Below are 141,267 nucleotides of genomic sequence, written 5' to 3'. Positions count from 1 at the left end.
AAGATGTAAACAGTAAGCAGGAGCTGCAGTAAGCTGAATGCACATTTGGTTATACCAAAAAAAACCACCCAGAAAATCATCTACCTATTTCAGTGAGATCCTCAGACAGAAAGTGATGCCAGAAGGTGAATGGTGCACCCTGTATTTAGCAATGGAAGGGTGGTCTTCCAGAAGCCTTCTCAGCACAGCACTCTGCTCAACCACAACTCCTCTTATTCTTTCCAAACCACCTCCCACTTACCACAAACAACAACCAACCCCAAAATAACTTGTTTTGACTATTACCTGTGAGGATTTGACACTTTCTCCTCTTAGTCTACACTTACATTGACATTAATATACTTGCACACAAACTGTGCAACATTATCCAGTACAACCAGCGTATAGTTTTTACACTTCTCTCTCAGGAGCGAAGCTCCATCTGTCATCTGCTCCCAGTAGAAGACTGCATGGTCTGCTATCTCCACCGTGTCTGCCCAGTAGGACATGCTAGCTGTAAAGACATGAGATTTCCAGCACTGGAGACTGTCAACCACCGACTCCAGCAAGGACATCCTGGTGACAGCGAGAAGCAGCAAGCAAATGAGAGAGTTCACCAGGAATCTGCGTGAGAAGAGGGAGGGCATCTTGAACTTCAGGGGGCTGTTTTCCTGAGGCAAGGCAAGCTTGTCCACGTCACCCAGTTTGATTTCGTTCCACTGGCTGGTATCAAAACTCTTCATTACGGGGCTGACGTCCACGGTGGAGCAAGGTAAAGGAGTTTCCTTGAGCACTTTGATTTTTTCCCTGAACTCCTGCATCTGCTGCAGAAACAGAATGGGTTCAGAGACGTCTTTGAAGGCCTCTGCGATGTTGAAAGCCGTCCGTTGCTCCTGCAGGATCGTGTTGAGTTTGTTGATCTCAGGGTCGTAGGCCTGCATCACCGCGAGCTTCATGGTCTCAAAGTCGGAGAGGATCTCGTTCTGTTTCTGCTCCAGGGTGTGCTGCAGCTTCTCAAAGAACTCCTTCACTTTGTCAGAGTCTTTGGTCAGCATCTGCAGAGCTTTCCTCTTCCTGGCTTCCAGGGCGTCCAGCCGCGAGAGGGCATCTCCGCAGCGCCAGGTCTCGAAGCCCTGGAAGAGGGTTTCAAAAGCCCGCTTCTCCTGGGAGTAAGCCTCCTCGATGGAGCAGAAGCCGTGCTTGGTGTGGTCACCACGGGTGGCACAAACCCCACAGATCAGCTGCATGTCCGTCCGGCAGAAGATGTTCAGCGGCTGCCCGCTGTGCACTCTGCACACCGGCATCTTGGGAGCCACTTTGATCTTGTTGTACTTCTCCACGATACCTTTCAGGGAGTAGTTGACCTGCAAGCTGTTGACTCCAGCCACGGGGGTTTCCTTCCTGCAGGTGGGACACTTGAAAGGGGAGGGCCTCCAGAGCACGTTCCGCACGTTGCCCTCCAGAATCCCTTCCAGACACTTCCTGCAGAAGTTATGGGAGCAGGGCAGGACACGAGGATCATCAAACAGGCTACAGCAGATGGGACAGGTGAGATCCTCCTCCAGCAGCTCCATGGTGTCCTAGCAAAGAGAAGATGGAAACACAACTTTAAAAACTCATTTCTCCTCCAGAGAAACCATGCAGAAAACAAACCCCACCTGAGATGTGGCTCAGGGAGAAAAAGATCTACTTTCTTTCACTGGTTAGAGCACACCTCGAGTCCTGTGTCCAGTTCTGGGCCCCTCAGTTTAAGAAGAACATTGAGACTCTTGAAGGTGTCCAGAGAAGGGCAATAAGGCTGGGGAGGGGTCTGGAGCACAGCCCTGTGAGGAGAGGCTGAGGGAGCTGGGGTTGCTTAGCCTGCAGAAGAGGAGGCTCAGGGGAGACCTTGCTCTCTACAACTCCCTGAAGGGAGGCTGTAGCCAGGTGGGGGTTGGTCTCCTCCCAGGCAAGTAGCACCAGAACAAGAGGACACAGTCTCAAGCTGTGCCAGGGGAGGTTTAGGCTGGAGGTGAGGAGAAATTTCTTCCCAGAGGGAGAGATTGGCCATTGGGATGTGCTGCCCAGGGAGGTGGTGGAGTCACCATCCCTGGAGGTGCTCAAAAAGGGATTGGATGTGGCACTTGGAGCCATGGTTCAGTTAGTCCTGAGGTGCTGGGTGCTAGGTTGGAGTTGATGATCTCTGAGGTCTTTTCCAACATTATTGATTCTATGATTCTTCTCCAGCATCCTTAAGGCAGAGACTCAGCTGGGTCTTTGCAGCCAGTCCAGTTAGCTGTGGCATCTGGCCACCAGATGGCAGGCACAAGGATACCCAAGTCTTCTGTCAGAACCACTTGTGGACTCTCAACTAGAAGGCCAAACCCAGCAAGGACTCTGAATGACAATAACTCATGTACTTGTAAGTCTTGAACTGTTATTAATTGTTTCCTTAGTGATGTGATACACAGAAACTGGATTTACACAAAAGACAGCTAGCTGATGAGCCCTGCCAAGATCTGCAACCAGCACCAGAACAAGAGGACACAGTCTCAAGCTGTGCCAGGGGAGGTTTAGGCTGGATGTGAGGAAGAAGTTCTTCCCAGCAAGAGAGATTGGCCATTGGAATGTGCTGCCCAGGGAGGTGGTGGAGTCCCCATCCCTGGAGGTGTTTAGGGAGAGCCTGGATGAGGCACTTGGTGCCATGGTTTAGTTATTAGATGGTGTTGGCTGATAGGTTGGACTCGATGACCTCGAAGGTCTTTTCCAACCTGGTTAATTCAATTCAATTCAATTCAATTCAATTCAATTCAATTCAATTCTATTCTATTCTATTCTATTCTATTCTATTCTATTCGTGGACAAAGCCCCAGAGAATAGGTCTGATGACTCCATTTGCCCCCTAAGGTTTCCTGTAAGGCAAATAGATCCCATTCAGAAACTTCATTTTGTGTGATTTTGCAGCACCTCTCCACACTAGGACTGGCAACGTTTCTCCCATCCTCTTCCTCCTGCCAAAACCAATGGGTTGACATGAAGAGAATGATCTTGCCCCTATACTCTGAAGCCTCCCTCTTCCAACTGTACTCACAGCTTTTAACCACAGCAGCAGGAAGATAGTTTTGCTCAACAGGACAACTACCAAAGTAAAATGACAGCTCTCAATCATTCAGTAAATGGCAATTCACAGTGCAGTAAATATTTCCCTAGACAGCCTCCTTCACCAGGGAGGATTTTACTCCTAAATGAGGGAGCTGGAAACACAGCTTTGCATGCCTGGCAGTGAGGCCTGCAAACCACTGCATAAAATGCTTACTACAACATGTTCCATCAAAATTGCAGGACAAACACTGAAGGCTTTCATGCCCCTAAAAATACAGAAAACCATACACAGAAAGGCTTCATGATCCAAACCAAACTCTCCCTACTGCATTACAACCCTGCTTGTCCAACTAAGTTGTCTGTGGACTGAAACATCCCTCTGTATTAGCAGCTTGGTGTTTGTGTGAGGAACTGCAGCACCATTTCAGCTCTGCCACTGGGAATTCCTCTGTGTATCTTCTGATTCCAGGTTTGGGTGGTTCTGGAATTCCCCTGCTCAGAGCACGAAGTCCAAAGGGCACAGTGGTTTCTCCCTCCACCTCAGCTACAGAAACTCTCTGAGTACAAACCCAGCAGATGGCATCCATGAGGAAAAGAAATTTGCACAGTTTTATCATTAAGAAGAATGGAATGGAATGGAATGGAATGGAATGGAATGGAATGGAATGGAATGGAATGGAATGGAATGGAATGGAATGGAATGGAATGGAATGGAATGGAATGGAATTAGCATAGGATAGAAATAGCATAGGAATAGAACAGGAATAGAATTAACCAGGTTGGAAAACATCTTCAAGATCATCAAGTCCAACCTATCACCCAGCACCATCTAATCAACTAAACCATGGCACCAAGTGCCTCATCCAGGCTCTTCTTAAACACCTCCAGTGATGGTGACTCCACCACCTCCCTGGGCAGCACATCCCAATGGCCAATCTCTCTCTCTGGGAAGAATTTCTTCCTCACATCCAACCTAAACCTCCCCTGGCACAGCTTGAGACTGTGTCCTCTTGTTCTGTCACAGTTTCACTGGGAGAAGAGACCTACCCCCACCTGGCTACAACCTCCCTTCAGGTAGTTGTAGAGAGCAATGGCAAAACAAATCAAACCATAAACACAAAAAACAATCACTGGAGCTTTTTCCCCACACTCCAGAGAGAAATTCACTCGGCATGCTTCTCAGCACAGAAGTTGGGTTTATCAGCAAGCAGCAGGCTGAAAGCAAATCCAAAGTTTCACCAAGCTTCAAACAAAACAAGAAGCCAGCTCCTGAATTACAGATTTCCTGTAATGGCATTTTCTAAACAAAACTTGACCGAGTCAAGCTGTACTTTCACAAGCAGTTGAGCCAGTCAGGAGAGGCCAGGAGAGTCCTCCCATCGTTTGGGAGGAGCTCGGTCCTTGTCAGGACCTGGTACAAGCAATTCCACCAGCCTTCTGTCAGATTAGTGTGTGGAATCAGTCCAAAAAAAAAAGGGTGCCAAGCAGCTAAGGCAGGAAGGAAACAGGAGCTCCTCCTTCCAGCAGCAAGAGTATGAACTTTGTTCAGAGCCCCTTTGAAAAGAGTCACAATCTAACGGGGGGGTGAGTGCTGCCGTTTTAACATGGTACAACTGACCACCAGCTGCAGGCACCAGAAAGAGCTGCGAGTAGCCATCTTCTAAACCTGTTTTTCCGTGTCCAAAGCTTTTTCAGGAGTACCAGGTAAATCCAACGCATTCAGTCTGCAGAAAGCTAGAAAGGCCTGGAGAAATAAGCAATTCCAATCCCGTGCAGCTCCAGCCCCGTATTTGCTCTGTGATCCACCTGGCAATCCCCCCGTCCACATCCTGTGTTCCCTTATGCAGCTTTCACCTCGCTGCAGCTTCTCTTGCTTTCCTCCGTGCCTAATTCTGCCTTTTCCACGCTGTCCTACCCCATGAGATTGCTGTTCAAAAAAAGGGATTGGACGTGGCACTGGGAGCCACGGTTTAGTTAGTCCTGAGGCGTTGGGTGACAGGTTGGACTCGATGATCTCGGAGGTCTTTTCCAGCCTTGTTGACGACTCTGTGATTCCATTATTTCACCGACACGGCTCGGCAGCCTGCGGAGCACGGGGCGCAGGGGCAGTTCCGAAGCGCGGCTCTGCGCTCGCCTCCCGTCCCTCTGCCCAGGGCATGACTTCCCCCTCTGCTCGGGGCACAACCAACCCTCCCGCCAGCAGGGCGCAGGGGCAGTTCCGAAGCGCGGCTCTGCGCTCGCCTCCCGTCCCTCTGCCCAGGGCATGACTTCCCCCTCTGCTCGGGGCATGACTTCCCCCTCTGCTCGGGGGACAACCAACCCTCCCGCCAGCAGGGCGCAGGGGCAGTTCCGAAGCGCGGCTCTGCGCTCGCCTCCCGTCCCTCTGCCCAGGGCATGACTTCCCCCTCTGCTCGGGGCACAACCAACCCTCCCGCCAGCAGGGCGCCGGGGCAGTTCCGAAGCGCGGCTCTGCGCTCGCCTCCCGTCCCTCTGCCCAGGGCATGACTTCCCCCTCTGCTCGGGGCACAACCAACCCTCCCGCCAGCAGGGCGCCTGACGCTCGCCTAACCGACAGCACTCGGGCCGGGCCCGGCCCTGCTCCCCACCCGCGGGCCACGGGCGGCCCGGGGCTCACAGACGCTCCGGCACGGCTGATCGGGGATCTGCGGCCCCGCGGACCACGAGGGAAAGCCGGGGCCAAGCCCGCGGCGCGGCGGGGAGCGGCCCGTCGCCTCACAATGCCGCGGCCTTCGCTCGCCCGGCGGGGCCTGCCCCTCCTGCCGCCGCCGCCCGGCCCGCGCCGCCCCCGGCCCGCGCTACTCACCATGGCGGGACGGGGGAAAGCGGAGGGAGCCGGCCGCCTGGGCTGCCCGCGCCGCGCCGCGGCTGGCCCTATCCCCGGCTCGCTCCTCCTGCCCCCGGGCCGCCGCCCGCCGCCGCTCGCGCTCGGCCCGGCTCGGCTCCACCCCTCCTCACCTCGGCGGCGGCGGCGGCGCGGCCCTCAGCGGCGCGGGAGGCCGGGGGCCGCCATCCGCCGGCCGCCTCGCCGCACGCCCCTCCTCGCCGCGCCCGGCCGCCGCTCGGCCCGGCAGGGGCGGGCAGGCCCCGGCCCTGGCCCCGACCCGCGGAGGCGATCGGCGGCGAGCCGTCGCCTGCCCTCCCGGGGATGGGCTGCGCCCACCCACCTTGGCCGGCCTCCGCCGATCCGGCCCCCGGGCAGGAGCTACTGCGGCTCTGCTTCTTCCTCTTGCCCCTGAGCGGCAAGGAAAGACCTCGAGGGCGCCAGGAGAGAGGAACGGGCACCTTCGCAGCCGGGCAAGGCGGTGGATGCCACTGGTCTCGGGGCTGGTGGCCGAGGTCTGCAGCCCAAGCACGCTGCCTCTTCCTCCACCGAGGTATTTATTGGTTTCTGTTGTTTATTAACTCTGCCAAATTGGACTTCGCACTGCGGCTCACAGGCACGCGTTGTGCATCCTAGAGAGGAGCACTGCTGGGTAGCAATCCATCCAGGCATCTTCCACCTCCTGAAAGAACGTATTAAACACCCAAGCAAATCAAACAAACAAACAAAACAAAACAAAACACCCCACCACATAATTTTAGCCAGATATGGATGGAGTTGCCTTGCTATTTGCTTTAGGCACTGGCATTTCCTACTGGTGAGTCTGTTGGAGAGTACTGTGGCCTGTCAAACCTATGCAGGTCTCCCACAAACCCGACTGATCCCAGGAAGATAGGTCAGGAGGGATCCCATGTTCATCTGTCAGGGCCCTCTAGTTAAAGGACTCTGAAACTATGGCTGGATGGGTTGAGACTGCAGAGAGCTGCTGCCCGGGGAGGTGGTGGAGTCACCATCATTGGAGGTGTTTAGGAGGAGACTTGATAGGGTGCTTGGCTGCATGGTTTAGTTGATTAGGTGGTGTTGGGTGATAGGTTGGATTTGATGATCTCAAAGGTCTCTTCCAACCTGGTCTATTCTATTCCATTCCATTCCATTCCATTCCATTCCATTCCATTTCATTCTATTCTATTCTATTCTATTCTATTCTATTCTATTCTATTCTATTCTATTCTATTCTATTCTATTCTATACTATTCCATTCCATTCCATTCCATTCCATTCCATTCCATTCCATTCCATCCCATTCCATTCCATCCCATTCCATTCTATTCTATTCTATTCTTTGCAGTCCTCCTGTCAGTTCTCGGTCAGCGTACCACGTCTCACATAAAAGCCAAACTGAACTTACTTTCAAGTTAAGACTTTGTGAAACACAACATCAGAAGTTGTTCCAAAACATACATACTCTGCCTTCTGCATCTCTGTCACTCACCTGCTCCTCAGTCACAGCAGTCACAGCAGTCACATCACTCCTTGGCACAGGGGAGACTGTTCACGTTCAGGGTCACTCACACAAGTCACGGGTTAGACCTAGACAGTACTCTACTGAATGAAGCTCCCTCATGCACCTGACATCTTTCCACCAATGAGTTAGCAATCTGGATTTTAAAAGGCTTTGATAACATACTAAGGCTGTGGTTCCCCAGTTTACTGCAGCTAGAGTACAGTAGAGTAGAGTAGAGTAGAGTAGAGTAGAATAGAATAGAATAGAATAGAATAGAATAGAATAGAATAGAATAGAATAGAATTAACCAGGTTGGAAAAGACCTTCAAGATCATTGAGTCTAACCTATCACCCAACACCATCTAATCAACTAAACCATGGCACCAAGCACCCCATCCAGTCTCTTCCTAAACACCTCCAGTGATGGTGACTCCACCACCTCCCTGGGCAGCACATCCCAATGGCCAATCTCTGGGAAGAACTCCTTCCTAACCTCCAGCCTAAACCTCCCCTGGCACAGCTTGAGACTGTGTCCTCTTATTCTGGTGCTGGTTGCCTGGGAAAAGAGACCAACCCCCACCTGGCTACAGCCTCCCTTCAGGGAGTTGTAGACAGCAAGAAGGTCTCCCCTGAACCTCCTCTTCTCCAGGCTAAGCAACCCCAGCTCCCTCAGCCTCTTCTCACAGGGCTGTGCTCCAGACCCCTCCCCAGCTTTGTTGCCCTTCTCTGGACACCTTCCAGCAACTCAACATCTTTCCTAAACTGAGGAGCCCAGAACTGGACACAGGACTCAAGGTGTGGCCTAACCACTGCTGAGCACAGGGCAGAATGACTTCCCTGCTCCTGCTGGCCACACTGTTCCTGATGCAGGCCAGGATGCCATTGGCCTAGGCCACCTGGGCACCCTGCTGGCTCATGTTCAGCCTACTATCAAGCAGCACCCCCAGGTCCCTTCCTGCCTGGCTGCTCTCAGCCACTCTGACCCCAGGCTGTAGCACTGCATGGGGTTGCTGTGGCCAATGTGCAGAACCTGGCACTCGGATGTGTTAAATCACCTGGTGCACAGAAGGAGCACACAGCCAGCACTGTACTTCAGTGTACCATGGCTGGTCTGAGCTTGACCAAAGATAATCTGGACATTCTGTCTGATGAATATAGTTGCACACTACCATTCTGCACACATGTAAGTCCACCTTTCTGCAATATCTATCTACAGAAATGACCTCAAGTGGCATCAGGGGATGTTAAGATTGGATATTAGTAAAAAAATGTTCACTGTAAGCATTGCCAAGCACTGAAACAGGCTGCCCAGGGAAGTGGTAGAGTCACCATGCCTGTTGGTATTTAAAAGATGCATAAATGCAGTGCTGAGGGACATGGTTTAGTGGTAGACTTGGCAGTGCTAGGGCAACAGTTGGACTCGATGGTCTTAAGGATCTTTTCCCACTTAAATGATTCTGTGATTCTGCAAGTGTTTTCTAAACACTTTATTGTTTACAGAGGTTTTGCAATAGCAATTTTCTCAGGAGTTTGCATTCCCACATCTGAGAGCACAGAGTGTCTTCCTGAAGCAGAAGAGGCCATTTATTGAAGCTTCAGAGAGCTTCAAAGGAAAATTCTGGCTGATGGACAGGAGCATTAGTAGATCTATGGCAATATTTGCCTGTCTAATAAGCAAACAAACCAAAGGGAAATAGAGGCTCAAAGGAGAGGCCTGGCTTGAAGGTAAAGTGTTACCAAAAATTTCAGGTATCTATGGAAGAGTGCAGGGGTAGGAGTTTGGGAGGAATTACAAAATAATGACAACTTCCAGCTCCATGAGATAAATGGCATGGTTTTTGTAAGAGAAAGGGACAGCACCTATTGTCATCATCAAACTACAGGAGGAGCTCAGAGTGGGGCTCTCATACTAAGCACTACAACAGAAGATTTCTGAGACCCAAGCTGTAGGCTGCAGTTCTCACTCAGTGACCTCAGCACTGGCTGCTACTGCCCTCCTCGCCTCTACCAGGTCTGGCAGCCTCAGCAGGTGCTTTACTGAGCCGATTCAACCCACTAAGCCAGCAGAACACTATTCCCTTTTCTTTGCCAGGATGTTTTCTGCTGATTCAATGAGTTAAACCAGGTCAGTGCAAGATTAGACAATCACCAGGTCTAACATCAGAGGAGTAAGGAAAAGGGGAAGCAGACTTTTCCCTTTCTGTGACAGCAAGCCATTAATGTGAGTCAAGTTGCAACAGGTAGTTTTACCCTGAGAGGTAGATTCACAGGGTTAAGCCAAGCCGAGATGGTGCTACTGGCAAGAGATAGTTCCATCCTCTTCCCTTCCCTTAGTCATGCTTTCCTGATGCCTCCTCTCCAGTAGCTCCAACATTCATGCGGCCACATGTCAGGCTAGATCTGCTTGCCAACACAGATGAAAGCTAATCCAGTTTAAAAAACAGAAAGCCTTCAGCAGGATCAATTTTGGCAGCCAGGTGACCCTGCAGCCAAACAGACAGCAGTGCCGGGATGAGGCAGTGAGGGCTGCTTTGGTGGCAGCCTGCACACACGTCAGCACAAACCAGAAGTGCCTGCGCAGACCAGCAGTCACAGACGCTTCCAGCCAGCTATTGCTGCCGCTGCTGCCAAGAGTAACACAGCCTTGCCCTTCGGCCATGCCAGCTATCATTCCAGGCCCCAGGCACCCCCTGTGCTGTGCTGGAGAGGATGTCTCACACAACGCTGGTAGATAAATGTAGCTGGAGGTAATGGAAGTTGGTTGGTTGGTTTGTTTTTATGAGGTTTGTGTTACCCATCAGTAAGACTTCTTTGAAGCCACGCTACCAAAGACCTGTCAGATTGTAATTGTCTCCTAGGGTGAAACACCAAGGAAAAGAGGTCAGTTGAGGGCATTTTCCAGTCTTATCCTTGGCTGCAAGTTTGGCTTTTACTTCCCAGTGAAGGAGGCTAAGGCTTCACGTACCGTGGCAGAGAACACATTGGGACAGTGACTTCTGGAAGCACAGCTGCTTTATTCAGCCGCAGCGGTGTGAGCATACCCTCTGATGATGCACCATGTAGTTGCTGTGGGGACCTAAATATGGAAATAAACCTGCAAAAGCTTTGATCCCAATAGCAGCTCAGTAAGAAGATGCTGGAAGGTAACACAAAGAAACTGCTCAGAGCACCTCCTGTATCAAACACCTCACTCGCGTCTAGTCCTCTCACAGCTACGTTGTATCTGACCACATTTCTTTTCAACAGATACATCTGGACTGTGTTAAAGGCTCCAAATGAAGGATCAGAGAAAGCAGTTTCTTGTTACTGGTCCATAAAAGCTACTTTTAATATGCATCGTAGAAATACCAGGCATTAAAAAGCCATGAAGGATTGTCAGCAATCGACTCGATCAACTGTCGCTCTCGGGCTTGAATTTCAGAGCCTCTGTTGACATCGGCAGGGTCTCTGATGACTGCTCCAGCAGCACCGAAAAGCTCTGCAGTTTGACATACAGGGCTTTGACCCACACAGTTAACTAATATTCAGCACTTTCCTGGGGGGAGAAGGAGGGGGAGAGGGAGCATTGATGATGAATTCAGTTAGCTCCTTAGCATAATCCTATTTATTTACAAAGAATGTACGGCCACGTCCCATTTCCTTGCACGCAGAGGAAGCAAATGGGAAGGAGTGCGGTGCGGCAGTCCAAGTGTGCTGCTCTAGCCAGAATGCTTGCCCAGAAGAAGCTGTCCCTTGGCTTTTTCTCAGGGCCATGCACCACTGCTTCTCCCACTGTCTGCTGGCTCTCGCCTGGTGTTTCCGGTCCCGGACATGCACACAGGCAAACACAGCTGCAACCAATCTGCGCTTTAGCTGCCGCGCTCGCAAGCAGTCCCTGGAGAAACCTCTCTGACTTGCCCCAAATTAGTGCTTGCTCATAGGAGTTATCTCATCTTAGTGCCTGGCCATGGAGTCCTGTGCTGTGGGCAGCAGTTTCTAGTTTTTAACAATCTTACACCATAAAAGAACTTAATTGCTCCTTCCTGAACAAAGCGTGGCCAGCGCGCCTGTCGGTTTTAATGAGGTCTGTGATTGCCTCTGTAGATCAAAGCTCTGCTCCAGTGCATTTTGCTTATATTGCATGAAGAGAAACGACCTCCAAAGTAAATAGAACAAAGAGGAACAAAACTAATTTTCATACACAATTTCTTCTATGGCTTGGCAAGCATCAGATGCGTTGTAGAAAACAGAAGACTTCCTACAGTTAATCGTCACAAGCACACGTTATAATGAAGATTTCAAAAGTACAAGCACAACCTGTTTTTCATCTGAGACCTCGTCTCTATCATCTTCCAAACCACAGGCCTGACCCTGGGAGTGGAAGGACTGCTTTCAATAAACAAACCTTGATTTTCCAGTCCTGCACCATCATTTACTTCTGTGCAAGCTGCATGGAGACGTTACTAAATCCATTCCAGCACGTTTAATAACTTCTTTTCATTGGTTTTCACAGGTGTAACTGCCTCCACGGAGCTTGTGGCAGCAGAGAAGCGACTCCCAGGAGTCTTCACTAGCAGGGCTAAGGGGAATGATTTTTCTGAGAACTGATCAGTTGTGTCCTGTCACATGCTGTAACAACAGAAGAGAGTTTCCCTCTCTTCTGTGAATTGGGTGGGCTGTATCAGGGAGTGTTTCTGAAACATACTCCTCTGCAGCCAGTAGATCTCCTTTGCAGAGCTGATGAGAGATGACTGCATTTTGTGAATGGAGCTCAGAGCTAGAGAACCAAACAAGTCAATGGCTATCATTTCCTTTCAGCAGGACCTCCAAATACTGCTGCATTTGTGAAATGGATGGTGCTGGTCATTTTCCTGTTCTTCTAACATGGTTCCCAGACAAGATGTCTCTGCTGCTACCGTTCAAGGAAATAAAGTTAAAACCCTGTGAGCAACAAACATGTTTAGGCATGTTGAGCATAATTTTGCTCCCAGTGTGGGAGGGTCTCAAATACTTGGCTTCCCCAGCGAAAGAAATGCACGCTGAAGAAAGGCAGAATCTGAATTAACCCTTCCTTACTAAGTACTTACAAGCATCTTCACTTCCTGGGGGCAGTTCTTTGTGCACTGTAAAAATGTTGGTGCTCAAGTACGCTTTGAACAGGCTGACAAGCACGTTTACACATAGGACACCATCCTGCTGGAATCTCTCACCTCATCCTCCAAGAAACATAGACAAATAAGCCATATTTCTCACCAGCTGACTTCTGCCTTACTTCCACTGGAGCAATATTGTTGCCTGCTTGATTTTGTCCAGTGCCACAGCCCTCAGCCAGGGTGTACCTTTGCCACTGTTCCTGCACAACCCATTGTGTCACTGAGGTGCCACCCGCTGTTGTCAGGGTGATGAGCAGATGGGCTTTGCACCTGAAAGGAGACAGCATGGATGCATGCATGAGAGTTGCACTGGCCTTGGCTCCCCGAGGCTGCTGCCCACTGAGCACTTAGGTGCTGGAGTCAATGTGCCCTAGAGCAGCAGTGGCTTCTCCAGGCTGTGGCATGTGCCCACAGGTGCTGCAGTCTGCTGGCTTGCAAAACCAGCCTCTCAAGTTAAGAAAATAGTGGAGCAGGAAACTGGCAAGAAGGCATGGCCAGTCACTGCTGGCCCTCCCCTTGGGTCCAACAAATTGGCAATGCTGACTTCATGTGGCAAAATGGATTTGTATTCCCATTGCTCATTCGGGGAAAGAAAGGACTTAGTGGGGCACAAAGGAAACAAAAACGGGCTGGGGAGTCACTTGGAGGTTAAGTCTCTTTTTAAGTTGAGGGATTTTTTTAACTGTATTAACATTTGTCATTTAGCATTTACTGTAACAAACCTGCAGCGTGACAGACAATAAAGATCCTGCTGTGACTCAAATGGGACTAATTATGTGAACAAGAAGCTAGCAAAGAGAATCGTCGTGCCCCGCGTACTAAATGAATCAACACCACTTTCCACCTAATATTTACTTCTTCCAAGTTCAAGACTAATCCCCTTTGACATATTTTAAGGAAGTGAGCTCTTGACCCCAAATGTTTATGGGCTGTAACAGTGAGTCCAATAAAAGAAAGCAAGCATATTTTAAAGCTGCTCTTAAAATCAGCTTGGTTTTAGGCCCAGTTTTGAAAAAGACAACGTTTCACTTCATGTTTCAAGTAAAGAGGTAAAGCATGACTGATACAGCCCATTGGACCAGTAAGGTATTTCTTGCTATGAAGATTGCTTTTAACAAGGGTTTTTTAATACCCACTTAACCCTCTGTCCTCCCCTGCTCTCCTGACAGATAACACTGTACCACATGGGTTACATTAGCTGCATCATATTATATGCCGTAATAAAATGTTAAAGCTTTGTAGGTGAAATGCCAGAAAAGAAAGACACCATCTGAAAGTCATGGAAAACAACTATTTCATCTCAATTTGGTTTGGAGATAAATAAGCCTTTAAATTGTAAGCCTTTAAATTATTTTTTTTTCTGCCTGGAAAATATTCCAGATTTAAATTGTAAGCATCCCTTAAATTGTAAGCATTTAAATATTGCCTGCCTGGAAAATATTCTGGATCAGCAGTTTATGGCACGGCATTTATTGAATAGCCTTCTATAAATAAAAATGTGAGTAGGTACAAGAGGACTTTTATAGCCATGTTATCTCTATTTATTATAGCTGTTGGGGCCCAGTTTGTGACCTGTTCTGGATGCTGTGTGCTGCAGGGACAGCTCTAAGGCTTTTGCTTAAAGAAGCACTTGTGTAACCTGAAGGCTGTTCAGTCAAGCTACAGCTTTTTAAATTACATGGCTTTCTATCCCTGTGGAAGGGACACAAACCTGATCTCAAAGGGACACAAACCTGAACTCAAAGGGACACAAACTTGATCTCAAAGTGTGCTTTGCAAAAAAAAGTAGGAAGAAGAAGAAGAAGAAGAAGAAGAAGAAGAAGAAGAAGAAGAAGAAGAAGAAGAAGAAGAAGAAGAAAGAAGAAAGAAGAAGAAGAAGAAAGAAGAAGAAGAAGAAAGAAGAAGAAGAAGAAAGAAGAAGAAGAAGAAAGAAGAAGAAAGAAAAAGAAGAAGAAAGAAGAGGAAGAAGAAAGAAGAGGAAGAAGAAGAGGGAAGAAGAAGAAGGAAGAAGAAGAAGGAAGAAGAAGAAGGAAGAAGAAGAAGGAAGAAGAAGAAGGAAGAAGAAGAAGGAAGAAGAAGAAGGAAGAAGAAGAAGGAAGAAGAAGAAGGAAGAAGAAGAAGGAAGAAGAAGAAGGAAGAAGAAGAAGGAAGAAGAAGAAGGAAGAAGAAGAAGAAGAAGAAGAAGAAGAAGAAGAAGAAGAAGAAGAAGAAGAAGAAGAAGAAGAAGAAGAAGAAGAAGAAAGAAGAAGAAGCAATGCTAGCATGTTGGCTTTTCACTGTAACAGTCTTTACAGTTGAGTCCAGCTGGTCCTGAGTAAATCAAGGGGAAAAAAACATTCTACCAAAGCTTTTGAACAGTTAAGAAAGTACTCTAGAAGCAAATGAGACCCAAAAACATGGATAGTTAAGACTCACTAGCTGGACAAGTCTGGGAGATAAGGAGAAGCAGCATCCTCCTATAGGAAGCAAATGCTATGGAGGCAGGTGAAGAGATCCTGGATGAGAGGTGTTAGTCCCCACAGTGCACACGGCTGTGCAGACCTTCCCCCTCAAGGAGCCCTGCTGTTTGCAACTTTCCTAAGAAAGACTTACAAAATAATAACATAATAATAAAAACAGATGCCTCCTACAAACAACAAACAAGCCAAGAAGCAATAAAATAAAAGAAACAAACACCACCCCCCCAAACAAAAACTGGGCGAGGGAGGGGGGGAACGCCAAAAAAAAATCCAGGAACAAAAACGGCCCAAGAAGATAAATGATGTTGTTGGTACTTGGAGCCAGGAATAACTGATCAGTAAATTTCCACAAAGGAGTCCCTTTCCCACACGGTCCAGCACTGCGTCCATGGACGTGACGCCTACCATCATCATCATCATCATCACTGTCCCCTTTCAGTTGGTTCCATATATATATGTAAAATATATATATGTAAAAATTATCTATATACATTGTTCTTTATGTAGACAGAACAATACACAGAACAGGTTCTTTCGGCGGCGGGTGGCAAGGCAGCGTGCCGCCGGGCGAGCGCTCCGCCACCCCCAGCCGCCGCTGCCGCGGCGCTCGGCCACTCCCCGCGGCTCCGCGGGCAAGGAGGAGCAGGCTTCCGGCTGCGCGCGTTTTCGTTTCAAAGTTCACTTCCTGAGGAAAGATGGCGCTGTAATGGGGTTTCTTTAGCCCGCGCTCCATTCCACGAGAGCCCCGGGCCGAGCTGCCCCAGGGGGCGTGCTGCCCGCCATGTCCCGCGGCCTCCCTCCATGTCGCGTCGGGGCGGATTCCTCCCCTGCAGCGAGTCCGCTGCGCCGCGCGGCGGCGCCCGCCGGCGCCCGCCAGGAGGCGCTGCCGCCGCCCTCCCGCCGCCGGCTGCCGTTGCGGCTGCGCGACGCCGCGAGCCCGGCCGGTCATGGCCGCCTCCGTGTTCTGCTGCTGCCCGTGTTGCAGGGATGGCGGCGATGGCAGCATCCCGCTGAAGGAGATGCCAGCGGTGCAGCTCGATACGCAGCGCATGGGTAAGCGGGGCGGGCCCGCGTGTCCCCTCCGTGAGCCGCCCGAGTCGGGCCGGAGCCGGGCGGGCGGAGGCTGCGGGGTGGCGGCGGCTCGGAGGACACCTTCCAGTACGCCCCATCCGACCTGGCCTTGAACGCTTCCAGCGAGGGGGCGTCCACAGGTTCTGCGGTCATCCCGTCCCGGCGCCACACCATCCTCACAGTGAAGAACTCCTTCCTTTACTCTGTGTTTACCCTCTTTCAGTTTAAAGCCGCTACCCCTTGTCCTGTCGCTGCTCTCTGGATAAAGAGGCCCTCTCTCATCTTTCCTGTAGGCCCTCTTCAGGTACTGCAGGGCTGCTATAAGGCCTCCCTGAAGGCTTTTCGAGGCTGAGCAGCTCCAGCTCTCGCAGCCTGTCCCGATAGCGGAGGTGCGCCGGGCTTCTCATTGTGGCCGTCCGCTGGACACATTAGAACAGGTCCATCTCTTCCTGGTGCTGGATTGTAACTGTTTCATAGAACCATAGAATGGTCTGGGTTGGAAGGGACCTCCAAAGGTCAGCTAGTCCAACCCCCTCTGCAGTAATCGAGGGCATCCTCAACTGGATCAGGCCGCCCAGAGTCCTGTCGAGACTCACTTGGAATATCTCCAGGGATAGGGGCAGCCTGCTTCAGTGTTCCACCACCCTCTTGGTAAGGAACCTGTTCCTAACATCCAATCTAAATCTGCTCTTCTCTAGTCTGAAGCCATTGCCCCTTGTGCTGTCACTGCAGGCCTTTGCAAACAGGCTCTCTCCAGTTTGATGGAACGGTACCGTCCCAAACAGAAACGTGCACCCGCCCTTAAAACTTACCCTTTCCTCTCACTGAAGTGTGCTGGGGAAATCACTTTCTGGCAACTTCTTTAGAAGGACTTGGCAGCTCTCAGGAAATAAATCTCAGTTTGGTTGGCATTCTGCTGAAGCTCAGCAGCAGAGTGAGTATGTGGAGGTGTGCCTCAGTCTCAGAGCGGGGAAGGCTGCCTGATGGGGTAGTCCTAAAGAGCTTGGTCAGGTTAGTTAAGGGGGTGGTGATTCAGAGGAGAGGCTACCAAGTTACAGCCATGAAGATGCAGTAGGAGCCAAGCCATGCAGAGGTATGGCCCATACTGCTCTCTGATCATCATCCTTAAGATGAACTATCTAGAAAACCATATTTGGGCTTTGTTGAGGAGAGAACTGAGCTGGGTCAGGTGCAGCAGAGTCAGGGAAAGAGCAAAGAGGAAAGTGGTGCTGGCCTGTCCAGGATCCAATGCTCAGACACAAGTATTACCCTCCTTTGCTTCACTTGTATCAATGAAACTTGACTGTCTCCCATATTCTTGACTGACAGTGGTGCCTGGAGATCGTCTTCCACCAGAGAAGGAACACTTGGCAGAGAATTAGGAATAGTGTGGCCAGCAGGAGCAGGGAGGTCATTCTGTCCCTGGACTCAGCACTGGTTAGGCCGCACCTTGAGTCCTGTGTCCAGTTCTGGGCCCCTCAGGTTAGGAAGGACATCGAGACACTTGAACGTGTCCAGAGAAGGGCAACAAGGCTGGGGAGAGGCCTTGAGCACAGCCCTGTGAGGAGAGGCTGAGGGAGCTGGGGTTGCTTAGCCTGGAGAAGAGGAGGCACAGGGGTGACCTTCTTGCTCTCTACAACTACCTGAAAGGTGGTTGTAGCCAGGTGGGGGTTGGTCTCTTCTCTCTAGCAACCAGCACCAGAACAAGAGGACACAGTCTCAAGCTGTGCCAGGGGAAGTTTAGGCTGGAGGTGAGGAGAAAGTTCTTCACCGAGCGAGTCGTTCATCATTGGAATGTGCTGCCCAGGGAGCTGGTGGAGTCACCGTCCCTGGAGGGATTCAAGAGGGGATTGGTGACACTTGGTGCCATGGTCTGTTCATGAGGTCTGTGGTGACAGGTTGGACTCGATGATCTTTGAGGTCTCTTCCAACCTTGGTGCTACTGTGATACTGTGAATTTTTCTAATAAAAGGATATTTTTTTGGTGTCCAAAGAATAATTAACCACCTTGCAATTCCATCAAAAGTTTGTATCTGATGTACTTTTCCTTCTCTTTTCAGAACTTCTTTTCCCCCCCAGTGTATAGAGGGTTACAGGGCTTTGGTCTCATGGCGAACCCTTGCTGACTGAATTGCAAGTTACTCTTCTAATGTGGCTGAGCAAAGGTTGTAATCAGCAGGGTGCTGTAAAACCCAAGAGGTGAAATTAAAGCAGTGTATATGTTTTTAAAGAAATAAACAAGGTCTTGTTGAATTATGGACTAGCCTGTAAACAGCTTTCCTTTCCTTACTTCAAGGCAGGGCACATCATAATTCTTACAGACTAATGAAACTCTTCCTCGGGGCAGGGAGAGCAAAAGCTCTTCCGAGTGTTTAGTGTTTGGCCCTCAGCTTAGGACTGCTTCCAGACCTCTACAAATGTTTTGAAGTCTTTTGTATAGTTTAGTTTTGTGTTTGTGATTATGTTTGTTTTCCTTCTTGCAGGAACAGATGTTGTCATTGTTAAGAACGGCAGGAGAATATGTGGCACAGGAGGCTGCTTAGCCAATGCACCTTTGCATCAGAACAAGAGCTACTTCGAGTTTAAAATCCAGTCCACAGGTCAGTCAGCAAAAATGTGCAGCCTGAAACTGGAGGCTGTGTTAGATTGGTGGTTGTACCTCAAATGCCAAGCACAGGCATCTTTCTGATTACATCCTGGTGCTTTATAAACTGTCATCATGTAAAGGGAAATGTCTGGGGGGGGGTCTTTCTTTTTCCTCTTCTTTTTTTCTTCTTCCTCTTCTTTTTTTCTTTTTCCTCTTCTTTTTTTCTTTTTCCTCTTCTTTTTTCTTTTTCCTCTTCTTTTCTTTTTCCTCTTCTTTTTTTCTTTTTCCTCTTCTTTTTTCTTTTTCCTCTTCTTTTTTTCTTTTTCCTCTTCTTTTTTTCTTTTTCCTCTTCTTTTTTCTTTTTCCTCTTCTTTTTTCTTTTTCCTCTTCTTTTTTTCTTTTTCCTCTTCTTTTTTTTCTTTTTCCTCTTCTTTTTTTTCTTTTTCCTCTTCTTTTTTTTCTTTTTCCTCTTCTTTTTTTCTTTTTCCTCTTCTTTTTTTCTTTTTCCTCTTCTTTTTTTCTTTTTCCTCTTCTTTTTTCTTTTTCCTCTTCTTTTTTCTTTTTCCTCTTCTTTTTTCTCTTTTTCCTCTTCTTTTTTCTCTTTTTCCTCTTCTTTTTTCTCTTTTTCCTCTTCTTTTTTCTCTTTTTCCTCTTCTTTTTTCTCTTTTTCCTCTTCTTTTTTCTCTCTTTCCTCTTCTTTTTTCTCTCTTTCCTCTTCTTTTTTCTCTCTTTCCTCTTCTTTTTTCTCTCTTTCCTCTTCTTTTTTCTCTCTTTCCTCTTCTTTTTTCTCTCTTTCCTCTTCTTTTTTCTCTCTTTCCTCTTCTTTTTTCTCTCTTTCCTCTTCTTTTTTCTCTCTTTCCTCTTCTTTTTCTCTCTTTCCTCTTCTTTTTTCTCTCTTTCCTCTTCTTTTTTCTCTCTTTCCTCTTCTTTTTTCTCTCTTTCCTCTTCTTTTTTCTCTCTTTCCTCTTCTTTTTTCTCTCTTTCCTCTTCTTTTTTCTCTCTTTCCTCTTCTTTTTTCTCTCTTTCCTCTTTTTTCTCTCTTTCCTCTTCTTTCTCTTTTTCCTCTTCTTTTTTTTCTTTTTCCTCTTCTTTTTTCTTTTTCCTCTTCTTTTTTCTTTTTCCTCTTCGTTTTTCTCTTTTTCCTCTTCTTTTTTTCCTCCTTCCTCTTCTTTTTTTCCTCCTTCCTCTTCTTTTTTTCTTCTTCCTCTTCTTTTTTTCTTCTTCCTCTTCTTTTTTTCTTTTTCCTCTTCTTTTTTTCTTTCCTCTCTTTTTTTCCCTGTTTCCTCTCTTTTTTTCCCTGTTTCCCCTTTTTTTTTTTAACAATTAATTAAAACCCATGGTAAGTGTGTTCCTAAAGGAGTGCAAATGCTGAAGCACTGTGCTGTTCTGTGTGCTGTTCTAGGCTTGTTTTCCAGTTAGCATATCCTGGCACTGGGTTTTGTGTAGCTATGAAGTACACTTACCTAAGTAGTGCCATTCATCCAGCAGTGTTTGCAGCTATTTGCACAAGCACTGTTTGCACACACAAGGGTAGCACTCCTTGTGCTACACTGTGCTCTTCATATCAAGTGTTCAGCACTTATTCTGACACAGCCTTATCAAGAGAAGCCTCTCAGCACCCTGTTTATTTATTTCTTTTTCACAGATCTAATGCAAAGCAGCTGAAAGCGAATAAAATTTGGGAGGATTATGCATTCAGTGATATGGCCAGCTTCAGCCATGCAGAGTGCACTCCACACTTGCCTGTCTTCTAGCACTGAAAGTCACCCTCTGTTTTTTAAAACAACAGAGACTGTGAAAATGAAGCTTTTCTTTCCTTAAGTGTGTAGAGGGTGGGGGGCAGAAGGAGGGTAGTGTTAGTCCAGAGACAGATGGAGCTCAAACCCAGCACTTTCTGGGTAAGGATTGTTTACATTCAGTTGCATTGGAGTGTAGGCAGCTTGAACACAAATCTGCTCAAAACACATTGCAACCAAACCAGCTGTTTAGTTTTAAACTGCAGGTAAACCCCAGATCAGTCTTATCTTGGCAGTCTTAGTGTCCTTTCTGTTGGGGGAAGAATCCACCGCAGCTGCTGTTCGTATATGGTTGTTGTTCACACAGGTGCACTATCTGTCTTCTTATAGATATAATAAACTCTGCCATGCCTCATCCATCCCTGTGCCCTAAGGCTGGAGCATTGTAGATCATTTAACTTAAACCTTTGATCCTCAGAAGGGTCCCTGCACAATCTTTTAGGGGTCACCCTGACTATTGGAAAGTTTTCTCAAGCCTCATCTGAATCTTCTTCACACTCTTGTCCTTTTCATTCTAGTCCTGTATGCATTAGAGTATTTTTTTTCTGCAGCTTTGTTCTTTGAAACTAATTTTCTTGATTCTTTTGCCTCATTTTATTCTTCTGTAGGTTTAACAGTCTCAGATTGTTGGAGGTTTTCACACTGTCTCCCTGTGGGTGACGTTTTCACGCTCCTGGTTGGCTTTGTTGTTTCTTCTAGAATATCTACAAATGACCTAATTTGTCTTGAGGTATGATGCTAAAAATGGATGCTTTGCCCCAGCTGCAGCAGCAGTAGATGCCCTTCATCTGCTGTACATGCTCTATGTCTTCTTTACATATGACATACCTCCAGAAGCCTTTCACAGCAGTGTGGCACAGACTCATGCTCGGCTTGTGGTCTGTGCTAGCCCCCGAATCGTGTGAGCAGGCTGCCAAGCCACTGCTATATTTGTGCCACTTACTGTTCCCTACTTCCCTCCTGTCCTTTGAGAATGAGCAAACACATTTTCCTTATTTCAGACCTCTTCACCAACCTGTTAGGATAATACAGACTTGAGGGGCCTCTGAAGAGCTTGCAGCCCTGTTGGCTTGGTTTGGGCAGCATGTTTAACAAGCACGTTGTCAAATCACCCCAGCTGCTGACGTGACTACGGAGCCGTCGCTGACCTTGTGCATTCAGTGCAAAACCTCAAACCCTGACTGAGTCATCTTCTTGGATTTGACAGAGTGCTGCTGCTGAGTAGTCCTGGAATACAGTCTTCTAACCACTTGTGCATTCATATTGCTGTCACTGTCTAGACCATGCTTTCACAGTTTGGCTGTTTCAGTCTTTTATGGCTTTCAAAGCCATTACCAAACCAAAATCTCTCATATTTGCAGTTTATTCTTCTTTTTACCCTGAGACTAGGTCTAACCAGCTGAAAAAGGAAATAGTGGTGTTTACAAACCCATCCTAGCTTGATTTATTTTTCACATCCTCCTGCAGTGTCAGAGTTTGTTTGCTGTATTGTTTTCTGGGAACAAAAATGAAGTGGTTACAATTCCCTGGATCCTTCTTTTTCAGGGTAGATGCTGCTTATCTTCAGATTCTTGTGCCTGATTGTATTAGGTCTGGACAGGATAAAAACACTCTTCTTCATAGCAGTTCCTGTGGTGCTGTGTTTTAGCTCTGTGACCAAAACAATACTTACATCAACTCAGCTGTTGCTGAGCAGTGTTTGCACATTATCAAGGCCTTCTCTCTTTCTCACTCTGCCCCTCTGGTGAATAAGGTCAGGGGTGCACAACAAACTGGGAGGAAACACAACCAGACAGATGACTTGAGCTAACCAAAGAGATAGCTAGTGCCACATAATGTCATGCTCAGCAGCAGGAGGGAGAGGAGGAGATTGAGGGGGGTTAGCCATCTTTTCCTTGGGAAATGCCTAAGCATTGCTCTACACATGGGAAGCAGTGAGTGATTGCCATTGCATCACTGTTACATTTTGTTTCCTTTCTTCTACTTCTTTGCTCATTAATCATTTTTTATCTTTACCTTCAAGTCTTCTTGGGTTTACTTTGTCTTTCCTCCCACTGAGGCCTGCAGGGTAAAGTGAGTGGCTGGCTGTGTGGGGCTTAGCTGCTGAACAGGGCTAAACCACAATAGTCCTGCTCTTTCTGAGAGGTTGGTACTCATGAAAAATACATTCTCTATGCTGTCCTCCTTCAGTCAGGTAGTCTTGGAAAGAATAGGAGAGGAGAGGATAGGAGAGGATAGGATAGAATAGGGTAGAATTAACCAGGTTGGAAAAGACCTCAGCAATCATCAAGTCCAACCTAGCACCCAACACCATCTGATCAACTAAACCATGGAACCAAATGCCTCATCCAGGCTCTTCCTAAACACCTCGAGGGATGGTGACTCCACCACCTCCCTGGGCAGCACATTCCAATGGCCAATCTCTGTGAAGAACTTCTTCCTAACATCCAGCCTAAACCTCCCCTGGCACAGCTTGAGACTGTGTCCTCTTGTTCTGGTGCTGGTTACCTGGGAGAAGAGACCAACCCCCACCTGGCTACAACCTCCCTTCAGGGAGTTGTAGAGAGCAAGGAGGTCACCTCTGAGCCTCCTCTTCTCCAGGCTAAGCAACCCCAGCTTACTCAGCTTCTCCTCACAGGGCTGTGCTCCAAACCCCTCTCCAGCTTTGTTGCCCTTCTCTGGACACCTTCCAGCAGCTCAACATCTTTCCTAAACTGAGGGGTCCAGAACTGGACACAGGACTCAAGGTGTGGCCTAAGCAGTGCTGAGTCCAGGGGCACAATGACTTCCCTGCTCCTGCTGGCCACACTATTCCTGATGCAGGCCAGGATGCCATTGGCCTTCTGGGCCTCCTGGGCACATTGCTGGCTCATGTTCAGCCTACTGTCAACCAGCACCCCCAGGTCCCTTTCTGCTTGGCTGCCCTCCAGCCACTCTGACCCCAGCCTGTAGCACTGCCTGGGGTTGTTGTGGCCAATGTGCAGAACCTGGCACTTGGATGTGTTCAGTCTCCTGCCCTTGGACTCTGCCCATCTGTCCAGCCTGTCGAGGTCCCTCTGCAGAGCTCTCCTATGCTCTAACAGATCAACTCCTGCCCCCAGCTTGCTGTCATCTGCAAATATACTGATGATGGACTCAATCCCCTCATCCAGATCATCAGTAAAGATATTGAACAGTCTGGGGCCCAGCACTGATCCCTGGGGGACACCACTGATGCCTGGCTGCCAGCTGGCTGTGGCACCATTCACCACCACTCTCTGGGCTCAGCCCTCCAGCCAGTTCCTAACCCAGCACAGAGAGCTGCTGTCCAAGCCAGGGGCTGACAGCTTGGTGAATGTGGGGTCTTTTTCTTACCATGTTTGTTATTGTGGCTTTTCAGGCATTTGGGGTATTGGAGTTGCAACCCAGAAAGCCAACTTGAACCAAATTCCGCTTGGTCGAGATGCCCATAGCCTGGTGATGAGGAACGACGGAGCTCTCTACTACAACAACGAAGAGAAAAACAGGCTACCAGCAAACAGCCTTCCCCAGGAGGGTGATGTGGTGGTGAGTGTCTTAAGGCTTCTTTGCTTCAGGAGCTGTTTGCAGATTCTTCTTGTTCATGGCTCTGTGGTCAAACTGACTGCTTTGGTCAAATTGTTGATACAAACTGACGTGTCACCAAGGTTGGAAGGGACCTCAAAGATCATCGAGTCCAACCTGTCACCACAGACCTCATGACTAGACCATGGCTCAAAGTGCCACATCTAATCCCCTCTTGAAACCCTCCAGGGATGGTGATTCCACCACCTCCCTGGGCAGCACATTCCAATGGCAAATGACTCTCTTGGTGAAGAACTTTCTCCTCACCTCCAGCCTAAACTTCCCCTGGCACAGCTTGAGACTGTGTCCTCTTGTTCTGGTGCTGGTTGCCTGGGAGAAGAGACCAACCCCCTCCTGGCTACAACCTCCCTTCAGGTAGTTGTAGAGAGCAATGAGGTCTCCCCTGAGCCTCTTCTTCACCAGGCTAAGCAACCCCAGCTCCCTCAGCCTCTCCTTGCAGGGCTGTGCTCAAGGCCTCTCCCCAGCCTCATTGCCCTTCTCTGGACACCTTCAAGTCTCTCAATGTCCTTCTTGAACTGAGGGGTCCAGAACTGGACACAGGACTCAAGGTGTGGCCTAACCAGTGCTGAGCACAGGGCACAATGACTTCCCTGCTCCTGCTGGCCACACTATTCCTAATGCAGGCCAGGATGCCATTGGCCTTCCTGGCCACCTGGGCACACTGCTGGCTCATGTTTAGGCAGCTGTCAATCCCCAGGTCCCTCTCTGTTTGGCAGCTCTCAGCCACTCTGACCCCAGCTCTGCATGGGATTGCTGTGACCAAAGTGCAGCACCTGGCACTTGGATTTGTTGAGTGCCATCCTGTTGGCCTCTGCCCATCTGTCCAGCTGTGTGGTGTTTGGACAGATCCACCCCTGGCAGAGCAGTGGACTTCATTCTTAGCATTGCTATGTTTCTGAGTGAGGGACTCACTTTGCCAGTGGTTGTAAAGTAGCTGCTGATGATCTGTTTCAGCTTGGTTGCAGTATCTACCTGATGCACAATTCCTGTCACAAGGGTCACAAGTTGGTGGAGGTGATACCTTCCCAAAAGAATAATGTACTGGACTGCATTGTCATGGCTTCATTGTTACTGGCATGCACCATGCCCAGGTGAACTCAAGAGTCCATAGCTACCTGCTTCGTGATTAGAAAGACACAGCTGAGCAGGGAGAGGTTCCAGGGGATAAATGTACTGCATTTTCAGCCAGACTTCTATAGGGAGGGAGAGGCATTAAGTGAGGAGGGGATGATGCTCACTGGGAAAACAATTAAGAATGGGAGCAAATGGAAAATCATAGAATCACAGAATCAGTCAGGGTTGGAAGGGACCACAAGGATCATCTGGTTCCAACCCCCCTGCCATGGGCAGGGACACCTCACACTAGATCAGGCTGGACAGAGCCTCATCCAGCCTGGGCTTAAACACCTCCAGGGCTGGGGCCTCAACCACCTCCCTGGACAACCCATTCCAGGGCTTCACCACTCTCCTGGGGAAGAACTTCCTCCTCACCTCCAGCCTCAATCTCCCCACCTCCAGCTTCATTCCATTCCCCCTAGTCCTATCACTCCCTGAGATCCTGAGCAGTCCCTCCCCAGCCTTCTTGTAGCTCCCTTCAGCTACTGGAAGGCCACAATGAGGTCACCTGGGAGCCTTCTCTTCTCCAGACTGAACAGCCCCAACTCCTTCAGTCTGTCCTCACAGGGGAGGAGCTCCAGCCCTCTGCTCATCCTCCTGGCCCTTAACATGTTTTGCACTTTGCTAATCCAGGTTACTCAAAACAGCTTTAAGTGGCTTTGTTCAGAGGGTTCTGTTTTATTGCTGTCTTTTTCTCAGTGTCCTCTTAGAGGGCATTTAGCTGTACAAATACACATGAAGTGTCAGGCTCATGCACATAAACTTGGTTGCTTTTCCATAGGGCATTACCTATGACCATGTAGAATTAAATGTGTACTTGAATGGGAAGAACATGCACTGCCCAGCGTCAGGGATCCGAGGCACTGTCTACCCCGTGGTCTATGGTAAGTCAGTGGGTTTCACTCTTTCCTGCCAGGGGTGATACTTTTGATACCAGGTCTGTGTTGTGAGCTACCTATTCTTCTTCTCACTTAAATGGAACACACAGCAACTTCTTTTCCCCTTTTTTCTTCATTTTCTTTTTCTCTTCTTTTTTCCTTTCCCCCCCTCTCCTCTCCTCTTTTCCCCCCCCTCCTCTCCTCTTTCCCCCCCCCTCCTCTCCTCTTTTCCCCCCCCTCCTCTCTCTTCCCACCCCCCTCTCTTCCCACCCCCCTCTCTTCCCCCCCTCCTCTCTCTTCCCCCCCTCCTCTCTCTTCCCCCCCTCCTCTCTCCTCTCTCTTTCCCTCCTCTCTCCTCTCTCTTTCCCCCCTCTCTCCTCTCTCTTTCCCCCCTCTCTCCTCTCTCTTTCCCCCCTCTCTCCTCTCTCTTTCCCCCCTCTCTCCTCTCTCTTTCCCCCCTCTCTCCTCTCTCTTTCCCCCCTCTCTCCTCTCTCTTTCCCCCCTCTCTCCTCTCTCTTTCCCCCCTCTCTCCTCTCTCTTTCCCCCCTCTCTCCTCTCTCTTTCCCCCCTCTCTCCTCTCTCCTTTCCCCCCCCTCCTTTCTCCCCCCTCTCTCCTTCCCCCCCTCTCTCCTCTCTCCTTCCCCCCCTCTCTCCTCTCTCCTTCCCCCCCTCTCTCACACCTCCGTTCCCCCCCTCTCTCCTCTCTCCCTTCCCCCCCCCTCCTCTCTCCTTTCCCCCCCTCTCTCCTCTCTCCCTTCCCCCCTCTCTCCTCTCTCCCTTCCCCCCTCTCTCCTCTCTCCCTTCCCCCCTCTCTCCTCTCTCCCTTCCCCCCCTCTCTCCTTTCTCTCCTCTCTCCCTTCCCCCCTCTCTCCTCTCTCCCTTCCCCCCTCTCTCCTCTCTCCTTTCCCCCCCTCTCTCCTCTCCCCTCTTTTCCCCCCCTCTCTCCTCTCCCCTCTTTTTCCCCCCCCTCTCTCCTCTCTCCTTTCCCCCCTCTCTCCTCTCTCCTTTCCCCCCCCTCCTCTCTCCTTTCCCCTCCTCTCTCCTCTCTCTTCCCCCACCTCTCTCCTCTCTCCTTTCCCCTCCTCTCTCCCCCCCCCCCCTCTCTCTTTTCCCCTTTTAATTTTTTTTCCCTTTTCTGTTTTCCTTTTTTCTCTTTCTTTTCCCCAACTGCAACAGTCAGTTGCATGAACAGACAAGCTGAGGAAAAATGCAGGAGTGTGTTTTCACTTCATCTTTGATGCCACTTAATAGTGAGGGGCAGAAGGCAGCGCTTGCTGAGCGCCTGCAGCGTCCACGTCCCACAGGCTGGGGAGTTGCTGCACTCAGTCTAAAAATTGCCAAGCAGACTAAAGTGAAACCTGGGGAAAAAAGAGAAACCAAACAAATTCACAGAATACATACCTGGCTGGAAGAGATCTCAGGAGAGATCTAGTCCAACCCTCAAATCCAAAGTGCTGTAGACTTGTGGGCTAGTCTGACCTAGCTCTGAAGTTTGTTATGGATGCCTGTTCATTACACATACTGCATTCACTGTTAAATACAAAGAGATACAGAATGGCTCTGTGTGGAATAGAACAGAATGGAATGGAATGGAATGGAATGGAATGGAATGGAATGGAATAGAATAGAATAGAATAGACCAGGTTGGAAGAGACCTTTGAGATCATTGAGTCCAACCTAGCACCCAACACCACCCGACCAACTAAACCATGCAACCAAGCACCCTGTCAAGTCTCCTCCTGAACACCTCCAGTGGTGGTGACTCCACCACCTCCTCAGGTTACTATTTCTTTCTCAAACAGTAGCTTCAGTGCAGTGCTAGAAGTGCAGCTTCTTACTGTGCAGTGGTACAGCTCTTCCCTGCTGCACCAAACGGACGCCCAGCTTGGAAACCCCACAAGTGGTGACCCACTTGGGGTAGCTGTTTTGGCAGCAGTCATCAGTGCAGCACAGCAGTTTTGAACAAGGCACAGATGCCATATCCAATTAATCCCTGCACAGGCAGTTTAAGAAAGAATTTATGAATTACAGAAGCTGGAACTCGGCCAAGGGATGTGTTAACAATTTACTCTCCCAGAACTTGGCGGTGGTTTGGTAGTTCCCAAGTAGTCAGAATCTGTTTAACATCTCATTTGAAAGGCAGCACTTCCCTTAGCTCAGTGCATCATCAGTGCTGTGCTCTGGGCTGGCTGGTAGCTTACAGCATGTGAGAACTGCTTGTTGTGTTCCCTGTGTTACTCCCACAGCCATCTCCAGTTTCTATTTCTTCCTCCTGTGTGAGCTTCATCTAAGTAGTAGCCTCTTCCAAAATGTTTTTTCCTCTTGAATCATAGAATCAATAAGGTTGGAAAAGACCACAGAGATCATCAAGTCCAACCTAGCACCCAACTCCTCAGGACTAACTAAACCATGGCTTCGGGTAGAGTAGAGTAGAGTAGAGTAGAGTAGAATAGAATTAACCAGGTTGGAAAAGACCTCTGAGATCATCAAGTCCAACCTATCACCCAACACCATCTGATCAACTAAACCATGGCACCAAGTGCCTCATCCAGGCTCTTCCTAAACACTTCCAGGGATGGTGACTCCACCACCTCCCTGGGCAGCACATTCCAATGGCAAATTAATCTTGCTGGGAAGAACTTTCTCCTCACCTTGTGCCTAAACTTCCCCTGGCACAGCTTGAGACTCTGTGCTCTTGTTCTGGTGCTGGTTACCTGGGAGAAGAGACCAACCCCCACCTGGCTACAACCTCCCTTCAGGGAGTTGTAGAGAGCAAGAAGGTCTCCCCTGAGCCTCCTCTTCTCCAGGCTAAGCAACCCCAGCTCCCTCAGCCTCTCCTCACAGGGCTGTGCTCCAGACCTCTCTCTCCCCAGCTTTGTTGTCCTTCCCTGGACACAGTCTAAAGCAGTCTAAAGCCTTTGAGGTCTGTAAATGTGGCTAACAAATGACTGGTGTATCTGGTCATTTCATCCTGTGTCCCTAAGCCACGTGATGGTGCTGCTAAGATGCTCCCACAGTCAGTCAGTAGCTGCCCTGCAGCACTGTGGGGTCTCCTTGGGCAAGAAAACTTCATGGGCAGTAGGAAGAGAGAGGCTAAGGGAGCTGGGATTGTTTAGCCTGGAGAAGAGGAGGCTCAGGGGAGACTTTCTTGCTCTCTACAACTACCTGAAAGGAGGTTGTAGCCAGGTGGGGGTTGGTCTCTTCTCCCAGGCAACCAGCACCAGAACAAGAGGACACAGTCTCAAGCTGTGCCAGGGGAAACTTAGGCTGGAGGTGAGGAGAAAATTCTTCCCAGGAAGAGAGATTGGCCATTGGGATGTGCTGCCCAGGGAGGTGGTGGAGTCACCATCCCTGGGGGTGTTCAAAAAGAGATTAGACGTGGCACCTGAAGCCATGGTTTAGTTACTCATGAGGTGTTGGGTGACAGCTTGGACTTGACGATCTCTGAGGTCTTTTCCAGCCTTATTGGTTCTATGAGTCTGTGAACTGCAGCTGATTGTTGCCCCTTCCCTGTGTTTTGGCAATGGTATTACACAGCCCAAAGAGTGTAGGTTGCCTTCAGGGGCTGTTTGGGGGCACTTTAAGCCTACTGCAGTCATCTTTTTCTGCCTAGAGAAACTCCATGCCTGGGGCACGCAGTGGCCTTTTATTGTCAGGCTCTTGTTCTCATCTTCCACAAGTGGGCATAATTTCATCATCATTACCACAGCTCTTCCATAGGACTGTAACAGTTGAAGCCTGCAAGTTGCTTTTGTCTGGGACTCCCCTGATACAAACCTCAACTGTAAATGTCCTTAATTTCCTGTGAATTGCTGCTCCCGGGGAGGGATTTGACTGCAGAGGAAGGTTTTTCAGCAGTTAGTCTGCCCATGATTCATACCAGAACTGCACATATTTTTTAAAGAGAAACATGACAGAGTAGGCAAACACTGTGTCAAGCTTAAGAATGCCAACCAGGAAAACAGACTTGCAGGTTGTTCCCTCCACCTGCTGTAGGGAACCTCAGGCGTTTGTGCAGAGGTGAGGCACAAACGCTGCAGAAGTAAGAGAGCGCTGTAGCAGTGTACTGGTAGGAGTTTGAACTGACCCTGGAAGGGGAAGAAGTCCTGCCTTGGCTCTGAGATCTCCAAATTCCAACCCAAAATATGGGAATGAAGCTGTTCTGGTTTGAGCTCATGTTGTTGGTGTGCTAGGTTCATCCTGGAAGAAGCTGCTTTTGGAAGAGATCTTGCTGTCCTGGCCAGCTGGGGGTGTGTTTGGTAATGCAGTGCATGAGAGCTTGGCTCTGAACAGTCTCAGCAGTTTCTTTGTTGTATTATAGAGTAGGATAGGATAGAGTAGAATAAGGACAGAATAGGATAGGATAGGATAGAGTAGGATAGGATAGAGTAGAATAGGATAGGATAGGATAGAGTAGAATAAGGATGGGATAGGATAGAGTAGAATAGGATAGAGTAGAATAAGGATAGAGTAGAATAAGGATAGGATAGGATAGAGTAGAATAGGATAGAGTAGAATAAGGATGGGATAGGATAGAGTAGAATAGGATAGGATAGAGTAGAATAAGGATAGAGTAGAATAAGGATAGGATAGGATAGAGCAGAATAAGGATGGGATAGGATAGAGTAGAATAGGATAGGATAGAGTAGAATAAGGATAGAGTAGGACAGGATAGAGTAGAATAAGGATAGGATGGGATAGAGTAGAGTAGGATGGGATAGAGTAGAATAGAATTAACCAGATTGGAAAAGACCTTTGAGATCATTGAGTCCAACCTATCACCCAACACCATCTAATCAACTCAACCATGGCACCAAGCACCCCATCCAGTCTCCTCCTAAACACCTCCAGTGATGGTGACTCCACCACCTCTCTGGGCAGCACATCCCAATGGCCAATCTCTCTCTCTATGAAGAATTTCTTCCTAACATCTAGCCTAAACTGCCCCTGGCACAGCTTGAGACTGTGTCCTCTTGTTCTGGTGCTGGTTGCCTATAGGTGATAGCTGTATTGGAGAATATTCCTTATGGCTAGCATATTGTGTGTAATCTAGTAGGGTGGTGTAAAAAGGGATCAAACCCTCTGTGTGTTCCTTCTCTAACTCCTGCTGTTTGGTTCTCTCCTGCAGTTGATGACAGTGCCATTCTGGATTGCCAGTTCAGTGACTTTTATCACACACCTCCACCAGGGTTTGAGAAGATCCTTTTTGAGCAGCAGATCTTCTGAGTGTCTTCCTGCCGAGCCCTTGCAGCCTGCACTGTTACAAAAGCGTTGTCCTCTTAAATAAAGCTTCACTTTCCTTTTAGGAGACATATCTATGTTTTTAGTAAGTACTTGTGGCTGCTGTCTGCAGAATGAATGTTAACTGCCACACCAGGGAACTGTTGCAAGTGGAGAGTTCTGGCAGTGGTTTTGGTTGGAAAGGGAGTGTTTGGGGGCAGCTTTCTCTCTGATGTGTCCTAGGTGTGTGGGGGGGATGTTGCTGTCATCAGTGTTACACTCAGTGTTTGGAATAGGCTGGAGCTCTGTAAAGCAAACAGTTATGATGCATATGATAGCTATGGAGGTGGAGAGGAGTTGTTTCCCAGCTGGTTTTTTTTCCCCCACACAGAAGTTATGTACTTTGTATGAAAGCATCACTGTGTTTCCAGCCTGTGATTGGGAGTTGCAGTGTCCCAGTTGTGCACAGTGAGTAATGGCATAACTGCTAGCTGGATACAGCTGGGGACCTTTTGGCTGCTCCTTCCTTTTGGTTGCTGCTTCCTTTTGGCTGCTCCTTCCTTTTGGCTGCTCCTTCCTTTTGGCTGCTCCTTCCTTTTGGTTGCTGCTTCCTTTTGGTTGCTGCTTCCTTTTGGTTGCTGCTTCCTTTTGGTTGCTGCTTCCTTTTGGTTGCTGCTTCCTTTTGGTTGCTGCTTCCTTTTGGTTGCTGCTTCCTTTTGGTTGCTGCTTCCTTTTGGTTGCTGCTTCCTTTTGGTTGCTGCTTCCTTTTGGTTGCTGCTTCCTTTTGGTTGCTGCTTCCTTTTGGTTGCTCTTTCCTTTTGGTTGCTGCTTCCTTTTGGTTGCTGCTTCCTTTTGGTTGCTGCTTCCTTTTGGTTGCTGCTTCCTTTTGGTTGCTGCTTCCTTTTGGTTGCTCCTTCCTTTTGGTTGCTGCTTCCTTTTGGTTGCTCCTTCCTTTTGGTTGCTCCTTCCTTTTGGTTGCTCCTTCCTTTTGGTTGCTCCTTCCTTTTGGTTGCTCCTTCCTTTTGGTTGCTCCTTCCTTTTGGTTGCTCCTTCCTTTTGGTTGCTCCTTCCTTTTGGTTGCTCCTTCCTTTTGGTTGCTCCTTCCTTTTGGTTGCTCCTTCCTTTTGGTTGCTCCTTCCTTTTGGTTGCTCCTTCCTTTTGGTTGCTCCTTCCTTTTGGTTGCTCCTTCCTTTTGGTTGCTGTTGTTTCCTTTCCAAGTGTAATTTAATCTGTTCCCTCAGTCTTACACCAGCAAATGTGACTTAACCTGTTTCTCCTGGCTTTTCATCTGCTTTTATTGACACCAACAGTAGGGCACTCTCTAGTCATACCTTTCTGCTGAACCTTGAAGAGTAAACCTCAGCATGAGGTGGGGTTTCTTTGGAGGGTCACCACACTGTGTTGCTGTGGTAGGACAGTAAGTCCAGAGCACTCAGCTTGGGTATGCAGAGAGCCAGGTGGAGGGTGTGAGATGTTCTGGTGAAGCCTTATGTCTAAACTGTAAATGAGATTATTCTTTTATGGAATAGTGTATTTAATTTCTTTGTGAACCATTGATAAATTATTAATGGCTAAGACATTGTTATAAAATGTGATGCCCCTGAGTATAAATTGTGAGATGCTTTTTTTCCACCCCCCCCCTTCCCTCTTGTCATATTTAATATACTTCCTAGAGGCAATCTTTCTGGTAAAGAAAACCTTAACACTGGATGTTTGGGGTGGTGTTGTTCTTGGTCTGGGCTCTTCCTGGGTTAATGTGTTTGCATAAATGGATTCTTTGATTTCAGTATTTTTAGAAATGAGATTTTCAAATACAAAGCCTTCTCCAAGCCTTCCACCTTATGATGTTCTGCTCTCTTGTCTTTTTATTCCAGTAGCTCCTTGTCCTGGTTTGAGGCCAGGCAGATCCTCTCCTGCCCCTCAGAGGTGCAAAAGAATGGCACTCATCACACAAATGGATTGCAGGAGTGATGGAGAGTTTAAATGGGAAAGCAGTGAGTGTTGTACAGCAGCTACAAGCACAGTGACAAAAGAAACCTGAAGTGTACAGAGTCCCTTCCAGCACACCCAAAGGTCCCCAGCGTTTCCCATCTCCCCACCTGAGGGTACACCCCAAACCCCCAGGGCTCTTTCTTCCTCCCTCCCCCCTCCTCCAGCTAGGCTAACCTCAGGCTGGCCAAGTCTGAGACTGCCCCTCCCCCTTCTCCTACTGGCATTAGGCCTAGCCAGGCCTAAGAGGCCCTGAGATAACTCCCCTGATAGGGAGCATCTCCCACGGGAGCAGAGAGGGAAGAAAGAGGAAGTAAATGACTTTGCAGATGGATTTATAGGGTGCAGGATATTATGGGTATGAAATATGCTATTTCCTGTGTCCACCTTATTGGGCTGGACCCTCTGGACACTGGAGGTGTAGCTTATGTGGCAGGAACAGGAGGGACCCAGCCTAAAGTGCCACACTGGTGTTTTCCTTCCTTTCAGCCTTGATGTCACACAGCAGGGCTGGGTGGAATTGTTGAACCTGAAAAGAAGGGTGAAGCCCATGTCAGCATTGTGGTACAAAGCTTGGGAGACAGAGTGCACTTTTATCTTCTTCCCTTGCAAGCTGCTTTGCTTTGCTGTGCTCAGCTCCATGATCTAAGTTGAATGGAAATGCTCACATGCTTCATTTCAGTTTCGCTGGTAGATGTGGCACCAGCTGTCCCTGCCAGGGCAGAGGCTTCTGGGGTGGGTTGACCCTGGTTGGATGCCAGGTGCCCACCAAACCACAGAATCACAGAATTTCAGGGGCTGGAAGGGACCTGGAAAGATCATCCAGCCCAACCCCCCTGCCAGAGCAGGATCACCTACACCAGATCCCACAGGAACACATCCAGGTGAGTTTTGAGTATCTCCAGAGAGGAAGACTCCACAACCGCCTGGGCAGCCGCCTGTGTCACCTCCTTAGCTGGACAGGGTAGAGGCTTGTGGGTCAGGCTAATGGAACACAGCCCTATGAGGAGAGACTTGAGGGAGCTGGGGTTGCTTAGTCTGGAGAAGAGGAGACTCAGGGGTGGCCTCATTGCTCTCTACAACTACCTGAAGTGGGGTTGTAGACAGGCAGAGGTTGGTCTCCTCCCAGGCAACCAGCACCAGAACAAGAGGACACAGTCTCAGGCTGCACCAGGGGAAGTTTAGGCTGGAGGTTAGGAGGAAGTTTTACACAGAGAGTGATTGGCCATTGGAATGGGCTGCCCAGGGAGGTGGTGGAGTCACCATCACTGGAGGTGTTCAGGAGGAGACTTGACAGGATGCTTGGTGCCATGGGTTAGTTGATTAGGTGGTGTTGGGCGATAGGTTGGACACGATGATCTTGAAGGTCTCTTCCAACCTGGTTTATTCTATTCTATTCTCCTATTCTATCACTTACTGGTTACTGTCATGGGCAAAGCAGGCTCCACTTGGGGAAAATTCATTTCATTCATTACCAATCAAATCAGAGTAGAGTGATGAGAAACAAACCCAAATGTTGAAACACCTTCCCCTCACCCCTTCCTTCCTCCCAGGCTTCACTGGGAGACCCAGTGACACAGACCATGCAAAGGGCTGAGATACCTCTCTTGCTTCAGTCTTTACTAGCAAGATGAGCCTTCAGGAATCCCAGAGACTGTAGGCAAAGGCTAAAGCAAGGAAGTTGTGCCCTTGGTGGAAGGCCAGGTAAGCAAACTAAACATCCACAGGCCTGTGACGAAGTGCACCCACGAGTGCTGAGATTGCTGTCTCACAGACATCAGACAGCAGGCTTGATAACCTCTGGTCAGTCATGGTAACTGGGAGAAGCACCTGAAGGCTGCAGGAGAGCAATGCCATTCCTATTACTAGGAAGAGTGACCTACAGGCCAATCCTCCTCAACTGAATCTCTGGGAAGGTGATGTAGCATCTAATCCTGGAAAGCATTAGGAGTAGTCAGCATGGCCTCATCAAGGGGAAATCATGCTTGGCCAACTTCATAAACTTCTGTGGTAAAATGCCTGGCCTGGTAGATGAGGAGAGAGCAGGGGATATTGTTTAGCTTGACTTCATTAAGACCTTCGATACTGTCTCCTATAAGATCCTTACAGGCAAGCTGCAGTTCTATGGGCTGGATAGGCAGCTGGACTGAAAACTGGCTGTGTGAATGGGTCCAGAGAGTGGTGAGCAGTGGCATGAAAGTTAGTTTGGGGACACTACCTAGAGGTATATCCATGTGGTCACTACTGGGTCTAGTCCTGTTGAACATCTTGACTAGCAATCTGGATGATGGGGCAGAGTGTGCCCTCAGCAGGTTTGCAAATGACACAGAACTGGGAGGAGTGGCTTAACTATGCCAGAGGGTTTTGCTGCCTGCCAGAGGGACTGCAACAAGCTGGAGAAAAGGCTGACAGGAACCTCCTGAAGGTCAAAAAAGGGAAGTGCACAGTTCTGCAGATGGGGAGGAACAGCCCCAGGTGCCAGGACATACTGGGAGCTTGACAGAAAAGGACCTGGCAGTCCTGCTGGACAGCAAGATGAACCAGCAAGATATGCCCTCATAGAATTAGATGTATTAGATGTTTTACCACCAGATCAAGAGAAGTGATCCTTCACCTCTGCTCAGTGCTGGCAAGGCCACACACGGAGCTGTGTCCGGTCGTGGGCGTCTTGGTACAAGAGAGATGTGAACGTGATGTGTGCCCAACACCTCAGGACTAACTAAACCATGGCACCAAGTGCCACATCCAATCCCCTCTTGAACACCTCCAGTGATGGTGACTCCACCACCTCCCTGGGCAGCACATTCCAATGGCCAATTAATCTTTCTGGGAAGAACTTTCTCCTCACCTCCAGCCTAAACCTCCCCTGGTGCAGCTTGAGACTGTGTCCTCTTGTTCTGGTGCTGGTTGCCTGGGAGAAGAGACCGACCCTTACCTGGCTACAGCCTCATTTCAGGTAGTTGTAGAGAGCAAGAAGGTCTCCCCTGAGCCTCCTCTTCTCCAGGCTAAGCAACCCCAGCTCCCTCAGCCTCTCCTCACAGGGCTGTGCTCCAGACCTCTCCCCAGCCTTGTTGCCCTTCTCTGGACACCTTCAAGTGTCTCAATGTCCTTCTTAAACTGAGGGGCCCAGAACTGGACACAGGACTCAAGATGTGGCCTAACCAGTGCTGAGCACAGGGCACAATGACCTCCCTGCTCCTACTGGCCACACTATTCCTGATGCAGGCCAGGATGCCATTGGCCTTCTTGGTCACCTGGGCACACTGCTGGCTCATGTCCAGCCTACTATCCACCAGTACCCCCAGGTCCCTTTCTGCCTGGCTGCTCTCCAGCCACTCTGCCCCCAGCCTGTAGCACTGCATGGGGTTGTTGTGGCCAAAGTGCAGCTCCTGGCACTTGGACTTGTTAATGCCAAGAGTGTTAAACTTCCAAGAGTGAGGAGGTGATAAGACAGGTCTCTTTGTGAGCTGCCTTCTATGAGAGACCATTTTTCCCCCTTTTTTCCCCTCTCCAGACATTTTAGCTTTTCCTTGCCCCTTTTCTACCCTGCTTTGGACCTGAGGAAGCCCACCTGATCTGGCTGCCAAGATGAGTCAGCAGAAGAGACTCTCTCTCCCCCCACGTGGTCCAAACCACTGACACTTCGAGGGAAGAGAAATAGTTGCTTAGACACTGGAATTTCCTTTGCTGCAGTCAGGAGAGGTGGGCTGGGGATGAAATGAATTTGAGAGAACATTCCTGTGGGGAGTCATCTGCTAAAACCCCAGAGATCCTGTGTGCAGAGAAGTGCATAAATAAAACTAAGGTCACTTTTCTCTGATTTCAGAACATGTCAAGAGCAGGGGGAAAAAAAAGAAGCTCTTTGTGTATGTGTATCTAGGTTGCATTCTGCCTGCAGTCTAATTCAAGATTACACAGGGAGAGGAAAAAAATAGAAGCCAAATCACATCCATAGAAAACTCTGGCATATTTAGCAGACAAGACAGAGCCTAGCTTCAAGAAGCATGAAGATTTGAGTCATATTTCTTGGATGTACTCATTCTGTTGGCAAGCAGCACGTGTCACAATCCCCACTGCTGAGGAAGCTGAATTCCCTTCTACTTCCAAGCATCCACGCTCAGCCTGGGATGGCTTTATGACCACCTCACCAGTGACAAGACATGGTACTGCACCGTGGCGGTGTGGTGAGGATTTTGGGGTGGAAAAAGTGCAGCTCTTGGCCAAAGTAAACTCTGGCAAAATGGAGATAAGCTGCTGGGAGCAGCATCTTTCAGGCAGGTCGGTGGAATTCCCCAGACAAAGTCATCTTTTCCTGTACGCAGGATGGAAGTAGAGCTTCCCCCTCCGGGGGAGGGACATCAGGAGAACAGATCTGGGGTGTGTGAGGCAGCCAGGGCCATGTTCAGACTGCTTCTACCCTAATGCCTGTCACAACTCCATCTCTTCACTGTCTGGGCAATCAAGTCTGAGCAGTCTGAATCACTCATGACTAATCTGAATGTAGTAGTTATAACTCCTAAATTAAGCTCCTCGAGTAGGGGGTGTGAACACACCTTCAGATGTTACAGTAAAGGGAGGGCCAGCTAATTATCTTAAGAGTCTCTATTTTGCCAGAGATTGCTTCAGGAGAGGATTGGGCTGCTTGGAGCTTGTTTCCTCCTTTCTCATCTAATTCATCATCTGTTTTTCCTTTCAGCTGCTCTAAAGGCCCGTTTTTCCCACTAGTGTTACAGCAAGCAGCACACCAGCCACTTCTTTGTCACAGGCTGACAGGTCTCAAATTCTGGGAAGCTTTGCCTCTGCTGAAAAAGCAGTGGTCAACATAATCCTGTCCACTAACCCCCTGGGGGAGATGCATGTCGCACAGCTAAAGAGCTCTGCTGATGCTGCTTGAATGATTTCCTCAGACAGGCTGAGCAGGAGTGACAGATGGCCTTTTTTCCCTTTTCTCCACCTATTGCTGGAGCTTTTCCTTGCAGAGCTGTGCTGATTGGGATAAGAAAGCAAACCAAGCTGCCTGGAGGCTTCTCAGCACTAGTGGCACATTGAAAGTTTGGGCTCCAGGGAGAGGAGTCAGAGTTGGACCAAACAGTGAGGGAAAGCCCCAAGTCCTCTGCGTTTGCTGCCCCTGCTGCTGGTCCAGCATGTTGGGAAGGGAATAGCCAGTGCCTGTAACTGGTGGGGGAATCACACCTCACCCACCTCATCCAGCAGGGCTCTGGTAGAGCTCTACCCTGAATACTTTGTCTCAGGTCACATAAAGTCTGAATCAGGTGAACCAAACCAGCTCTGCGGATGAGATGAGGGAAGCGCTGGTATCCCCAGCTAGCACAACTCTGCAAGTGGGGAGGAACTTCTGGGCTAATGAGAGTTAAACTGTCAAAAATGCTGCCTGGAGCTGCAGCACTGTGTTCAGGAGGGTGTTATCCTGCTAAAAAAAAAGGATTCCAGTTTTACTGAAATAGCTCTGTCCTTGCCAGACGTGCTTTGCAGGATAGCAAGCTGCTATTCCAGTGCTGATAAAGCCCTCCTGTTGTGCAGATAGCCTCAGCACCACCGCTCTTCCTGCTCCTCTGCAGAACGGCAAGCATAATATTTCTGCTCCCTTCCCCTTTTTCTTCACCCAGAGAGCCAGGGATGTCAGAGCCATCCTGGGGAAATGGCCAGATCCCCTAGGTTTAGCTGTCAATTCGGCTCTGCATCCGTCGCTCCACAATGAGCCTCCCACTGAGGGCAGCTGTGGGGGAAGGTAGGCTGTGACCTTGTGCAGCGATGAACTGCTTTGCTCTGCTTTATTGTTTAGTGCCTTATTGTTGCTTTCAGGGTTGCTCTGTAAGAAAGTAAGTTCCCTTTTAGGGCCATCTCTGTTTCTGCCCTTTGTTTCTCTTCCTTCCTTCTTTTCCTGTCTCTGGGTGTAGTGACGCCCATGATTTATACCAGTGCAAACCCTCTCGCACTGACTTCAGAGGAATCTGTGGCTGCTGCTGTTAGCCTCCCTGCTGAATTGCTTGGTGGCTTGGACTCCTCCTAGAGCCTGTAGTTATCCTACACTAGATTAGGTGACAATCCATCCCTGCCCAGCTCCTCTGCTGGTCTGCATGGTCTTGCTGTGGTGTGTAGCTGTGCTGGCCTGCAGCCAGGCTCCACTCCTTCATGTCCCTGCGCCCCAGAAAATACATGTGACATGTTCTTTTAAGTTAGCTCAGTACTTTCACCTGGTCCTGCTTTCCTTATCCTCTAAGGAGAGGAATAAGCACAAGTGCTGAACACTCAGAAAAACTGCTTTACAGAATCACAGAATCAGCCAGGTTGGAAGAGACCTCCAAGATCATCAAGTCCAACAGATCACCCAGCCCTATCTACTCAACTAGACCATGGCAATAAGTGCCTCATCCGGTCTCTTCTTAAACACCTCCAGGGATGTTGACCCCACCACCTCCCTGGGCAGCCCATTCCAAACAGAAAGGGACCTGGGGGTGCTGATTGACAGCTGCCTAAACATGAGCCAGCAGTGTGCCCAGGTGGCCAAGAAGGCCAAGGGCATCCTGGCCTGCATCAGGAACAGTGTGGCCAGCAGGAGCAGGGAAGTCATTGTGCCCCTGGACTCAGCAATGGTTAGGCCACACCTTGAGTCCTGTGTCCAGTTCTGGGCCCCTCAGTTTAAGAAGGACATTGAGACACTTGAACGTGTCCAGAGAAGGGCAATGAGGCTGGGGAGAGGCCTTGAGCACAGCCCTGTGAGGAGAGGCTGAGGGAGCTGGGGTTGCTTAGCCTGGAGAAGAGGAGGCTCAGGGGAGACCTCATTGCTGTCTACAACTCTCTGAAGTGTGGCTGTAGCCAGGAGGGAGTCGGTCTCTTCTCTCAAGCAACCAGCACCAGAACAAGAGGACACAGTCTCAAGCTGTGCCAGTGGAAGTTTAGGCTGGAGGTGAGGAGAAAGTTCTTCACAGAGAGAGTTGTTCATCATTGGAATGTGCTGCCCAGGGAGGTGGTGGAGTCACCATCCCTGGAGGTGTTCAAGAGGGGATTGGATGTGGCACTTGGTGCCATGGTCTAGTCATGAGGTCTGTGGTGACAGGTTGGACTTGGTGATCTTTGAGGTCTCTTCCAACCTTGGTGATTCCAAAGGGCAATCACTCTTTCTGTGAAGAGTTTCCTTCTAAGAAGAGGAGAGCAGTGAGTGCCCTCCGAGGCTGCTGCTCTCGGCGTGTTCCCGAGAGAGCTTCCCTCTGACATGGAAGGCATTATTCTGAGGAGTACTTGATGGTCACAAGTGATACTGCATATGGATTCATGGGGCCATCTAAATGCATCACTGTTGAAATCTGTTTTCTAATGCCATTAATGATGTTAATTAAGAATCATAGAATTGTTAGGGTTGGAAGGGACCTCAAGGATCATCTAGTTCCTAGACCTCAAGGATCATCTAGTTCCAGCCTCCCTGCCATGGGCAGGGACACCTCACACTACAGGAGGTTGCTCACAGCCACATCCAGCCTGGCCTTAAAAAGCTCCAGGGATGAGGCTTCCACCACCTCCACCTGTGCCATTCTCTCACCACACTCATGGGGAAGAACTTCTTCCTAACATCCAATCTGAATCTCCCCACTTCTACTTTTGTTCCATGCCCCCCAGTCCTATTACTCCCTGACACCCTAAAAAGTCCCTCCCCAGCTTTCTTGTAGCCCCCTTCAGATACTGGAAGGCCACAATGAGGTCTCCTTGGAGCCTTCTCTTCTCCAGACTGAACAGCCCCAACTCCCTCAGTCTGTCCTCAGAGCAGAGCAGCTCCAGCCCTCTGCTCATCCTCATGGGCCTTCTCTGGACACCTTCCAGCACCTCCAGATCCTTCCTGTAATAGAAGCTCCAGAACTGGAGGCAGGACTCCAGGTGGGGTCTCAGCAGAGCGGAGCAGAGGGGGAGAATCCCCTCCCTGGCCCTGCTGGCTGTGCTTCTCTTGCTGCAGCCCAGGCTGTGATTTGCTTCCTGGGTGAAGAAGACTTTTCTTCCTTTTTTCTGTAATTAATTTTAATTGCAGGAAACAAACAGCAACCCTGTCTGCTTCCAGATAGGTCAGGAGACCTGCAAAACAGTTACTAGCAACATTACTTGCATTTGCAAGAAGTATTCCTGGGGGTTTTTTTTTCCCCCCCAGTATATTCTAATGAATTTCTCTAATCGTGGTAACCCCTCCATAAACATCCCACGGTGTGGGGGTAGCATTTTAATCAGCAAGCTCTGGTGGAAGGTGAAATACTCAAGATGAAGGGAGAAATCTGAGTATCAAGTGTCTGGGCAAACAGGCTGCTTTTGGCCATGGTGACCTTCACAACCACTTCTTGAGGTTAGACCCATAAAAACCGTCTTTAAGACCTCTGCAAATGAAATGAGCTGATGAAGGAGTCCTCAGGAGGGGACAGGCTTGCAGTCAGATGGGAACAAAGCTCACAGGAGAGGAAACACAATTTAGTGGATGCTAATTTGCACCTATAAACTAGTGGGTGCAAAAGCAGCTGGGATTGAATTCCCTGTTCCTTCTTGGCTGTTAAAGACATGACCAAAAAAAATCTGCAGCATTAATGGCTTAATTACCCTTGGAGAAAGGCTCTCAAGGGTAAGTGAAGAGGAGCAGAGAGAAAAGAGGAAACCCAGGGTTTAAGTCTAGCAGCAGCACCAAGAAGTCTGGCTACAGATGCCCAGAAAGTTGCTACTGCCTCTTCTTCTGCTCCCACTTACATGGTAGGCCAGCTGCATGGTGGAGCACACTACTGCTTCAGAAATGGAATGGTGTGTACTCAGAGAATGTTAGGTGTTGGAACAGTCTTCCAGAGGTCATTGAGGCCAGGCCCCCTGCCCAAGCAAGATCATCCAGGGCAGGCCCCACAAGAACACACCCAGCTGGGTTTTGAAAGTCTCCAGAGAAGAAGACTCCACAACCTCTCTGGGCAGCCTGCTCCAGTGCTCTGTCACCCTCACCACACAGAAGTGTCTCCTCGTGTTGAGGTGGAACCTCCTGTGCTCTAGCTTGTAGCCTTTGTTCCTTGTCCTCTCACTGGGCACCACCAAAAAGAGACTGGCACCTTCATCTTGACACCCACCCCTCAGATACTTACAGACATTGACAAGATCCCCTCTCAGCCTTCTCCTCTTGAGACTAAACAGCCCCAGCTCTCTCAGCCTTTTCTCACAGGAAAGCTGTTTGAGTCCCACAGTCATCCCTGCAGCTCTCCATTGGACTCTCTCCAGCAGATTGCTGTTTCTCTTGAACTGGACCCCAAAACTGGACAGAATATTCCAGGTGTGGCCCCACCAGGGCAGAGCAGAGGGGGAGAAGAACCTCCCTAGACCTGCTGGACACACTTGTCTTGATGCACCCCAGGATGCCATTGGCTCTCTTGGCCACAAGGGCACATTGTTGTCCCATGGAGAACTTGCTGTCCACCAGCACTCCAAGGTCTTTCTCCATGGAGCAGCTTTCCAGCGGGATGCCCCCTGGTCTGTACTGGTGCCTGGTTTTATTCCTCCCCAGATGCAGGACTCTTGTCCTTATTGGACTTCATGAGGTTTGTCTTCACCCATCTCTTCAGCTTGCCCAACTCTTACTGAATGGCAGCACAGCCTTCCAGTGTCAGACACCCCCCTCCCAGTTTCATCTCATCAGCAAACTCAATCCCCTCATCCAGGTCGTTGATAGTGAGTAATCAGGGAGGACACTTGCTAAATTCATGGTTGAGTACTATTACTGTTATGATTATGATTACTATTACTATGATTACTATTACTATTGCTATGGCTATTGCTATTACTGCTGCTATGGCTATTGCTGCTGCTATGGCTATTGCTATTACTGCTGCTATGGCTATTGCTGCTGCTATGGCTATTGCTGTTACTGCTGCTATGGCTATTGCTGCTGCTATGGCTATTGCTATTACTGCTGCTATGGCTATTGCTGCTGCTATGGCTATGGCTATTACTGCTGCTATGGCTATGGCTATTGCTATTACTGCTGCTATGGCTATTGCTGCTGCTATGGCTATTGCTATTACTGCTGCTATGGCTATTGCTGCTGCTATGGCTATTGCTATTACTGCTGCTATGGCTATTGCTGCTGCTATTATCCCTGTGGACACTCTGATAAACCCATTTTAAGCATGCCAGCCTCTGCAGTGTGCATGCCCAGCGAATGCACCCTCTGTGACTCTGAGGTGATAAATTCCTGGGGGTGCTCCTAGTCCTCACACCAGTTTTTTATTTGGAAAGGAGTGGGGCAGTTGAGAAGATTGAGCTGCAGCCTGACCCAACCCTTCACAATGCACCGAGGAGTTGCAGTGGCAGAGTTCTTGCCTCAGACACATGGGTCGGCTCACCAGCTGCTCTCCCCTCCCGGACCCTGGCTCATCTCGGACAGCCATCGGTCTTTTCCCTCCTACCTTGCGAAACTCCCTGTAACAGCCTGGGTGCAAACACCTTTGTCCAAAACTCCAAGCGACAAGAGCAGATGCTTTTGTGGGTGAACAGAAGGCCTGGAGAAGGGCAGAGTAAATGAACAGCAAAACCCAAGCGTGCGATATTGCCACACAGAGAGGAGCTCTCCCCGCAGAACGAGGCAATTAGCATGTACAAACTCATTCCAGTGGGCCGGGAGGAAGCAGGAGGCAGGTTATTTAAACGAATTGCCACGTAGCCCGTGATTATCATTAGGATTCATTCAGACCCAGGCATTCAGTAAAGCTTCTGCTCGGCGGCTGCCTCTATCAGTACCTATTGTTTCATAATCTCACCATACTTGACGCTTTTTTTATCCCAGCCGAGTCTGCCTGGCTCATTCCCCTCCCCGGTGACTAAGCCGGAGCGCGTTAACAATGCAGGGCTTCATTCGGCTCTTTCTCTCCCGTTAGCGGAAAGAGAGATGTCTTCTCCCCTAATTGCAGAGAATCTCTTCAGCTTTGCAATTGCTCTATTGAAAGATTGGTTAGGGGAAGGCACAGGGATATACATAAATCCGAGTACTCCCTGGCGGGGGACGTAATCGCCCTCTGCCTCCAAGCACGGCAGAGCCCTTCTGAACTGCCCCGCACAGGCAGGGCTCTGTGAGACAGGCAGGAGCCTCACACATGGCTCAAGCAGCCACAGGTTCTTCTCCTTCATCCCAACCGGATGGCTCCCCTCTGCTAACAGCAGTGAGGCTCAGGCAAGCTCTCTGGAGCCAGATCTGGCCATTCCTGGCTGCTCTCCACCCAGGCAGCTCACACATGGGGTCTGCAGTCGAGCAGGGCAGGAATATGCCACTGAGCACAAAGCCTGCCCTTTGTACCCCCACTGCATGCTTCCCACAGGGAAGGAATCACTTTGGGGTAATTCTTCCTCTCCTTTGCAAAAAGATGGGGCTTCTAACATCTATTTCCAGTTCTCAGTGTTTTTTCTCCCTCTGTTCTGCTTCAGAACTAATCAAACATTTTTCTTAGAGTAGAGTAGAGTAGAGTAGAGTAGAATAGAATAGAATAGAATAGAATAGAATAGAATAGAATAGAATAGGAGTGGAGTAGAGTAGAGTAGAGTAGAGTAGAGTAGAGTAGAGTAGAGTAGAGTAGAGTAGAGTAGAGTAGAGTAGAATAGACCAGGTTGGAAGAGACTTTCAAGATCATTGTGTCCAACCTATTATCCAACACCAGCTAATCAACTAACCCATGGCACCAAGCACCCCATCCAATCTCCTCCTAAACACCTCCAGCGATGGTGACTCCACCACCTCCCCGGGCAGCACATTCCAATGGGCAAATTGATGCTTTGGGGGCATTGACCTAACTGTGGGGAAATCTGCCTTCCCAAATGTCAGGAGGAGCAGCCTGGTCATCTCCAAGCAGCCTCAAAACCTTGCATGGCCAGCTTTCCCATGGCACCTCTGTGATGGCCCCCGTGCTCAGAGTCTGGTGGCAGGTGGATTGCGGCACCAGGAATCCCATCCCTCCCCAAGCCCCAGCATGCTTAAATCTCCCTTGGCATCTTCCCTTGTCCCTTCTCTCCTCTTCCATGAATGTCTGTGCCTCCCAGCACGGGCTGAGCACATCCAGTGCCTGTGCCACCTCACCACATGGTCACACAGACTTGCCTTTGCTCCCTTTTCTCCTTTTCCCAGGAACATGCCAGAAAACCACTCAAAACACCTGCAGAGTGCTAGCCCCAATCTCTTCCACCAAACCTCCACATCTCTTCTATCAGAACCTCTAAATGACATTTTCAAGAGGAAGTTGGAGCATTCCTCAGGGTGGAATAAACTGATTGGAACAACTGGGTTGTGTTTTGCCTTTCCACAGGCCGTGCTTCAAAGATGTGCTCTTCACAGCATCAAAGCCTCTCCACCCATGACCGAAAGGAAAGTGCAGCACTAGGTACATGGAATGCAAAGTGCAGCTTAAACATATTACAGAATCACAGGGTGGAAGGGACCTTGAGAGATCATCCAGTCCAACCCCCTTGCCAGAGCAGGATCACCTGTAACAGATCACACAGGAACAGGTTAGGAACTGGCTGGAGGGCCAAGCCCAAAGAGTGGTGGTGAATGGTGCCACAGCCAGCTGGCAGCCAGGCACCGGTGGTGTGCCCCAAGGATCAGACCTTATGGTTGGCTACAACTCCCTGAAGGGAGGTTGTAGCCAGGTGGGAGTTGGTCTCTTCTCCCAGGCAAGCAGCACCAGAACAAGAGGACACAGTCTCAAGCTGTGCCAGCAGAGGTTTAGGCTGGATGTTAGGGGGAAGTTCTTCCCAGAAGGAGAGATTTGCCATTGGGATGTGCTGCCCAGGGAGGTGGTGGAGTCCCCATCACTGGAGGTGTTTAGGAAGAGCCTGGATGAGGCACTTGGTGCCATGGTTTAGTTGATTAGATGGTGTTGGGTGAGATGGTGTTGGGTGACAGGTTGGACTGGATGATCTCAGGTCTTTTCCACCCTGATTAATTCTATTCTATTGTAATACTACAGAACAATACAAATCCCTACCTCTGCACTCTGCTCATATATTTCCATTGATAAAGATCTGTTATGGCCATGCACTGTACCCCACTCAGTGATTTTACCTCAAATAAGACGTTTTTCAGACTAACCCTTTCCCATCTGTCTGAGAAGCCTGTGCCCAGAGGCACATACCTGTGGTTCACACACTGCAGATGGGGATGGAGAGGGGGTCTTGGAGGAGCTTCTGTGCAGTGAGTGGGGAGACCTTCAGGAAGAGCAGGATGAGGGCTTGGCTTTAGGTTGTACCTTGTTTGTGAGAGAAGAAAGTGCTTACTCTGCTCACTCCACTTGCTGGTGCCTGAAGCTGTTCCTCTGCAGGTTAAAGTAACCCTGTGCTAGACCAGATCTGAACAATACAGGAGGAGGACCATGTTAAGTGGGACAAGTAGCTGTGCTCAGCACAGTGAACTGTCACCCAGAGGTCTCTATGCCCCAGACCATCCAGGGTGGGCTTGGATAGGATGCAGATCCCTGCCTCTTGCTGCTTGTGCTTTCTAAGCCTGGGATGCATTGATGCTGTGTCCCCAAGTTTGAACCACTTCCAAGCTTCAGAAGCATCTTGCTCCTCTAGAGCAGAAGCTTGGTGTAGTGCACCCAAAAAAGTGCTTCCCAGTGCAAAACTGGATTGGGACCTGGAATTGTGTGGCATGGCAGCTGGGCAGATGTGCTCAGCAGCCTTAAGTCAGCAAAAATGCTGAGCAGTGAGAACCAAAAGCAAAGGCAGGTATCCAAGAAGTGGTTTTACCTTCACTTTGAGAGGCCAGCCAGCAGTGCTAACCCAGCCTTCCCATCCTAAGGCTTTTGAGTTAATAGAGGCAGATGAAATCCCTAAATAGAGAGCAAAAGAGGAAAATGCAGGAACCAAAAATAGCAGCAGTTTGCACTTTCTGTTTTCTGAATCATGCAGACACACTAACAAGGACATCTTCAGTCTGTGCTCCCTCCAGAAGGGGAAAGCCACACTAAATGCTAACAGAAGCACCTCATCTGCACTTAATATCGATTCCCCCGCCCCTGATTTTCTCATCTGTGAATTGTTACGTTCAGGCAGTGCTACAGGCTGGGGGCAGAGTGGCTGGAGAGTGGCCAGGCAGAGAGGGACCTGGGGGTGCTGCTTGATGGTAGGCTGAACATGAGCCTGCAGTGTGCCCTGGCAGCCAGGAGGGCCAATGGTATCCTGGCCTGCATCAGGAACAGTGTGGCCAGCAGGAGCAGGGAGGTCATTGTGCCCTGTGCTCAGCACTGGTTAGGCCACACCTTGAGTCCTGTGTCCAGTTCTGGGCCCCTCAGTTTAGGAAAGATGTTGAGTTGCTGGAAGGTGTCCAGAAAAGGGCAACAAAGCTGGGGAGGGGTCTGGAGCACAGCCCTGTGAGGAGAGGCTGAGGGAGCTGGGGTTGCTTAGCCTGCAGAAGAGGAGGCTCAGGGGAGACCTTCTTGCTTTCTACAACTCCCTGAAGGGAGGTTGTAGCCAGGTGGGGGTTGGTCTCTTCTCCCAGGCAACCAGCACCAGAACAAGAGGACACAGTCTCAAGCTGTGCCAGCAGAGGTTTAGGCTGGATGTTAGGAAGAAGTTCTACACAGAGAGAGTGATTGCCCATTGGAATGGGCTGCCTGGGGAGGTGGTGGAGTCACCATCACTGGAGGTGTTCAGGAGGAGACTTGATGGGGTGCTTGGTGCCATGGGTTAGTTGATTAGGTGGTGTTGGATTGGTTGATAGGTTGGACTCGATGATCTTGAAGGTCTCTTCCAACCTGGTCTATTCTATTCTATTCTATTCTATTCTATTCTATTCTATTCTATTCTATTCTATTCTATTCTATTCTATTCTATTCCATTCCATTCCATTCCATTCCATTCCATTCCACTCTATTCTATTCTATTCTATTCTATTCTATTCTATTCTATTCTATTCTATTCTATTCTATTCTATTCTATTCTATTCCACTCTATTCCATTCCATTCCATTCCATTCCATTCCATTCCACTCCATTCCACTCCATTCCATTCCATTCCATTCCATTCCATTCCATTCCATTCCATTCCACTCCACTCCATTCCATTCCATTCCATTCCATTCTATTCTATTCTATTCTATTCTATTCTATTCCACTCTATTCCATTCCATTCCATTCCATTCCATTCCATTCCATTCCATTCCATTCCATTCCATTCCACTCCATTCCATTCCATTCCATTCCATTCCACTCTATTCTATTCTATTCTATTCTATTCTATTCTATTCTATTCTATTCTATTCCACTCTATTCCATTCCATTCCATTCCATTCCATTCCATTCCATTCCATTCCATTCCATTCCATTCCATTCCATTCCACTCCATTCCATTCCATTCCATTCCATTCCATTCTGTTCTATTTCCACGTTTTTTGAAGTTTAACTCCCCAGGACATGTTAGTTGTGGAGAGATAAGCTCAGGGCATTCCTGAAGATGGACATTGCACAGCTAATGATTAATCATGGTGTGCTTAATAATAAGGATGGTGATGGCTATGCAAAGACTGGCATATGGTGAGCAGTGTAAATACTCTTCGCTCAGTCTTTTTGCTTCTCGCCTTGATACTCATTTTGCTTCTGGGGAATGCTAATGGTGAGAAAGAATTTGCTAACAGATTAAATTACAACTCCATCAGCACAAAAGTATTGTGCTCCTGCAAGTAGGATGTAAGAGAGATACAAATGGCTTCCAAGCTGGCTATTTTGAAACATTAAAAGTAAAATAGCAAACAGAGGCTAAATCAAACATTCCAGCACTGATTGTTAGCTTATGCAGGCTTGAAAAGATTGATCTTCCTCAGATGAATCAAGAATCATGGAGTCATAGAATCAGTAAGGTTGGAAAAGACCTCAGAGATCATCAAGTCCAACCTAGCAACCAACACCTCAGGACTAACCATGACCATGGCTCCAAGTGCCACATCCAATCCCCTCTTGAACACCTCCAGGGATGGTGACTCCACCACCTCCCTGGGCAGCACATCCCAATGGCCAATCTCTCTTGCTGGGAAGAACTTTCTCCTCACCTCCAGCCTAAACCTCCCCTGGCACAGCTTGAGACTGTGTCCTCTTGTTCTAGTGCTGGGTGCCTGGGAGAAGAGACCAACCCCCTCCTGGCTACAACCTCCTTTCAGGTAGTTGTAGAGAGCAAGAAGGTCTCCCCTGAGCCTCCTCTTCTCCAGGCTAAGCAACCCCAGCTCCCTCAGCCTCTCCTCCCAGGGCTGTGCTCCAGACCCCTCCCCAGCTTTGTTGCCCTTCTCTGGACACCTTCCAGCAACTCAACATCTCTCCTAACCTGAGGGGCCCAGAACACAGGGTATTATGCCCTATCAGGAGAATAAGCGGGGCAGTGCAGGGTGAGAGCTGCCATCCTACTGAGCACTAAGTGGTCCCTGTAAGCATTATCTGGACAGGGGTTGCTCCAGCTCCCTGTGATAGCAGAGGCTACAAAACCTCTCCATTAGCTTAAACCATGTTCACCTTCCTCAGCAGAAGCCTGTTGGGGAAGCAAAGAGTTAAATCCCTGTGACTTTCTCAGAGCATGCTTTTCACACAGCCCTGCCCTCCCTTCCTCCTTTCTATCCCACAGCCTTAGGTTGTTAGCATTTTCTTTCCTTTCAACTTGGGTTTATCCAAAGGAAAAACAACTGCTCCCTAGCCAGTTTAAACAACTGTCAAGCAGCCTGCCATGACCAGGCAGAAAGGGAAAATGTGGAGGACAAAATACCCTGCCCTCCCTTGCCAAGTGCTTTCCAAGGCAGTATCTGCTCCTCCAGCCAATTACAGGTGTCAGGTTGCCTCAGGAACCCTTGGTGATTTTATAGGATGATCCATCAAGAAAACACATTGCACCAGTCTGAGCTCATAGGTTTATCCAGGCAGCTGCCAGATCTGTGCATGCAGAGATGCAGCTCAGGCCCTGGCCCCTCTTCCCACCGTGGGGTGACTTTGCTGGAGACCTGGGGTGGGCTTTGCAATCCACATCCTGCCTGGAGCCTTTCCTTGGGCAGAGGTCCCAGCACTCATTAGGAGAAAACTTCAGAGGTGGAGGAGGAGGCAGTGCCTTTTAGAGCAGCATCTGAGGTAGGGTGTTAATCCATGGCATCATGGAAACCTGGACAAGGGCCTCTTCTCTAGGGTAGAGTGCAAGCTCTTAGCTTAGTAAAAAGCAGAGATGTAATGCAGTTGTCAAAGTATGGTAAACCTGTTGGAGTGTTTTTTAGCTCTTTATGTATATTTACCCAGAAGATGCAGCAAAATGCAGTAGCTTCCCCCTGCTTTCTTTCCCAGCCACACTGATGTTTGCTGTTTGATCAGCATCAAGCACCCTCGCGCTTCGCTGTCTTCCCTCTGAGCTCACCTAAAATCTGACACTGTCAGCAGTTTGCTGTGTCCACCAGCAGGAGACACTCAGTGCACCAAGACAGCCACACTGTTGGGAAACAGCTTTGGTGTAGAGCTCACCAAGTGCTGCTGCTCGTTTAACCTTTTCATCCCACGTTGCACCAAGAGCAGGGAATGATTCGAAGAAGGCGACTCGCTTCCCCCGCTGATTCCCAGGGACTCTGACTCCTTTGAAGAAGATGCTGCCCCTTCATGACTCTCTAGTTCATGGACAATCATTTCGTGGCTTTTACATGCTTTGAGGATATTCATAGAATCATAGAATCAGTAAGGTTGGAAAAGACCTCAGAGATCATCAAGTCCAACCTAGCAACCAACACCTCAGGACTAACTAAACCATGGTTCCAAGTGCCATGTCCAGTCCCCTCTTGAACACCTCCAGGGATGGTGACTCCAACACCTCCCTGGGCAGCACATTCCAATGGCCAACAACTCTGTGAAGAACTCACCTCTAGCCTAAACCTCTGCTGGCACAGCTTGAGACTGTGTCCTCTTGTTCTGGTGCTGGTTGCCTGGGAGAAGAGACCAACCCCCACCTGGCTACAACCTCCCTTCAGGTAGCTGTAGACAGCAAGAAGGTCTCCCCTGAGCCTTCTCTTCTGCAGGCTAAGCAACCCCAGCTCCCTCAGCCTCTCCTCACAGGGCTGTGCTCCAGACCCCTCCCCAGCCTCATTGCCCTTCTCTGGACATGTTCAAGTGTCTCAATGTCCTTCTTAAACTGAGGGGCCCAGAACTGGACACAGTAACATATTACCAAAGCCTTTGGCCCCAGAGTAGGCACATCTGTGTTAAGAGGCTGGAGGTGATGGGCACAGCCCACACACACTTGTTGCTCGCACAGGGTGGTGTGTGGTGGCTCACAAGGCAACCACCACCAGAACAAGAGGACACAATCTCAAGCTTTGCTAGGGGAAGTTTAGGCTGGAGGTGAGGAGAAGGTTCTTCACAGAAAGAGATATTTGCCATTGGGATGTGCTGCCCAGGGAGGTGGTGGAGTCACCATCCCTGGAGATGTTCAAGAGGGGATTGGATGTGGCACTTGGAGCCATGGTTTAGTTAGTCCTGGGTGCTGGGTGCTAGGTTGGACTTGATGTCCTCTGAGGTCTTTTTCAACCTTATTGATTCTATAATTCCCTGAATTTAATCTTCCTGCTTGCTCCCTGTGGTGGGTTGAAGTTTCCCCCCCAATGTTAACTTTGCCAGACCAACTCAGTTAGAAGCAATTCTGTACAGCAAAGGGCTGCAAAGATGATTAGGGATCTTATGAGGAAAGGCTGAGGGACTTGGGGCTTTTTGGCCTGGAGAAGAAAAGACAGAGGGAGAATGTGATCAATGCTTATAAATACTTAAAAGGTGGGTGTCAGGAGGACTTCTTCAGTGGTGCCCAGCAACAGGACAAGAAGTAATGGGCACAAACTTGAACAGAGGAAGTTCCATCTAAGCATGAGGAAGAACTTCTCTATGTTGAGGGTGGTGGAGCACTGGAACAGACTGCCAAGAGAGGCTGTGGAGTCTTCATCTCTGAAGTTACTCAAAACCTGCCTGATGCTGTCCTGTGCAACCTGCTCTAGGTCAGCCTGTTCTGGTGTGGGGGTTGGACTAGATGATCTCCAGAGGTCCCATCCAACCCTCACCATTCTGAGATTCTCTGGTTCAGTGAAACAGCATTACCCATTATTTTGAAGGAGTAGGAGAGGAAAGGTGGCAGCCAGTTTAGGCCTGATTCAGTCTGAATCTTGGGCCCTGCACCATTAGCAGCAAGCATCTGCTCTCAGCCCTTTCCCCATTTTTGGCTTCTACAAGCTTGGTTTAAAATCCACTTCCTTGAAGCACAGGCAGTGCTGGCCCCTTGAGAAGTCAGTGCTGTAATAGACTGGGTCAGACCTACTCTTGTGACAGCTACCCAGTTTGCTGCTGCTGTTTCCCATGCCCATCGTTCTGGCATCTTTCATCACCGTGCCTGGGCTTTGCAGAGGCCTTCTGCTGATCTGCCAGAAATACAACCTAGGCAGCAATTAAGGAGAGCTGATGAAAGGCATCTGCCCTCTAATCCATTGTTTCACCTCTTGGCATCCTTTTGGGGGAGGAATTCAAATACAGAGGCTAATTAATGCACACTGTGAGGGATTTATTGCTATTTTAACGATGCAAGTGGGTTCCAAAAGCTACAGCTCCCAATAACGTGTGGATGTTGGTCAAGTATACCTAAGACATGAAGTCATAACAGCTGCATTCTTCTGCCTGAGTTGCATTTCCCCTAGATTTACAAAATCCCTTCATATCTCCCTCTCTCCATACCACTAGGGCTTTCTGCACAGATATCTTACCATGCCTGCCTTAACTCTTCCATGTAAAAGTTAAATGTAAATGGAAGTTGAACAGTGAGTGGCTGCCTTCCCTCCTCATAACCCTCAAGGATTTCCCCTCCAGATTCAGGACCCCAAGGTATATTCCCACTGCTTGACAGTACTGAAAAATGGAAGTGTTAATTGTTAGCAAACCACCAGCAGCCAGACTCCAGCTAACCCCCCAGCACGCGAGCTACCGAACCAGGTATTCACATCTAACTGCTGCTCAGGCTTCGGAGCAAAGATATTCATTCTGGCACTTTCCTCACAGCAGCCTATGAGGTTTCAGGTACAACAGCCATCAGTCAACCCAGACTGAGCATATTTGGAGCAGAGAGACCCCCTGCACTGCTGTCATGATTGTGAGCTTAAATTAGAATAGACTAGAATAGAATGGAATAGCATAGAATGGAATGGAATGGAATGGAATGGAATGGAATGGAATGGAATGGAATAGAATGGAATGGAATAGAATGGAATGGAATGGAATGGAATGGAATAGAATAGAATAGAATAGAATAGAATAGAATAGAATAGAATAGAATGGAATGGAATGGAATGGAATAGAATAGAACAGAATGGAATGGAATAGAATAGAATAGAATGGAATAGAATAGAATAGAATGGAATAGAATAGAATAGAATGGAATAGAATAGAATAGAATGGAATAGAATAGAATAGAATGGAATGGAATGGAATGGAATGGAATGGAATAGAATAGAACAGAATAGAATAGAATAGAATAGAATAGAATAGAATAGAATAGAATAGAATAGAATGGAATGGAATGGAATGGAATGGAATGGAATGGAATGGAATGGAATAGAATAGAATAGAATAGAATAGAATAGAATAGAATAGAATAGAACAGAACAGAATAGAATAGATCAGGTTGGAAAAGACCTCTGAGATCATCGAGTCCAACCTATCACCCAACACCACCTAATCAACTCAACCATGGCACCAAGTGCCTCATCCAGGCTCTTCTTAAACACCTCCAGGGATGGTGACTCCACCACCTCCCTGGGCAGCACATCCCAATGGCCAATCTCTCTTGCTGGGAAGAACTTCTTCCTAACATCCAGCCTAAACCTCCCCTGGCACAGCTTGAGACTGTGTCCTCTTGTTCTGGTGCTGGTTGCCTGGGAGAAAAGACCAACCCCCACCTGGCTACAACCTCCCTTCAGGGAGCTGTAGAGAGCAAGAAGGTCTCCCCTGAGCCTCCTCTTCTCCAGGCTAAGCAACCCCAGCTCCCTCAGCCTCTCCTCACAGGGCTTTTTAATTGAAAGGCAGAGTGTTCTTTTGTAGCCTGGAGCATTGTTATCTCTTCAAATATTCCTTTTACACTGATGGAGCAACACCAGAGATTCACCAGATACCCTCTATGCAACATTTAAAAGGATAAATAAATAACCCAAAGCCTGACGTGCCTTAGCTGAAGTCTCACTCACTGATCACCTGGAAGGACAGAGATCTCTCAGAAATTTTGGTGGAGTTGGAGCTGGTTTCCTGGCAGGGAAGGAATTCCCCATGGCAAGGAAGGTGGCTTTCAGTTTCTCTTCCACTTGGCCTCTCTCTTGTTTCAGTATTGGCTTGCTGAGTGCTGACAAAGGCTGCGGCAGCGTGCAGAGCGCAGGGGGCCGGCAGGCTCAGCATTTCATCAAGTGAGCAGCAGCGCTCTCCATGAGGGGCGAGAGGGAGCATGTGGCTCTGCCAAGGGGCTCTCTAAAGGGGACCCAGCCAGGAGCCCATCCAAACAGAGGCCCCTGTTACTATCATTTTTCAAAGTGGATGAAGAAAGCTTGCAGGGTTTTGGGGTTTACCACTGTTGCTTTTCCTCCCTGCTTGTATTTACCTTGGCAGCATGGGAAATAGAGTCGAGTTGCTTCAGGTTTGCTGGAGGGTTTCTGGGAGGCCCCAGTGGTCTCTTGCTTAGTAACTGGCCAAGGGCATGAAAAACAGCCTGGAAAAAAAAAAGCCCCAAACAACCAAAAAGTCTCTTTATTGCTTTCTCTCTTTTCCTCCTGGATTAGCTCTCTGACATGGTCCACCACCAGCCTGCCGACTACCCCTACTGGCTTGTGGCAGGGTCCCTCAGGGAGCACACCCAGCCCTCTTGGCTGGGCTGGCAGAAGAGTGATGCTGCCCAAAACGATGCCCAAGAGGCAGCATCCCTCTCCTCACCTAGATGAATTAGTGTAAAATACCCACTTCAGCTGAATTTTCATAGCCACGCTGGGCTGGCTGACACCCAGTTCAACCCAGTCAGATTTTACATCAACTGTGTTGAATCATCATAAAACTATCTGCAAATAAATGCTTACCAAAAGCTCCCTCCCCTCTCAATTATTCCACACTCACATCTTTTATTTGTGTTATTTTGTCACTGTCATGCTTTGGCTTAGATAGAGCATTGCTAACAAGCTGTTGGGGGTTGCACTTTAAATCCACTGCAGCCTGAGACAATCAGAGAAGTAGGAACTATCCTGCTCCTTATTTTTCTTTTGTCCTCCCCTCCCTTCCTCTCTCCTCTCCCCTCTCCTCTCTCTTCCCCCTGCTATTTTCCTGCCTTTTCTTGCCTCTGCTTGTGTTTTCTTTTCCCTTGCTTTGCCTTCTTTCTTCCCTTGCCTCACCCCCTACCCTCCCCTTTACCTTGCACTGATGAAAAATCCCCTGCAAGACTTACCCTGAAGACAAACTCAGCTTAGCTTAGCTCAATGCCTGCTGCTGTGAGACTGCAATTGGTGAGTTCACTTCACCAGTTGGATGTTGGGTGTCCCTCCTGGGGACAGGAACAGCAGTTGGCTGCAGCAGTGCCTCTGGGCTGCAGCCAGATGCTTCATGATGTGCTCAGAGGGGACGCCCCCAGCCTCCTCCAGCCGTGACCCAGCAAGTCCAACATGGTGCCTGGCATTACCCCATCCTGGCCAATGAGCCATGGGACCTCTGTCACCTCAGCCAAGTTCCATGAGGATGCACCAGGGTGCCCTTGTGCCTGCCAGCCTGCAAGAGCCAAGGAAGGAGCTGAAGACACTTGCATTCAAACACACTTACCTGCAGCTGGTGAGACACCATGGTAGCGAGTGGTTGCTCTGCTGATTGTGGTAATAAAAAGACAATTTAGAGCTGTACAGCTCTCACTGGGAGTGTTTCCCAGATCCTGCCTCTGCATGTGATTTCCAGCCATGCCCTGGCTTTGTGTGGTGCACAGCCTCAAGCATCTCAACTTGTGCGACCTTGGAGGGCCCCCGTCTGCAGGTCTGCAGCATCCTTATTGCTCCTTGTGGCTTCTCTCAGTCTCCTGGGTGGTGTTTCTCCCTTGTGAACCCATATTAGTTTTGTAGTACTCTCACAGCCCTGCACCTGAAAGCCCTGTTACAAAAGTCTCCCTTGAGAAGCAAAGGCCACCAGAGGGAGAAGCAGCTTCCTTTCCCACCTCTCTTCCTAATCCCGGCCTGTTCCCCTCCGCTTACACCAGGAGACTAGAAAAAATGCACACATAAAGCTTCACACACAACTGGTGTGTCCCATCAGTGTGTGCCCCCAGCAGCACCAACAGCTTTGTGAGTTCCTGTAAGGAACAATCAACAGGGAGTTTGTGGGGAAAAGGGGAGAAGGAAACAAAACCAGTATAGTTCCCATGGGAAATTTGTCTGCAGGGAGGGGATCCAGGCCACCAGAGAGGAGATGCCCCTGGGGACCTCCTGTTCCTTCTCCTGACTGGTCATGGGGGTGAACTTCGCTTTCCCTTCTGTTTCTCTCCTTTTATTATTTTCAAATCCTTCCCAGAAAGAAGCTGCTACCTCTGGAGTCAACGTGCCAGCAGCTACAGCCCCTGTGAATAAATCATTGTGCAGGGCCAGCTGTCTCAGCGTCCTCTGCACAGCGACTTGTGGGAGGCTGCAGACAGCTGAGCACCAGCCAGCATCCGAGCACTGACAGCACATGGTGCCCATCTTCCTGTGGGACCCAGGGTCCTCCCCTTGGCACTCCTGCATGGGGATCACACAGGGGGCAGGCACCAGCAGTGATGCAGAGCTGCACAATCAAGAGATGAGGTCCGTGGGACCTGTAGCAAGAGGTCCATCCGAGGACAGCCCTGCTGGAGCAACTTCACAGGGACAAATCAAGGTCCATCAGAAAGGCAGAGAGCTGTGAGCAAAGCAGCAGCCTTTGCAGTTGATTCTTCCTTCACCATACATTATGCTCAATTACCTAAGGCAACATTAAAGACGAGAACAAACTCCTGCTCTTAACCAAAACCAACTCACAAGGTTTCCCATTTGGTTTAACAGCTCCAGTCCAAAAAGAGAATGCAAACCAAGGTTAGGATCCATTTCCCTGCCTCTCTTCTCCCATGGCACCAATCCAGTGGTATTTTCCTGGGAAGAGTGATGCCCAGTGGGTTCCCAGTGCACATGAACCACATCAGGTATCATTAGAAAGCCATTCAAAATGAGGAGTGCAGGTGTGCTTTAAAAAGTGGAGACATAAAAATAGCACTCCCTCACCTGACACATCTGGCCAAGTAGAGAAGATCTCTAGGTGCACTTGGAAAACAGCTATTTGCTTTCATGAATCATAGAATCATAGAATCAACCAGCAAGGTTGGAAGAGACCTCAGAGATCAGCAAGTCCAACCTAGCACCCAACACCTCAGGACTAACTAAACCATGGCTCCAAGTGCCACATCCAATCCCCTCTTGAACACCTCCAGGGATGGTGACTCCACCACCTCCCTGGGCAGCACATTCCAATGGCTAACAGCTCTCTCTGTGAAGAACTTTCTCCTCACCTCCAGCCTAAACTTCTCCTGGTGCAGATTGAGACTGTGCCCTCTTGTTCTGGTGCTGGGTGCCTGGGAGAAGAGACCAACCCCCACCTGGCTACAACCTCCCTTCAGGGAGTTGGAGAGAGCAAGAAGGTCTCCCCTGAGCCTCCTCTTCTGCAGGCTAAGCAACCCCAGCTCCCTCAGCCTCTCCTCACAGGGCTGTGCTCCAGACCTCTCCCCAGCCTCATTGCCCTTCTCTGGACACGTTCAAGTGTCTCAATGTCCTTCTTAAATTGAGGGGCCCAAAACTGGACACAGTCCTCAAGGTGTGGGAAGGAGCCAAAGCTTCTCCCTGCAAGTGCGCACCCATATGCCTGGCAGCATGCATGTGTGGTGTCTGGTTCGCTCAGTCAAAATAGCTGTGCACATTGTTATTTTCAGGATTTGAGAAGCTATTGCCATGGGGACTGAAGATCCAAATAGATCCTGAGATCAGATCACAGGAGGTTTTAAAATAAAACTGCCATTTCTGCCAATAACCCCTGGGAAAGCAGCTCCGGTGTGTGAGCACGAGGAGCCGCTGCTTCCATGGCTTTTTACACACCAGAGTCACTGAAACAAGAATATTATATGCTGCTCATAACAGCCTAGTCCCAAGTGTAGCATTATTTGCAGGGTTTAAACATGCAGAACATCTCCCCAGGCGAGCAGGAGATGGTGGTGGTGGTAGCCAGCTGTGGTAGGTCTGCGTTGGTACCAGAAGAATCAACACAGTTGGATTTTCTCCCATCGAGGCACACAAGGAGAAATGTCACAGAATCACAGGTTGTTAGGGGCTGGAAGGGGACCATAAGAGATCATCCACTCCAACCCCCCCGCTGCCAGAGCAGGATCACCTAGAGCAGGTCACACAAGAACTCATCCAGGCAAGTCTTGGGTATTTTCAGAGAGGGAGACTCCACAACCCCCCTGGGCAGCCTGTTCTAGTGTTCTGTCACCCTCACAGTGAAAACATTTTCCTCCTGTTTCCATGGAACTTCCTGTGCCTCAATTTCCACCCGTTGCCCCTTGTCCTGTCCCTGGGCATCACCAAGCAGAGCCTGGCTCCAGCCTCTCAGCACTCACCCTGCACATATCTATAAACATTAATGAAGTCACCCCTTAGTCTCCTCCTCTCCAAGCTGAAGAGCCTCAGCTCCCTCAGTCCCTCCTCGTAAGGAAGATGTTCCACTCCCTTCAGCATTTTTGTGGCTCTGTGCTGGACTCTTTCAAGCAGTTCCCTGAGGTCCTTCTTGAACTGAGTGGCCCAGAACTGGACACAGTATTCCAGATGTCTCTTGTTCCAGATGCATGGCACTGCAGCTGTGACTTTCTTATCTCTGCACCAAGACAAGCTATTACACAAATATACATATATATATATACATAAATCACTATATAAACCTTATACCACAGTAGAAACTAAAACTTGTTTTGCAGAAGAGAAGTTATTGGAATCTGCTGCTACTTCTGCATAATCTCTGCAGCCAAGCACTCTCAGGCTGTGCTGGATCACCTCTGGCAAATGAAGTCAGGGCAGGCTCATACTTGGATATGAGAAGAGAGAAGAAAATCTGTCTTTCTAAGGACACTGCAATCAGAGCTGCTTTACCCAGGGATGGAGACACCCTGCCCTGGGTGGCTGTGGGGAGGTGCTGATTGCACGACATGCACGTGGAGCAGAAAGGAACATTGTGCTGCTGGGACCAAGAGGAGGGGAAGGAACCAGAAGCTCCCCCCGATCCACCTCAGTAAATCTTTGTCTTTTCTGTCCTAATTATTTGCATTGAATTGCCTTTGCTTATACAAAAAGTTCTTCATCTGAGTTAGTGGGATCAGATCAAATCTAAGTGAAGGCTCCCAATCACCTTCAACAGTACTTTGGTGTCACTGCAGTTCCACACTGAGATACCTCTGTTGAAAAAATGCCTGTGTTCTGCAGTGCAGATGTAAGCCCTGCAGCTCTCAGCAACTGTGTTTGCAGGCTTTGGTCCCCATTTCTCTATATCCTGCCCCACAGCAGTGCAAGGGATCAGGCAATGGGAGCTGTCAGTTCGTCACACATCGTCTCTGCTGCTCCCTCCTCTTCACGCTCCAGTGTGGTGTCCCTCCCATGGGACACAGTCCTACACAAACTTCTCCAACACTGGCCCTTTGCAGGGGCTGCAGCTCTTCAAGAGCTGCACCAGTGTGGGTCCTTTCCAGGGACTATAGTCCTTCAGAAATGGACTGCTCCAGTGTGGGTCCCCACAGCGTCACGAGCCCTGCCGGCAAATCTGCTCCTGAGTGGGCTCCTCTCTCCACAGGTCCTGACAGGAGCCTGTCAGGTCACAGCCTCCTTCAAACATACACCTGCTGCTGTGTGGGATACTCCAAAGGCTGCAGATGGGTATCTGCTTCTCTGTTAACCTCCATGGGATGCAGGGGGACAGTGCCTCACCATGGTTTTCACCACCTGCACTTGGAGCACCTCCTCCTCCTTCACTTGCTTGGTGACTGCAGAGCTGTTCCACTCACTCTCACTCCTCTCTCTGCCTGCTGTTGCTCATCATTTTTTCCCCCACTTCTTAAATATGTTAGCACAGAGGCCTTACCATCATCTCTGATGGGCTTGGCCTTGGCCAGCAGTGGAGCCTTCTTAGAGCTGGCTATCATTGGCTTCATGAGACATACGGGCAGCTTCTATTAGGTTCTCACAGGAGCCACCCTGGTAGCCCCCCTGCTACCAAAGTCGTGCCATAGAAACAGATAGTAGCATCCTGGCTATTCACATCTCTGCTAGCTAAATACATCTGACTATGGTGGATCAAAGCACCATTTCCCTCTCTGTCACAGCACCATGGGGTTTAAGCAAGCTGGCAGTATGGCTTCACATTATGATTTGGAGATGATGAAAGTCACTCCAACTGCAGAGCCCCAAACCTATAGTCAGGTTACTGCAGAAGTGATCCTCCAGTGCCCCCAAACCAGAAGGTACAAAAGGAAAGCCATCTTCTTCCCTTGTGCTGCTGAAATATGAAGAGTTGTCTGATGTGCATCAAAACTCTCATTGCTTGAAGCTGTCAGCACAAGGGAGTTTGCAAGCTGAGACCTGACCCAGCAGACTACCAACACTCCAGAGACATTTTAAATGTTAACTAAAATTAGGTTGTTCTGTCTGGATTGCCTCTGAGAGACCGGCCAGGTCTCTCCCTGTTTCATGCTTCAACCACAGCCCTGAGATGGGTACACAGTGTGGCTTGCAGGAGCTTCAATACCTCTGGGGAGGACAGGACAAGGGCACACATCTTGCCAGCCAGCAGGAGTCCGCTGTAACAGCAGAACTGCCTGTTCACTGCTGAACCTCACCACCAGCATGCCTGGCCAGCATGCTTGGCCACCTCCGTATCGTCCTTCTCACGCACACGCTATGACCACATGGAAATGTGCAGTACCATCATGCTGCTGCAGGTGAGGATGAGGAGGAGGTCTGGCCACAGAGGCCTCCCCCAAGCTCACCTGCAATCTTCAAGGCAAGGCCAGATGGTTCACAGCAAGTGGATCCTCCTCAATCTAGGGCTTACAGGCTGAAATACGCACTATGGCTGATGTCAGTTGTCTCTGTGAGCCTAGTGACCAAGTCCTCATAGATAGAGAGCAGCAACCAGCGGCTGGGCCCATGACTGTTGCAGGATGGTGTGCAGGGGGCTTTGAGTAGCTGACTCTGAGTCCCAGAATGTCTTCCAGACAGCTGGCCTGCAGAGCTGGCAGAAGGAGTCAGTCTTCCTCTGTTCCAGAATGGGGTAGTTGGTGATCTGCTTAGCCACTTGGATCCCCACAAGTCCATGGGACCAGATGGGATCCATCCCAGGGTGCTGAGAGAGCTGGCAGCTGTGCTGGCCAAGCCGCTCTCCATCATTTTTCAGCAGTCCTGGCTCACTGGAGACATCCCAGAGGACTGGAAGCTGGCCAACGTGGTGGTGGTGCCCAGGGCTCCAAAGACAGGCTTTTCCTCACCCACTGTGACCTCACCACAGTTTCCACTGCTTGCATGGAGGCTTCAAGGAGACCTTTTGCCTAGGGTATGCACCAACACTTTTCTGCTCAAAATCTGTAACTACATTTTAAAGGCATATCCTAAACCCACCACAACTGGGTTGCCCTCGAGGTGACAGCACAGCCAGGCACTGCCATGGGTGATAGGCCTGATGTCCTGGCCAAAAGGGACATGTGGGAAGCCATGCATGATCATAAACCTAGCACAGGGCTCCATGCACCATGCCCCCCCGTTCATAATACATGAGCTTGCAACAGTCTGGTATCACCCAGGAGCATTGACACTCCCCTCCTCTTTGCCATGACATAGATGTAAACCTCTCCTGCTCCAGAGGATGAGCAATGTGGTACCCCACACCCTGTGACTAGCATGTTTAAAGGAGATCTTTATTACCCCTTCGGTTTCCCAAGTGGGATGACAATTATTTACACAGTTGCAGACTGCTTCTGCTGTATGTCCCTCCCAGACATACTTCCCTGTCTCTACTACCATATTCTGTGCATCCATAATGAAGAGGAGGAAGAAGGCTCCCAATTATGCCGATGAAATGATCCACTTTGCAATATAAATTAAGAGAGCCATCCTGCGGACAGTCAGCACCAGGTCCCCAGGGACCTTTCCAGTAAACTGCATCCCTTTGATGTTTCCTTTAGGCACAGCCTAGTCTGTGCCAAGGATTTCCTGGCTGGTTTTGGCTCTGGGGCTGGGCTTCAGCTGGCGCTTCTCTGGGCTGTCTGTGCCAAAAGCTGACTGCCCAGAGCTGAACCTACCAGAAAAACCAGCAGCTCCATCAGGTTTTGCTGTTTGTGGCACAGCCCAGCCTAGCCCAGCCTCCTGAGAACCTACATCCCAAGGGCAAAGCCTAGGAGGCTGGTGGACCCATGGCTCTGCAAACAGTATCTCAGGAGCTTTGCTTGGATTGAAGCCCTGGGCAGCTTGGCATTCTTGCTCCTGATCACCTCCTGCCTTTAATTTGCAAAAGCTCTCCAGGACATGTTGCAAGTCTCCATGACTCCTTTGGCTCTGCAGCAGCCTGGAGCTCACAGATCAGGAGAAAAGGCTATCTTCAGCTCCAGGTGGGTCTTTGTGCCCTGAGCACATCCCCCTCCTCCTGGGGCTTGGGCTGCCTGGGCCCAGGGCCAGCTTCGACAGTGCAGCTGCCTAGTTTTGAATCAAAGAGCTGTTTGAGAACAAGCTGTGAAGAGCCTTGGTGAGGATTCACCCCCCTTGTCTGAGGAGCTGCTTTTAAGGGGGCCTCTTGCCCTTGCTCTCCGTCTGAGCTACGCTGCAGCTAACTGTGTACCTGGCCATACAACTTACTGGTCTGGATCCTGACATGATCTGGGACCTGCATCATCACTATGGGCCTGTGTAGTGATCGGGGTTTTGACTGACTCAGCTATCATGACTGAACCAAGCTCTTATTGCTTGGGTATCATGGCAGAAGACTCTTGCCCATGAAGTCCCTACCCCACGTCCACCTTGCTGTCACCCTCAACCACAGCTCAAGCTGCCTGACAGTGGGAAACAGCACAAGATGACAAAGTGGTGCAGACTTACTCTGAGGTTTCTTAAGAGAGCAGCAGAGGAGGAAAGTGGTGGCTGTCCTAGAAGGAGCTTCCCCTAATTCTCCTCAAAGTGTGGACAAAGATGATGAGACAACAGCTTGGCTCAGACTGAACAGAGAGGGTCTATGAGTAACTGAAGGTTTTATGGTTCCTCCTTCACTAACAAGACCCCTCATATTCTGGGAATGCTGGCACACCACTTGCCTGCTGCCTCAGTGCTCCTGTTCCTGGTGTGCAGATAATGAGGCATTTACAAATCCCAGCCCTGGGCTGTTCACTGGTTCTTCCAAAGCTAGCCTCATGCCACCTCCTTTACCAGCTCTTTGTGCTGCCCCTAGAAGCAACTTCTCCCAGCAGCAAAGGTGCTCTCTGGGACTGGTCCTGGCACCCACACACCGAAGATTTTCTTCATTTTCCTGGCTGTGTACCAGTCTGCACAGCTCCTGACAGCCCAGTGCAGCTGCCTGCTTTTCCAAAGTGCCACTGGCTGTGCTGCCTGTGTGCAGCAGGACATGGTACACCACTGCACAGAGGTATTTCAGACTATCAAGTCTGTTGAGACACTGTTGAAGGATTGGGAAAGGACATTGGAGAGCCAGACTTGACAAAGTTCACATCCCCACCCCAGACAGCGCAGGATTTTCCTGTGTGCACCCTCCTAGTCTGTGGATAGAGTTTTCTGCCAAAAGAGCAGCTGCTTTTATACTAGACTGGAGTCAGGCACAAAGTAAGCTGCCTTAAGTGACTGCAGAACTCCAGCTCTGGAGTGAAAGGGGCAAAGCAGCAACAGTACAGCCTGGTGTCAGCCATAACTTACTGCTTTGAAACAGGAGGACCACACTGTACACTGATAGCATTTAAGTGTCAAATTCATAGTGATGTGCTTCACTGAGCACTAGCTTTCTGCTGTAAAATAGAAGAACCCCTGTGTTTGAGATGAAAAGCCTGCCTTGTTCAGTATTATTTTTCCAACAGTCACCAGTAAATGGATGTCCTAAGCACAAGAACAGGGAAAGAAGAACAGTCTCAAGCTGTGCCAGGGGAGGTTTAGGCTGGGTGTTAGGAAGAAGTTCTTCCCAGAAAGAGAGATTGGCCATTGGGGATGTGCTGCCCAGGGAGGTGGTGGAGTCACCATCACTGGAGGTGTTTAGGAAGAGCCTGGATGAGGCACTTGGTGCCATGGTTGAGTTGATTAGATGGTGCTGGGTGATAGGTTGGACTGGATGATCTCAAAGGTCTTTTCCAACCTGGTTAATTCTATTCTATTCTATTCTATTCTATTCTATTCTATTCTATTCTATTCTATTCTATTCTATTCTATTCTATTCTATTCTATTCTATCCTATCCTATCCTATCCTATCCTATCCTATCCTATCCTATCCTATCCTATCCTATCCTATTCTAAAAAGTGATGCTTCCCCCAGCACTTCCACAGTTTACAACCATTTTCAGATTAGGGGGTTCCTGTCCTTGGGGTGTGGATCATTGTGAAGAGCAACTTCCCATGGTCTTCTTATCAGAGGACCTACCTCATCTTTCCTTGAGTGTGTGTTACCTCCTAGCATCCCCACTATTTGATTGCAGCCTTTGACACAACTGGAGTCTTTACCAGAATTTCTCTATCATTCATCACTTAGCCTTAGCTACCATGAGACAAGAACATAGTTCTTTTGCTATGAAGACAAATTTTTACTTTAGTGGTGAGGAGAATGCAAACATGCATCAATAGTCTCAGCAAAATGATACAGGTATCTTATGGGGAAAAAAAGCAGTGTCAAGGGCATTGTTTGTGTGGGATTTTGCCTTGGTTTACTTTAGGCATTATTCATTCCTTTTTGTCAGAGAGCAACACCCAGGGAGATGCTGCTCAGCTGGGTGCTGAAGAGCTATACATACAGCAGGGACAGCTGGAGATGAGCTGGGCAGGAACCCTGAGCACACACGTGTCTGAGCTGGTGCCTGTCGTGCTGTTGTTAACAGTCAGGCACGAGAAAGCAAGGCATGAAAGTTAACATCTGCTGGGAGTTAGAGAGAACACACAGAGTGGCACATTTTGTAGGCAAAACCTTTCTCTCACTCTGCCATGCCATTGGTCATACATGGTTACAGCTGTCATGCAGCCCAAGACAGAGATGCTTGGGCATCCGATCCTGAGATGGGCAAGAGGGACAGGAGACCCTTGAGTAGTTTAGGTTAACTTAATGCTTAAGTAACAATCCTTGTACCTTTCTGTTGATTACAAGTTGCATGATTCTACAGGCTGTTCTTGACAGGTGGTTTGTAGCCAAGTCAGCAGCAGTGGTTTAAGATGGTATCACCTTGCCAGCTGCCCTGCTTCTCTGCTGGGGAGGTACCCACACCTCTCCACCCCACAGGTCCTGGCTTCAGCTGCTCATGGCTGTGAACAGAGGAACTGAGGAGCTGACACATGTTTTCTTTGCCTCTCCTGCCTTGCCTTCTAACATCCAATAGCAGGGTGGGACTGACAACAGGTAGCATCTTAAAGCACTGCACCTAAATCTCCTCAATCCTTCCAGGAAGGGCTGCCAGCAAAAGCATGACTCAGGTTCTTTCCATTTCTTCTACATGTCAGCTTTCTTGCAGCTCTGTTGGCTGGTGGATATAGATAAAATCACTGACTGCAAAAGAACAAATGGCCAGTTACCACAAGGGCCTCTGACTCTGGATCTGCAGGTAGGTTTCTGAGCAGGTCACACACACTTCCCCAACACATGGCAGTATCCCCTGCTGGGTTAATTTTGTTTCGCTGAAGGCACCAGGTCATCCCAGAAACATTCACAGTTTAACTCTGTTCAGCACTGTAACGGAGTTCTTGTTGTCCCACATCTTCCCACAGCTCTTTAAGCTATCAAGTTTATGTTGGTGAGGCTCTGAAGACACACACAGACCTTACTGGCCATAACCAGCCTCTTTTCCTCCACTTTACCTCTTCCCATCACCCAGGACCCCTATTTCAGCCCAGCCAGGACATCAGCCTGCACATTTGAACCAAGGCTTTTGAGAAGCTACAAACTGGCACCACTACAGAGCTGCAGAGGCAGGGGGTTGAAATGGGAGTGTGCAGAAGCTGCTCAGGGCCAGTAAATTCTATTAGTGTGCTCAAATCCCTGACATTTATCTTGCAGGTCTTGGCAACAAGAACATGTTGATGTGAAGCTCACATGATGAGGAAGAATGGCCACCCTGAACCACATGGTTTGTTCAGTTTTCAAAGTAGCAAAGTATTTGTTCCTTGTATTTTAGTGGTGTCTCTTAATTGCAGTGCCAAAGAATAGTATTTGCTTAGCTGCATCAAAATGTTTTCTCTCTGAGCACATGCAAGTTTAATTATCTAGTCAGGAGCTACACCAAAAAGCTTTATTTAGGCAGTGAAACTAATCAGCCTTCCATGTAGCTCTGTTGAAGAGGGGTTCAATTCCTGAGTGTCTACTAAGACTGGTGAAATGCACTGTGAAAAACGCTGAAGAGCTTACATCATGGATAGGAAACAATGAGAAAGAAAAGTCATCACCACTGTTGTATCTATAGATCCCATCTAGAGGAACTGGGATCGATTTATGGATTGGTAAATTGAATTGTCCCAGTCTGGACACAGTTTTTATTTGCAAGTTCTCCTTTCACCTCACAGATCATGCTGAATGGACCTGAACAAAGCTCTTCTGCACATAGTGAACAACACCTCCAGAGGATAACTGCAACACTCCCACACTGGCAGGGATCAGATCAGCATTGCTCTTATGTCCTACCAGGCCTGAGTAAGCCACAGCTGCAGCTGGTAGCTGCAGCCACCCTCCCCGGCAGGTAAAACAAAGTTCTCAGCTATGGCATCTGCTTTAGCAGCTCTCTTGAAGACTTCTGGACTCCATTACCCTTCAAAAGAGCAAGTGCTAGAGCTTAGGAGTCATCTCTGACATTAGTCACATTGACAAACACTGGTTGCATCAGTTGTGCCATTTGGGCTTTGCCTGCTGCTGGATCTTTCTCCTCTTCCATTGCAAGGCATAATGGCGCAGTGTGCCCAGCCAAAGCAGTTGGGAAAATGCATAGAGCAATGTGCACTGGGAGCTGGAATTACTTGGAAAAGAGAAGAATGGAAATGCTACACGATCCCCCAGATAAGAACATTTGGCACACAGCTGAACAACAGTGAAGAAGAGCATGTCTTCCAGCTTTTTATTCATCTCCATCAGGCTGCAAGCCTTGTTTTGCCAGAACTGCGACTTACAAGTTACACTGATTTGAACGATCTAAAGAGGAGTTTGGGGAAGGCAATTAAAAAGCAGAGCTGTCAATTAGAGGAAGAGACTCAGAAAGAGGTCTGTGAAAAGCTTATATATAGCTATAAGGCTCTGTTGCAGAACCTGATATGGTCTAAGATGAGCTAGATATGAACATGAGACATTTTTGTTATTTTGGAGGTTTGTTTTTTCTGGATACTTTTCTTCCAGAGCAGCAATACTCTCCCTTATGGAAAGCATTAATTACTTCTTACCACTGCCTGCAACTATCTTACATGACCCCCTACACATCCCCTTTTCTAGCCAGGTGGGACTTTGAGGTGCTGTATTTGAGGTGCTGTGCTCAAGCTACTACAGACTGGGAGGTCCTGGGTCTGTTTGCAGCATACAGAACTACCACCACAGCTGCACTGACAACTTGGGGAGGTGCATGTGCAGTAATTCTGCTAGTTCAGGGACAGTTTGTTGGACTGGCAAGAGACCATTTGTGCTCTGCATTACAGTAGGTACCACACCACAAGGACACGCTCAGCTAGTACGTGCACACGTGGTATGAAAGATGTGTTTGCAAAGCGCTGCATTTGCTCTCCAGGTTGGGCTCGCTTGCATAGCAGGTGAGCTGGAGACTCAGGACTTCCCAAAACATCTGGATTAGCTAGATGCATGCTTCTTGTGCAGCCTTTCCCAGGTGACAGCGTTAGTGCAGCCGTCGGAGGCAGAGGGAGGTGGAGCAGACCCTCAGTGCACCCTGGGCAGCAGAGCCTCCTGGGGCTGATGTTGCAGGTGAGCCACGCCAGCGAGGTCACCGCACACTGCAGTTGCGGGGGACAAAACTGCAGCCGCCGAGGGTGTAGGGGCTCAGGGAGCTTCCTGAAGGCCAAGCTCACTGTGGGGACCGGGCGCCCCCAAAAGCACGAGGCCATGGATCATACGCGCTCCACTGCCTGCCCCCGCCCCGCGCCGCCCTCGGGGCTTCCCGGAGCCTCACAAAGCTCAGTATGGAGATGGAACTGGCCAAATAGGCCCGCGCAGGGCCGGGCCAAGGCGTGAGGCCGGCGGCACCCCCGCCTACCCTGCAGGGCGCTCCTTCCCGCCCGCTCCACGTGCGAGACCACGGCAGCCGCGCCCCAGGACTACACCCCCCAGCACCCAGCGCGGAGCCGCCGCGGTGCATGCCGGGGAGCGCGGCGTGCCCCCCCCCCTCCGCCGGCCCCGCTAGGTCACACCTCCGCTCGTTGCGCAAGGCGGGGCCAGGCGGAGGGACCGCGCCGCGATTGGCGGGAGTCGGCCGCCTCGTCACGTGCGCTCGCGGCCGCCCTCTCAGTCACTCAGCAACGGCGCGCGCGCTTGCTCCCTCGCCCGGCTACTTTTCCTCCTCTCCTCCCCCCCTCGCGCTCGTCACGGAGCGTCCCGCTTCCCCCCGCCCCCCTCTCCTCCCCCCCCCGCGCCCTCCCCTCGCGCGAGCCGCCGGGAGCCGCCGCCGGAGCCGCCTCGCAGGAGCTGGGAGCCGCCGCCGGGAGCTGCTGCCGCCGCCACCATGGCCGAGAACGCCGCCGCCGCCGCTGCCGGCCTGGAGAACCACCGCATCAAGAGCTTCAAGAACAAGGGCCGCGACGTGGAGGTAGATGCGGGGCCCCGGGCGCACCCGGCCTCCGCCTCCGGCGGGCGCGAGAGGAGGGGCCGGGGCTGGGGCCTGGCTGCGCTCGCAGCGCTGCCGGCGGGCGGCGGGAAGGAGGCGGGGAGCGGCCGCCCGGGGCGGGCGGCGGTGGGGAAAACGCCCGCGGGGTTTTTTTTCTCCTCCGTCATGCGGGTGCGGCCGGCGGGGGGCGGAGGAGGCGGGAGCGGCGGCGGGGGGAAGGGTTGGCGCTGCCGGGCCGCGCGCGGCCCCGCCGCGCCCCCTCCGCCGCCTTCCTGGTTTGCTGGTGTGCGGAGGGCCCGGTGGGCCCGGGGCCGGAGGCGGTGCCCGGGCAGGGCCGGCAGGCGGCGGGATACACCATCCCCCGCTCGCCCCGCGTCCCCTCCTCCCGCCGCGTTCCTTTCTCCCACTCCAGCTGCCTCCCCGTCCTTCCTCCTCCCCGCGCCCCCTCCCCCGTCCTCAGCGGGGTCGAGGCTCGGATGGGGTGGACAATGGTGCCGGCTGCCTTTTGTGCCAGCCCCTCTGGGCGGTAATAGCCTTTCCGCTGGGGCGAGGGGCTGCCCTGCCCGTCCTGCTGTGCCCCGCTGTGCCTCTGCCGCGCAGGGAGGCCTGTGCTGGAGGCAGGGACTGCTCTCACGCTCTGATGAGCCTTTTTACAGTGTACTCTACAGCGCTCAACGATTTTACTCCCTGTATTGCCTTAAATCACCATTGTTTTATTTTAGTTTGAATTGGTAGCGCGCAAGTGATCGTCTCCATATAAATCGGGAAGGAGTGTGGTGGTTACTTGGGCTAATGGGGTAGTAGTTTACTCCCCCGAATTTGAGAGGCGCTGGGTGATGAGAAGTTATTCCTTAGAGAGGCTGCTAAGATCTTCTGAATGTGTGTGCCATTAGTGGTGACATCTCCAATTCTGGTCGTAATCGAAAAGGGAGGAAATACTAAATCATGCGTTTAAGTTTCTGTAGTAGGAAAGATAGGGGGAGGAAGCTGTTCTGAAATCAGGCTTGGATTGAAATCGGATTAGGATTCACTGGAGTGAAAACCCGAATAATGTGTCTGATTATTTGGGCTTTACCTGAGGGCGCTTTCCATGCTTCTGTTGATTTTATCACTTAAATTCACTTCTGTAATCGGTAGGGCTGATATTTTTCACTCCTTTGAAAGTACCTTAGGAGAATTCACACCTCTGCTGCTATTGTTTGGGTGGAGACAATTTTATGCAGGTCAGGCTTAGCAGCGGCAGTGTCTTTAAGATGACATTCATGATGTAAACTAATCTTAATTTTTGTTTAGCTTGGTGACAGAGAATTTTACAGCAAATATTGTATGGGGAGAGTGTGCTAACTTCAACACTTCTGGCTAACATTAGTAAATGTTAAAAAGTAACTAAAAATTGCCCGTCCTTGCGTTTGGCAGTTGCTTCTCGCGGTGAGGATGAGGAGGCGGCATGGTGGGTTTCTTTTTACCCTTCTCATCCAGTGAGACTCTTCCTGCTGCTCCTCATTCATTTTGTCCTTGTCTCATCTCCCTGTATTGGTTGCTGGCTTTGTTGCTGCTTTCTCAGTCACTGGCCTGAATCCATCAGAGCTCTAAACAGGGAAAGGTTAGGTATGTTCATGCCTGGTGTGAACTGATCTGTCATCCGTACTTGCTTGTATTATAGCATGCCCGAGACGAGGGGAATTAAATGTCTGCCTCTGTGGGGGGAAGAAGGGAGTTGACTGCCTGAGCTTTGCTGAAATTAGTTACACCAGCCCAGCTTAAGGTAGCTTAACTCTCATTTCCTCCTGAAGGGGAGTAATTTTGGAAGAGGGTATTTGCTGTTACAGAGAAGTACATCCTCTGGGGTTATTTTCCAGTGTGCTGACTGACTTCTTTTTGCGGTCGACCATAAGACTGTTTGGCCAAAAGCTCCACGATGTTAATGTGATTAAAGATTCCCACTATGCTTTTGAAAAGGGCTAAAATCTTAAGAAGCAGCAGCATCTTTTTTTTTTTTGGGGTGGTGAGGGGCAACAAAGAGATGAAATACAGAAGAATGTAAAAGCTCTAAGACTATGGAGATGCATTAAAATGTCTTTAAATGAATCTAAATGTATTGTAGAAGGTTAGAAATGTGTCAGTGCCTTTCAAAACAACTGAATTTGTATCAAATGTCTGAAATTTCCTATCCAGCCTCCTTTTTGACTCTCTTTTTTGATCATGGTACTTGTTTGAAAGTACCCTTCTAAGTAAAGTTTAGCTGACTGAAATTTCCTGCAGTAAAACAATGTTAGTGAAGTTTACAGTGGAGAATGAAGGAGCCCAGCAGTGCTATATAATTGCTGTTACTGACTGCATTTCTCTTGAGATACTGGTACACAGACTGAACTGCTGATTGGACAGTTTGTCTGTATTTACTGAAAGTTATCAGCTCTCCATCAAATGTTTGTTTTCTAAATCAAATATTGTGTGTAGTTCACAACTGTTAGTAATTACATGCACTTGTTTTCATTCCTGTGCTACGGTTGGGAGTTTTATGTCGAGATCCTGCCTCCAGTTTTGTCTACCCTGGAAACCAGGAGACATCAGTGCTATTGTTGGCCTTGAGCTATGCATTTATCAGATTCCACCAAAGAGAAAATAAATGGTTGGGATGATGGAGTAATGGATCATGGTCTGATATTTAGATTATATCCTTTGGAGAACCTAAAGTATTCAAAGCCCATATGCTCTCCAGTTTGAAAACAGTGGCATTTGAGTCACCTTTTGCCTGGAGACAGTCGCTGCCTTTGAACTCACCAGGCTTGAACACATCCTTTGGTGATCTTCCTTTGGCTTCTAACAAATACTGAGGAGTTATTATTGATCCCCTCTGGGTACAGACTCTTCTGGCAGACCAAAACACTTGCTCCTTTAATTTGTAGTTAACTCCTGTTTTATTGCTGGGTTTGTTAGGCTATGTAAGCCTTTGCTTTTTGTCAATACGACTTTAAGGGAAACAAAACATGTGCCAGTAGTTTTGGTTTATGTTAAGACAGACCTCAGTACCACATGCAGCTTCTCACTAGGCTCCTTTTATAAGAGCAAAGAAACATATCTGTTGATCAGAAGTCAAAAATTCTGAATCTGTGAGCTTCACAGGTTCCCTCTGCTTTTCCTAGTTTCACATTTGGGTGGGAGTTATCTGAAGCTTCTTTGCTGTCTCTGTTAAGGAGGTAGAGCTGTGCATACAGAGCTGGAAATCTGGCTCTGAGTTTAGCCCTCTGAAGGTATAACAACAAAATCAAAAGCTGGTAACGGTGTGTTACTCACATAAAATGAGTTTGTGTTCCTGCTTTTATTTTTGAGACTCTTCTATTTTTATAGGTACTGACATGTGATTAGCAGCAGACAGAGCTAACCTGAACCTGCAGAGCTTGAGCGATAAGGAGCCAAGACACTAGTCGCTTCATCTGGACAAACAACTGCTAGGACAGTTTCTCCTTGCAACCTTCTCAGTGCTACATTCTCTGGAGTTGTGAATGGGCTTTTGAAATGGTCACTTACGGGAAGCAAAACCTTTCTTGTGTTGATCTGAGGCTTGCAGTCTTAAATCTCGGTGGGTTTCTTGTGAATGTGCAGCCCTGATTATGCCAATGCAATGGAGGGACAAGATTAAACAATTGAAATCACTTAACTTGTAATACCCCTGCTGCATTTATGTGTTTAGATTGCTATCTACTTAACCCAGCTTTTAGAAAACCTAATTTGAACCTTCTTTTATTTTTTTTGTTCCCTGCTTGCAGTTTTTCAGCTTCATTCTTTGCCTAGTAACATCTCTCTTACACTTTTTCACTCCTCCAGCTTCTTGGACCAGAAATGTAACTTATTCTTGATTACAATACCAGGCATCCATATGTTGGCTCGCTGTTCTGATGTTTAAGGTGACAGATCATACAGTTCAGCCCATTTCTTGTTGTCAGGATTAGTCAGCATCCCTCACTAAAGCTGAGGAAAAATCCTTGAGTTACAGAGATGTTGTAGTTTGTGGGACTGTTTGCAGGACTTATGGGGTTATTTTTGTGTGTGATGCAGTGAGCCTGTGTGGTCATGTCATTAGCAAAATGCATACTGCATCAAAAGTAAAGCCCCATGTACACTTACTTAATAATTAACCCCCCCCCCCAACCACCAAACCTAAAAGAAGCAAATAAAACCACCTAGTGAGCAGTTAGTGCATTAGAACCTAAAGAACTTTCTCTAAAAACATTTCCATGACTGGGGTTAAAATTTTCTGTACTTGTCATGCTCCTCATCATGGGAACACAAGTTCTTGAACTTCTGTTGCTTAGGCCATAGGATTAACCTGGAATGTGTTGAAGGCTATTTACCAAAAGGAGACATAGCCACTCTCTCATCTTTCACCTACTCCTGCTTTGATTTTAAGCTTCAGAGATCCTGGCCATGAAAGTATTTCCCCCAGTTTTAGATTATTTATTTATCACATTTGGGTCCAGGGAACTTAAAAGGATCCATTTTTATTCTGTACCTTCAGCATCTTGACACCAGATGAGGCAGAGGAAGAAAGTGGGCTTGGCCCAGATCTCCATCATCAGCTCTGGCAGCATCGGTGTATTTACTGTTGCTGCATTGCTAACAGTGTGGGTCTGTGAGGATGCTTGGATTTATTCATGTTTTACTGTCATGCTGCCATGACTTCCTTGCCAGCAGTAGAATATGATTCTGGGGAGGCCAAGTCTGTGCAGGCTCTGAGCAGCTGAGGAAGGTGGAGGTACCATAGCTGTGCAGTATGAAGGAAGGAGCATACACGCTGCTACCAGTGTGTATCTTGATGCTGTTCTTTCTCTGCACTATCTAGTGTTCTTGCTGTCTCCCCCTGCTCCCCTCAAACACTGAAATAAGGCTTGTAGCAGTCCCAGAAAGCCTGTTTTTTTCCCCCATCTACTTTGCAGCAATCCAGTTTCTTTCAGGAGCTTACTTTTACAGATTTCTGTTTTTCACTTTGCAGGAATGGATACTGGCAAAGGGAGGTCTGGGAGTAAGGCTGTAATACCTGATTTAGGTTGGCTTAAGGTGCCGTGGCTTCTGTCCCAATAGCCTTACTGGCTGGGTGAATCTCAGCAGTTTTAAGTGAAAACAGCTGTGTCAGGTAGCTTCCTGTTGGGAACTGGATTTAATATAAGATATGGTACTACTATGCAAAATTTCCAAGCTGTGACTCCTGCAGCTTTATCACTCTTCCAGGTCAGTACATAACACTCTTGGGAGAATACAGGTGCACATCTTTGTACCTTGGAAATAATTGCATGGGTGGGAAGCAGGAGAGAGGTGTGGGTAGGAAGCAAGAGAGAGGTGTGGGTAGGAAGCAAGAGAGAGGTGTGGGTAGGAAGCCTCCTTGGTTGATATTGCTGTGGAATTCTCCAAACTTGAGATAAGTCTGCAAGTCAATGGTGCTGTGACCTGTTAGTGACTGTTAGCAGAAAACAAACTCCTGATGAGTCCACTTAGATGTGCCATCTTTTATTTTCCTTGGGAGCTTCAAAACTGGTTGAATGCATTGCATTTCAAAGCATTGAAAGACACAAGTACCTTAGGAAGTCATTGTTGATTTCAGAACTACCTGTGGAGAAAGCAATTTGGAGATGGCATCTCATGATGAACATAATCTTCATAAGCTGATTGGGATCTTCAGCTGGCTGTATTGAGGCCCAATTATTGCTGTTTGTTGTTGTGATAGAGCAAGGCTTAGCTAATCTTTCTGTAATTACAGAATTCATGTGTCTTCATTCTTGTGTATTTCTACTACTACAGCAGTTGCACAGATACCTCAAAAGGTTCTTCTGTTAAACAACTTGTAAGCTGTTGAAGTCTGTCCAGGTTGGTGGTGGTATAACTCTTGCTAGTTTTAAGAGCACTTGAACTATTTTTCTGTAAGCCCTTTGAGGCTTTGGTAGTACTTGTGCACTTCCAGCACAAACCCAAGCGGGACGTTGTGTCCTCTGAAACCCTGTTATCTGAACAGACAGCAATCAGGAGGTGGTTCAGCTCCAAGTGAATGATCATGTTTGTGTGTATTGTGGGACTGGAAGTGGAATGAGACATCTAATTTATGAGATGAGGCTAGAAGAGGCAATGAACTGTTTAAAGCTGATGGGGTGCGTCATCAGGTAGTAAAGACAAACTGCCAAAGTGAACTGACTTGAAAGAGAAATGTAAACCCTGCATATTATTGGGAGCACAGCCCTATGAGGAGAGGCTGAGGGAGCTGGGGTTGCTTAGCCTGCAGAAGAGGAGGCTCAGGGGAGACCTTCTTGCTCTCTCCAACTCCCTGAAGGGAGGTTGTAGCCAGGTGGGGGTTGGTCTCTTCTCCCAGGCAACCAGCACCAGAACAAGAGGACACAGTCTCAAGCTGTGGGAAGTTTAGACTGGATGTTATTTGCCAATGGAATGTGCTGCCCAGGGAGGTGGTGGAGTCACCATCACTGGAGGTGTTTAGGAAGAGCCTGGATGAGGCACTTGATGCCGTGGTTGAGTTGATCAGATGGTGTTGGGTTATAGGTTGGACTTAATGATCTCGAAGGTCTTTTCCAAGGTGGTTGATTCTATTCTATTCTATCTCCAGAATACCTGGCACTGTGAGACTCTGAATAGAATAGAATAAACCAGGTTGGAAGAGACCTTCAAGATCCTTGTGTCCAACCTATCATCCAACACCACCCAATCAACTAAACCCTGCAACCAAGCATCCTGTCAAGCCTCGCCCTGATCACCCCCAGTGACATAGACCTCACCACCTCCTCGGGCAGCACATTCCAATGGGCAATCACTCTCTCTGTGTAAAACTTCCTCCTAACCTACTGCTGCTGCAGCAGGAGCTGTGGGCTTTGCATCCCATTTCACAACATCTGACATGGGTAATCCAAAGAGCTAGTTTCTTCCACAAAGTTAGACCTGCATCAGATCTGTCGGTGCCTTGGAGTGAACTAGCTGCAAAGCTCTTCAAGCTTCTTGTATTTTCTGCTGCCTTAGCTTCCCAAGCCAGTCCTTCACGTTTGGAGAAGGCCAGTGCTGGCTCAAAGAGGTCAGTGGGAGAAAGTATACCTTGTCTAGTGTTATCTACCTGTTGTGTGGTTATCCATTCACAGTCAGAGTGACACCATTGAATCTGCTGGGGAAGTTGTGTATTGTGTCAGCTGGCACTCGTCTCTTTTCTTAGGTTAAGCAAGTGGTTTGTAAATTATAAAGTTGATTTTGTGTGCTTTTAACAAAAAGTGGCAGGACAGGACACAAATTTAGTTCCTCCCCATCCAAACACCCCTTACTGAATGACTTGTTTCCCTCATTCTCTCATGTCTGACCATTTGAGGATCTCTTCTTGGGCATTTTTAACCTTGGTTACTGTCAGATACAGTAACAGGTGAACTTTGGAGGTAATGAGAGTTGATTTGTAAAATCAGCTTGGAGAAATGACTTCCTCATAGTTTGACTTGTAAGCCTTGATGGAGATGTATTTTAGTGAGTACACAAGCCCCATTGCAAACTTGCTGCTGTAGAACATAGTCAAAACTCACCTGCATGAGGTGGTGGCCAAGTATTCAGACAAGGTGCTAGAGTGACTTGTGACCAGGTTGTCAGAGATGCACTGAGGGATTCCTGGACAAGCATGATGTGAGACTTTAGGTTTGCAGTTCTTAGAAGAATGTCCTAGTCTTTGTCTTTTCTTGGTCACCTACAGTGTAAGTCAAGGTTGATGAAATAATGCAGAGACATGTTGTGTCTCTCAGGTAAGCTACAGTCCCCCTAACCAGCAGATACTGTCCTGTGAATGCAGCTTTTCAGCATCAGGATCTCTTTGTTTCTTTTGCTGCACACAAATGGTAGATGCTAAGTCAGTGGTAGCGATTTCTCTGCACTAGAAATCTGACTGCAGCCAGGTACAGAAGGCTTTCCACATCAGAAGAGAATTCTGTAATGAGTGCTTCTAGGAGTCAGTGGGATCTTGTTCATGGCTGTTTGTCAAGCATGTAAGAACACAGGCTGGAAATGGGTGGTGTTTGTAACACTGAAGGAACAACAGTGAAGAGCAACCTTCCAAACAAGAATAGATGCTTTGAGGAGCTCTGACACAAGCAATCGACATGACTCTGCTCTTGAGTTTCATGAGCTGCCAGTGCTGTTCAGAATCTCTCAGTACCCTCTTCCCATGCCCTTTGCTGGTGGGGGTATGGCCCATTATACCTATGTGCTCAGGGTGACCTTTGCTTTGGTGGGCACTGCAGCTGGAGGTTTGGAGTTTTGCACTTGCTCTCATCCATCATCAAAACCACAATGTCTAAGCATCTTCTTGGGGCTAGCTGATACTCTTTTTATCAGAGGATGTATAAACTGGGATTTTAACAGACTGAAGGTATTCTTGAGGCAAGAAGTATGATGCCCAAGACACTCAAATGGCAGAAACTTGGAATCATGGCATATGTCCCTGTGGTAGGTTGAAAATTCCCCCCAACATTAAATTTGCCAGACCACCCAGCTGGAAGCAAGTGAAGCTGTATTTACAAGCAGAACTGCAATCTGCAATGACATGCAATGACTGTGTACAAAATATACAGTGTTTACAACATTTACAATTAATGAACATCACAAAACCCTTCCTGGCCAAAAACCAAGGGAGCTTCTTCTGACCCTGCTCCCCTCCTTACCCACCCCCTGAACACAAACAGGACAAGAGATAGAGCAAAGAAGTCACAACAACTTGACCAGTCAAGGTCAGTAAAGCCAGGAGAAGCATCAGCCAGAGCCAAAGAACCAAAAAGAGAGATTGTTTTCATTAGTAGCTTATGTTTGTTGTCTGCCCAATGGATTGTTTGGAACCTACCATTATTTTCCTTTTTACACCCAAAAGTGATATATTTACATTCCACCACTTTCTGTTCAAGATCTGTGGAAGATTTTAAAGGTACAGCCTAGAACTACCACAGTCAGGTTAAGAATTGAGGTAGAAGCATCTAGAATTCCTGATACTGAAATGATTGGTATCATAGTATCAGCCAGGGTTGGAAGGGACCACAAGGATCAGCTAGTTCCAGCCCCCCTGCCATGGGCAGGGACACCCCACACTAGATCAGCCTGGCCAGAGCCTCAGCCAGCCTGGGCTTAAACACCTCCAGGGATGGGGCCTCAACCACCTCCCTGGACAACCCATTCCAGGGCTTCACCACTCTCCTGGGGAAGAACTTCCTCCTCACCTCCAGCCTCAATCTCCCCACCTCCAGCTTCATTCCATTCCCCCTAGTCCTATCACTGCCTGACATCCTGAGCAGTCCCTCCCCAGCCTTCTTGTAGCCCCCTTCAGCTACTGGAAGGCCACAATGAGGTCACCTGGGAGCCTTCTCTTCTCCAGACTGAACAGCCCCAACTCCTTCAGTCTGTCCTCATAGGAGAGGTGCTCCAGCCCTCTGCTCATCCTCATGGCCCTTCTCTGGACACCTTCCAGCACCTCCAGATCCCTCTCGGAACAGGGGCTCCAGAACTGGAGTCAGTACTCCAGGTGGGGTCTCAGCAGAGCTGAGCAGAGGGGGAGAATCCCCTCCCTTGCCCTGCTGGCCACACTTCTCTTGCTGCAGCCCAGGCTCTGGTTGGCTTTCCGGGCTGCAAGTGCACACTGAGAGCTCCTGGTGAGCTTCTCCTCCCCCAGCACCCCCAAGGCTCTCTCCTCAGGGCTGCTTTCCAGCCAGTCCCTGCCCAGCCTGGATTTGTGCCTGGGATTGCCTCCACCCAGCTGCAGGACCCTGCCCTTGGTCTTGTTGAAACTTAAGAGGTTGGCTTGTGCCCTTACATTAGAAGGACTGTGGACAAGGTTCATAAAAGATCATAGGGTGTTGCTGGAGTGTATTTTCAAATTCCTAAGGCTCCATCATCTTCCTGGATTGTCAGATGGATTTGTTTTCTCTTACATCTTGATCAGAATGATCTCTTCATAGGTTTAATTAGGCAGCTAGCACATGCTTAGTCTTTATTTTTGCCTTTTGATTTTTGTCTTTCACAAAATGGGGAAGAATTGACTTAAGGCATGCAGTGTTACACTGAAAAAGATTGCAGTGGTTGACTACAGACTTGAATAGGGACTTGAATTGTTTTTTACATGGCACCCTGTGAAGGTATGCCAATTAAAATTAGTGTTTCCCATTTGATAGCTGGAACAATAGGACTTCATTTTTCTCACTTCACAGGGAGGTGCTTGTAAAGCACATTATAAAACGATTGTTAGAGGTGCAGAGTCTTCAACTAGGATATCTAAGTAAGTATCTGGGAAGAATAGAATAGAATAGACCAGGTTGGAAGAGACCTTCAAGACCATGTGTCCAACCCATCAACCAATCCAACACCACCTAAACTACTAACCCATGGCATCAACACCCCATCAAGTCTCCTCCTGAGCACCTCCAGTGATGGTGACTCCACCACCTCCCCAGGCAGCCCATTCCAATGGGCAATCACTCTCTCTGTGTAGGACTTCTTCCTAACATCCAACCTGAACCTCCCCTGGCACAGCCTGAGACTGTGTCCTCTTGTTCTGGTGCTGGCTGCCTGGGAGAAGAGACCAACCCCCACCTGGCTACAACCTCCCTTCAGGTAGTTGCAGAGAGCAAGAAGGTCTCCCCTGAGTCTCCTCTCCAGGCTAAGCAACCCCAGCTCCCTCAGCCTCTCCTCACAGGGCTGTGTTCCAAACCCCTCCCCAGCTTTGTTGCCCTTCTCTGGACACCTTCCAGCAACTCAACCTCCTTCCTGAACTGAGGGGCCCAGAACTGGACACAGGACTCAAGGTGTGGCCTAAGCAGTGCTGAGTCCAGGGGCAGAATGACCTCCCTGCTCCTGCTGGCCACACTGTTCCTGATGCAGGCCAGGATGCCCTTGGCCCTCCTGGCCACCTGGGCACACTGCAGGCTCATGTTCAGCCTACCATCAACCAGTACCCCCAGGTCCCTCTCTGCCTGGCTGCTCTTCAGCCACTCTGCCCCCAGCCTGTAGCACTGCATGGGGTTGCTGTGGCCAATGTGCAGAACCCAGGAAGGGAGAGTCTTTGTTCAAACAGATTGCACAAGAGGGTGTCTGTCTAGTAGTTAGTGTAGTAGGTTTTTGGTTTGTGTGTTGGTTTATTGTTGTTGTGTTTCGGTTTTGTTGTTCATGTGTGGGTTTTGTTTGGGCTTTTTTGTTTGGTTTTTATAGTTTGTGTTTGTTTGGGGGGGGGTTGTGTGTAGTTGTTTTTTTCTTCCTAGGGAAAACGAGTATAAACATTTCCCAAGCTTGAGAATGTCTGGTGGTCTGTGGTCCTTGCCCCACAAGTCTATGAGACCTTCATGTAATTTTGTGATTAGATTCCTGAACACGGTAATCTACAATTTGGTGAAAGCTCTTGCCTTTAAAAGAATGTAAGTCTCCATGCTGATCAACATTTGAGTGTGGTGTTTGCTCCTGGTTACCCTGAGCAGTCACTTTAATTTTCCTTGGCTGTTTTCTGGTCTTGTTATGTACACAAGTAAAGACACAATTTTGTCTGTGAAGTGTGGCATTGAAAGTGGTGTACTTAGTGTTTGGAGAAGAGGAGGCTCAGGGGTGACCTTATTACTCTCTACAACTACCTGAAGGGAGGTTGTAGAGAGACAGATGTTGGTCTCTTCTCCCAGGCAGCCAGCACCAGAACAAGAGGACACAGTCTCAGGCTGCGCCAGGGGAGGTTCAGGCTAGATGTTAGGAAAAAGTTCTATACAGAGAGAGTGATTGCACATTGGAATGGGCTGCCTGGGGAGGTGGTGGAGTCACCATCCCTGGAGGTTTTCAGGAGGAGACTTGATGGGGTGCTTGGTGCCGTGGGTTAGTTGTTTAGGTGGTGTTGGATTGGTTGATGGGTTGGACACGATGATCTTGAAGGTCTCTTCCAGCCTGGTCTATTCTATGTATTCTATGTATCTGTTAGGCAGAAGCTCAACCTATACCTTCTAGGCTATAGAAGAGGAAAGGGATTCTGCTCTTGGCACAGCAATCAACTGTTCTGCATGTTCTGCAGCACTCTGTGCTGGGTTAGGAACTGGCTGGAGGCTGAGCCCAGAGAGTGGTGGTGAATGGTGCCACAGCCAGCTGGCAGCCAGGTGTGCCCCAGGGATCAGTGCTGGGCCCCTTGCTCTTTAACATCTTCATTGACAATCTGGATGAGGGGATTGAGTCAGTCATCAGCAAGTTTGCAGATGACACCAAGCTGGGAGAAGATGTTGGTCAGTTAGAGGGTAGAAAGGCTCTGCAGAGGGACCTCGACCGACTGGACAGATGGGCAGAGGCCAATGGGATGGCATTTAACAAGTCCAAGTGCCAGGGGCTGCACTTTGGCCACAATAACCCCAGGCAGAGCTACAGGCTGGGGTTGGAGTGGCTGGAGAGCTGCCAGACAGAGGGGGACCTGGGGATGCTGATTGACAGCTGCCTAAACATGAGCCAGCAGTGTGCCCAGGTGGCCAAGAAGGCCAAGGGCATCCTGGCCTGCATCAGGAACAGTGTGGCCAGCAGGAGCAGGGAAGTCATTCTGCCCTGGACTCAGCACTGGTTAGGCCACACCTTGAGTCCTGTGTCCAGTTCTGGGCCCCTCAGGTTATGAAGGACATTGAGACACTTGACTGTGTCCAAAGAAGGGCAACAAGGCTGGGGAGAGGCCTTGAGCACAGCCCTGTGAGGAGAGGCTGAGGGAGCTGGGGTTGCTTAGCCTGGAGAAGAGGAGGCTCAGGGGTGACCTCATTGCCCTCTACAACTACCTGAAAGGTGGTTGTAGCCAGGTGGGGGTTGGTCTCTTCTCTCAGGCAACCAGCACCAGAACAAGAGGACACAGTCTCAAGCTGTGCCAGGGGAGGTTTAGACTTGAGGTGAGAAAGTTCTTCACTGAGCGAGTCGTTCGTCACTGGAATGTGCTGCCCAAGGAGGTGGTGGAGTCCCCATCCCTGGAGGTGTTCAAGAGGGGATTGGATGTGGCACTTGGTGCCATGGTCTAGTCATGAGGTTTGTGGAGACAGGTTGGACTCAATGATCCTCTCTCTTCCAACCTTTGTGATACTGTGACAGACAGGTTAGTGTACCTCCCCTCTTTGGTAGGGAATTGGGCAGGATGCTTGCTTAGAAATTCTAGGGGAGCACAGAGGTGGTGGTGTGCAGGTGCTTCTCTTGCTCTGCCTTAAGGAGAGGATAAACTTCTGTTTCTGTGAGATTTTAGGGCATCTGCTATGCTGTTCATGCAGCACAGGCAAAGAAAGGACAGGCATATTTTTCTTGTTCACATATGTGCATAGAAATTTGCATACTGGCACAGGCAGATCCTGTAACATAAACCTGTACCAAATCTCAAATCCTCAGTGAAAAAGCCTCAGTCTTTGGACTCTGTGGGTTTGCCAAGTGTGACTCGGATAACCAATTACCAACGATGCCACTGTGTGTGGTGCTTACCTGGCACGTCGTTCCGATGAGGCAGAGCTGCCGTTACTGTAAAATTCAGTGTGCCCTTCTTTCCCAAAAGTACAGGGAAAGCAGACTTGATGCAGGTATTATTTAGTTTCTCTCAGGCTGCAGAATAAATGACTAAGTTAAGTTCTCACATCCACTTACCAAAGTGGGCACAGCAATGGCTGCGTTGGCACCGCTCTTCAGAGCACTGCATGGACAGGTTCCTTGCCCTGTTAGGACCACAGGACAAAATAAATACAGTATAACTAACTAAGGTTGGAAGAGACCCCAAGGATCATCAAGTCCAACCTGTCTTGATAAACCTCACGACTAGACCATGGCACCAAGTGCCACATCCAATCTCCTCTTGAACACCTGCAGGGATGGTGACTCCACCACCTCCCTGGGCAGCACATTCCAATGATGAACGACTCGCTCAGTGAAGAACTTTCTCCTCGCCTCGAGTCTAAACCTCTCCTGGCACGGCTTGAGACTCTGTCCCCTTGTTCTGGTGCTGGTTGCCTGGGAGAAGAGACCAACCCCTTCCTGTCTACAACCACCTTTCAGGTAGTTGTAGAGGGCAATGAGGTCACCCCTGAGCCTTCTCGTCTCCAGGCTAAACAATCCCAGCTCCCTCAGCCTCTCCTTTGAGTGAGTTGGTGATCCTTCTTGCCTGCTTGTTGACAGACCAGCAGTGGTGAGTTAGCCTGGGATGCTGTGGGATTACCTTGAAATTTCAGCCTGACCTCAGGTGGAACCCATATGGCTGTGTTTGTGGTACAGGTGTGGTTGGTAGTCTGAAGATCCACATCTGAATGGAAGCGCTGTGCAGTTTTTTTTTACTAGATACAATGTCTTGATTCACACAACAGCTGCAGCTGGAAGTCTACTGGATTCTGCCTTCCCTCAGTTGTTTGGATAGAGAATTCCAGCTCTTCTTTTATTTTTAATTAAAAGTATGTAATGAGCTGCTTGTGTTCTGGGCTGCTTTATGTCTTTCAGTATTGCTGCAATTAGTGTCGAATGCATCCAACCAAATTGCTTCAGGTCCAGTCTCCTGAGTATTCTTTGATAGGTCTCTACTTGTATATTGGGTAATTTGTATATGCAAATTAAAACATGAGTGCTCATGTCTCATTTTGTTGCCAGCACTCACTCAGTATGCAGGTTAAACAAATGTGGAGAGGTTATTTGGGCCTCGAAGAATATGCTTACAGAAGGGTCAGTAAGGAGTAACCTTTGCAATTGCTTTTCTTCTGAGGTCTTTTGGAACAGTAGAAGATGATGTGGATGGGCTTTCAGGTGAGTCAGCACCAGGAGCAGCAATAATTGGAGGCTTGTGGCTTTCCATCTTGGCGTGTACATCTGACTTCAGTGAGTCACTGCCTGTCACTAAAAGAGAATGGTGCTGGATATCCTGCATCCAGTATGCTGTGACTAGCCAGGTTTAGATACTTCATCTTGCCATGGACTGGCTAACAAAAAGCAGCTGATACTCATCTTAAGGGCCCCAAACTGAGGGTGGAAAAACCCTTCAAACCACCCAAGATTGCAGCTTGAACTGTGAGAGGACTGGTTTCCTTCAGTGGCCTTTATTAACCCTGAGGAACACAAATCCCAGATTATGGCATAACAGACAGTGTAAATACAGCACACTGCTGCTGATGTACATAGGGCTGTGGTAAAGGTTGCAAGGCAAAAGGAAGCATTCTCATTTTAAGGTTCTACAGCACACAGAGAATCTGAGCCAAGTTTGAATACTTTCTGCAAAATAATAGTCTGTTTCCCTAAGAAAGGAGGAAATGCTTTTTTTTTTGGTCAAGCAGTAATTGAATGAAATAAAACTCTGTTGGGGTCTCAGGTCAGGCTACAGGCACACTGGAAGTGAATTTGGCTGCTTTGCTAGATGGGTTGCTCATACTGTGGAATCCATACCCCCTGCCTGCATTTCTAACTGGTTCAGCATAATTTAATACAGAGTTTTAATAATAAAGCCAGAGGTGAAGTTGTTCTAACTTTGTGAACTGAAAAGAGCTTCACTGTTGTTCTTAGAAGGACAATTTGGAGCTTTAGAGGAGCACTTGGTAATTGGATAAATCTCAAAATTAGGTTTGGGGAACAAGACTCAGCCTAGAGCATGCCACTGGCAGGAAAAAAAGGCTGGGTAATAATGATGCTTGTAATTAAAGGAATAAAACTAGCAGGAAGGGTTAACTGTGACTAGCCATGTGGCATGTACATCAAATCTTGGCCTGTCCAAAAAAGATAGAGGAGTTCTGTGTGCATAGCATCATTGCTCCTGGTCTTTCCAGTTTTCATTAAGCATTTACATTCAGCCTATCATGATGCTTTCCCAGAAGTTGGATTTAGGAGTTCTAGAATTTTCCCTTCACTTACTGTGATGTGCTTGCAGTTCTTGGAGTAAGCATTTTGAAAGTGTCAACTGGTAGAACAGCAGTATTGCCTCCTGTCAGCATCCTTTTGGTTTTTTCTGAAGCCAGCTGAGCCAGAGCAAGTAGAACAATATCCTCAGCCTAAGCCTCAACTTTGCACCTACTAAAAAAATATATTCCTATGCAAATAAGGAATATTTAACTGATGTTAAGCACACAGGCAGCTGCCAACCTTCATCATCTCTTGTATACAAACAGGCACTTGCCTTTTTCCCTGCCCAAACCCAGCCCATCTCCTGAGGCTTCTGCATTTTAATGTGCATGGCAGTATTTCATGTTCATTAAAAGGTGTCAGAGCAGGAGTAAGGGGGGGAAAAAAAGGAACAAAAGCCATTTCTAGGGAAGAACTGTGTTTACTTCAGCAATGTAAGCACCTTCTCCTTTCACTGTATTGCACCCACACCTGTCGTGAGGTCTGCGGAGACAGGTTGGACTCGATGATCCTTGGGGTCTCTTCCAACCTTAGTTATACTGTGATACTGTGTTCTAAAGTTATCTGAACTATCCTCCAGTGTATGCTTATATGCAAGAGAGGAGGTATTAGTTAAATCCAATCCAGCTGTTGGAATGGGGCCAGATTTTTTTCCCCCCTTCATTTAGGCAGGTGGAAGTAGTCTGGAAGTGACTTGCAAATGCTAAGATCTTTGGGTACCCTCTGTGTTCAATCAAGCTACTTTGCTATTTCAGTGATGTGTTTAGGGTAGGTCTTTCTTTCAAGCATGAATCTTCTGGTTTCTTTTTTTACACCTGTGATGTTGAGAGGCAAGAGCAGAAATAAAGAGTTAGGTGACCTGTTAACTTTCAATGAAGTTTGCAGTTGCAGAGAGATTGGAATCAGTTAGCAAATCTGTTCTCTTTTAACTTGCCAAAGGAGCAAAATGTACAGCTTAAAACCGTAGAAAACTTGTCTTTTTGTATCCACAGAATAACCAAAGCTGACATAGGTGTGTGGTGTTCCTTGTCAAGGTGAGCCTGGCTTCCCCACTGCCTTGGACATGCATGATAAGCATGCAGGAGAGCAGGGATGGCCAGCTCCCTGCTTGTAGGGCAGCTGACAGGCCAGCTGCATGGGCAGTATCTATGTGCTGTGTAGCATAAAAACAGTTATTTCCTGTCACTCCATCTCTGATGTTTTCTGGACATGCTCCTGTTGCAGTTGAAGTGAGGTAAATATGGTGATTAAAAGATGACACTCCTCAGGTACCCCACTTAATGAGGTGGCTGGTTGGGGCAGCACCACGCTGAGCACCAGTTCTCATTGTTAGAGTGGCAGCTAGAGTTTTAGTCACAAGATGATGGTTCTGCTTTAACCTTCCTTCTGACACAACTGGTCTAGATAAAAATAGTTAACATTTCACACCACTTACTGTTGCAGCCTCCCCTGGCACAACTTGAGACTGTGTCCTCTTGTTCTGGTGCTGGGTGCCTGGGAGAAGAGACCAACCCCCACCTGGCTACAACCTCCCTTCAGGGAGTTGGAGAGAGCAAGAAGGTCTGCCCTGCGCTGCCTCTTCTCCAGGCTAAGCAACCCCAGCTCCCTCAGCCTCTCCTCACAGGGCTGTGCTCCAGACCCCTCCCCAGCTTTGTTGCCCTTCTCTGGACACCTTCCAGCAACTCAACATCTTTCCTAAACTGAGGGGCCCAGAACTGGACACAGGACTCAAGGTGTGGCCTAACCAGTGCAGTGTACAGGGGCAGAATGACCTCCCTGCTCCTGCTGGCCACACTATTCCTGATGCAGGCCAGGATGCCATTGGCCGCCTTCTTGGCCACCTGGGCACACTGCTGGCTCATGTTCAGCCCACCAGTACCCCCAGGTCCCTTTCTGCCTGGCTGCTCTCCAGCCACTCTGACCCCAGCCTGTAGCACTGCCTGGGGTTGTTGTGGCCAATGTGTAGAACCTGGCATGTGGGTGTGTTACATCTCAAGCCCTTGAAGTCTGCCCATCTGTGCAGCCTGGCAAGGTCTCCCTGCAGAGCTCTCCTATCCTGTAACAGATCAACTCCTGCCCCCAGCTTGGTGTCATCTGCAAACTTTCTGCTGCTGGACTCAATCCCCTCCTCCAGCCCAGCAAGTGGCAGTGTTACAGCACTGATACTTGCTCTTCAACATCTAGTGAGCTTCTTGTGCATCTTTGCAGAGTATTCAACCAATGGTACTTGTGAAGTCACAGTGGTTGATCCAGAGGGTCCCAAACATTCAGTCACTTAAAAATACTTGAATGGGCTAGGGGTAAAGGTTGCTGTTCTGCAGATAATTCTTAATTTCAGAGTTCAGTCATTGCTTTTTGTTATGAGAAGTTGTCAGTGTAGTTTCATGTTGTGTGGCAAACCATCACCTGAAAAACCAGGCAGACAGTTCCCTTCTCTGCAGGTGGTTCTAAAGCAGAGCTTTGAGTTTCTTGTCAGCTTCTCTTGGGAAGAGAGATGCCAGGGCTGAAGCACTGATCTGATGAAGATGCCTGTGTTCTGTGTCGGTTTTGCCCAGTTGAGTGTGTTGAAGACAGTTTCACAAGGGCTGCCTTGTTTTGGGACTGGAGACTTGCTCTGCTTTCAAGGTCTAGTGTCTCTTAAATGCCTTCTTTTGTCAGCCTGGCACTTTTGTCTTTTGTTTCACTGGGAAACAAAGTTTCCTTGCAGCCCTTATCACAGCAGCCCTAATGTGTGCAGTGATTTCTTTCCTGCCATATGAAAATTATTTCAGCTTGGATACTTTGAGGGAAATAGTGGTTATCTTTTCTTCAAAGTGGAAGGTGTTAGGGAGAGATTCTTCACATGTAATGCTTGGTGCCTAGCTTTGGAGGAGTATTCAGAGGGTGGAAATGAGAATGCTGGTTTATCTATCAGCATCTAGTAGATCTGTTGGGGTTTTTCCTTCTTTACTTTGTACAATAACAAAATGCTGGAGAACTTAAAATTGGAGATACTGCTGAGCATCTGCTTTTAGCTTCTAACATGACCTACGGTGCTTGGTGTGTTACTGTGGTTATGTCAAAGCCACTGGTGAGTAGTTGTTCTTCACAGGTGAACTGTGCAGAAGAAATCTCTTGTTACAAAAGCTTTATGAGCATAGGTCTGGCTTGAGTAATGTTCCCCTCTACTCAGCTCTGGTTAGGCCACACCTTGAGTCCTGTGTCCAATTCAGGGCCCCTCAGTTTAGGAAAGATGTTGAGTTGCTGGAAGGTGTCCAGAGAAGGGCAACAAAGCTGGGGAGGGGTCTGGAGCACAGCCCTGTGAGGAGAGGCTGAGGGAGCTGGGGTTGCTTAGCCTGGAGAAGAGGCAGCTCAGGGGAGACCTTCTTGCTCTCTACAACTCCCTGAAGGGAGGTTGTAGCCAGGTGGGGGTTGGTCTCTTCTCCCAGGCAGCCAGCACCAGAACAAGAGGACACAGTCTCAAGCTGTGCCAGGGGACATTTAGGCTGAAGGTTAGGAAGAAGTTCTTCCCAGAAAGAGAGATTGGCCATTGGAATGTGCTGCCCAGGGAGGTGATGGAGTCACCATCCCTGGAGGTGTTTAGGAAGAGCCTGGCTGAGGCACTTGGTGCCATGGTTTAGTTGATCAGATGGTGTTGGGTGATAGGTTGCACTCCATGATCTCGAAGGTCTCTTCCAACCTGCTTAATTCTATTCTAACAATTAAGCTGTAATGTAGCACAACTTGGTAAGTGCTGTATGTTCTTAATGTCCATGCTGACTGATAGTTCCTCATTTTTACTTTGTGCCTTGGGTATGGTACAAGCAGCCTTGCAGTTAAGGTGCTGCAGGAATAAACAGTCCCTTTTTTGTGTGTGTGTGATTTTGGAAGACTTTTTGCCAGGGCTGAGGTTTTTCTTCCTGAGATTTGGAGGGTTTGGTTTTAATATTTTGGTTGTTTTGTTCAGTCTGAAACGGCTGAGATTTCCTCTTGAGAGTGAGTTTTAAGATGTGCTGTTGCAGTGTGACATGAAGCCACTTGTGAGAGTGCTTGAAGCTGAGAAGTGGCTGTAGCCTGACACTGGATGGCAAATGCTGTATTAGATCCACTGGTGACATCTCACTAGGTTTCAGCTAGTGTTGCATATAGACTGTAGCAGATGGTTGTCCTTCCAGTCTGAAAGCTGGTAATGAATCCTTGGGGTTCAGTTGCAGAATAATTTTGTCTCTTCACTGTTTTAGCTGACCTGTGTTATCTGGGGAAAGTGTTTATCCTTTCTGCTGCTGTATCAATCTCTTGCAAATGCATATCAGTTCACTACATGCTGAGGCTTGCAGCTAATCTAAGTGTGTGGCTGCCTTCTCACAATGGTAATGCTTCCTTTAAGGGAGGCTTGCAGTGGTACTTAAGATTGTTTCTTATATATGATGTTGGATTATAGGATGTTTACTACTTCAGAGGCTGTAGGAAGGTGCTGATAACCTGCTGTATTTCTAAAATGCTTCACATACTCAGGGGTGACCTTATTGCCATCTCCATCTACCTTAAGGGAGGTTGTAGACAGGCAGAGGTTGGGCTCTTCTCCCAGGCAACCAGCACCAGAACAAGAGCACACCATCTCAGGCTGCGCCAGGGGAGATTTAGGCTGGAGGTTAGGAGGAAGTTTTACACAGAGAGAGTGATTGCCCATTGGAATGGGCTGTCTGAGGAGGTGGTGGAGTCACCATCACTGGAGGTGTTCAGGAGGAGACTTGATAGCATGCTTGGTTGCATGGTTTAGTTGATTAGGTGGTGTTGGATGATAGGTTGGACACAATGATCTTGAAGGTCTCTTCCAACCTGGTTTACTCTGTTCTATATGTGCCCTTCAAGAAGTGCCAGATCAGTAAAAAAATTAACTGGATCACTGAAGTTTGGGTTTTGGGAGTAAAGTTTGAGCTTTGCCAAGCTTCCCCTCCACCAACAGGTAGGGTCAGAAGTTGTGCCTTTCAGCCTGCAAAAGCCCCAGCAGGAGAATCCAGGAGACAGTGTGGTGCTTTGTGTATCTGCAGGCGAGGTTGAAGCACGGTTTTGGTCTTGAGGCTATTGTCTCTCAAGGCAAGGATGGCTGAATTGCAAACAGTGAGAAGGCTATCAGAGAGCAGTCACTAGTGTATCAGCTACTGTGGTAAAGAGGGGGGGAAAATGGGGGGACAGCCTCAATAAATCTGAGGCATAAAACTAAGGCATCAGGCCCAAGTGAAGCGCATGCGACGTGTTTTTCATGTGCGGCCTAGAAATGCAGGGACTGACATGTAGGGGGTGGAATTAATCATCTTAAATATATTGGTGTACAGTGGCCATCTCCTGTGTCAGGGACATGAAGTGTCAGGTTAGAAATAATGTTAGCATGCCTCTGGCTGACCGTGCTGGTCGTGATCTGGCCATGGCTACCAAGCTTAACTGCCAGAATGCACCATCGGCTCTTGGGGACCTTCACTTCCATGTACTTGTAGGAAGACTGTAGCCCTAATTGTGTCTTACTGAACCTTACATTGTCCTGGTGACCCTGACATGCTGAATTCTTAAAGATGCTGTGCCAGCTCTGCAAGACTGGGAGGCCTTAGTTCTCTAGGGGCCAGATAACATGCATCAGTTCTGTGAAATTATGGCTAAGTGATAGACCAGTTACCAGCCTGCTTGTTCTGTGAATGGGGAAGCAGCTCTGAATAGAATAGGAATGGAATTAACCAGGCTGGAAGAGACCTTTGAGACCATCAAGTCCAACCTATCACCCAACACCATCTAATCAACTCAATCATGGCACCAAGTGCCTCATCCAGGCTCTTCCTTAACACCTCCAGTGATGGTGACTCCACCACCTCCCTGGGCAGCACATTCCAATGGCCAAGCTCTCTGTGTGTGTAGAACTTCTTCCTAACATCCAGCCTAAACCTCTGCTGGCACAGCTTGAGACTGTGCCCTCTTGTTCTGGTGCTGGGTGCCTGGGAGAAGAGACCAACCCCCAGCTGGCTACAACCTCCCTTCAGGGAGTTGTAGACAGCAAGGTGGTCTCCCCTGAGCCTCCTCTTCTCCAGGCTAAGCAAGCCCAGCTCCCTCAGCCTCTCCTCACAGGGTTTGTGCTCCAAACCCTTTACTGGTGAGTACTGCCTCTTCTGCCTTTTAAAGGAGAGAGGGAGGGGAAAAAGGCAAAAGGTACCAGAGCTGCTTTGAAGGAGGAATTACATATAAGTTTAAAAGGAAATGCAGCTAAAAAGGTAAAGCACAAGCAGCATGGAGATTGCCTTAAGAAGTCTATTAAGGCTCAGAAAATGTATGCTCCTAGTCAGCAAAAATGTTCACATAGCTGACAACCTTTTTTGAAGAATGCTTCTCCAAAGTGGTTTCTTGCTAAAGGAGAAAAAGATGAGTGGTCCTTACACATTAAATGCAAAACCATAATGGAGCAGCCAAGTATTTTGAAGGTCAGCTTGGTAAAAGCAAAAAAAAAAGTAGTAACAAATAATTAGACAGCACTGTAATAGGGTACAATCAGTGGGCCTGAAATCCTGACAGCATCACAGTACATTAGAGGTTGGAAGGGACCTCCAGAGACCCTCAGGTCCAACCCCCCTGCCAAAGCAGGATCACCTAGGATAGTCCACACAGGAATGCATCCAGGTTTTGAATGTGTCCAGAGAAGGAGACTCCACAGCCTCTCTGGGCAGCCTGTTCCAGTGCTCTGTCACCCTTGCTGTAAAGAAGTTTCTCCTCGTGGTGAGCTGAAATCTTCTGTGTTCAAGCTTGAACCTGTTGTTTCAGTGGTGCACCATAATAAGAAAAGAGATTGCCCCCATCCAGTTGACACCCACCCCTCAGGTGTTTATAGACACTGATCAGATCCCCTCTCAGTCTTCTCAAGACTAAACAGTCCCAGGTTTCTCAGCCTCTCTTCAGAGGGGAGGTGCTCAAGTCCCCTAATCATCCTTGTAGCTGTCTGTTGGACTCTCTCCAGCAGGTCTCTGTCTCTTTAACTGAGGAGCCCAAAACTGGACACAGTATTCCAGCATGGTCTCACCAGGGCAGAGTAGAGGGGGAGAAGAACACAACATGCTGGACACAGTTGTCTTGATGCACCCCAGGATCCCATTGGCTCTCTTGGCCACAAGGGCACATCGTTGTCCCACGGAGAACTTGCTGTCCACTAGGATTCCAAGGTCTTTCTCTGTGGAGCTGCTTTCCAGCAGGGCAGCCCCTAGCCTGTACTGTTGTCTGTTGTTATTCCTCTCCAGATGCAGGACCCTGCACTTGTCCTTATTGAACTTCATGAGGTTTGCCTGCAGCCAGCTCTCAGCCTGTCCAGGTCTCATTGGATGGCAGCACAGCCCAGTGGGGTGTCAGCCACCCCCCCAGTTTTGTATCAGCAAACTCAATGCCCTCATCCAGATTGCTGATAAAGACCTTGAACAAAACTGGACCCAGTCCTGATCCCTGGGGTTCACAGGCCTCCAAGTTGACTCTGTGCCACTGCTGACAACCCTCTCTTCTCAAGCCACTTTTCAATTCACTTCATGGTCCAGCTGACAATAGAAGTATGAAACAAAGATAAAACCCTAGTTGAAAATCTGTGTGAATTATTTGCCTTTAGAAAGAAGGCTAGGATCTTCCCAGTAGAGTCTTTGTGGATGGAAGACTCTGAGTGACTCTCTTTAGTCAAAGCATTGTTAGAAAAGGGTTTAGAGTAAATTGATGAAATAAGAGGAATGCCTTGCCTGGGACTACATTGTGGTTTTTAGTTTTCTAAACAAAAAAAGTTAAGCTGCTCAACTGTTCAACATAGTATATAGGCTTCCCTAAACCTCCCTTGCTTCCAGAATGGAACAGAATTAACCAGGTTGGAAAAGACCTTTGAGATCATCAAGTCCAACCCAGCACCCAGCACCATCTAATCAACTAAACCATGGCACCAAGTGCCTCATCCAGGCTCTTCCTAAACACTTCCAGGGATGGTGACTCCACCACCTCCCTGGGCAGCACATTCCAATGGCCAATCTCTCTTGCTGGGAGGAACTTCTTCCTAACATCCAGCCTAAACTTCCCCTGGCACAGACTTTGTCCTCTTGTTCTGGTGTTGGTTGCTTGGGAGAAGAGACCAACCCCCACCTGCCTACAACCTCCCTTCAGGTAGTTGTAGAGAGCAAGAAGGTCTCTCCTGAGCCTCCTCTTCTCCAGGCTAAGCAACCCCAGCTCCCTCAGCCTCTCCTCACAGGGCTGTGCTCCAGACCCCTCCCCAGCTTTGTTGCCCTTCTCTGGACACCTTCCAGCAACTCAACATCTTTCCTAAACTGAGAGGCTCAGAACTGGACACAGGACTCAAGGTGTGGCCTAACCAGTGCTGAGTCCAGGGGCACAATGACTTCCCTGCTCCTGCTGGCCACACTATTCCTGGTGCAGGCCAGGATGAAGAGTGGTAGATGGCAAATGTGTTTGTTCCCTGGAGGGCTTCAGACTTTTTCTGGTGTTTTTTTGTTTCTGCTCACTAGAACATGTTCTGGAGGTTTTTTTGCAGAGATAAATGACAAAATAATGTAGGAGTGAATTGTAACTTGTGTGAAGAACCAAAAGCAAATGGTATCATTTATATCACAGAGACTCCAAATCTGGGTTTTGGGGGGAAAATGTTAATGGCCATTTGTGGGGAGGTGTTGCTGAAGAACTTTGGTGTCTGAGTGATCGAGAGAAAAGGGTTTTACAGCAGAAACTGAAGGTAGGAATATGAGAGGGCATAACTGCATCCTTCCATTGAAGTGCTGGCATTGTGGGGAAGAAGTATTGCAAACATTGTTAGGCTGTTTATCACGGTATCGCTGAGGTTGGAAGAGACCTCAAAGATCATCGAGTCCATTTAGTGCCCTTAAACCTGAGGCAGTCCTTAAAGATTATTCAAATGTAAAATTCTTACAGAAGGAGGAACTGGAATGACAAGTATTGCTGGTTGCCTGCAGTGACTTGAGGCTTTGCATTTGTTCATTCCCTACCTACCCAGTACCCTCCCATTCCTCAGCAATCCAGCCCTGTCCTACTGAGCTCTTGCTCAGATGGTCACAAGAATCAAATGATCTAGCCAAACTGAGGGGGGGCAGATGTGCTCTGATAGAGGCTGTAGTGCCCAGTGTCCTCATGCTGTAATGAGGACTTGCTTTGTTTAAAGTAGTATATCTAGTTCATGCTCCTAGATGTCAAAGGATAATTGTGTCTGTGTTCACTGGAGTGAGTTGGTTAATCAAGCAGCAGAGAGGAAGACAAGCCTTCTTTACTCTCAAGTCGACCTAAGTTAATTGAATGAATGCTGCTATGCAAACTAGTTGAGAACAGTGAGGCTAAGAATGCTCTAAGCATTGAAACTACTTTCTGTACAGATTCATAGTGTGAAGTCTGCTTGCTTCATGTACCTTTGTTAGAGCTTTAGCATGTTTGCTGTTTCCTTAGGTGGCTGGTGGGGAGTGCTGGTCTTTGCTGTGTGCACTGCTGGTCTTTACTGGTACTTTTTAGCCCAGGGAAGTTATTTGCCCTAACTCAAAAGGAATGTGATAGCAGCAGTGAAGGTCAGTAGCAAGTACAGGACACAGAAAGTATTTGAAAAGGCTAATTTTAGTTAGTGTGGGTGATCTTTCTAGGCTGTCAGCAGTCATCCAGTCCTGATTCTCTCTGAATTGCATTCTGATAGTACATGTCCTTTCCTCTGAGTGTGAAACAAACCTGGGGAGATGGTCTTCAGTAGGCTGTACTTCTTTTCCAATCTTTTGATCTCTTCTAGCTAAGAGGTGTAATTGTAGGCAATGCATCCTAAGTGCTCTGTATATTTAGTAGCTGAGATGTTTATGAGCTGATTTTCCTTTACAGTGTTTAGGCTATAGATTCTAAGTAGACTCAGTACCACTGTGCTGCTTTGTTTCCTATTGCCACCAGGCTCCTCTGTCTTGTTTGCACTGAGCTCAGTTGCCTTCTGTCACTCATGGTTGATTTGGGCCAGATAACTGGCATAGGATGTGTGTTTAGGGTGGGAATGTGATCATGTGGGAATGTGAGACTGTCTTAATTTGTACTTACTGCTGCTTTTGGGGTGCACATAGAAACACCTGGAGAGTTGTTTAAGTGATAAACTCCATGGAAGAATTAGTGTTTGTGTGGTGGGCTTAGGAATTTCCCCCCAACGTGAGTCTGGAGAGCTGCCCCCAAAATAAATCACAGGACTGGCTCAGAAGGGTCTGGAAGCAAATGAAGCAGCTATATTTACAAGCAAACTAAAGTCTAGGAATATGAAATGCAATGAATACATACAAAATACATATTTATGTATATTTGCAATTTATACACAGCACAAAGACTCCTCTGGACAAAGCCAGGGGGCTGCTCGCAGCTTGCCTGCTGCTGCTGTCTTCACCTACCCTTCCACTGTACCTTACGCAGTCTCAACAGAAGACAGGTCAGCATGCAAGGTCAGAGGGATAAGGGAGCAAAGCATAAGCAGAGAGAAGAAACAAGAAAGAGAAAGCAAGTTTATGCAACTGCTTTTTATTCCAGTCAGCAAGTGAATGGAGTGATACATACCTATCTGTGTTACTGTTGTGTGTCCAATGGCAATGTATTGACCCTTTTACTCACAGATGTCCAGAAAGTTCCTGCTCTTGTTCTTGTAGTTAGGAACTAGACAGAAGTTCCACCTTCAAACCATAACAGTTTGCCTCTGGGATACTTAGCCCAGGTGGCCAAGAGGGCCAATGGCATCCTGGCCTGTATTAGGAATAGTGTGGCCAGCAGGTCATTGTGCCCCTGGACTCTGCATTGGTTAGGCCACACCTCGAGTGCTGTGTCCAGTTCTGGGCCCCTCAGTTTAAGAAGGACATTGAGAGACTTGAAGGTGTCCAGAGAAGGGCAACAAAGCTGGGGAGAGGCCTTGAGCACAGCCCTGTGAGGAGAGGCTGAGGGAGCTGGGGTTGCTTAGCCTGGAGAAGAGAAGGCTCAGGGGTGACCTCATTGCCCTCTACAACTACCTGAAAGGTGGTTGTAGACAGGAAGGGGTTGGTCTCTTCTCCCAGGCAACCAGCACCAGAACAAGGGGACACAGTCTCAAGCTGTGCCAGGGGAGGTTTAGACTCGAGGTGAGGAAAAAGTTCTTCACTGAGCGAGTCATTCGTCATTGGGATGTGCTGCCCAGGGAGGTGGTGGAGTCGCCGTCCCTGGAGGTGTTCAAGAGGAGATTGGACATGGCACTTGGTGCCATGGTCTAGTTGTGAGGTCTGTTGGGACAGGTTGGACTTGATGATCCTTGGGGTCTCTTCCAACCTTGGTGATACTGTGATACTTACTGTGGTTTATGACATAGATATCAGTAAAGTGTATAATCATAAAAAAACCCCAAACCAACTTGTTCATCTTGCTGGGAAAGACTGAGCTCTGAATTATATCTGCTGTTTTCCTTTATGAATAACTGTACTTTTGACCTAAACCCAACTGCTCTTTAAACACCACTGTTTTCTTTGCATGCAAATAATGTGTGTGTTTGTTTGTTTGCTTACAGACTATGAGGAGACACAGAAATGAAGTCACAATTGAGTTGCGGAAGGTAAGGCTGCTCTCACCAGGTGGTGCTCTGCTACTAAGCCTTGGGTGTCTTAGATAAGTATTTTGCCACAAACTTTGCTTTATGGCCCCAAACTCACATGGAAAAGCTGTAAATTTGTGGCTTGCTAACTGTGGATTCTAATGTTAGTTCTACTCTCCAGCTCATTAAGCTCAGTGCAGTGTAACAGTAGTGCTTTGCTCAGTGTATTGCTTGGAAATAATCCATGCTCAGTTTCTGCCTCAGCTGTTAAAATGTTTAAAGCCTCCAAATGGGAAAGGGGAGAGTTTTAACATTTAGAAAGTGTGGATGTTCTTTTCTTTTGCTCTCTTGAAATCACTGCTTCTGTGCTTCTAGGGGGAGTTAATTTTAGGGTCATGTTTTGGTTGTGTTGGGTAAATGCCAGTAGAGCAGGGAAGATCACGAGCCTGAGAGGTGATCCCGATTAGTGCTTTGCCGGAATACAGCATTTGTTGCACTCATCAGTCATGACTCTGCCAGCAGCCTTTCTGGACACCTTAAAAGCTCACTGCTGAAGGACATTCTCACAAGCTAAACTACTTTTTGCTGTGTGTGCAAAGAGAAGGGGTGAACTTTTATCTGCCTCTGCGTACCTTTGCTGTGCTTGAGGTCTGATAACCAGCCCTTTCTAGTTTTATCTTGTTGAGACAAATGCAGGTCTTTTCTTTCCTCAAACATTCTATTTCCTGGATTTGACTTGTTGCTGCTCCTCAGATCCAGATTGCCTTCATCTTTCTAGAGGTGTGGCAGTCTGGAAGGGTGCAGGCTGCAGCTGGGGTTTAAGCAATTCTTTCACGGTATTCCTATTGATATTAAGTACGTTGTTGACAGGCACTCAAGTCTGTGATCTGTTGCATCCTTTGGACACTTCTTACAGTACTGCAAAGCAAGGATGGTTTGTTCTTGGTTTTATATTTCCTTTTTTATTTCTCCCAGCAAAAACTAATGAATTGACAGGATTACTTCATATGAAATACCTGTTAGTCTTGTTTGTAGTGAAACCCCTTCCCCACTATTTCCTCCTGTTTCCATCCATACTTCAATAATGGTTACCAGTTTCAATGGACTTCCTTTCACAGCAAAGTTTTTCCTTGTGTTAGAGAGAGTGGTTGCCCACTGGAATGGGCTGCCCAGGGAGGTGGTGGAGTTGCCATCATTGGAGGTCTTTAGGAGGAGACTTGATAGGGTGCTTGGTTGCGTGGTTTAGTTGACTAGGTGGTGTTGGATGATAGGTTGGACACGATGATCTTGAAGGTCTCTTCCAGCCTGGTCTGGTCTATTCCCTTCCAGCCTGGTCTGGTCTATTCCCTTCCAGCCTGGTCTGGTCTATTCCATTCCATTCTCTATTTGCACAGTTGAATGCAAAAGTTTTGCACATGATTGCTTTTTTTCTTTTGAGTTGCTTCTACTTTTTCCAGACATTCTTAACTTGGATCACCAGCCTGCTTCCCACTATGCTTCAAGGCCTCACTCACCTTTGTTTTCTGAGATTCTTGTTAATGACTTGCTGGAAGTATGTGTTTTGAATATTCTAGATCCAGGCCAAGCTCCTTTCAGTCTCCCATTTGGTGCATATCTCCAGTTTGTCACTGGAGTCACTGACAGTCTGTGAATGGTGCTTGCCTAGGAATGCACACCCACCTAATTTCACCTAATTGGGAGAGGACAAAAGCCTTGCTAAAATCCAAGAGAAGGATTTGTGAGTAGAAGTTACACTGACAAAACTGAGCCTGACTTCTGGAAAATTTTTACCACCTGTTTGTGTAGGAGCTGCCAAAAATGTAGTGCTAGCATCTTCCTGGGATCCTCCTTCTGCTGGGAAAAAAAAGACTTTTTTCCCCCCAGATCTTGCAGGAAAAATTCAGTATCTCATTACAGTATGAAAAGTAAATATTCATAAGATTCATCCTAAGGGGGCCTGCAAGAAAGCTGCTGAGGGACTTTGTAGGGTGTCAGGTAATGATAGGACTATGAGGAATGGGGAAGAATTGGAAATGGTTAGATTCAGATAGGATGTTAGGAAGAAGCTCTTCCCCATGAGGGTGGTGAGAGAATGGCACAGGTTGCCCAGGGAGGTGATGGAAGCCTCATCCCTGGAGGTTTTTAAGGCCAGGCTGGAGGTGGCTCTGGGCAACCTGCTGTAGTGTGAGGTGTCCCTGCCCATGGCAGGGGGGTTGGAACTGGATGATCCTTGAGGTCCCTTCCAACCCTAACAATTCTATGATCCTGAGACTATAGGAATTAGTGGAAGAAACCTAATTGGACCCAGTTGACTGAAAAAGAAATAATCTTAGCACTTACATGGGTGTGATGTGTTAAAATTGTTAAATGCTTTCATAGTTTCCTAATCAAAAAAACCTGCAGAAGATAACTGAATATATTGTGTATCATAAACTGCCTGTGGCCTCCTCAGTACTGGCAGGAGATTGAGGTGTGGAGAAAACTTAGTTTTGCATACAGTGGCAGGTACCAAGTGAAAAATGAAATTAGCCAGCTCTTGCTTCAAATGAGATTCAGGTAATTACTTTTGATACTATCAGCAATTGAAGTTTATGTTCACATGTTACAGGCCTTCCCTGTTCAGGATTTGTGTGTTGACTCAGTGTAAAATTCACTATATAACTGTGAAATCTGTACTGGGAAGCATCACTCTCAGCACTCAGGCAGCCTCTGCCTCCTAGCACGGCACTGCTGTAAAAGCTGGCTTGGCTGGTGCAGCATATCCTCATGCATCTCATTGAGCTGAGAGTGCATGTGAGCATTTCAGAGAGAGCTTTGCAGTACAAAGTGAGAATTTTAGTTGCAACTGAATTCCCATAATTGGTTTTTGTAACAGGTCACAATTTCAGGCCTGTTTTATTACAGAAGCGTGGTGGGAAACAAGTCAAACCCTTCAGGCAAGGCAACAGAATGTTCTGTGTAGAAGGTATCTTGTGTCTGCCAGTGATACATGAGAGACAATGAGGAAGAAGCAGCAGCCTATGAGCTGCTAGTGAGTTTTCACTGAAAATGCTACATGCAGAGATCAGTTACAGGTGTAGAGGAGCCTGGGTGCTGGATGTAGGTCAGATTGTAAATCAACAGTGAAGAGCAGCTGCAGAACTCTTGAAGGCAGGAAGCTGTGTTCCTCTGGAGCCTTTGCTTGAACAGTTTCCACTGCAGAGATAGAAGATAGAATGAACCAGGTTGGAAAAGACCTTTGAGATCATCGAGTCCAACCTATCACCCAACACCATCTGATCAACTAAACCATGGCACCAAGTGCCTCATTCAGTCCCCTCTTAAACACCTCCAGTGATGGTGACTCCACCACCTCCCTGGGCAGCACATTCCAATGGCCAATCTCTCTTGCTGGGAAGAACAAGAAGAAGAAATCTGTTTTAATGAGAGATTCGGCATGCGTCCAAGGTGCAGGCTTGTGGCATCTGAACTGGTGCTAGTGGACAACTGGTTTCTGTGGGAAGTCTGTGACAGATGTGAGCCCATTGCTTCTGTGACAGAATCTGAGACTGTAAATGTAAAGCTTCAGCAGTGGAAAGGATAAGCTGGAATAGAGTAGAATTAACCAGGTTTGAAAATACCTTTGAGCTCATCATCTCCAACCTATCACCCAACACCATCTCATCAACTAAACCATGGCACCAAGTGCCTCATCCAGGCTCTTCCTAAACACCTCCAGTGATGGTGACTCCACCACCTCCCTGGGCAGCACATTCCAATGGCCAATCTCTTTTTCTATGAAGAATTTCTTCCTAACATCCAGCCTAAACCTCCCCTGGCACAGCTTGAGACTGTGTCCTCTTGTTCTGGTGCTGGTTGCCTGGGAGAAGAGACCAACCTCTGCCTGTCTACAACCTCCCTTCAGGTAGTTGCAGAGAGCAATGAGGTCTTCCCTGAGCCTCCTCTTCTCCAGGCTAAGCAACCCCAGCTCCCTCAGCCTCTCCTCACAGGGCTGTGCTCCAGACCCCTCCCCAGCTTTGTTGCCCTTCTCTGGACACCTTCCAGCAACTCAACATCTTTCCTAAACTGAAGGGCCCAGAACTGGACACAGGACTCAAGGTGTGGCCTAAGCAGTGCTGAGTCCAGGGGCACAATGACTTCCCTGTTCCTGCTGGCCACAGTGTTCCTGATGCAGGCCAGGATGCCATTGGCCAATACCATTGCTTCAGTCTTCCAGCTTTCCAGCTGACACTGTGAGCCTAGCATGAGCGTGCCAAATCCAGGCAGCACGTGTTGGCAGGGCCTTTGCAATCCTGCCCCCACGCCTCTTGGGAACAAAGGGTTATCTTCCCTTTATCTCTGCTACCCAGTTGCTGAGTGTACACCAGGCTTTGGAAGGAAATGGGCAAGCTGAGACTATTCCTGGTCCCATCCAGTCAAAGCCCTGCATAGTCATGAGTTGATCTTTTGAATCACTGTGTGTATAAATATGAAATGAATGGCTCTGATGAGGCTGCTTACATCTCTGCTGTGAAAGAGGGAAGAAATAAAAAATGCACAGCTTTGAGCAGTAGTAAACAGTTCCTGCATGCATCAGTGTGAGGTGTTTATTCTTTTGAGCTTACAGATGTCAAGGTGCATTTGCAACACATTCTGTGTTTCGAAAGTAGAGTATCTCTGTTCACTATCTTCACAGCTTTTCTTCAGAAGGAAACTTCCCCTTTTTTCCTTTTTTTCCCTTTCTTTTCCCAGTGACTTGTTATCTGTTTAGGAATGAGCTAACAAAGCTCTCTGACATAAAAGGATAGCAGTCAACTGGCAGAATCCTGGCTGAGGCATGGGTTGGCACCATGAGCCAGTCAGATGACAGTCCTGACGGTCAGGTGCCCTTTTTCTGATTCCACATAGCCCTTGCTGAATAGGTGGTTTACATTTTTGGGGAATGGACCTCTGCCTTTCTAGAAAATTGAATAGAATCAACCAGGTTGGGAAAGACCTTTGAGATCATCAAGTCCAACCTATTACCCAACACCATCTCATCAGCTATACCATGGCACCAAGTGCCTCATCCAGACTCTTCTTAAACATCTCCAGTGATGGTGACTCCACCACCTCCCTGGGCAGCACATCCCAATGGTCAATCTCTCTCTCTATGAAGAATTTCTTCCTAACATCCAGCCTAAACTTCCCTGGCACAGCTTGGAACTGTGTCCTCTTGTTCTGGTGCTGGGTGCCTGGGAGAGGAGACCAACCCCCACCTGGTAAAACCTCCCTTCAGGGAGTTGTGGACAGCAAGGAGGTCTCCCCTGAGCCTCCTCTTCTCCAGGCTAAGCAACCCCAGCTCCCTCAGCCTCTCCTCCCAGGGCTGTGCTCCAGACCCCTCCCCAGCTTTGTTGCCCTTCTCTCTGGTCTTGTCCTCTGGCTATATTGTTAGTGCAGCAGTGAGCCTAAGAGATTTAGAAGTAGCCATCTTGCTTTCCACACAGCTGTCATAACCCTGGTAGTTTTGGTGATGGAGAGACTGCCTCAGGATTTAGATGTTGAACTTCTCAGCTCAGTTTCTTGATGAAGTTTGATTTGGAATGTTTGTTGCTTAATTTCAGCATCACAGAAAGCTGAAGGCTGCTCTGTTAGTTCCAGGGTCCCTGGTGAGAATTGGCTAACCTAGCTGATGAGTCTCACTCCAGAGAGGAATGGACAAGCCATGTTTAGGATTCACAAAATGTTAGGGGTTGGAAGAGACTGCCAGAGATCAAATCAGACCCCCCTGCCAAAACAGGATCACCTAGGGCAGGCCCCACAGGAACACATCCAGACAGGTTTTGACTATCTCTGGAGGAGACTCCACAACCTCTCTGGGCAGCCCATTCCAGTGCTCCATCACCCTCACCACACAGAAGTGTCTCCTTGTGTTGAGGTGGAACCTCCTGTGCTCTAGCTTGTACCCTTTGTTCCTTGTCCTCTCACTGGGCACCACCAAAAGGAGACTGGCACCTTCATCTTGACACCCACCCCTCAGATATTTATAGGTGCTCCTAAGATCCCCTCTCAGCCTTCTGAAGACTACACAGCCCCACTTCTCCCAGTCTTTGTCCCTAGGTGAGATGTTTGAGTCCCACAATCATCCTTGTAGCTCTGCACTGGACACTCTCCAGCAGATCCCAGATTCAGTTTAAGGTTCCATATGCAAATGAAGTCTTTAACTCTGTTGCTGTAAGAGCTCCTTTGGCTCTGGGTGCTTGGCTTTCCGTGAGGAGGAAGCTTGACTTGAGCTGCTTGTGTGCTTTAGGAAAAGTAGTCTGTGGTGGGTTGAAATTTCCCCCCCTTCAACATGAACTGTGCCAGAGCAGCTCAGTTGGGAGCAGATGGAAGCTTAGCCAGGTCAGCGATAGAGCCATTCAAATAGATGCCACCCTTCAAGGGACACTCTAACCCCTGCAGCCACAGAAGAGCCTGGCCTGCTAATTAACTGGAATCCTAAGAACTTCCAGGATCTCTCACAAGGTTTGCTTCTGACTTTCTTGGCAACCTCAGCTGCCTCTGAGAGCTCAAACATGCGCTCATGAAAGCTCTAATTGCAAATGATGTTGATGGAAGGCAGAGCCATGATTTGTGGAGTAAGTGGTGGATTAAGAAGCCGTGGGCGTGCATGCCTTTTCCACCTGCTTCTCTGATCCACTGTGCTGTCCCTGTTCTGATCTTCCTTAAATAAGGTTGCTTATGTCCACAGCACCTCCTCAACAGTGTAGTAAGCCTTGAAGAAAGGAGGCTGTCTTCCTGTTGCTTGGAGAGCTAGGGTGGGCAAAATCTATTCTCTAATTCTCTGGAAGTCTGAGACTGCCAAAGAAACATTGGAAATCCACATTTTCAAGTTGAGGACAGTGAAACTTGTTTTCATTGTGGCTGTTTCTCCAGGTGAGTGTGAATGTGTAGCTTCTCACTGTGAAGTAGAATTTTTTTAGGCTTGAGTCTACCAACTTCAAAGAAACAGCCACAATCAGAGGGACACTGAAGTGTGCTTTGCCTGGAGGCTTCCCTATCCAGTGTTGGTAGTTGGGGAAAGAGCTCACATCTACCCTGCCTTGGCTGATTCTTCCAGCAGGAAAAAATAGAGAAAAAGGCCCTAGGGGGAGAACTTTACTCCTAATGTATTCTTTTGGAGACATAGTTGAAAGGGCTATGAAGAAATTCCTTGGAGGCTTGGAGCATGCTTTCAACCAATTTGACAGGCCTCAACCATTGCAGGCCCTGCTTGGGGCTGTGGGGCCACACACTGAGGTACACAGAAATCATAGACTCACAGAAATCATTGAATCAATAAGGTTGGAAAAGGCCTCAGAGATCAGCAAGTCCAACCTGTCACCCAACACCTCAGCACTAACTAAACCATGGCTTCAAGTGCCACATCCAATCCCCTCCTGAGCACCTCCAGGGATGACGACTCCACCGCCTCCTTGGGCAGCCCCCTCCAATGGCCAGTAACTCTTTCTGAGAAGACATGTATGTGTCTACTTATTTTCAGTCAACATGCTCATCTGGGAGAGATGTGCACTAGCCAAACAAAAACATTGTGACATTGTGTTAAATCTCATCCAAGGGCATGAGGTTTGACACATCCAAGTGCCGGGTTCTGCACTTTGGTCGCAACAGCCCCAGGCAGTGCTACAGGCTGGGGTCAGAGTGGCTGGAGAGCAGCCAGGCAGAGAGGGACCTGGGGGTACTGGTTGATAGTAGGCTGAACATGAGCCAGCAGTGTGCCCAGGCAGCCAGGAGGGCCAATGGCATCCTGGCCTGCATCAGGAACGGTGTGGCCAGCAGGAGCAGGGAGGTCATTCTGCCCTGGACTCAGCACTGGTTAAGCCACACCTTGAGTCCTGTGACCAGTTCAGGGCCCCTCAGTTTAGGAAAGATGTTGAGTTGCTGGAAGGTGTCCAGAGAAGGGCAACAAAGCTGGGGAGGGGTCTGGAGCACAGCCCTGTGAGGAGAGGCTGAGGGAGCTGGGGTTGCTTAGCCTGGAGAAGAGGAGACTCAGGAGTGACCTTCTTGCTGTCTACAACTACCTGAAGGGAGGTTGTAGCCAGGTGGGGGTTGGTCTCTTCTCCCAGGCAGCCATCACCAGAACAAGAGGACACAGTCTTAAGCTGTCCCAGGGTAGGTGTAGTCTAGAGGTGAGGAGAAAGTTCTTCCCAGAGAGAGAGATTGGCCATTGGAATGTGCTGCCCAGGAAGGTGGTGGAGTCACCATCCCTGGAAGTGTTTAAAAAGAGACTGGATGAGGCACGTGGTGCCATGGTTTAGTTAGTCATGAGGTGTTGGGTGACAGCTTGGACTTGATGATCTCTGAGGTCTTTTTGCAACTCTCTGATTCTGTGACTGCAGACCAAGCTGAAAACACATCTAACCAGGAAACTCTGCAGCAGGTTTAGCTGCAAGCCGGTCTCGTGCTGCAAAATGCTTTCTGTTTTATCTGCCTAAATGTTAATGCAATGCAGATCTGTATGTATCATAAATAACTGTTACAATATTGATCCCCAGACTCTTGTTTTAATTCATCCAAATGTCATAGTTCTGTCTGTGATTAGCAAGCTGCTAGATTCCTGGAGCTGAAACACTGCATGCCACAGAAAGCTTCTGGGTTCAAGCATTTGCAGTGCCTTTTAACACAGGCAGGTTTTTTTTTCCCCCTAAGGTTTTCTGAATGGTTCCATTGTGCTGTCACCCTGTGTTAATAAGCATTAAGTGGTTTTATTTTGGTTCCTTTCCAGAACAAAAGAGATGAACATCTTTTGAAAAAAAGAAATGTTCCCCAGGAAGAAAGTTTAGAAGATTCTGATGTTGATGCTGACTTCAAAGCAGTAAGTCCCTGGATTCTGGAATTGTTTTGAACTCTTGAGTGGTAGCTCAAAACACTGTGGTGTGTTTTCCCTTCAATACTGGCAGCCCTGCAGTTAATTTGAAAGCAAAATTAACTGACACAGTGTTAAAATGAGTTTGATTGTATTACATGTATAAAAAGAGACTACCTGGACTCAGCAAGGCCTTTGACACCATCCCCCACAGCAAACTCCTGGCCAAGCTGCCAGCCCCTGGCTTGGACAGCAGCTCTCTGAGCTGGGTTAGGAACTGGCTGGAGGCTGAGCCCAGAGAGTGGTGGTGAATGGTGCCACAGCCAGCTGGCAGCCAGGCACCAGTGGTGTGCCCCAGGGATCAGTGCTGGGCCCCATCCTGTTCAATATCCTTACTGATGATCTGGATGGGGGCATTGAGTCCATCATCAGTAAATCTGTGGGTGACACCAAGCTGGGGGCAGGAGTTGATCTGTTAGAGGGTAGGAGAGCTCTGCAGAGGGACCTTGCTAGGCTGGACAGCTGGGCAGAGTCCAAGGGCAGGAGATTGAACACATCCAAGTGCCAGGTTCTGCACATTGGCCACAGCAACCCCATGCAGAGCTACAGGCTGGGGTCAGAGTGGCTGAGAGCAGCCAGGCAGAGGGGGACCTGGGGGTATTGGTTGACAGTAGGCTGAACATGAGCCAGCAGTGTGGCCAGGTGGCCAAGAAGGCCAATGGCATCCTGGCCTGCATCAGGAACAGTGTGGCCAGCAGGAGCAGGGAAGTCATTCTGCCCCTGGACTCAGCACTGGTTAGGCCACACCTTGAGTCCTGTGTCCAGTTCTGGGCCCCTCAGTTTAGGAAAGATGTTGAGTTGCTGGAAGGTGTCCAGAGAAGGGCAACAAAGCTGGGGAGGGGTTTGGAGCACAGCCCTGTGAGGAGAGGCTGAGGGAGCTGGGGTTGCTTAGCCTGGAGAAGAGGTGGCTTAGAGGAGACCTTCTTGCTCTCTACAACTCCTTGAAGGGAGGTTGTAGCCAGCTGGGGGTTGTGCTCTTCTCCCAGGCAAGCAGCACCAGAATAAGAGGACACAGTCTGAAGCTGTGCCAGGGGAGGTTTAGGCTGGATGTTAGGAAGAAGTTCTTCCCAGCAAGAGAGATTGGCCATTGGAATGTGCTGCCCAGGGAGGTGGTGGAGTCACCATCCCTGGAGGTGTTTAGGAAGAGACTGGATGAGACACTTGGTGCCATGGTTTATTTGATGAGATGGTGTTGGGTGATAGGTTGGACTTGATGATCTCAAAGGTCTTTTCCAACCTGGTTAATTCTATTCTATTTTAGCAACAAAGTCACTAAAACTTTTTTTCCTCTCTCTTTTCAAGCAAAATGTAACACTAGAAGCTATACTGCAGGTATGTTGCATTCAACTCTTTGGGGTTTTTGACTGGAAGGGCATGTCCTGTGCATCTGTAGTATGCTCTGTTTGGTTGGTTTTGTGTTTCTCTTTCAGAATGCCACAAGTGATAACCCAGTGATCCAACTGAGTGCTGTCCAAGCTGCAAGGTAACAATCAGGGAAGGCACAGGAATACATTTCCTACTTCTTTTCTCATGAGGAAAGTTACTGACTTCATTTTTATGTTTAATTTCACAGAAAACTCCTATCCAGTGACAGAAATCCACCTATTGACGACCTAATAAAATCAGGAATTTTACCAATTCTGGTGAAATGCCTAGAAAGGGATGATAAGTAAGTATGCCTCTAAAAATGTTCAGCTTTACTGAAAAACTGCATCCCAAAATTGATCTCAGTATTTCAAATGAAACAGAGAAGTCATCACACCAAATATCTGACCCAGTGGATCCCATTCCCTGATGAACTATACATTCTGCAGGAGTATTTACTGTGCCACTGGAATGTCAGTTTAAAAGCTTGCATGTGCATATCCAACTGTCCTACACTTTGGCCACAACAACCCCAGGCAGTGCTACAGGCTGGGGTCAGAGTGGTTAGAGAGCAGTCAGGCAGATAGGGACCTGGGGGTACTGGTGGATAGTAGGCTGAACATGAGCCAGCAGTGTGGCCAGGTGGCCAAGAAGGCCAATGGCATCCTGGCCTGCATCAGGAACAGTGTGGCCAGCAGGAGCAGGGAAGTCATTCTGCCCTGGACTCAGCACTGGTTAGGCCACACCTTGAGTCCTGTGTCCAGTTCTGGGCCCCTCAGTTTAAGAAGGACATTGAGACACTTGAAGGTGTCCAGAGAAGGGCAACAAAGCTGGGGAGGGGTCTGGAGCACAGCCCTGTGAGGAGAGGCTGAGGGAGCTGGGGTTGCTTAGCCTGGAGAAGAGGAGGCTCAGGGGAGACCTCCTTGCTTTCTACAACTCCCTGAAGGGAGGTTGTAACCAGGAGGGAGTTGGTCTCTTCTCCCAGACAACCAGCACCAGAACAAGAGGACACAGTCTCAAGCTGTGCCAGGGGAAGTTTAGGCTCAAGGTGAGGAGAAAGTTCTTCACTGAGAGAGTCATTTGTCATTGGAATGTGCTGCCCAGGGAGGTGGTGGAGTCCCCATCCCTGGAGGTGTTCAAGAGGGGATTGGATGTGGCACTTGGTGCCATGGTCTGTTCATGAGGTCTGTGGTGACAGGTTGGACTCAATGATCTTTGAGGTCTCTTCCAACCTTGGTGATACTGTGAAAATTTCAGTTCTAGGCTGGTGGTGTGTTCAGTCACCACAAGAACAACAACTTTAATGATCTGTTGTGCAGTGTCTTCACAGAATCTACCTCTTTCAGAAACTCCATAGCCATCACAATTAAAAGGACTGCTTAAGAAAAAGCTGAGTTCAGTTTCCAAAGGCTAATTAAACGTTTACAGAAGTAAATCATACACAAACCAGACAGGTAATTGAAATGAAAAGAACTCTCACAGCACTGAACCATCTACTTCTAGAGCAGGCAGGCACTCATTACCCAGTTTGGAATTCTCTCTTGATTGGAATGTGTTTGCCAGCTGCCTTCTGGGCTACTGTTCTGTTACTCAAGCGAGAAACAAAGCGCCTCACGCCTCATGTTTGTGCAACCACCAAATTACAGCCAAAAGGCCAATGGGCATTTCTCAAGTTCCCAGCCCTGGTGGCCACAGAAATACCCTTGAAAATGGAAATACTGGAAATACATTTATGGCTGACTGAAGCAGGCTAAAACATGGATTTCAAATGCATTAATCTCCATCTGTCTCAGTAAAGGCTGTGGAATGTGGTGGGTTTTCTCACGTTGTTACATCCGTGCAGCTATGCACTCAGGATTCTCTACCTCCTTCTCTGGAGCTCTTGTTTTACAACAAGCACAACAGAGAGCTGCACTGTACCATCACATGAAGGAGTAGCACAGAGCCAGGGAGGAAACCTGCCTTGCAGTGAGAATGAATCATAGAAAAGACCTCAGAGATCATCAAGTCCAACCTAGCACCCAACACCTCAGGACTAACTAAACCATGGCTTCAAGTGCCACATGCAATGCCCTCTTGAACACCTCCAGGGACAGTGGCTCCACCACCTCCCTGGGCAGCACATTCCAATGGCCAATAAGTCTTTCTGTGAAGAACTTTCTCCTCACCTTGAGCCTAGACTTCCTCTGGCACAGCTTGAGACTGTGTCCTAACACAAAAGCAGCTAGAAACTTAAGCTAATAACCTTAGTGAAAAAGACAAGTGTGTTCTGGCAGAGAAGAACCCTGCTCATGACCAGACATGTTCACAGAACCACAGAAACATTCAGGTTGGAAATCACCCTCAGGATCATCAAGTCCAACCAATGACCCTACTCTACAAGGTTCAGCCCTAAAGCATGTCCCCAAGCACCACATCCAAATGGCCTTTCAACAGATCCAGGGTAGGTAACTCCACCACCTCCCTGGGCAGCACTTTCCAATGCTTGACCACTCTTGCTGGGAAAAACCTTTTCCTAATGGGCAGTCTAAACCTACCCAGTCTTAGCTTGAGGACATTCCCTCTTGTTCTATCACGAATTACCTGTGAGAGGAGACCAGCACCAGCCACCCCACAATATCCTTTCAGGCAATTGTAGACAGCAATGAGGTCTCCCTTCAGCCTCCTCTTTTCGAGACTAAACAGCCCCTGCTCCTTCAGTCACTCAAGATTTATTCTCCAGGCCCTTCACAGCTTCACTGCCCTCCTCTCTACTCCCTCCAGTACCTCCACAACTCTCCTGTATTGAGATGCCCCAAACTGGACACAGTACTCCAGGTGTGGCTTCACAAGAGCTGAGTACAAGGGGACAATCACCTCCCTGCTCCTGCTGGCCACACTGTTCCTGATGCAGGCCAGGATGCCATTGGCCCTCTTGGCCACCTGGGCACACTGCTGGCTCATGTTTAGGCAGCTGTCAACCAGTACTCCCAGGTCCCTTTCTGCCTGGCTGCTCTCCAGCCACCCTGACCCCAGCCTGTAGCTCTGCATGGGGTGGTTGTAATTATAGCTTGTGGTAGGTTGAGAGAGGGCCTAGCTCTCCCTCCCCCACAGAGTAAGTAACCATGGCTAAACTCAGTTGGAGAAAGCAGACTATATTTACAAGCATATATGGAAAGCAGGGTATATATCACACAATATATACAGGTATTTACAATATATACACAGAAATATACAGCAAAGAGAAATAACACAACAAAAATCCCTCCCCCAGGAGGGATCCCCTCCCTGGAACCTCCTCTCTCCCCCCCTACCTCCCTTTTTTTCCCAAAAAGGGGTTAGAGAGAAAGAAAGGCAAGTTATTAAGGGAAAGAGTTGTTGTTAAGCTTCAAAAAGCTCATGCAGGATTAGTGTTTGCTCATCTCAAGGTCAGCTCCAGCTAGTTCACAGAGAAAGCAGGCAGGGAGAGCAGCAGTTCAGGCTGGCACGGCAGAACAGGCTGAAACCCAAACTCCCAAACTGAGGAGAAAAATTCCAACTGCCCTACAATTTCAAGTTGCATTTTGTCCATCCACCAATGAAATTCGCTTAGAATCTCAGAGTGTTTTTGTTCTAGTACCGGAAACATTCAGCCAGAGTGTCCCAGTACTGTCTGTTTCTTAAAGGCACAGCCTCAAATGGTCACAAGCTAGCTGCTTTCAAATGCTCTTTGTTTTCACAACCCTCATTTACATATCTTGAGCCCTCCTATCTAATTCTTGTCCAATCCTATCCCCACTACAACCTTCAAATTCTTTGGGAGCTAATGGCAAAAAAGAGCTTAAAGGAAGCAGATGCAATAACTGTGTGTAAAACATAACCAATGAAGACCCCAAAAGCATGGAAGTCAAAAAATAATCACCTAATAGTAAATGTTCTCTGCTCCTCCCAAACTGGACACCTTGCTGTTATTCTGACCACCATATGCTGCATAGAACTTCTAGAACTCTGAGGTGACCTCATTGTGGCCTTCCAGTAGCTGAAGGGGGCTACAAGAAGGCTGGGGAGGGACTTCTCAGGATCTCAGGGAGTGATAGGACTAGGGGGGATGGAATGAAGCTGGAGGTGGGGAGATTCAGGCTGGAGGTGAGGAGGAAGTTCTTCCCCAGGAGAGTGGTGAAGCCCTGGAATGGGTTGTCCAGGGAGGTGGTTGAGGCCCTGTCCCTGGAGGTGTTTAAGCCCAGGCTGGCTGAGGCTCTGGCCAGCCTGATCTAGTGTGGGGTGTCCCTGCCCATGGCAGGGGGGTTGGAACTAGCTGATCCTTGTGGTCCCTTCCAACCCTGACTGATACTATGATGATGAACTCCTAACCTTTAGCACTTGTGTGAACAAGTTTTCATACAAGCTGTTCTCCTAAACTGCTGTTGGCATAGAGCAGAGTTGGCAGAGGTCTTGGAAGAGAAGCTCCCCTGGCTTTCATAACATTTGTAGCTAATGTTACCTGCATTTAATGTCAGTTTTAATACAGGTATGATGGTTTCTTGATCCTCATGCTAGATCTATTCCCTGCCTTTGGAGCAGAAAAATGTCTTTATCTCAGTGTACCAGGTTACACTTCATCTGGGATGTAATGTTAGAAGGGCCAACTGGAGAAGAGGAGGCTCAGGGGAGGCCTTATTGCTGTCTACAGCTACCTGAAGGGAGGTTGTAGGCAGGTGGGGGTTGGTCTCTCCTCCCAGGCAACCAGCACCAGAACAAGAGGACACAGTCTCAAGATGCACCAGGGGAGGTTTAGGCTGGATGTTAGGAAGAAATTCTTCCCAGAAAGATTAATTTGCCATTGGGATGTGCTGCCCAGGGAGGTGGTGGAGTCACAATCCCTGGAGGTGTTTAAGAAGAGATTGGATGTGGCACTTGGTGCCATGGTTTAGTAGTCAGAGGTCTTGGGTGACAGGTTGGACTTGATGATCTCTGAGGTGTTGGATCAGTGAGATGTGAAGAAGTCTCTGTTAGCCTTTAGAGAAGTAGAGAAGCATAATTAAATGTTGTGATGATAAAATCTTTCATATAGGAGGCCACTGGTCATGGTCAGCTTCATTGGTTGGTTTGTGCTTCAACAAGTAGTACTGCTTCTATTTATTATTATTACTATTGTTATTGTTAATTGCTAAGCCAGAATGATGGATGGATTTCAAAAAGTCATAGAATGTCAACTCTTACTTCTTTTCCTTACAGCTTTGCCTCTGAAAAGTCCAGGCTTATAGGTTGTATTTTTAGAAGCTTCTAGGCCAGTGGCACTGCATAAAGTGTCTCACAGTGGGTACAGCTGGTAATACTGAAATGAGCCATGAAGTGATGTGCAGATCATCTTTCAACTTACTACTGTGAAATTATTTCATTCCAGTCCTTCATTACAATTTGAAGCTGCATGGGCATTGACTAACATAGCATCAGGCACTTCTGCACAGACTCAAGCTGTTGTACAGTCTAGTAAGTATTGGAGTTTGCCTTTTGCAGGGTGGTGGCTGTTGGGGGCAAAAAGGAAAGGGGAGTATTTGGGTAACGAGTGGTATTTGTTAGCAAAATCATTCAAATAGTAAATGCATGTCTCTCCTCTGCTTGCAAAAGTGTCTACAGTTGCTCTTCAGCATCAATCTGCTTGCCATTGGCAATTGGGACCTGGGGGTGCTCGTTGATGGTAGGCTGAACATGAGCCTGCAGTGTGCCCAGGTGGCCAGGAGGGCCAAGGGCATCCTGGCCTGCATCAGGAACAGTGTGGCCAGCAGGAGCAGGGAGGTCATTCTGCCCCTGGACTCAGCACTGCTTAGGCCACACCTTGAGTCCTGTGTCCAGTTCTGGGCCCCTCAGTTTAGGAAGGAGGTTGACTTGCTGGAACGAGTCCTGAGAAAGGCAACAAAGTTGGTGAGGGGCTTGGAACACAGCCCTGTGAGGAGAGGCTGAGGGAGCTGGGGTTGCTTAGCCTGGAGAGGGGGAGACTCAGGGATGACCTTACTGCTCTCTACAACTCCCTGAAGGGAGGTTGTAGACAGGCAGAGGTTGGTCTCTTCTCCCAGGCAGCCAGCACCAGAACAAGAGGACACAGTCTCAAGCTGTGCCAGGGTAGGTTTAGGTTGGATGTCAGGAAGAAGTTCCACACAGAGAGAGTGATTGCACATTGGAATGGGCTGCCTGGGGAGGTGGTGGAGTCACCATCACTGGAGGTGTTCAGGAGGAGACTTGATAGGGTGCTTGGTGCCATGGGTTAGTTGTTTAGGTGGTGTTGGATTGGTTGATGGGTTGGCCGCGATGATCTTGAAGGTCTCTTCCAACCTGGTCTGGTCTATTCTTTTCTATTCATATTAAGGATCCCAGACTTGATTTTCCAATAAAGAAGGTAGAGAATGAGAGATGCCTTAAGTATGACAAAAAGTTAGTGCTTTCTTGAAGGAGTGTACTGCTAATTCTCTGGTGGCCAAAACTTTTGTTAGGGACTAATGCTTTCTACCTCAAAGGTATGCTCATAAATCTTACTAAAACTGTCAAACAGACAGAGTTCTGTGAGGTTGCCTATTTAAATATAGTCAAGAAAATTACTGTCCATTCCTTGACCATATGGTGGTTATCTCCTGTATACACTGAGTTTGTGCTGCCTTTATGTCTTGCTTAACCAACCAGTAAGACCTCCATTATAAAGAGACAGGAAGTAAACACTGAAACTAATTGAAGGGAAATGACATACCTTATTGCTGTCTACAGCTGCCTGAAGGGAGATTGTAGCCAGGTGGGGGTTGGTCTCTTCTTCTGGGCAACCATCACCAGAACAAGAGGACACAGTCTCAAGCTGTGCCAAGGGAAGTTTGGGCTTGATCTTAGAAAGAAGCTCTTCACAGGAAGAGTTATTGGCCATTGGAATGGGCTGCCCAGGGAGGTGGTGGGGTCAGTATCCCTGAAGGTGTGTAAGAGGAGACTGGATGGGGTGCTTGGTGCCATGGTTTAGTTGATTAGATGGTGTTAGGTGATAGGTTGGACTCTATGATCTTGAAGGTCTTTTCCATTCTATTCTATTCTATTCTATTCTATTCTATTCTATTCTATTCTATTCTATTCTATTCTATTCTATTCTATTCTATTCTATTCTATTCTATTCTATTCTATTCTATTCTATTCTATTCTATTCTATTCTATTCTATTCTATTCTATTCTATTCACTCCTTACCCTTACTCCTTACCCTTACTCCTTACCCTTACTCCTTACCCTTACTCCTTACCCTTACTCCTTACCCTTACTCCTTACCCTTACTCCTTACCCTTACTCCTTACCCTTACTCCTTACCCTTACTCCTTACCCTTACTCCTTACCCTTACTCCTTACCCTTACTCCTTACCCTTACTCCTTACCCTTACTCCTTACCCTTACTCCTTACCCTTACTCCTTACCCTTACTCCTTACCCTTACTCCTTACCCTTACTCCTTACCCTTACTCCTTACCCTTACTCCTTACCCTTACTCCTTACCCTTACTCCTTACCCTTACTCCTTACCCTTACTCCTTACCCTTACTCCTTACCCTTACTCCTTACCCTTACTCCTTACCCTTACTCCTTACCCTTACTCCTTACCCTTACTCCTTACCCTTACTCCTTACCCTTACTCCTTACCCTTACTCCTTACCCTTACTCCTTACCCTTACTCCTTACCCTTACTCCTTACCCTTACTCCTTACCCTTACTCCTTACCCTTACTCCTTACCCTTACTCCTTACCCTTACTCCTTACCCTTACTCCTTACCCTTACTCCTTACCCTTACTCTAGTCTATTCAGATTTTCAGGATTATATATATAGTTTCTATGTGTCAGCACACTTGAAACAATGACCTTTATGCTAAATATGACATTTTGTCATTAAACAAGAGAATACAGATAAGCAAATATATAAGAAATGTCTTGGCTTAGTGTTTTTATGAGAGAAAACAGTGACTTAGCTAGTTCCTGGGTTTTGTTAAGTGTATGAACCTGTCTTTCAAATCAAAATGCTGCTTTCTACATTTAATAGCTAGTACATTATCTCTGCAGAATCTCACAGCCAGATGAGAGATTGGAACAATGGAATAAGAATGCTTATCAAAATGAGCTTTGGATAAAAATCCAAAACCTTTTCAAAAGCTCCCAAAACCTCCCAAAAAAGAAAGCCTCCTGATGTGACTTGGGTGCCTCTGGTTTTCTGGTGTCTAAATATCTTCATAAATCTGTTCCCAGGATTGTTGTCTTTCCCAGATTCTTCATTGGTTGCTCACTGTTTTCTTTTCAAGTCCCACAACATGATCATATTTGCAGGAGTGTATCTAATGACAAGGCTGTTTGTAGTATTAACCTTGCAAGAAAAAGGAGAATCTGGGGAAAATCTGAAGTAAAAAGCAGAACTAGAATGAAGATACATACAGCATGGCCAAAAGCATTGCTATTACCTTAACAATTGCTGGAAGTTCAGGCTGGGTTATGTCTCCCAAAATCAGCTTAGCTCATGCTTGAAATGAAGAAAATGTGACAAAAACACTTTAAAGAATCGAAACAACCATTTTTGTTTACTCCTAAAGGGGAAATGGCAGAAGTTCAGTCTAAAAGGCTTTGGCTAGGCAATGGCTAAGGGAAAACAACCTCCTAGCTGTACTCCCTTTAGGTAAAGGGGTGGTTTGGAGAAACAAAGTGATAGACCCTTGCAGCTGTAGAGGAGGCTGGTGCAGCTTAAATACAAAAGAGGGCCTCCTGCAATGAGGAGGGACAGGTGGCAGTTGGAAGGCCCAGCAACAGAGGCAAAGTATGCACAGAATAGACCTTGGCAGGAGCCAGTCTGTAGCAGAGGTAATTAATTTTTGAGAGCAGTAGATCAGGTAACTTGCAACTCATGTTTTCTCAGACCATCTTGCTGCCTGAGTGCTGATAGGAAATTATTTCTCTCCTGCTTTTCAAAGCATAGCAGGATTGCTGCCTAATATAAGCTACACACTTGACCCTTCTCTCTGAAATCCGTTGAACAGGCACATGGCTGAAGTATAATCTCAGCAATCACTGAGAAGGAAGCCAGAATATTCCACTTGAGCTAATGGAAGTGGGATGATTGTTACAAGAACTAGAGAGAGTGTTCTTAAACAGTGTGTTGTTGGCCCTCCTAACTTGTCAGTTACAGGCAATTGCTGAATTACTCATCTAGGGCAGGGGAGGAATTTTAGGTTGTCTTTATTCTTCATAGTTGGGCGTTTTCCAGGAAACAGAGCAAGAGGACACAGTCTCAAGCTGCACCAGGGGAGGTTTAGGCTGGATGTTAGGAAGAAGTTCTTCCCAGCAAGAGAGATTGGCCATTGGAATGTGCTGCCCAGGGAGGTGGTGGAGTCACCATCACTGGGGGTGTTTAGGAAGAGCCTGGATGAGGCACTTGGTGCCATGGTTTAGTTGATCAGATGGTGTTGGGTGATAAGTTGGACTTGATGATCTTGAAATTATTTTCCAACCTGGTTAATTCTGTTCTCTGCCCTTCTCTCTCTCTTTGCCCTTCTCTCTCTCTTTGCCCTTCTCTCTCTCTTTGCCCTTCTCTCTCTCTTTGCCCTTCTCTCTCTCTTTGCCCTTCTCTCTCTCTTTGCCCTTCTCTCTCTCTTTGCCCTTCTCTCTCTCTTTGCCCTTCTCTCTCTCTTTGCCCTTCTCTCTCTCTTTGCCCTTCTCTCTCTCTTTGCCCTTCTCTCTCTCTTTGCCCTTCTCTCTCTCTTTGCCCTTCTCTCTCTCTTTGCCCTTCTCTCTCTCTTTGCCCTTCTCTCTCTCTTTGCCCTTCTCTCTCTCTTTGCCCTTCTCTCTCTCTTTGCCCTTCTCTCTCTCTTTGCCCTTCTCTCTCTCTTTGCCCTTCTCTCTCTCTTTGCCCTTCTCTCTCTCTTTGCCCTTCTCTCTCTCTTTGCCCTTCTCTCTCTCTTTGCCCTTCTCTCTCTCTTTGCCCTTCTCTCTCTCTTTGCCCTTCTCTCTCTCTTTGCCCTTCTCTCTCTCTTTGCCCTTCTCTCTCTCTTTGCCCTTCTCTCTCTCTTTGCCCTTCTCTCTCTCTTTGCCCTTCTCTCTCTCTTTGCCCTTCTCTCTCTCTTTGCCCTTCTCTCTCTCTTTGCCCTTCTCTCTCTCTTTGCCCTTCTCTCTCTCTTTGCCCTTCTCTCTCTCTTTGCCCTTCTCTCTCTCTTTGCCCTTCTCTCTCTCTTTGCCCTTCTCTCTCTCTTTGCCCTTCTCTCTCTCTTTGCCCTTCTCTCTCTCTTTGCCCTTCTCTTATTTCTTATTCCATTTCTAATTCCACTTCTATTCCTAGTCTATTCCTATTCCTATTTCTACTCTATTTGGATTTTGAAAAATTGCCTCAAGAATTACTGTCTTTCAAAGTGTATGGACTGTCTGAAGGGAAGTAGTGCATGGGAATAGTAGAGAGATGGTTTCTTGGCTCCATTAAATGTACTTAATTCAGCAGAGACAGATACCTAAAATCAGTACCACTTCCTTAATCTGGTACATTGCCTGCCTTATATAAGAGCAAATGAAAACATGTCTTAGGACTGGCAGATGGATGTAAATCTTCACTGCATATGGAAACTAACTATAGGCACCTCCTGGGAGGGAGCTGGTGTCTCAAAGTTGAGAGTTGAAGCACGTTTGCAGGAGTAGTCATGCCATTCTGCTAGGTATGTTTCACGGATGACTGGAAAACCTGAACTGCTAGGGCATGAAACCTTGCACCTACCTACTTGAGGCTCTTCTATCTCTCTTTTAGAGACATGGGGAAATGTTTAAATGTGAGGAGCAGGGTGGTTTAATTGTTGCTTGTTCTCAAGTTTTCTTCCCCTCTCTAGATATGAATGGAAGTATTTAACTCTTCATGACAGAAACACGTAAGGCGTGGTTTAGGTAGTCATGAGGTGTTGGGTGACAGGTTGGACTTGATGATTTCTGAGGTCTTTTCCTACCTTATTGATTCTATGATTCTATGATTGTATGGCTTTTGTATTAATGAGAATATTGTACACATGCTATGTTCCAGTCAAAACAAGTCTAATCTCTGTGTTCTGCAGATGCAGTACCTCTCTTCTTGAGACTACTTCATTCACCACACCAGAATGTTTGTGAGCAAGCTGTGTGGGCTCTCGGAAATATTATAGGTAACTCTTTGTTGTTGCAATGCTTTGAATGCAGGGAGCATTTTGCTTTAGAATTTGCCTTCTTGCACATTGGCATTATCATACGAGACTATGTTTCCTCTGAGTTCTGAGCCTTAACATGATTTCTCACGTGGCCAAAATTACATCCTCTTTTTTTCTGAAGGGTAGTGTCACTTGCTACACAAACTATTGACAGTTAATTAACACTTAGTGTTGTGTCCTGTAAAATATACATATCTGTCTGTATGTATATTGAATTGAGCACGACCTTTTAGCAGTAGACTGTTGGTGAGGAAACATAGAGGTTCAGTATCCCGACATGCCATGGCATACATTCCAAGATTCTTTCATTCTTAATGTGATTTCTTTTGCAACAATTTTCATTTCTGTAGGTGATGGTCCTCAGTGTAGAGATTATGTCATATCACTGGGAGTTGTCAAACCTCTTCTGTCCTTCATCAATCCCTCCATTCCCATCACCTTCCTTCGGAACGTCACATGGGTCATTGTAAATCTCTGCAGGAATAAGGACCCCCCACCGCCTATGGAGACAGTTCAGGAGGTAAATAAAGAATTACAAGAGAGATCCTTTGCTTTTTTATTCTCTGGGCTAGAGGCCAAATGTTTTTACAGTGTCATGCTATGAATTTGTGCATGTGTTTTGTCACAGTCTTGTGCTGTTTACCAGTTGGTAAGTGAAGTAATATGACCAGTGAAGTGAAGTGATTTGACCAGCCTTCTCAAGAAGTAATTTGAAGTGATTTGACCAGCCTTCTCAAGAAGGCTTCAATAACATTTGTCACATCTGAAACTGACTAAGTCACATTAAAAAGGGACACAGCAAAAAAACTAAAAGCACTGGAAGTGTTAACATACTCAGCCTTTCATGTTGTTATCAAAGGGGTACAAATGTGATTCTGTGTGTGGAAGTATTCAGGTGTAATTATTTTCAGTAAGAGGAAATGTAAGTAAATGATAGGTTGGACTTGATGATCTCAAAGGTCTTTTCCAACCTGGTTAATTCTGTTCTGTTCTAAATGTAGTGCAGTTTCTGTGTTGACTAGCTGAATGTGTGAACTAGTAGTCAACATCAAGGCCCTGCTTGAGAGGGGAAGCACCTGAAAATCCTTTTAAATTGGTGAACAGAGCAAATGTGCTTTAAGAGCAGGTGCAGCTAGTGAGGTTGTAATGTACATGAAGTTCTTTGAGATCAATTCCAAATCCATGTGAAGTATAATATTGTTAGCAAGCAAACTTTAACAACATGTTAAAAATTAAGCAGAGAAGGGAGCAACTTTTGCAAGCAATATTTTACCAAGCAAAAAAAAGGCCCCAAAGCTGTGGTGCCATGGTTTGGTTGATCAGATGGTGCTGGGTGATAGGTTGGACTTGATGATCTCAAAGGTCTTTTCCAACCTGGTGAATTCTTTTCTAAGCTGTCTTACCATGGCTCACTTTTGCACTTTCTCAATATCTGAGTACAAAAATGAAATGCTGCTTCCAGAGGGTTTTACATGTGGATACTGGGCTAATGGTTTTAATTGCATTGTGTGGTAAGAGGGCTTTCAAACCAGCAAAGGTTGTTTTATCTCTGTTGGCTTGGTTGCCCTCAAACTGCAGTCTGCTTTCTGTGTCTTTTGAAGTGCATCTGTGTCTTTTCAAGGTAGCATCTTGTATTACCAATTTTAAATATGGGGTATTTTTCCCTCTCCTTTTACACATCCTTTGAGGGAATGACCTCAGTGACTGGGAAATGTGTACAAGTGTAAATGCAGGTTGCTTGGCTTGAGACTGCAGTACTTGGCTTTGTGCTTGTACAGCCAGTTTGATTGTATTGTAATGACTACTGAACTTCTTTTCAGATTTTGCCAGCATTGTGTGTTCTCATTTACCATACAGATATCAATGTAAGTAATTTCTACAGATTCAGATATTTGGGATTGTGTTTCAGTGGCAAACTTGGTTTTGTGTGTTAATTCATGTGTAATTAAGTAGTAAATGTGCCATTAAATACAAAGACTAATCTTAACTATAGTCATCCAGAGTATTAAAGTGCAAATAGCATTGCAGAAATACCTGTCCTAGAAAGTAGTTGTTTTTACTCTTTGCATTGTAGAATTGAGCACTGGAAGTGCCAGCTTTAGCATCAACTTCACTTCTGGCCCCAATGATAGTTTTGTATGGATGATATAGAACATGTGCCTAAAAATCTTTCCATAATTCTAGCTATCAGTGCAATCAAATACTGTGTGTGTATGAGTAAACCTGACTTTCAGAACTTCAGTGCCTGAATTTGCAAGCTGTTTAAGCCAATCACACAGGAAAATTCACTTGAACCGCAATAAACTTCTCTTTTGTGGCACCTTGGACAACTTTTATTCAGGTTTTTAATACTAAACCTTCCCTGCTTCCCACATTCCTGATCCATTTTCTGAGTCAAATCCTAGAGGGGTGGAGTGAACCTCCAGAAGTCTTATACTGGGAGCTTAGGAACAAAGGTCTTTTTACTAAGGGATAGTGAGCTGTTTTCCTGTCGGGGCTGTGGTGTCTTTGACTCTTGCTCCATGTAGTGATCCTTCACTTTAGGGATGCAGCAACTGAACCCTTGTGGTGGTTCTGGGGATAGAGCATAAGATCTGTGGAGCTGTCTTTGACATTGTGGTAGTGGTGTTTCTGCTGCTTCATTAATGATAGGTGGGCTTGGCTTCACAAACTATTTGCTAACAGTTTCATGTGGGATTTTGACAGGGTAACGTGAGCAAAAGACAGCACCTGCTGACTTCCCAGTTTGTAATCTGGACGACCCTGGGAAGGGAAATTGATAGTAAAATCAAACATACTTCTAGCCTGTAGGCTTTTTCCTTTTTCTTCTTTTTTTTCCTTGTCAAATTTGAAAGCTTTGAGCAGCAATGGTTGTGTGAGAGCTTCTTGAAGCAGACACGAGACGATGTGATGCCAGGTTTTGACTGATCTCAATTAGGGTGCCCGCCTTTTTGATCCTGAGAGTCAGGTGCTAGTTTGGAGGTACCAGTCTGGTCCCAGCCTCTCTGTACTGGAGCAGCAAACCTATCTTTGGAGATGAGTCAGTGATGCAGGTAGGTCAGACAACAGTCCTGTGAGCGCTTCTGGCGGCTGCTGCTCTTGTCACCACCAGGGCTGTGGGGCAGCGAACTGGTGAGGCACCATCTCTCACTGCTTCTGCTGCAATACTGGCTCCACTGCAGCACATTCTGCTGTCCTGTGGCATTGGCAGGTGAGGGCAGCAGCAGGCTGCGTCAAGAAAGTGTTAGGTCTGTGTTGTCTGGTCCCTGGAGCTGAGTGTAAGCAGCCTGCGGGTCAGGACTTTGAAGTTCTTCCTGCATTTCAGTAGTGTAGTATTTAGCTGTCTTAATGCCTGGAAAGTTTAAGTATCTGTTTTAAAAGTAGAGTAGATCTGAGTACATCAACAGGTGATGCCCTCAGTGGGGTCCAGATTTCTCTTCCCACAGATCCTAACATCGTCTGTGTGATGTGATATCCCTGTTTCTTCTGGCTTTGTTTCTGCTTCAGATTCTGCCTTTCAGTGGCTGTAACCTTTATCCCTTTCTATTTTTTTTGAGGGCTATCAAATTATCCTTAAGCCATCAGTGACTTGTCTTTGTTTCTTTAAGATACTAAGATTGCTCTGCATGATAGTGATTTCTCTGGGTTTTTGCTTTGCTTCAACAGTTGCCACCTTACAATCATTGCTAGTCCATTAGTTGGTGTAAGAACTCCTTTTCTTTTCTGTGGACTTCTGTGTTAACAGGAAGGCAGAAAAAAGGCATAACATCCAGAACAGTTTGCAGCCTCACTTCAGAACAAAAGACCTGGGGCTCTTTGGTCTGGAGAGAAGACTGAGAGGGGATCTAATAAATGTATCTGAGGGCTGGGTGTCAAAGAGGAGGAGACAGCCTCTTCTCTCTTGCACCCTGTGATAGGACAAGGGGCAATGGATCTAAACTAGAGCACAGGAAGTTCCATCTCAGCTTCTTTACTGTAAGGGTCACAGAGAACTGGAGCAGGCTGCCCAGAGAGGTTGTGGAGTCTCCTTCTCTGGAGACTTTCCAGCCCTGTCTGGCTGTGTTCCTGTGTGACCTGCGCTAGATTCTGTGGTCCTGCTCTGGTAGGGGGGGTTGGACCTGAAGATCTCCAGAGACCCCCTTCCAACCCCTAATATCCTGTGAACTGCTCTGTGGATCAGAAAGGTGTAGATAGATTAGACACCAAGGGAACTTGTGTGTTCTGTAATGGAGAGGTAGCACAGCTAACAAACTACAGCTGTGCTAGGAGGCTGGGTTGGCACTTTGTTCTAAAAGCTCCTAGCACAAGTACTTGCCTGAGCTGGTTGTCTATCTTTGAGATGCAGATCCAGCTTACCTTTGTGAGGGGATCCATGCTGCCACTTTATACACTAAAATGTGTTATTTAATTAAAAAGAACACTTGAGAGAGTAGCCCTAGAAAGTATTACTGTGGAGCAAGTGGCCCCAGTTTCCATAGCTATACAAAATAGGCTAACATTTGACTCACTAGGTCTTGTTACGATCATGTTTGGGTTTTTGTCTGTAACTTAAGCTGCATGCTCTTCCCCCCCACCCCCCATGTGGAATGTTGATCACTAAATAAAGCCTCTGTGATACAGACTTCACTGTTCAAAGTGTAAATCATGTCCTTTCTAACTTACAGATTCTTGTGGACACTGTTTGGGCTTTGTCCTACTTAACAGATGGTGGAAATGAACAGATACAAATGGTGATTGATTCAGGAGTTGTACCTTTTCTAGTTCCCCTTCTGAGTCATCAGGAGGTTAAAGTTCAAGTAAGTCTGGGTCAGTTGCTGTTAAATAGTCCATTGTAAGCTACTTTCAAAACAATGTGCCTTAGAGAGGTTGTTAGTGGAGTAGTGAGATGAGCATTTATAGCTACGTTTGTTGTAGGTAAGACTGAATGCAAAGTGTTACCTACACAGGCTGGGGGAAAAGCGATGAAAAAGGAAGAAGCCTCTGACAAAACTCTTCCAATGTGGTTTAAAGTGTCAGGTTAAACCTTAACTTCTGTTACGTGATTGCCAGGTTTGCTTTCTTTTTGTGGTCCTAAAATCTGTGATGACAGCAGATTGCACACGTTCCACAATTCAAGTTACATGCACCCTGTGCTGCATATGGACTTGTGCATATCCTGTCTGAACAGCTTAGGGAAGTCAGTTAATATTTTGGGCTCTCTTGAATGTTACAACATTTGCAACTGCTGACTCCTCTTAGTAAATTTCTAATAGCTTAGGGAAATCAATTAATATTTTGGGATCTGTTGAATGTTAAAACATTTGCAGCTGCTGATCCCTTTAGTGAAGTAGATTTCTAATAGCTTAGGGAAATCAATTAATACTTTGGGATCTGTTGAATGTTAATATTTGTAGCTGCTGAGTCCTCTTAGTAAATTTCTAATAGCTTAGGGAAATCAATTAATATTTTGGGATCTGTTGCATGTTAAAACATTTGCAGTTGCTGATCCCTTTAGTAAAGTAGATTTCTAATAGCTTAGAGAAATCAGTTAATACTTTGGGATCTTTTGAATGTTAATATTTGCAGCTGCTGACTCCTCTTAGTAAATTTCTAATAGCTTAGGGAAATCAATTAATATTTTGGGATCTGTTGCATGTTAATATTTGCAGTTGCTGATCCCTTTAGTAAAGTAGATTTCTAATAGCTTAGAGAAATCAGTTAATACTTTGGGATCTTTTGAATGTTAATATTTGCAGCTGCTGACTCCTCTTAGTAAATTTCTAATAGCTTGGGGAAATCAATTAATATTTTGGGATCTCTTGAATGTTAAAACATTTGCAGTTGCTGAGTCCTTTTAATAAGGTAGATTTCTAATAGCTTGGGGAAATCAATTCATATTTTAGGATCTGTTGAATGTTAAAACATTTGCAGCTGCTGAGTCCTCTTAGTAAATTTCGAATAGCTTAGGGAAATCAATTAATATTTTGGGATCTGTTGAATGTTAAAACATTTGCAGCTCCTGAGTCCTCTTAGTAAAGTAAATTTCCAGCTAGCTACAAAAGTTAACTGAGCTTGTAAAAGGATTGGACATGGCCCTTGAAGCCATGGTTTAGTTAGTCATGAGGTGTTGGGTGGCAGGTTGGACTTGATGATCTCTGAGGTCTTTTCCAACCTTATTGATTCTATGATTGTTTGATTCATTTCAAAGACAAAGGGAAATGCAAGTCAGTTAATGTGTGCTTAGTCTGTATAAACCAACCAACTCTTCTACTGTTTTAATATTCTTTTAAGCTCTGATCTTTACACTGTTTGAGTAGAGCCTCAGTGTGTCTGTTCAGTGAAATGCTGCACTGTTTGGATGAAGCAGTCCCCATTTTTAGGCTGTAGCTCAGAGGCTGAAGTGCTGAATTGTGTTCTGCAGTGTTTTTGATGAAGAGACGTCTTTAAATGATCTTTGTTTTAGCACAAGCACCAGCAACGCCTTTAACATGCAATTCTCTTTCCTTCCCACTCTGGATGTTCAGACAGCAGCACTGAGAGCAGTAGGCAACATAGTAACTGGTACTGATGAGCAGACACAAGTTGTTCTCAATTGTGATGTTTTGTCTTATTTCCCAAATCTCCTGACGCATCCAAAAGAGAAGATAAACAAGGTAGGACTGGTTTCTTCCTAACTTTTTGTTTGGTTGGTTTAAAAAGTAAAACAGTCTATAAACTATTGCAGCAGAATTTCTTGCAGCTGATACTTCCAAGCTGTGAGCAGTTTTGGATAAAGGTGCAGCTTGTCAGGGGAGACCTTGCTCTCTACAACTTACCTGAAGGGAGGCTGTAGCCAGGTGGGGGTTGGGCTCTTCTCCCAGGCAACCAGCACCAGAACAAGAGGACACAGTCCCAAGCTGTGCCAGGGGACGTTTAGGCTGGAGGTGAGGAGAAAGTTCTTCCCAGCAAGAGAGATTGGCCATTGGGATGTGCTGCCCAGGGAGGTGGTGGAGTCACCATCACTGGAGGTGTTCAAAAAGGGGATTGGGTGTGGCACTTGAAGCCATGGTTTAGTTAGTCCTGAGGTGTTGGGTGATAGGTTGGACTTGGTGATGTCTGAGGTCTTTTCCAGCCTTATTGATTCTATGATTCCATGAAGCTGGTGCTTAATTAGGGCTAAAGTCAAACACCCGTGGTGAGGGTCCATGTGTTGGTGTTGCTGCGTGGTGCTTTCTGGGACTACTGCTGTTGTGCAGTGTGGATTGTCATACCTTGTGAGTAACTGGTTACCTTGCATTACACTTTTAGAATCATAGAATTGTCAGGGTTGGAAGGGACCTCAAGGATCATCTAGTTCCAGCCTCCCTGCCATGGGCACGGACACTTCACACTACAGCAGGTTGCTCAGAGCCACATCCAGCCTGGCCTTAAAAGCCTCCATGGATGAGGCTTACACCACCTCCCTGGGCAACCTGTGCCAGTGTCTCACCACCCTCATGGGGAATAACTCCTTCCTAACATCCAATCTGAATCTACCCATTTCTAATTTTGCTCCATTCCCCCTAGTCCTATCACTAGCTGACAGCCTAAGAAGTCCCTCCCCAGATTTCTTGTAGCCCCCTTCAGATGCTGGAAGGCCACAATTAGGTCTCCTTGGAGCCTTCTCTTCTCCAGACTGAACAGCCCCAACTCCTTCAGTCTGTCCTCAGAGCAGAGCAGCTCCAGCCCTCTGCCCATCCTCCTGGCCCTTCTCTGGACACCTTCCAGCACCTCCAGATCCTTCCTGTAATAAGGGCTGCAGAACTGGACACAGTACTCTAAGAGTGTTACTTTTGGTTGAGTCCAGCGAGTTGAGTAAGACTGATCCAGTTTTTTCACTCCATATTTTTCATAGTGGAATTTCTTCTCTTGTCCATCTTCACTTGCATGGAGGCAGGGAGTACCACTGTCCTTTCCTGAAAACTCTCACTGCATTTCTTCTCCTTAGTTTTGGCAGAAGTAACTTCACCTGCTGCAAGGACTGGACAGAGTGGAGGGAGTTTGGTGAAAGTGATCAGTGCACTCTTTTCTAGAGCTGTACATCACATTATTTGCTGTTTTTGAATCCCTGTGCCCTCTTCCACTGCAAAGATGGGGCTGGCTGATTAGGAGGCTCTTTTGTTTAGGTTAGGTGCTTCCCTCACTCAGTGTGCCATTGAGGGGAAATCTGCTGGTGAGGAATCTCTCTCTCTTCAGGCCCTGTTAGCTGTCAAGAGCTCGAAGGAATTCTCTTCAGCAGTTCAGACTGCTCTGATTTGTGTTTGTCTGACCTTCCAGCTCTCACAAAAGAATGAAGAAGAGCTCTTTCTGAATGTCAAGAAAGGAATTATTTTTATGTAAGAAGAGTCTAGAAATGCTTTGAGTTTTAAGGGTATGTTGTGAGGGACAAACAAAAGCAAGATACACACCCCTTAGAAATGGAATCCATGTTTTGTCCCCTGCAGAAATTCATAGCTGGCTTCTTGCCATGTGTTTGTCTTTTAGTTAAGGCTGAAGCCTTTTCTAAGAAAGTATCATAGTATCAGTCAGGGTTGGAAGGGACCACAAGGATCAGCTAGTTCCAACCCCCCTGCCATGGCTAGAACACTAGATCAGGCTGGCCAGAGCCTCAGCCAGCCTGGGCTTAAACACCTCCAGGGATGGGGCCCCAACCACCTCCCTGGACAACCCATTCCAGGGCTTCATCACTCTCCTGGGGAAGAACTTCCTCCTCACCTCCAGCCTCAATCTCCCCACCTCCAGCTTCATTCCATTCCCCCTAGTCCTATCACTCCCTGAGATCCTGAGCAGTCCCTCCCCAGCCTTCTTGTAGCCCCCTTCAGCTCCTGGAAGGCCACAATGAGGTCACCTGGGAGCCTTCTCTTCTCCAGACTGAACAGCCCCAACTCCTTCAGTCTGTCCTCACAGGAGAGGTGCTCCAGCCCTCTGCTCATCCTCGTGGCCCTTCTCTGGACCCCTTCCAGCACCTCCAGATCCCTCTTGGAATAGGGGCTCCAGAACTGGAGGCAGGACTCCAGGTGGGGTCTCAGCAGAGCTGAGCAGAGGGGGAGAATCCCCTCCCTTGCCCTGCTGGCCACACTTCTCTTGCTGCAGCCCAGGATCTGGTTGGCTTTCCGGGCTGCAAGTGCACACTGAGAGCTCCTGGTGAGCTTCTCCTCCCCCAGCACCCCCAAGGCTCTCTCCTCAGGGTTGCTTTCCAGCCGCTCACTGCCCAGCCTGGGTTTGTGCCCAGCTGCAGGACCCTGCCCTTGGTCTTGTTGAACCTCCTGAGGTTGGCTTGTGCCCACCTCTCCAGCCTGTGCAGGTCCCTCTGGATGGATCCCTTCCCTCCAGCTGTCTGCTGCACCACACAGCTTGGTGTCATCAGCAAACCTGCTGAGGGTGCACTCAATGCCACTGTCTGTGGCACCCACAAAGATGTGGCATTGAGTGCACCCTCAGCAAGTTTGCTGATGTTCTATATTGACCTGACAAGTCTGCACCTTTGTAACCAGGACTTTGTAACTGCCTTTAGATATGTGTTAGCTATGTTGATGAACCACCACCCAAAGGAGATAACTGCTGTGTAATGGCTCAAGACTGAGTCCTGTCTGATACTTGAAGGAGCTTTGCAAGCTTCACTTCATGTTTCAGGAAGAAAAGAGGAACTGGATTGGTTTTCCTTGTAACAGCACTGAAAGCTACAATAGTAGGATGTTAAGTCCTGGTTTCTGTGAGCTTTTACCAGTTTTCCTATTTTCCTTGTCAAACTCATTGAAAGTTTAAAACATGGGTGTGCCTCCAGCCAGAGGAGATGTGTGGTGCAAGCCAGTGGTGCTGGCTCCATGTGTAAGTCATAGTCTGGCCCTGCTAGTTCATGGTATCAGTTTTACCTTGATCTCCTGCATGTTTGGCTTTCACAGTGCAATCAAAGTTTGTGTGCTGGCAGTGCTGTTGAGGAGGAAACCTGGAGGTTCTTTGAAGTCATGGTGCAGTTTGAGGTTTTGAGATGGTTTTGTTGAGCTTGGTTGGTTTGGGATCATTTCTTGTGTGATTTGTTCGTTATTTGTTAAAAGTGCTTTGGGTTTTTGTTTTGTTTTGTCCAACTGTAGGAAGCAGTTTGGTTCCTCTCCAACATCACAGCAGGAAACCAGCAACAAGTTCAGGCTGTAATAGATGCTGGGCTAATCCCTATGATCATACACCAGCTGGCTAAGGTCAGTCAAACTATCAGCTATGCAGCTTGTCATTCTCTTTTTATAAACCTGGCCTGAGGAGCCTGTGATTCTCAATAAGAAGCCTGACAGATGTTTCCATGCTGATTTTAATGAGCTGTTAATTTCATTTTGCAGGGAGACTTTGGAACACAAAAGGAAGCTGCTTGGGCAATTAGCAATTTGACAATAAGTGGGAGAAAAGATCAGGTATGTGCAGGGGGATTTGCCATCTTTCCTGAAACACTGCACATGCAGCAGTTTGCAAGAAGCACAACACTGAAAGCAGCCTTCTTATTTATGGGTTTTTTTCATTCATTGTTTAGGTTGAATACCTTGTCCAGCAAAATGTAATCCCACCATTCTGCAATCTGCTCTCAGTAAAGGATTCTCAAGTGGTACAGGTGGTCCTGGATGGCCTGAAGAACATCCTGATAATGGCTGGTGATGAGGCTAGCACAATAGCTGAAATTATAGAAGAGTGTGGAGGTAAGGACTTAGGAGGCTTCTGAAGAAATGTGGCTTGCTGGATCTTGTTCTGGCTTCCCCTTGCTGCTGCTGCTATTTACCACAGCATTTTTTTACAGTGGGTTCTTTGAATAAGCAAGTGAGACTTGGGTCACAAGAGAAGTGACACTTCTCTTTGGTGAGGTTTAGAGATGGTCACGTTGGAGGCACTCATTGAAGGAGCTTTCTGCAGCTCAGGGTTGTTTCAGTTGAAGTGAGAATTGTGTTTTCCTTTGATTGTTGCCTATACTTTGTTCTGTGGTGAAACAACACACTCCTTGCTTTAGTTCCCTGCTTTGGGAGCAGCTATGATCATGATTGCATCACAGACCAAAGCAGGATGAGAAGCCTTTGAGATAGTGCCATCCCAAGTTTTTACACATGCTAATTAGTGTATTAAAGTAAGATAGCAGCAAAAGGGTGCTGAAGAGCTGAATACACTGGTAGTCTTTCCCTTTAATTACTCCATGTCCAGTTTTCAAATGGGACTAGTGGTTTAAGCTGCTCTTGATGTGAGACTCTATTGCCTTGGTTTAGTCTGGTATCCAGTACACAAAGGGAGCCACGTCCATTTGGGAGGTGCACAGAAGGAACAATGAAGCAAAAGCTTTGTGGCAGAAGTAGTCTTTAAACAGAAATTAAGTACAGAGAATGTTACCTAAAAAGAGAGAAGGTTTTATTAAGTTCTGTTCCTAAAAGGGGATATATTGTGGCATGCAAAAATTCACCAACTTCTCTTTCTTTCCAGAGAGAAAGATAGCTCACGTAGCTGGTACTTGCAAACTGAGCCCCATCTGTTCTAGTGTGTTTCAGCAGTAATGTTTCAGTATGTTTCTTATTTCTGAGTAGTCAGTAACTCCATCTTTGATTTAGAAAACTTCTCCATTTCTCTTTATTCAGGCTTAGAGAAAATTGAAGCCTTGCAGCAGCATGAGAACGAAGACATTTATAAACTAGCGTTCGAAATCATAGACCAGTATTTCTCTGGAGATGATGTGAGTATGCTGAAGCTTGAGGACTCCATGCACTGTGCTGTTGGCTTAGGATGTTCCCACTGTGCCTCACTTCCACTTGTCATGAACATGCATTGTCTGGAAAGTCAGCTTTCCTGCTCCTTTTGTCAGCACAGCTTCCCTTCCCATAACTCACAGTCTCACAGTGTCACCAAGGTTGGAAGAGACCTCAAAGATCATCGAGTCCAACCTGGCACCACAGACCTCAAATTGAAAGTCTTTGAAGAGTTTTTCAGTGACAGGAATTGTCTTGAACAACATCAAGACTGCTCCAGTTCTGTCTAATAAATTGATTGACACTGACCTAATTTTATCACACTGACATGTAAATTGATGTGTAATTGCTTGTGATTAGAATCTAAACAGCTCTCTGACTCTCCTTTTGACTTTCTCATACATCAGTCTGTAGTGGGGGTGGTGACCTTACTTTCAGATAGATTACTGCATTTCAGCCTTGTCATTACTCACTCTGGATTCTGCACTGAAGAGCTTCTGCATCTAAGTGCCAGGTTCTACACATTGGCCACAACAACCCCCTGCAGTGCTGCTGGCTGGGGTCAGAGTGGCTGGAGAGCAGCCAGGCAGAAAGGGACCTGGGGGTACTGGTTGAGAGTAGGCTGAACATGAGCCAGCAGTGTGGCCAGGTGGCCAAGAAGGCAAATAGCATCCTGGCCTGGATCAGGAATAGTGTGGCCAGCAGGAGCAGGGAAGTCATTCATCCCCTGTACTCAGCACTGGTTAGGCCACACCTTGAGTCCTGTGTCCAGTTCTGGGCCCCTCAGTTTAGGAAAGATTTTGAGATGCTGGAAAGTGTCCAGAGAAGGGCAACAAAGCTGGGGAGGGGTTTGGAGCACAGCCCTGTGAGGAGAGGCTGAGGGAGCTGGGGTTGCTTAGCCGGGAGAAAAGGAGGCTCAGGGATGACCTTCTTGCTCTCTACAACTCCTTGAAGGGAGGTTGTAGCCAGGTGGGGGTTGGTCTCTTCTCGCAGGCAAGCAGCACCAGAACAAGAGGACACAGTCTCAAGCTGTGCCAGGGGAGGTTCAGGCTGGATGTTAGGAAGAAGTTCTTCCCAGGAAGAGAGATTGGCCATTGGGATGTGCTGCCCAGGGAGGTGGTGGAGTCACCATCACTGGAGGTGTTTAAGAAGAGCCTGGATGAGGCACTTGAAGCCATGGTTTAGTTGATTAGATGGTGTTGGGTAATAGGTTGGACTTGATGGTCTCAAAGGTCTTTTCCAACCTGGTCTGGTCTGGTCTGGTCTGGTCTGGTCTGGTCTATTCTATTCTATTCTATTCTATTTAACACTTCATGCACCTGCTTGATCTAGACCAATATTTTCTTGCACCCTGCTTAGGTATTTTCATCCTTTGAGTTCTAACTCTTTCTGCTACTGGCTGCTTGTGAGTGCCTCAGAAGCACTGCAACAACCAATTTGAGGATGATAGTTTTATTTCCTAGGCCACCCCAGGTGTTTGGAGCTCTGCATCCTAGCAGGAATGTTTTCAATTCTTCTCTTAAATTTAACTCTCCAGATACCAGCTCTGGCTTTGGGACTCATTAATATTGCAGTTTATGGGCCCATTATGTGGTTGAAAAGTCACCAGAAGTTAGGAAATGTGAACAGTTCCCTATTCATGTAATGATCCTGTGATCAGTGTCTAACAGCCTACACAGTGCCCCTGAGAGGTCTGTACAGTCTAGTCAGTGTGGGTGGAAAAAAATTCCCTTTTTGAGGTTAATTCTCCTTTTTTCTGCTTTTACTTTTTTACATAAACTAAGAGAGATAACCTCATTTGCTGAATTCACCTCCTTTACTCAGGAGCCAGGTTTTTGTTTATCCTGTTCCCATGGTTTCTGGGGCTTTTGCAACACAAAATTGTAGAAAATCCATGATTGGGACATAGAGGTTATAAACCAGACCAATCTTCAGGCAGAAACTCTAAGTAGGAAAATAGCCTTTGTTCTTTGAGGACTGGTACAAAAAAGAAAACAACAGGGTGAAAATAATAACCCAAATTGCCCTGGGGATGCAAGAGAGTGCTTATGTTAGCCTGCTGGGCTGTGTTAAGATTGACTGCCCAGGAGGATTCCTGCCTTCTGTCACTTCAGGATCTTCTGTATTCTCAAGAGATGTTCTGGCTGCTAGATAGTCCTCCTTTCTTAACCCCATCTGCTCCTTTGCTGAGCCCTGTGAAGTGCATGGGCATGTATTTCAGAGCTAGTACTAATGGCTACCTGACTTTAGTCTGTGTTAAGGGAGGTTAAGAGAGGTTGTAGCCAGGTGGGGGTTGGTCTCTTCTCCCAGGCAACCAGCGCCAGAACAAGAGGACACAGTCTCAAGCTGTGCCAGGGGAGGTTTAGGCTGGATGTTAGGAAGAAGTTCTTCCCAGCAAGAGAGATTGGCCATTGGAATGTGCTGCCCAGGGAGGTGGTGGAGTCTCCATCCCTGGAGGTGTCTAAGAGGAGACTGGATGGGGTGCTTGGTGCAATGGTTTAGTTGATGAGATGGTGTTGGATGATAGGTTGGACACGATGATCTTGAAGGTGTCTTCCAACCTCATCTGGTCTGGTCCTATTCTATTCTATTCTATTCTATTCTATTCTCATGTGAACTCAGGTGGCATTATTTTTTAGCACCCCTGCAGAAGGCACAAGTGAGACTCACAAACATTTTGCAAAGCATTCTGAAACTATATTCACTGTTTGTTTGGGCATGACATGCCCCACTCTTCCTCCTGTGGGTTGTTACTGTCACCAAAGGCCTTAATCTCTCCCTGCAATTTTAGGTATATCACCCAAAGTCAAATCTGCACTGCTCCAAGGCCAGATCTCAGGTATCTGAGTCCAGCATTAGTAAGTTTGCAGATGACACCGAGCTGGGAGCAAGAATTGATCTGTTAGAGGGTAGAAGATCTCTGCAGAGGGACCTTGACAGGCTGGTCAGATGGGCAGAGTCCAACATGATGGCATTCAACAAGTCCAAGTGCTGGGTGCTGCACTTTGGTCACAACAACCCCATTCAGTGCTACAGGCTGGGGTCAGAGTTGCTGGAAAGCAGCCAGGCAGAAAGGGACCTGGGGGTACTGGTTGACAGGACTTGAACATGAGCCAGCAGTTGTGCCCAGGTGGCCAAGAAGGCCAATGGCATCCTGGCCTGGATCAAGAGTAGTGTGGCCAGCAGGAGCAGGGAGGTCATTCTGCCCCTGGACTCAGCACTGCTTAGGCCACACCTTGAGTCCTGTGTCCAGTTCTGGGCCCCTCAGTTTAGGAAAGATGTTGAGTTGCTGGAAGGTGTCCAGAGAAAGGCAACAAAGCTGGGGAGGGGTTTGGAGCACAGCCCTGTGAGGAGAGGCTGAGGGAGCTGGGGTTGCTTAGCCTGGAGAAGAGGAGGCTCAGGGGAGACCTTCTTGCTCTCTCCAACTCCCTGAAGGGAGGTTGTAGGCAGGTGGGGATTGGTCCCCTCTCCCAGACACCCAGCACCAGAACAAGAGGACACAGTCTCAAGCTGTGCCAGGGGAAGGTTAGGCTGGAGGTGAGGAGAAAGTTCTTCATAGAAAGAGAGATTGGCCATTGGAATGTGCTGCCCAGGGAGTGGTGGAGTCACTGTCCCTGGAGGCGTTCAAGAGGGTATTGGACAGGGCACTTGAAGCCATGGTTCAGTTAGTCCTGAGGTGTTGGGTGCTAGGTTGGACTTGATGATCTCTGAGGTCTTTTCCAACCTTATTGATTCTATGATTATTTTTCCTGTTGCATCCAGTTTATTTTACTTTTACTCTTTGCAGTCAGGATCTAGACTGAAGCTCCCCCTTCAAACCGTAGCACTGATGTGTTGTTCTCGTGTCTTGCAGATCGACGAAGACCCCAGTCTCATTCCTGAAGCCACTCAAGGAGGTACTTACAACTTTGACCCAACAGCCAACCTACAAACAAAAGAATTTAATTTTTAAGTTCCAAAAAGTGCAGCTTCTCTGTCCCACACCAGGATGAAGCACCACCAGATGGCTACCAAGAGAAGAAACAAAAGGCTCCAAGACACACAATGCCTCTTCGTTTTGATGCTTCTAAAGCAAGCCATGTATCGGTCACTTTGCAGTTGCCAAACGTCACTATCACATGGACTGTAAATGCATATGCATGATCTCTTAAACAACTCTTTCAGAACCCTTTTTAACAGTCCCAACTACCTTTTTTTTGCCTTTTTCCTGGTGCCACGTGCTGACAACCGCAGTTTTGTTAAGAGAGATTCCATAGTGGTGGCACATTGGCTTTCCATGGAAACGTAGCTTCTTTGGGAAACGGTGCGCTGTGGATCAAGACACTTTGGTATGATGCCTACATTTTGGAAGACTTTACAGGGGCCCAGTTTGCTCTGAGCCTTCCTCCTCCTCCTCCTCCTCCTCCTCCTCCTCCACAAGCATATTTTCGTAATACTTCACGTGGAAGAATAGATACAAAAGGAAAAACAAAACGCAAGCCAAATGCATTTCATTGGTGAAACTGAAACGAAAAGTTACTTTAAACACAGCAAAACCAACACCACTTGGCAACTGGTTAAACACTTCAGTTTAGAACAAACAAACAGAGAAACAAAGAGAGAAACTACTTCAGCTGTGGGTAATTGATGTGTGTTCATTGACTGCCTCAGAAACCAGGGTTGGAGAATGAACTGTAGATTTGGACTGGTAAAGCTTTTTTTGCCATTATACCTAATTTTTTTTGAGAACAGCGAGCCCTCTTTGACCACTCACTTCAGCCTGTGTGTTCCTGCTGTTTTTGAAGTAATCAAATGCTGTGCATGGTATTTTACCTGAGCTACAACCTGTTATGGACTTGAACTTCTGTTTAAGCTGAAAGCAAGAGTCCCAGACTGTAGAAAACAAAACAAGGAGAAAAATTTCTGTCCAAAACCCAAACCAAACAAAAGGTGTATTAGTTCAAAAGAATCTTGCTTTCAACTTTCAGTAGTCAATATATTTTTTTTTGTTTTGTTTTCAATTGATAATTGGATATGGTTGATTTATATTGGGTTTAAACTGTGGAGCTTTCATGTTTACTGTAATTTAGTCTTAAAACTATTTTTTACTTAGTAACCAGTGCTTATTATGATGTGGTTGGCAACAAACCAGCAACTACTTGGGAGCGTCATAAAAGCTTCAATTCTTGGAGTATCGGGAGAAGTAATTCAGAGATTAGTCTCAAATCTTAATTCAAGTGATTGAGGGAAAAAAAAACACAACACACACACACACACAAAAAAAAAAGGAGTGAAAAAAAATTGCAAACTGGTTGATGTGTGAGGCTGTATGGAAGCTGCCATCGCTCAGCAGAAACCCTGATGCGCAGCCACGCGTTAAGCAGCTTCACGCGGCGCGTGTGAGGCCATCGCCGTCGGCAAACCGCCCGACCCGCTCGCTCGCAAAGGGGAGTTTTGGCGATCGACGGCGTAGCTCGTCACACAAACTGGTTCTGTTGCTGTTGTTTACTGGGTGTCATTTCCCAATGCATTGATGTGAAGGGATTGGGGGGGGGGGGGGGGGGCAAAAAAAAAAAAAAAAAAGGAAAAAAAAAGAGAAAAGGAAAAAAAAAAAAGAAAAAAAAATAAGGAAAAAAAAATAATAATCTAAACTAATTTTTAGTTCTTGGATGTGGGTTGTATTTCCTGTGATGAAGATAAGGACAGATGCCATCAGAGCTTTGTGGATCAGCTGTTTTTCCACTGATGAACAACGCATAGCAGGTGTGCATTCATTAAATATATAGCTGCCAAGGTGGAGCCACTTTAAAGAGCGAGTTGTCTTGTATCGCCGCCGGATACAAGCGTATGTTTAAACTGCAAGATTTTTACTTGCTAGATAATCTGTTTTAATAGAGTGGTTTGGCCTCTGATTATTTATAGGTTTTATAAATTTTAGAATTCAATTTCTCTTTAAGGTGGCTCGGATTTTTTTCAACTCTTGTGCACATAAAATTGAGTTGAAGTTCATTGTGCCTTTTTTTCTTTTCCCAGGAGTTGAGTCGAAGCTTCATATGGTAACTGCATCCTATTCACACACTGTAGTCTAAAAACACAAACCAACATCTTGAGACTGTGTGGTGTTTGCTTAAAAAAAAACAACAACAACAAAAAACAACCAACTAAAACAGTAAAAAGTCAAAGTTGGGTAAGGTCACAAAGCCTTCGTGAAATTGAGAGTTCCGGCAGGTGTTACTGTGAACAAACATTGCCCCCCTTCTAACTCAGTCTCCCTCTAGAACATCTGGACTGACTGACAGACTGTTCGCCCACGGACTGGCAGCCAGCGTGTTCAGCTGCAGACTGACAGCCTGTTCGGCCACGGTCTGTCAGCCAGCCTGTTTGGTCACAGACTGACAGCCTGTTTGGCCACGGACTGACAGCCAGCCTGTTTGGCCACGGACTGGCAGCCAGCCTGTTCGGCCACGGACTGGCAGCCAGCCTGTTTGGCCACGGACTGACAGCCAGCCTGTTCGGCCACGGACTGGCAGACTGTTCTGCCACGGACTGACTGCCAGCCTGTTCAGCCACGGACTGGCAGACTGTTCTGCCACGGACTGACTGCCAGCCTGTTCGGCCACGGACTGGCAGACTGTTCTGCCACGGACTGACTGCCAGCCTGTTCGGCCACGGACTGGCAGACTGTTCTGCCACGGACTGACTGCCAGCCTGTTCGGCCACGGACTGGCAGACTGTTCTGCCATGGACTGACAGCCAGCCTGTTCGGTTGCAGACTGACAGCCTGTTCGGCCATGGTCTGTCAGCCAGCCTGTTTGGCCATGGACTGACAGCCTGTTCGGCCACAGACTGGCAGCCAGCCTGTTTGGCCATGGACTGACAGCCTGTTCGGCCACAGACTGGCAGCCAGCCTGTTTGGCCATGGACTGACAGCCTGTTCGGCCACAGACTGGCAGCCAGCCTGTTTGGCCATGGACTGACAGCCTGTTCGGCCACGGACTGGCAGCCAGCCTGTTCGGCCACGGACTGGCAGCCAGCCTGTTCGGCCACGGACTGACAGCCAGCCTGTTCAGCCACAGACTGACTGACAGACTGTTCTGCCACGGACTGACAGCCAGCCTGTTCGGCTGCAGACTGACAGCCTGTTCGGCCACAGACTGACAGACAGCCTGTTCAGGCATGGACTGACAGCCTGTTCGGCCACAGACTGTCAGCCAGCCTGTTTGGCCACGGACTGACAGCCTGTTCGGCCGCGGACTGACTGGCAGCCTGTTCGCCCACAGACTGACAGCCAGCCTGTTCAGCTGCGGACTGACAGCCTGTTGGGCCATGGACTGACAGCCAGCTTGTTCAGGCGCGGACTGACAGACAGACTGTTCTGCCACAGACTGTCAGCCAGCCTGTTTGGCTGTGGACTGACAGCCTGTTGGGCCATGGACTGACAGCCAGCCTGTTCAGGCTCGGACTGACAGACAGACTGTTCTGCCACAGACTGTCAGCCAGCCTGTTTGGCCATGGACTGACAGCTTGTTTGGCTGTGGACTGACAGCTTGTTCGGCCACGGACTGACTTGACAGCCTGTTCGGCCACGGACTGCCGGATAGCCTGTTTGGCCATAGACTGACAGCCAGCCTGTTCGGCCACAGACTGACAGCCAGCCTGTTCAGCCACAGACTGACAGCCAGCCTGTTCAGCCACAGACTGACAGCCAGCCTGTTCAGCCACAGACTGACAGCCAGCCTGTTCAGCTGCGGACTGGCAGCCTGTTCAGCCACAGACTGACAGCCTGTTCGGCCATAGACTGACAGCCAGCCTGTTCAGCCACAGACTGACAGCCTGTTCGGATGTAGTCTGTCAGCCAGCCTGTTCGGCCACAGACTGACTGACAGCCTGTTCAGCTGCGGACTGGCAGCCTGTTCAGCCACAGACTGACAGCCTGTTCGGCCATAGACTGACAGCCAGCCTGTTCAGCCACAGACTGACAGCCTGTTCGGATGTAGTCTGTCAGCCAGCCTGTTCGGCCACAGACTGACTGACAGCCTGTTCAGCTGCGGACTGACAGCCTGTTGGGCCACGGACTGACAGCCAGCCTCTTCAGGCGTGGACTGACAGACTGTTCTGCCACAGACTGTCAGCCAGCCTGTTTGGCCATGGACTGACAGCCTGTTCGGCCGCGGACTGCCGGATAGCCTGTTCGGCCGCAGACTGACAGCCAGCCTGTTCAGCTGCGGACTGCTGGATAGCCTGTTCGGCTGCGGACTGACAGCCTGTTCGGATGTAGTCTGTCAGCCAGCCTGTTCGGCCACAGACTGACTGACAGCCTGTTCAGCCGCGGACTGCCGGATAGCCTGTTTGGCCATAGACTGACAGCCAGCCTGTTCAGCTGCGGACTGGCAGCCTGTTCGGCCATAGACTGACAGCCAGCCTGTTCAGCCGCGGACTGACAGCCTGTTCGGCCATAGACTGACAGCCAGCCTGTTCGGCCACAGACTGACAGCCAGCCTGTTCAGCTGCGGACTGACAGCCTGTTCGGCCACAGACTGACTGACAGCCTGTTCGGCCATAGACTGACAGCCAGCCTGTTCAGCTGCGGACTGGCAGCCTGTTCGGATGTAGTCTGTCAGCCAGCCTGTTTGGCCACAGACTGACTGACAGCCTGTTCGGCCACGGACTGCCGGACAGCCTGTTCAGCCTGCAGTCACTGCGACCCTAGAGGCGACATACCAATTGATACTGAAACAACACTTTTTCCACTACTGTGAAGATTTGATCCTTTTCTTGCACTCAATGCATTAGATTCAAAGTGAACACAGAGAGCTGGGTAAGGCAGGACGAAGCATTTGCTCAGTTCCTTCTGCTGTGACCTTATCAGCTTTTGATTGGGATTGCACCATTTCATAGTTAATAAAGGAAACAAAAAAGTCTATTGCTGCACTTTTAAGTTTTCAGAACAGTGTTTAAAATGGCATTGTTTTTATTATTTTTTTAAAACTATCAGTTAAAATAGACTAAAACCTTCTTTCAAAGAGGCATCTAAATGTGTTCCTAATTTTGTATATGGGCTTAGGTTTTGTAACCAATAAAAAAAAAAAAAGCTGCTATCAAATACTATTAAAAAGAAAAAAAAAAATAATTCAAGAACTTATTTTGAAGATGATGAAACTGCTTAGTCTTCATGGATGATGGACTTTTAGGGGTTTGTTTCTTATTATTATTACTTTTTTTTTTTTGTCTTTGACTAGATATTAGCTGAACTCCGCATCAAAGTTTGAAGTCTGTTACAAGAACGAATAAAGTAAGCTAATTCAGTCACCTCTGAAACTTTGGATGCTGTTCCCCTAGGGGAGTACACTGTAAGGAGATGTTTCCCACCAGGAAACTGGGCTGGGAGGGGGAAAGGGCATGGTAAGGGTAGTGGTGGGATGGTGGAATGGAAGGCAGTAGGGCGGAATGGAGTAGGGCAGAATGGAGTAGAACAGAATGGAATAGGGCAGAATGGAGTAGGGCGGAATGGAGTAGGGCGGAATGGAGTAGGGCGGAATGGAGTAGGGCAGAATGGAGTAGGGCAGAATGGAGTAGGGCAGAATGGAGTAGGGCAGAATGGAGTAGGGCAGAATGGAGTAGGACAGAATGGAGTAGGACAGAATGGAGTAGGACAGAATGGAAGAGACCTTCAAGATCATCACGTCCAACCCATCACCCAACGCCACCTAATCAACTAAACCATGCAGCCAAGCAGCCTGTCAAGTCTCCTGAACACCTCCAGGGATGGTGACTCCACCACCTCCCTGGGCAGCACATTCCAATGGCCAATCCCTCTGGGAAGAACTTCTTCCTAACATCCAGCCTAAACCTCCCCTGGTGCAGCCTGAGACTGTGTCCTCTTGTTCTGGTGCTGGTTGCCTGGGAGAAGAGACCAACCCCCACCTGTCTACAACCTCCCTTCAGGGAGTTGTAGAGAGCCAGAAGGTCTCCCCTGAGTCTCCTCCAGGCTAAGCAACCCCAGCTCCCTCAGCCTCTCCTCATAGGGCTGTGCTCCAAACCCCTCACCAACTTTTTGGCCCTTCTCTGGACACCTTCCAGCAAATCCAGCCCCACCCCTGTAAAGCACAGCTGGACTCCCACCAGAGAAGCGAGTGGAGAGCTGTATTTTACAAGCACTAATGAAATGCAATGAATAGGTACAAAATAATAACAGTAGCTGCAATAGGATACAGGAACTTACAGGAAAGAACACAAACGCAGATCCTCCCGAGGAGAATCCCCCCTTGGGCTCCCCCCAAAACCCCTCTCTCCCCCTCCTCCCCTTTCCCCTAGTGGTTAATTAGGTGAAAAAGGAGAAAAAGAGAAAAGGATATTAAGGGAATTCATTAGTTCAAAGCTTTGTCAGAGAAGTTAGCTTCTTACCAAGTCCAGCCCAGGGTCAGCAGCATGCTCTCTGCTCAAGAGCAGAAAGACTGGAGACAGACTGTAAGGTCTTAGAGCTACATTCTACTGACCTACCAATGACATTTGTTTAGAATTACCTCCTTTTGTTTTCCTTTATACACCAAAGCATTCAGCTAGAGAGTTCTGCAGCTGTCCTTTCCTTAAAGGCAGAGCCTAGGCTGTCACAGTGACCTGCAGCTGATCTACCTCTCTGTGTGATTTCAGTTGAAAGGTTTGAAGGGATTGTTTTAAGCTGTTGGAGACTTGTGCTGTCCAGCAGCCTCCTCATTAGTGCAGTCCTGCTTTAATTACGTGACAGCACCAGTGGAAGAAAAACCTCTGATGGGTGCCTGCAACTCTGCAGCTGTGGCTTTGGCATCCTTACTCCTGTCAGTTGGGTGAGTCACAAGGACGAGTCCCTTCCTCTCCATGAATAGGCTGATGAGTGATGTGACCCCCCCCATGGCAGGGGGTTGGAACTAGATGACCCTTGTGGTCCCTTCCAACCCTTATTGATACTATGACACTGTGAGCTTCCAGTGCAGTCTTGAAATCTTTGCAAATCCTTTCCCCTGAGGATATAAAGGATAAAGATTTCAAGAGAATCCAATCCCAGTTCCAAAATCTCTGGCTCCTTCAGGAGGGAGGTTTAGGCTGGGTGTTAGGGAAGAAGTTCTCCATAGAAGAAGAGATTGGCCATTGGAATGTGCTGCCCAGGGAGGTGGTGGAGTCACTGTCCCTGGAGGTGTTTAGGAAGAGACTGGATGGGGTGCTTGGTGCCATGGTTGAGTTGATTAGATGGTGTTGGGTGATAGGTTGGACTTGATTTCTGAAGTCTTTTCCAATCTGGTTAATTCTATTCCTATTCTTATTCTATTCCTATTCCTATCCTATCCTATCCTATCCTACCCTATCCTTCTTCAGCTTTCAGCTGCCAGAATGAAACTCATGATTTGTGTTTGGTTTTTTTTTCCTGCCCCC

General features: G+C 47.9%; 3 protein-coding genes across 3 annotated transcripts; 2 read left to right on the top strand and 1 right to left on the bottom strand.

The window, feature by feature from the left end:
* Nucleotides 1-74: 74 nt before the first annotated feature.
* TRIM13 (tripartite motif containing 13) lies at nt 75-1,554 on the bottom strand. The gene has a single exon (XM_009907136.2). The coding sequence runs from the start codon at nt 1,551-1,553 to the stop codon at nt 312-314; it is 1,242 nt and encodes a 413-aa protein (XP_009905438.1). The 5' UTR covers nt 1,554; the 3' UTR covers nt 75-311.
* Nucleotides 1,555-15,908: 14,354 nt separating this feature from the next.
* On the top strand, nt 15,909-31,800 carry SPRYD7 (SPRY domain containing 7). Its single transcript, XM_054162980.1, has 5 exons — nt 15,909-16,050; nt 18,552-18,668; nt 23,831-23,997; nt 25,952-26,054; nt 31,177-31,800. Exons 1-5 carry the CDS (start codon nt 15,945-15,947, stop codon nt 31,272-31,274), a joined length of 591 nt encoding a protein of 196 aa, XP_054018955.1. The 5' UTR covers nt 15,909-15,944; the 3' UTR covers nt 31,275-31,800.
* Nucleotides 31,801-69,125: 37,325 nt separating this feature from the next.
* On the top strand, nt 69,126-134,794 carry KPNA3 (karyopherin subunit alpha 3). Its single transcript, XM_054163125.1, has 17 exons — nt 69,126-69,330; nt 96,734-96,778; nt 105,501-105,590; nt 106,944-106,973; nt 107,072-107,124; nt 107,215-107,310; nt 112,369-112,454; nt 118,049-118,135; nt 118,528-118,697; nt 119,998-120,042; nt 122,842-122,973; nt 124,681-124,809; nt 128,266-128,370; nt 128,506-128,577; nt 128,694-128,856; nt 129,775-129,869; nt 133,736-134,794. Exons 1-17 carry the CDS (start codon nt 69,247-69,249, stop codon nt 133,832-133,834), a joined length of 1,581 nt encoding a protein of 526 aa, XP_054019100.1. The 5' UTR covers nt 69,126-69,246; the 3' UTR covers nt 133,835-134,794.
* The last annotated feature ends 6,473 nt before the right edge of the window (nt 134,795-141,267 follow it).

Source organism: Dryobates pubescens, chromosome 7 (assembly GCF_014839835.1).
Source record: "Dryobates pubescens isolate bDryPub1 chromosome 7, bDryPub1.pri, whole genome shotgun sequence".
Classification (NCBI taxonomy): Eukaryota; Metazoa; Chordata; class Aves; order Piciformes; family Picidae; genus Dryobates; species Dryobates pubescens.
The sequence above is the reverse complement of the archived record's forward strand: the minus strand, read 5'-3'. Positions and strand labels throughout refer to the sequence as shown.

Excerpts from the sequence above, each read along its gene's own strand:
- KPNA3 (XM_054163125.1), top strand. The coding sequence starts at position 69,247 with ATGGCCGAGAACGCCGCCGCCGCCGCTGCCGGCCTGGAGAACCACCGC. Across the intron at positions 118,698-119,997 it reads CTATGGAGACAGTTCAGGAG|ATTTTGCCAGCATTGTGTGT; the intron begins GTAAATAAAGAA and ends ACTTCTTTTCAG. Across the intron at positions 128,857-129,774 it reads AATTATAGAAGAGTGTGGAG|GCTTAGAGAAAATTGAAGCC; the intron begins GTAAGGACTTAG and ends CTCTTTATTCAG.
- TRIM13 (XM_009907136.2), bottom strand. The coding sequence starts at position 1,553 with ATGGAGCTGCTGGAGGAGGATCTCACCTGTCCCATCTGCTGTAGCCTG.
- SPRYD7 (XM_054162980.1), top strand. The coding sequence starts at position 15,945 with ATGGCCGCCTCCGTGTTCTGCTGCTGCCCGTGTTGCAGGGATGGCGGC. Across the intron at positions 18,669-23,830 it reads GTTTAAAATCCAGTCCACAG|GCATTTGGGGTATTGGAGTT; the intron begins GTCAGTCAGCAA and ends GTGGCTTTTCAG. Across the intron at positions 26,055-31,176 it reads TGTCTACCCCGTGGTCTATG|TTGATGACAGTGCCATTCTG; the intron begins GTAAGTCAGTGG and ends TCTCTCCTGCAG.